This window comes from Lagopus muta, chromosome 4 (assembly GCF_023343835.1).
Source record: "Lagopus muta isolate bLagMut1 chromosome 4, bLagMut1 primary, whole genome shotgun sequence".
NCBI lineage: Eukaryota > Metazoa > Chordata > Aves > Galliformes > Phasianidae > Lagopus > Lagopus muta.
Genome location: NC_064436.1, coordinates 11,137,303 through 11,261,803, shown reverse-complemented (window position 1 = coordinate 11,261,803; position 124,501 = coordinate 11,137,303). Strand labels below are relative to the sequence as shown.

At 40.2% G+C, this 124,501-nt stretch overlaps 1 protein-coding gene across 7 annotated transcripts; it reads right to left on the bottom strand.

Moving 5' to 3' along the window:
• Positions 1–7,129: 7,129 nt before the first annotated feature.
• Positions 7,130–105,288, bottom strand: GAB1 (GRB2 associated binding protein 1). 7 transcript variants are annotated; one of them, XM_048941050.1, is made up of 12 exons: positions 103,823–105,288; positions 46,479–46,773; positions 37,505–37,718; positions 34,790–34,870; positions 30,025–30,629; positions 28,098–28,183; positions 27,588–27,891; positions 14,868–14,957; positions 12,675–12,768; positions 10,039–10,114; positions 9,266–9,388; positions 7,130–9,015 (listed from the first exon to the last, which is right to left on the bottom strand). In XM_048941050.1, the coding sequence occupies exons 1-12, from the start codon at positions 104,933–104,935 to the stop codon at positions 8,857–8,859; spliced, it is 3,240 nt and encodes a 1,079-aa protein (XP_048797007.1). In that variant the 5' UTR covers positions 104,936–105,288; the 3' UTR covers positions 7,130–8,856. The 7 variants fall into 7 exon arrangements, with proteins under 7 accessions (XP_048797007.1, XP_048797010.1, XP_048797006.1 ...); XM_048941053.1 differs by lacking the exon at positions 10,039–10,114 and adding an exon at positions 12,217–12,340 and having other exon boundaries at positions 27,588–27,798; positions 103,823–105,285; XM_048941049.1 differs by lacking the exon at positions 10,039–10,114 and adding an exon at positions 12,217–12,340 and having other exon boundaries at positions 103,823–105,283.
• Positions 105,289–124,501: the final 19,213 nt, after the last annotated feature.

Sequence of the window (124,501 nt, the reverse complement as noted above, 5' to 3'; positions counted from 1 at the left end):
TCAAAACCCTAGGTGGAAGATCCCTGGTGAGGAGAAGCGTGACTTTTAGGAAGAAATCAGGCACACGGGAAGAGTTGGGGATGTTTCAGCGTCAACATTTATTAGTTCAAAAATCATCAGGTCAGATCATACGGGCTGGTGGGAGACGAGAGAAGTTTTAGAGAGGGGGGGGAAAATAGCATCTCCGTCCTAGCCTCATCGAACCTGGCCGTCGAGCAAGGCAGTGTGTGGTGTTGAGATCCTTGTGGGCCTCAGAAGATGATCGTCTCTATGGTAAAATTATTTTCTCTTCCTGGATAGCTTATTTCTCTCTTCCTCTTTTATTATAGAGAAGACTCTTTGCTTCAAAGCTAAGATTCAATGAAGTGTCAGCCCCGAATCTTTCATTCAGATACAGTCAAGCATTGTTAAAAAAACATTCCAGCCAAAACCTCTCTATAGAGACAGGAAATAAAATTGGTCTTGCAGCTGTACAGAACTTGGAACATCATAGGAGTATTCCTTGATAACCCTAATAGGATACCTGTAAAAACACACGATAGACCCAAAGGCTTCTGAATACAATTTACTTCTCAGTGTAACTTCTAACTGTAGCACTAATTCACCCCTAATTCATTATTCAGCATAACTCTCCTGAAGTTGCCATGGACCCTGTATCACGGCAACAGTACAATACCATTAGGAGTCAACTCTTAGATGCAGTTTTTGGACAAACTATTTCCAAGTGAAGTGAATCGTACTGTGAAGCAAAAGAAAGTTACTATTGTGGTTTAAGCCGGCAGGGAGATAAACGCAGTGCAGCCATTTACTCAGCTCCTCCCCACTGCAAGACAGGGGAGAGAACTGGAAAAAGCGCAAGAACTTGCGGGTTGAGATAGACACAGTTTAGTAAGCAAGAATGAAAGTGATGAACAACACAGCTGCTCACCAGTAGCTGGCCAGTGCCCAGCAATGGCAAGCCCCTTGACCAACCTGCCCCACATTTTACTTATAAAAATGGTACCACATGGTATGGAATATCCTTATGCCATTTTGGGTTCTGTCTCCTCCCAGTTTCCAGTGCATGCCCAGTCTGCTCGCTGGCAGAGACAGAGAAAACCTCCTGGAATTGAAGATTCTGGGGAGAAGTCTTGTCAGAAAGACATGAAAAATCAAAGTAAAACTTCAAAGAACAAAGCACACAGGCAACAATAACACCAAGTACTCAATTCATTACAAAGCAGGGAAAAAGAAAAGACCTAGCAAAAATGACAGTCTGACATAAATACGTGATTAAAACAGATACAATTCTAGCCAACGATCAACCAAATGGGAGTAGGCTGGGCCAAGTTATTTCAGCAGCTCCGAGCAGAAGGCCGCAGCCAGCAAAATTGATGCTATTTAAAAGTGAGACTTTCTGAAGGAAACAGAAGGTCGTACAACTGCAGCTAATCTGAGATATGAAATGAAAACATTCTCACGTTCTGATGCTTGGTTTTTCTGCTTTTTCTAAGGTGCAAAGGTGCATTGGTGCTTGTGTTCTCTGGGTACTCCATCCCCCTTTTTTTTTTTTTTTTTTTTTTTTAATAAGAGGTATTAATTCCATATAAAGAACAGTCCTGTTTGCTTAGTTCAATGTTTCTGTCTTTTTATGCAAAGCACTTACTAAATGAAAGCCTCAAGGCAGATGTTAGAAATATCAACTGGAAACTCATCCCTAAGCTTTTGTGAAAGTACATTCTGCATTTATGCAAGTATACCCTGACCAAAAAAACCACCAGAACTAAAATCCTAATGAATCCACATGGCTAGTCACATTATCACAAAACTAGGTCTGTAATAAGCTTGCATAAAAATGTTTCAAGATTAGACCCGACCATCAATCAGCCTCTATTCTGTTTCTTGCCCAAGTCTTCTGAGGGGACCGAATCCCAGGTCAGCTTAGGTGGCTGGCTAAAGAAAAGGTAGAAAGGAACATTTTCGGATCCTTATAGTCGGTCTCATAGTTTAAAGAAAAGATCACTCTCTTTTCAGTAGGCCAAAATGTAAGAATACTCTACACAGATGCAAATCAACCACAGATACCAGTAGAAAAACCTGGGGATGGACAATTTGATGCATTATAAGATGCTGTGGATCCACTGTACTTGCATCCCAATGCTACACTTTTTTCCTTTTCCAACAAGTGAAGCAGAACCACTACCCACCAAACACCTCCAAGAACCTATGCAGTTTTCAGCCTCCTTACTTTCAAAAATTGTTGGTGCCCCTCTTGCACCGGTCACAAAACTTCTCACTTCTAATCTGAGTACTGGAACTACGAGTAGCTGCTCTCTACAGCAAGCCAACAAAAAGAAGGTCACTGCGAGATCGATGAGAGACTAAATCCCAATTTTGACCCACCCTTCTGCTTAATCATCTTCTTTTTTAGAAAGCCTTTAAAAGTGCTTCACGTGAAGCACACAAGCAAGCAGAACTAACAATAACAAAGAAGTGATGAATCCTGATTATGCAGCAAACAAATAGGAGTTAAAAAGTGTGTTTTAAGTACTTAATTCCTAAACTTGTACTTACATACCTCAATCTAAGTACAACTGTTTTCAGAAAATGGTTGGAACTTGTACTTGCTTTACCGGTGAATGCTTCATTGCCTGACTACGACAGCCTGCTCCTCAAATGATCAGTGGATTTATGTGCTTGGGAACTTGCAATCCTATTACACTCAATAACTTCTCAACACCACGCCTATCTAGAGATTATGGAGCACAACTGCACACCATTTGTTTTATTATTCTGGCTTAACTACAACTATTTTTCCAAGCTAAGTATGACATATATGTGTAACTATTATTGTTATAAATAATACACAGCAATACATATATATGTACATGTATTACTACGAAAACAACCTCAGCAAAGGCTTCAATCACCATTTGGGTGCAATTAACTCCAGACACACACTGAGGTACTCCAACAGGCCAGTCTGAGGCATCTCCACAACTTCCCAGCCAGTATCTTTTACCACTCACAGGCAAGGGAAGAAAATACTAAAATGATTACAATTAACTTGCATAGTGTGTGCAAATTCACTGCGCAACTGTACAAAACCAAGTAGAGATTACTTTCTGTGTATTTTTGTGCTATCTTCAGGGACTGTCTCTGACTGTCTCTTATTTAAAATCCAGTAGAAATTGATAATAAATAAGGCACCAATTCTACTCCTCCTCCTATTCTGTCCAAAAATAGTAAAGGCAACTTTCAGCTGCTCAGTTATATTTTTCCACATTCCCTAACAATGACCCACAAAGCAACCTGCTTTCTGTAAACTGGATTTTTAAGTAGAAATTGGTACTCTACCTGAAGCATTCTTAAAAGTGGTGTTCCTCACGCACATGCTGGACTCTGCACTGCTAGGTTATATAGCTACTCGCTAGCTGGTTATAGCTAGTCCAGGAACAGCTCAACTCTCCTACAATAAAAGGGCAACAGCTAAACCTGAATAAAATACTAAGTCATCATACTGTGAGCATGTTGGATTTTATCTCCTCAACCAAAAATGTTTTATTTCATACTCAAAAGTTCTCGGTCAATCGTCGGAGTAATGTTAAGAACGGTTCTGCTTCACATTACACCTTTTAAATATCTCCACAAGACTGGATTTCCACGCCACCTCCCAGCACGCAATCAGGACACCTGGATGGGTACACCTGGGCAAGTCCCATCTACATACCAGTACCCAGCAGCTGCAGCTGAAAAGAACCTTGAGCAGCATTTAATAAAAATCTTATGATAGCAGCAGCCAAATTCTTATGAGCTTTTCTAAAAACTGATGTGATATGCATTTTTTTCTGGCTTCACTGCAGATCCAACTTACTGGGAAAAGGCTTAGCAACAAAGCCTGTAAGAATCTTCAAACACATCCCAAGATTATTTGTACAGACTTTCTTTTTCTTTGAAAAAACTGAAGGAAAGCTTTCAGGGTTTCCATTTTAATTATTTTGTATTCTAGGTTCTGAAACCATGGGATTTCTTGTATGCAAGATCTTTGGACACATCTGGCTAAAATATTTCCAAATTAGTACGTTTTTTACTTCTCGTTTTTAAAACAGACGTAAAGGCATTGCCCCATGACTTGTGGTTTAGTAACAGCAAAAAAATATTTCTCATCTCACTAAGTTTAGCATCATGATGAGATACTTTCATAGTCCATTTCACCAAAATGTTCAGCGTTTCTGACGTCGTGCACAGACACTGCGGGTTACTCAACTGTACACTTCAGGTAACTCGTGTCCTGCTTACCAAGAAGTGAAATTGCTTCTGGCAGGTTCTTGGCAATACCAGCTTAATTATTTGCAGGTAGGCCAATAGTCATATACAGAAAGAAGGATGGAAGTCTCCCAAATGGGAAGGGCTCTCTGGCTGTACGGTACTCCTTCTCAGGAAGCAGCCTAGGTCACAACTACGCTTTCCCTTCAGTGGCAGGCCCATAGATGAGCAGAGAAGCTGCACCTGAGTTTACCTCCTTTGGACGCATGGGGAGCACAGGTGCAAACAATTTGCCCGTGTTCCCTGGACCAGCCACAGCCCTTTACCAGCTGCTCAATCATCAGTTCAAGCTGCGACCTAACAGCTCCCCTACAAATTGTTTCTTCTAAACAAGTGAAAACAAGCATACAACCTTTTTAAATCCTCCAAAACAAAGGATTTCTTAACGAAGATGTTAAATGAGATCCACTGGCATCAGAACGTTCTAGCTGTTTAGTAATATGTCAAGCCTCTCACCTAGTCATGCAGCAAGTACTTGCTCTTCTCCCACTTTTGTTACTAAACATTCATACCAAAGATGTCAGAACTTAAACATACACTGGGAAGCTCTCAAGGGCAATGACACTGTTCATAAGCAACTTTTTTTTTTTGTCCCACTCTGTACCTCACCAAACAGGAATACATCCAAGCATATCTGGCCACTTGTTTAGTTAAAACGGAAGCTTAACAAAAACCTCACAGCTTGGTCTCTGGCTCATCCACAGCCCATAGTCATAATGCTTTTGAGGAAGGTTTGCTCACAGCTAGTCATTACAAACAGTACTAAGCTTAAATTTGTTTGCAGTAAAGATCTTGTTCAGCTCTAGGTACAATAGAAAAGATACAGAGCTGCCCATCAGTCCCCATTTAGCTGTATGTAGCAATGCATTTCAAATGATACGTGACATTGCAAGACTGCAATTGCCTGCAAAACCTGTGTGTGTCACTATATCACAACTGCCACACTTAAGTGAATCGTCTTCTTTTTAATACATAAATAAAAATCTCAAGTAAAAAAAGATAATGGTCACGTTCATGTGTTTATCTTTTTCAACATCACTTTGCACACTTCTGGGAGAACATGACTACGTATCTGCATCAGCACTTTAAGAGCTTACAGTGATTAAGTCACACTGTGTAGAAGCGTAGCCAGTAGCCTTTATGAGAAAGCAATGGTTGAGATGATACAATAAGCCACCTTTAGGAGTCTATCTTACCGCACGAGGCGCTAACGTTTTCTTTTGATATGAGCAAGATCCAGATGCTTATTTGCAGTTTAAATTTGCTCATTTTAAATGGACGCACAGCAGTGAAAACTACACCCACACTATAAGATAACCCTGTTTTAGAGAAACAAGACAGAACCTCCTACCTGTTTGAAGAGGAACACTTGACAACACTGACAAGCTGCACCTTCACTGCTTTCTACTGGAGCTTCAACCAGCATCCACTCGTTAGTAGAGCGTCCTCACACAATTAGTAAATGGAAGTTGCACGCGGCTAAGTCTAGCTCTCCTTCTACCACTTTCAATTTTATAACTTACATTCTCCATTTAATATTCACACCCTTTGAAAATCCTAGAGCTCTGTCAAACCCGAAGCGCAAAGTCCCATTCTAGCTTTTAAGGTGAAAACGTGACATGTCGTCAAGAGTTAGCGTGTCTCTGCTTCTTTGGACTAAATGAAAGTAGGCAAGTTATTACTGGAAACAAGGGGAGAAAACAGCTTAGAAATTTAATGAAACCAAAGATAAATTTTAGCCTGTTACTTACATAGCATTACACTGCACGTTGGAAGCTATTATTTTCATTAAGAAGGAAAATGGTATAAAAATAGTAGAGTATAATTCGTAGTTGACACTCTGAATGCTGTCAAATTTTAAACGAAGAAAGAATAAGCAGAACCTGTAAAACAAGTACTGATGTCATAAAACAGAACAAAACTGCCTTGTATCAATTGTTCAGTAAGAGATGCCAGTCTAGGAAACTTTCTCTGAGGCATTTCTACTTCAATATCAGAGATGCTCAGGACACCTGAAAAAATACTACTGATACCTAAATACAAGTGTCAGTCAGTGCTCCATTATAAAAACCCACAGAGTTATTAAGTAATAAATAAATACACGCACAGAGCCAGTAGATGTTTCAAGGAAGGGTGGGTTATGAATAAAAAAAACAATTAGCACCCCTTCCAAAATCTCTTCCCCTAATGTGTCTATGGAGAGACAAAAGAAACAAGGTTGAAATAGGATTCTAAGATCCGGTGGAAGTGCTGGACCACACTGTATGACTCTTTCCCTTAACAGTAAGCATCAAAACAACTATGGCTGATAAACCAGAGCAGTGATTATCTCATCACTTCTGTTAGCAAATTAGAGGCAGCTCGGTGGAAGCGCTCTGCTATGACTGTACCAATAAAACGCTTAAAACTAGCATCCTAAACCAAAATTACCTTTACATTAAGCGTTCCAAGTATTTGATGTATCTGTGAGTGCGTCGGCCATCGCAGCAGTGAGGAACAGTTTATTATGTAGTAACAGTAACTTCAAAGCAGAGTTGAGTTTCACCTCCAGAGTCCGTCAGGACCTGATACGCTTCCCATCAAGCTTTCAAGGTCCCCTGGCTCACATCGCTTTTCCCAGCTCCCAGGAGGCTGGGACTCTGATTAATTTAGTTGCTCGCAGCAGGGTTTGAAAGCAGAGATTTGTTTTGAAAATTAATTCAACGTTTTTTGTTTTGACAGCTACGTAATGTACAATTTCAGAAAGTAAGCAGTTGAAATCTAGGCACTTTTACAAACACACTAATACCCAACTGCTGTTTAACAGGACAGAGCTTACACAACGAAACTGAACAACTTGATTTATTTAAAATTCACCTCAAAATCCATTTTTTAGCTTTTTTTTTTTAATGAACATTCAAAGCATCAAAATATTACTAATTTTAAAAGAACCTTCGTTAAAAATAACATAATTTACGTATGATAGATTGTGGTTGCGAGGGGAGAGAACCAACGAACGGTAGATTAGGCACAGTACTAAGGCCAACATGTCAGAAAACAAAACAGCTGCATACTCAAATTTTAAGTGACCTGGACAAAATAAAACAATGGGGGGGGAAACGAAACCAATAGCTTACTCAAGGGCAGTTGTAGGAAAAAATAAAAGCGTTAGTAAGTTTACTATCTAAATCTATCCTGTTCACGTATTTAAACAGCTCTATTTTCTTCCATATATCAAAAAAATTGTTTCTAAATCAAGGCAGATTATTATTTGGAACTGTCATAGTAAAATAAGGGATCACAGTATACAGAGCTTAAAATCCTGTACCAGGAAAGAGGAACGAGTGGTTTACGAGGGGATCATTTAAGTACATGATCTAATTTTTAAAACGGAGATATAAAATATCAGTTGCATAGGGATTTAAATATAAGGCCAAGCAGGAGATTAAAGTAAAATACAGATCGTAAGAAGGGCACTACGGTGTCAAAACATAGCATTTCCATTTGAATTAATGTCTAATTCAAAATCACAGTATTTTGCTAGTACTATAAACAGTGAATGTCAAACTGTCCCGTTAATCTTGAACTGAAAACCGACATTAGAACTTCTAAACAGTACAAAACTAAAGCTCACTGTCTAAACCTGATCAGTGTGTTAGCACAGTAGTGCTTGGTACGTACCTGATTTATATACTCTACCTTCTGTAAATAATATAAAGGTTATTTCTTGTTAATAAGTGTGAGATCACAATATTACTGCATGCCATCAGTGGTTTGCAGGCTTACTTGATATTTAATTACTCAGTCTTAAAAAGTGTGAGATCCCACCCTGCAGAATCTTCACCTATCAAACACAGAACACTGTCATTAATAAAATACAATAGAAGTTCCACCGCTAACAACTAACATATGAGCCAGTATTGTAGGTCTAAACCCAGTATAGGTCATTATTATTAAATCACAGCAATTTTTGTTAGGAAGGTAACCTGCAGACTTCCAAATAATCTTTTGCATGTATTAAATATAAACAAGTACGTAACTAACGGTTACCTCTTGACACTTCAAGTAGATTATTCTATTGTGAAAGCATTTCTGCAAAAAATTGATTTTAAGTTGTTAAAATGAAGTTCAAATATTCATTTCCATATCTACACGTAGCTTAATTAACCTAGAATTGTAAAGAATAGTAGTGTAAGGAAAAAAATTCTGCAAATGAATTAGGCATTAAGGGACACTAAACTGGGAATACCTGAACCAACATTGTAACTGAAAAAGTGCATAAACATGGTAATACTACAAACGTGTTAACTACAGAATGAGAGGTTTTCTGAAAGCAAAGTGGTACTATTTTACAGGTTATTTACAGGTTGCAAATTTTCCGGAGACCACATAGCCAATTTATGATCTTAAACTCCTCTGATGCTTATGAAGTGTCCTTTGGCTTCCATCCTACTCAGTCAAAAACCTATTCACACACCAGTGAATACCGTACAGTCAAGCAACAGGGCCATTATGGTTCTTTAAATCTTCAAAATTCATTCCTTTCCGTTCTTTGAAGAATAAGCAGTGTTTTCACTTCACGCTTTTTGTGGGCGTTTCTGATTCTGTAGACTGTCGCCCATCAGTCCATGCCTCTCGCGTGCTCTTCAGTGCAAGTGTTTTCTGCTGGTCAACTACAACATAATCAACTCTTTCATCTGCCACACTGCTGCCTGAACCGCTGCTCTTTTTCTGGATAAAGGCAAGAGAGAATGAAAAAAATAAGTTAAACTAATAATTTATTCATTAGAAAATTAAGTACATATCCCAAACATATAAAGAACAAGCACAGGCTTCTCTGGAGAGTGTGACAGAGCCCCTCTGATTCACCTGAGGACAAACTAAATGGGGTGATACGGCTGGAGGCTCTTTCCCAGCAGCTACTTGTAAGGAAATCCCAAGCCGCTTGTGCCGATCATTCGAAAAGTCAGGACGTGCTTACCTTACGAGGCGGGGTAGATTTTCCTGAATCTAGGTCCAGATCTAGATATTCTACTTGCTTATCTCCTTTAGGTTTTACCATGGGGCTGCTTCCTCCATCAAGACTGTTGCTTCCGAACAAATTCTGAAATTGTAACATAAAGAACTTCAGCTGCGATTGTACACAGTAACAACCCAAATTGACAAATATTATTGTCATTATTGTCAGCTTATTATTAACTGTCAAAACACTGAAGGTTAAAGAACTGAGTTTTTACGACCAGATAAGCCATGCAAGTTTTGTTGACGTTATGCAACAAGTAGATATAGTCAAATTAAACAAAAATGAAACAATCTTGAGCTTGGGACAAAATCAAAAGCCAAAGGGAGTGGACGGAAGGAAACCAAAAGCCGCCCCCCCAAAGTTAAGATTGTCACCAAATCAATCTGTACCTTCCACCTAATACCCCTTTCATACCATGAGGTAATAATGAATTGCTTTGGTGTTTCACATCTCAAGTTTAACATTTCTTAACTACAATTTAAAAAAAAGAAAAACTTAAAATTGCTATTAGGTATCTTAGAAGAATTTCAGCCTTTCACAGTAGCAAAGCTTCAAACACAACTTCTCAATTTCAATGAAAGCTATCGTAATTAAGCTTAAAACCAAAAGGTATTATTCAAGTTAATAAAACTAAAAGATTATCACTTTGGATAATTTGTGCAGGACTGCCTAAACTGAAGTCGTATTGCATACACCTACATTTCAATTAGCCCAGACTTTTACAACCTCACCTCCTCTGTCCTCTCCCAGCCTGATCCCTCCCTCTTAACAGGTGTTATAGGAACAGTACAATAGAAGGACTCTTCTCTAAAAGATAAAGAAAAAAAGGAAGACAGAGGGCAGCAGTCAGCAAAAAATGAAGAGGAAGGCAGAAGGACAGACAGAAGGGTAAGGCTGACAGCAACTTGAAGGAGAGAGCAGAACATTGCTGATTTTATTAAATAAAACAGAAGTGCAACATGTCCAAGTGATGATTCAATGCTGATGACAGAAAAGGATTTTAGAAGTATGGAATTCTCACTAAGATACAGCTGAAGCAAAAAAATAATAATAATAATAATTCTGAATAGTCTATGCATATTTTAAAACAAAGGCCTTGGGATACCTGGAAACACTCAGGTTCTCTAGGAAATAAAATATTTTATTGGTTAGAGCTAAACAGGCTGGGCTCTTAAAATCCATGCTGTTATACATTACGGCTGTATCATCCAACGTATTAAGTGGTAACAATGACAAGCAAACAACAGGCCAAGTTTTTGTTGCCCAGATTCTCTAAATATATTTCTTCATATTTAACACAAAAAGCAGCATCCGTGTTAAGGTTTCCAGCACAAATTACAAAAAAAAAAAAAGCTCTTAGTCATTAAACATCTTTTTATCTCAAGCAAACTAAACAGGTAGAACGTAGGCATAAGAAATGAAACATAAAATACACTTAAATGAAGATGAAAGAAAATCTGTAGAACAACCCTGGAAAATAAATGGTGCAAGCAAACAGAAGGATACTAATGATAGGCTGTCTCAGCTGCAATACTAAAAGCACCATCTTAGCACTCCTTGTAAGAATCAGCAGAAATCCCCACTCCTAATTGCAATGCTGCAATTCTACTGGGGGTAGGAGGCGATTCCAAACCTTTGCAAAACAGGACATCTCTTGCATCTGTATAAGGGGATGTGACTGATTACTTACCAGTGCCTCTCGCACAGTACTCTATGAGGAGCTAAGTTTTTACATCACTGTCTCCCCACTGCTGAAGTGCACTTCACCTAGGAAGCACACCTGTGCTGCTGACAGGTCACAGAGACATTGAGCAAAGCGCGAGCCAGGACTTTGTGGCTTGCAAGCTCGCACCGACTCACAAATGCCACAAAGAAACCAGCAGCAGGGGCTCACTCTGGGGGTCGTAAAAGGTGTCATCCATAGGCAGCTACAGAGCACGAGGGGAAGGAGACTGGAGGAGACCGGGGAGGGTATCTGGGACAGAAGGGAATAGGGTAGCAAGCAGCACTGCCAAGAGACAAGGGTTAAGTGAAATGGGATAGCACATGCCATATAAGGCAGCAGAGCAAGGAAAAGAACAAAAACAGAGGTAAGCAGGTTCTGCCTCAAAGAAGATTTGGAAACCACAGCTTGATACGGCTTTAAAGATGAAAAACAGATTCTCTACTAAGAAATCCAAGCAGCAAAAACACATTAATCACACTGAAACTACTGTGAACTAAAAACTGAGGTACAAGAGCAGATTTTCCCCCAGTGTTTCAAGGGTATTATGGATTGTGTTTCATTTTAGGCCTGGGTTTACTGCTATCCTTGCACTTCAGAATTTTTGTATTTTCTCATGCTCTCTCCTGAAGAAAACTAAAGCAAAAATCCACAGCATATCAGTAACTTCTCTTAACTAGCTCTTCAATAGATGCTAAATACTTGAGACATCACCATCCAAAAAAGTTCTCCCCAAAAGGGGAAAAATAAGCAACGTATCAAACGTCCCCTCTCCCTGCCCTGGACCCTCCACATTTCTCACATGTCCTTTCAATAAAGGTTCTAGGCCTGTCTCAGAGGACCTATGATAGCACATTTCCCTTCATGTCCTGATACTGAACTGCTGCATGGTCTAGAACTATCTGCTGAAGACAAGACAGTTTCTACGAAAAAGAAAAATAAGTAATCTGCTGATCTATCTTGCAGAGCGCAAACATACGCTAACCACAGTCTCTACGTGACTATACTCATATCTTCCTTAGTGAAATCAAAATTACAATTGCAGCAGAGGGATAATTTTATTCTTTTCCAATTTTGATCTAGAAGTACAAATGAAGGTGATGTTGAGTGGAAGGATTTGTGTTTGCATGATTTAAAAGTAAGGACTGCACAGGAAGAGAGTAGTTAAGACGTAGATGTTACATACTGGGTCTTCAGTGGACTGATTTGGATTCATGGATACATAATTCTCTTCACTGTCGTGCGAGTCACTGCTGGAAGTTGTGCTATGAACTGAATCCGGTCTGGGAGACATGGGAAACCTGGAGGAGCTAATTACCAGGAATTATTTTACAAACAATACATCTTGAATATCTTAAACCTCCTGGTAAACAACAGAAATAAGCACGTTAGAGCTGGAATCTTCACTCAAGATTACTAGAGCGTCTCATAGTTTGGATATACAGTCCTTTACATACATTATTACAAAACAAGAATTAATATTGACATACTTTTGTCTTAATGCATGCATATGCATACACACAGTTCCAGAGGAAACTTCAATCTGTATTACATAGGCTGAAAATACAACACAGATGTATATACACGTTATTAATACTACAGTCAACAGAAACTATCCAAATGAAGAAAAGCTAGGAAACTTACTCTCGTGCAAAGCTTCTGGTGATAGGAGACCTAACTGGGGCTTGTAATTCTTCCCATTCAGGCAAAGGTTTTATTTCTAGTGGAGCTGGTTTTGCTACGTAAGAACACAAGCATAGAACGTTCTTAAGCAAACTTAAATTTAATAGCTTTTCAAGTTTCTAATGCCAAAAAGAAACACTGTTTATTAAACAGTAAACACTAGTTAAAAAGAGACACTTTCATTCTCACAAAGCTATGACATAATAACTTATGTTTTACGCTTTCCAGTTACAGAATAACAACAGTACTTTAAAAAAACACAATTTAAGAATTTTGCAACACAGACAAGTACATAGTAATTCTATTTCGAAAAGAGACTGAAAATGGCATCAAGTTCCGTGGCACGGGGACTTGCTGAACTGATAAGCGCAGATAGGGATGACTGACAGTTTCAGCCTTAAAATGCAAGCATCGCCAACTCCGTATGCTTTTATTGGCTTGTGGACTATTATTACTATGCAAACTCTGCCCTCACTGCACAAGTCTCCTTACAGATTAGGTTTCACAGCTCAAAGTATGAGCAAAATATTCAACTATGATTAAGTTTGCAAAACGGAGAGATGAGCCAGTAGCTAGTTGCAATGCCAAAAGGTGCTTGGCTTGCTTCAGGGATCATCAACTAGAGAGCAGAGCAGCAGCATGCTGGTGCCACCAGAGACAGCTAACGTGCCATTTTTAAGCTCCATTTTCAGAACAGAACCACAAGTTGAGCATTAGTGAGAAACATCATCCCTCCCTCCAATATCCACAATTCACCCTTTCCTAGATAATAATATACATATATTAAAGGAAGATCATGAGACTTCACAGAGGAAAAAAATTACACAAACTATTGTCATAGTTGTAATCTGAACTTCTACCTTCTTAAAAACTGTTTTAAGAAAACGAAATGCAGTGTCATTTCAGTAACATCCAGCCCCACCACCCACCCCTCAAATCTTCTGCTTGCGGCGTGTTAACAAATTCACCAAGATCAAATCAGGCATGCAGAGTAAAAGCTGTCTTAAGAGACCACATGAGGAACTGACAGAAATCAGTTGCTTAATCAGTGTGGTCATCTTGCAAGGAACAAACAGAACTGCACTCATGACACTTTATGCTCTCTCTTCAGATAGAGTTCATCGTGGAGTCAGCTATATTACATATCAAACATAAGGATGCATGATTCACATTTTCTGTGAATGTATCAGTCTTCAGCATCCCTAACAGTTTTCCCCTTTAATTAGAGAATCATAATTACTCAAAGCACATCAAGCCTGATCCAGTAATTCTGCCACTTCTACTTGCTTATATAAGACCTGTCACCACAGCCTCTGAAGAGGACCGACAACACACCTATGTCAAGGTGCCAGGTATCACAGGAGACAGGGTGGCAGAGCTGAACTTTACATAGGTGAGATGACACTGAAGACTGAACGACAATAATTATCAGTTTGGCCACAGCCCCCTGTGGAGGGCAGAAGCTAAATGGCAGGTATAATCTGTGACCAAGGTACCACTCCAGCAGAAAGAGTAAGGACCTTGTGCAAAGCCTTCTGAGAATAGAAGCAATGGTTCATCCAGTTGCAATGGGCTTTAATAACCAAAGGTACTGTTCAGCAAAACTTCTGTGAGATTTTTAATATTATCTACAATTTGCTCTACTACATGTGACCACATGAAGAGCCAACTCAACAGCCTAAATAACGCCCAGACTAATTGCGATATTCATATAGTTTCATACGTAAATCTCTGCAATAATATATGGTCACGGGCACATTTTTTTGCCTTACTTCAATCCTTATCCAACAGCAAGTGACCCAAGTAAACTGTGAATTCACAACCATTTCCTAATGAAAGACATTTCAAGCAACTTCCAGGTGAGTAATACATATTTCTAAGGAAATAAAAAAGTAAATCCAGAATACGAATAACTAAAATTTAAGAGACTTAGTATCTACGTTAATGCCAAAACAACGCATTCATGTGCTCTTTACAAGAGAAAGCTTTGACTTTCCTGTACAGGACATCTTTTGCTCAGCAAGGTAGATGCACCCATGATCTTAGATTATAATAGAAGTAAAAAGACTATAGGAGAGATATAAAATAACAGTTCCTTTAATTTTTGTCTTATTTTTATAAAGCTCCATAAACATACAGTGCTAAAGTACATACCCTTTCTTCTTGTAGTAAAGTCACCTATGGTTTGTGAATCAGTTCGCTCTAAACCATGTGGTTTAGGTCTTAAAATTTTAGGACTTTGACCTAATTGGCAGAAAGAAGACTCTCTTAATAAAATGTTCTTTTTAAAATTGGAAAATGGAATTTTGTAAATAAACAGCACAATCCCCTGCAGAAAGGTTACCGCCACAAGCATAAGCAAGCTGCTCAAGGAAGAGTTTTACAGTCTATAGCTAGGTTTCACGCTAAAGCCGTAAGCACCACACTTGAAACAAATAAAATACGGCATGCAAGTAATTTGCTGGAGGCAAGCATAAAAGCTGTACAAAAAAAGCCCAAAGGTGCATCAACAAATTCTGCAACTGATCATCAGTTGCTTTCAAGCTGTATTACATAAAAAACACCAGAAACGTATTTAAGGAGTTCTCCAGCAGGACAGGAGAACAGTTACCTTTCAGATGTGAGTTAAGTTACTTCCAAACAAATTAAGTCCTTCTTCAGTGAAATGACTACAGTATTGGGTACTATTACCTATTCACCACACACTCCCTTCACCTGAGAAGTCCTCAGAGTTCCATATCAACCTGCACCAAAATCACCCCCCTGACTGCAGAAACTGAGTGACCTTCTCTCCGAGCTCCCAGTCTGCACTCGGGAGCACACCAGAGCACACACGGCCTTCACCACAAATGGCCTTATCAGAAAGTGAAGTCACTTAAATAAATAAATTTTTAATTGTTCGTGGCCATCTGCAAGTGCAGCAGATGCACTAATCGTTCTCTAATATGCTGCACTATCACAGAACACCCTATCTTAGACCAATCTAGTAACAAAACAGAGAGCAAAATAAGAAAACATCTTAGATAGAACAGCTTTCTCACAGGAAGAAAGATACCTTTCCTTTCAGTAAGGAAGTTGTTTGCCAATTTAAAACCCTGCAAGCAGTTCCGCTCATGCTGCGTATTTTAAATATGATCAATAATACACGATAACTCCAATCTTCTGAGTAAGTTTACATGACAAAATGTTTAAAACCAGGAAAGGCAAGCGTCTCCAGGTGTTACACCAAGAAGCCATATGAGAAAGGTAGATCTTCACAATGAATCAACTAAGTTTAAGACTGTTTATATTCAAAAGTTGCCCTACAGCAAAAAAAATATGGGAAAGGACTGGCACAGAGTCAAATGTGGGCTTGTGCTACCAGCAGCAACCAAGAATGCCTTTTAAAGAAGTAAATTTGGCAAGAACACTGGGACTTTGCAAATCTCAACCTGAAAGGTTTTGCATGTGAAGAGCCCTATTACTGTTATCGCTAAGCATTGGGAATAATCAAATAATAAGTAAACAAAAAGGTTTTGTACTATATCTGAACATTTACACACTGCTTCTGAGAGATCATGCAGGAAAAACAATGTATTTATTTACCAATATTGTTGCATAGCAACTTTCTTAAAAATAAGAAAAGAAAAAGAACAGACTTTCACACAAGTATTTCTTCATTTCAAGAACAGATGCTGCCTTAAAAGGCTAGAAGTGCTGGCAAAAAGACAGTGCACCCAGGCAAATGCTAACCAAAGACCTGGCTTACAAGTGGTACTCACAGTAACTGTCAAGAATGCTGCTGGCTAGAACTAAGCATGACCCAGCATGTTGGCCAAGTTTATTCTGTGCTGACCCGATATTCTTGAGTACCTGACCTACAACTGTGATAAATGCTTGCCTGTAGAAAAAGACCAAGGTCCCCAAATCAAACGAACAGATTTGGAAGTTAAAATTCAAATATTTTCTACTAACAACAATTTGATGTCGAATATCATCACCTACTCATATCAACTCTCCATTCCACTTTCATAATCTGATTTAGAGAAATTCAGGCACAACTCTATTTAGAATGTCAATAAAGTACAAACACGTGAGCATAGATCAGTGCAGTGAAAAATCAAGCAGAGGTAGCAGGGTAATGGAATAATTTAACCAGAATGTACATTAGAACCTCTCTACTCTTGCAGCCAAATCATGTAGGCTGAAATGACTGAAACCAATTGTATTGAGAGGTAAGCACAGCCTTAGGAATCTGGGTCTGCGAGTCATTATTTTTGTTTTTAGTAAAGGTTCAATGTGGTCTTGTGCAGTCAAACTCCCTGAACTATATTATCACTCCCATTTGCAAAATACAGATATTACCTAATTGCCTTCATACTTATACTTCATACTGCTGCGTACTTAATTTTGAATTCAGAAACTGTTCTGAGACTTTGTGAAGTGCTATATAAGTAAGTACAGGTCCCTGCAATATTTCTTTTATGCAACAGACAAGAACATACAAGATGTTCCCGCATAAAATAGACACATGGAGTTCTTACCTCTTCCTGCTGAAAAACTGTTCAGTCTAAAATAAATTTGGTGGCAAATCAGCTTGTTATTATTGGGATAATGGAACGACCTTAGTTTGCCACAGGTAATTAAAATATTTGTGTATTTCCCTCCCCCCACAAACACAAAACCAAAAAGCCTAATCTCTTCTGAGTAGCTCACCCTGCAACAGAAAGACCTGACATCAAGGAAAGGAAAAGGAGCTGTGGAGAAACCACAGTCATGAAACATGTTTCTTGTTTCGGTCTGCACCGCAGAATTCTTCCACCCTGGGTTTTTTTTTGTTCATGAAAAAAATAAAAAATAAACTAACAGAAATCCCTTTGATAATACTCTTCACTCCATCAAAAACCACATCATAAATAAATGTGTCAGTTTTAAAAACTGTCATTCACTGTCCAAAAATCGGCAGTTCCTCCACTATCTTAGTTGCTTCTTTGAACAAAAATACATGTTTTTAGAACTTAAAAAACCCAAGTCTCACAACTGAAGATCCTGCTGCTGAGCCAGAGTAACCTTGCTGCTTTGCTCCTCAGAGCTTTCAGAAAAGCCCTCAGAGTAAAGAGCTGAATACAATCAACAGAAAACGCAGTGTACCTGTACAACAGACTGTTCTTCACCATTAATTCTCAGAAAAAATCTCCTAAAAAGTGTCATAGGGCCCCTCTTCTAGTCAGTTTTCTGCAGGAGAAAATGCACGAGGTCTCTGTGGAGGGCACGTGGTTCCACTTGGCATTCCAGCTCCAGGGTCACTACAGAATGCGCTTCCAACGCTGTAGGTTTAGGCTCACAGACCCAAGCTGACCCAAGCTAATTATTCAGGCACTCAACATATGACAACATCTAATTTACAACACTATCCCGGGAAAGGTAAGCCTGGGTCTACAATACAGTTTATTTATTTATTTTTAAAACTGACAAGGAAACGAGACAACTAAAAAGCCCGCTAGGAAAAAAAAAAGCAACAAAATAAATACGTTGTGGACAGTGAAACCAATCAAACAAGAAGTGAAAATTAACACGTTTTTGTTGTGCAGTGAAATCAGCACTTGTGAAATGCAAAATGCTACAGTTAGAAAAAACCCTCAGTTTCTACATAGTGATACAACCGTGCAAGGGCACTGTGAGATGAAACAGATCTAAAGCAGCCCAGTTCTCTGAGAAACGGCTGCTAGCAAAAACTGCCCAGTAGAACAGGCAATTATGAATCCAGCATTAGAGTGCACTCAGACGGCATGAATTCTGCTCCTGGCATTTCAGCATGTGTCAATGCTGCCTTTGTTTAAGAATTCATCAGGAGAAGAATCACTTGTTTGACTTTGTTTCCAATAACGGTTTAAGTTAAAAAAAAAAAATTCTTTCTTCATTAATTGGCTGATGCATTCTCTTCTTGTTTTCCATAGAACACGTGACATATGATGCCGGAGACAGGCAGTGGGAAGGTGCACCACTACAGCCAAGTCCTGTATCAGAGTAGTTAGGCCCTAACATTTCTTATTTTAAGGACACAAAAGGTAATCATTGAAGAGCCTCATTTTGCTTTCAGGCTTTAACCTTCAAGCACTACTGCTAACAAGACTTCTGTTAAAAATTTCTGTTACTTTTTGACTAGTTGCTTGCTGCCAATGGATTTTACATCAGGAAATTGCAAATATCCTCATAAAAGAGGCCAAAAGACTCCTTAAGCACCAGCTATTTAGGGCTTACAATTTTAAAGTAAATTTACTAATGTGACATAAAATTTGAGAAATGTGTGATCTGTTAATGCTGTTTCCTGGCCAACAGGACTCTAATCCTCACGAGACAAGGAGATCAGATGTAGGAATGCTACAGCAGTGCTTTACTTGGACTAGAAGGGGGAGAGCAAAAGGAAAAAACAGCTATATTAGTGTCCTGCATCAACAGAAGTACTTTTAGAAAGGCGTAACTAATAACAGTTTTCAGTTCCCATTAAAAAAATATGCATCTCTCTCTATGCATTCAGAAGAAGCTGAAATGTGCAGAGGTCCAAGAACACCAGTACTCTAAATCATTGCGGTTTTTTCCTTAAAAAAATATTAATAATAAAAAAAGTCAAGTCTGAAGCTCAGTCCCACAGGGTTTATTATTTGACTTTCATTTCTGCAGAACAACCTCCCCCTTTCGTTCGCTTCCCCTTCCTCACCGGAGTGAACTCCTGAGTACATGGGCTTCAACACAGAGCTCTACAAATATCCTGAATTTGCTTTTTTTAAAAGGTTGTTTTTAGAAAGACTGTTTCCCGCCAAGGTCTCCTATTCAGAAACATGCATTCAGTTACACAACATTCATATCCATTCCCACACTAGCACCTAGTAATAAATAGGAGCACAGTATGGTACTCAGATCTTGTCAGTGGTACCACATGGATGATGACAATTAGTCTTCTCATAACAGTAAAATTCAAGTGAAATCAGCTCATGCCTACAATATTATGAATTTTCAAGGCAGTCATCTGAAGAGATACTCTCCAGTTTTCTTAGACACCTTTGTCTCCTCCAAATAGTTCATCACAGAGCACTGGTACTTTGAATACTCCCAAAATTAAGAATGAATTGTAAAAAAAAAAAAAAAAAAAGGCTATGAAGTCAAACTGCATCTGACAGCTAAGGTTCACTGGTATTCATAAAATGTTTGGCAAATGTCAGAAAAACTGTCAGAGAATACCAAAGCTATTAATCATCCAAATACGATTTGACTGCTCTAATTTGCAAGTAGTTTGCCATGTTCATATTTAAAAGTCCCCTACTGCATGACAAATTAAAAGCTTTCACGTAGTGCTTTAAGACCAAAGTGCAGTGTTTTGATGTTTTCATTGACTAGTAGCCTCAAGCGGCACTATCACTCATGAAGTCCAAGTGATACTACTTGAGATTGATTTCATTTTTTCTTTTTAATGAAAAATGAGAAACTGGAATAGCATGACAAGATGTATATCAAATCAACTATGCTTGCATATACAGGCATTAAAACACAGGGAATAAGACAAAAAAAATGTACAAAGGGAAGAAAAAAATAGGTTATCACCAAAGTCCTGTTTCTGCTCTCCCCAGGGTCTCTGAAATTCTGCATTACCATCTCTGCAACTAATATCAGAGTAATTCCTGTAGCTTGTCTTCAGAGAGCTATTTTTTAAATCTTAAAAACCATCAGATTTAGTAAATCAGCTTCATCTGCAACTATGAAATACTCATTCAGCTTTTTTTTTTTTTTTTTTAAACTTGAAATTATTTGTTGTTTCAAGGTTTTGCAAGACCCATCACAGCTGCAAGTTGAGGACTGGTGGATCATACCAAGGCACTACATAAATTTTATTTTAGGCTTGGAACCGAAAGCTAGCCTTGTAGAAATCATTTAGTACTGCCACTGTAAAAGCATAAGATCTAGCTAACCTGAAGGCTTTGGAGACTGAAGATGGGGGGAAAATAAATAAATAAATAAATAAATAAATCAGTACACTTCCATTTATCCTGCTTTAGGAACTCTGCAGAAGCACCAAAACATCCTCAATATTTTTACCTTTTCAATTGTTAAACAAAATGAACGGCAAGTTCATTTCAAGAGAAATTAAACACTTAGATTTCCTGAAATGAAGCATACTTCTGCTCTGAAAAGCAAGCATGAAAATTAGTTTCTTATCCGCTGTTCAGTTCAGTTCTTGTCACTGATTAAAACTGATTGTCATTCACAATTCTTCCATGACTATTTGCCGTAAAGTCTAAGTGAGTGTTCTTTTAAGACTGTACAACAATCATGATAGCACAGAACACTGCAATGTTGCCAAGTTCTGACTTGATCTCCCTTGGCCCCTAATCCTTCCCTTAATTTTTAAAGAAATCTTAGCTGTTGCAAATGCTGTAACTGTTCCTGTGATTTTATTTTGGGTTGTTGGTGTGGTGCTTCTGCTATACTAGGAAAAGCAATATGTTCACACTGTCCAATACAGACACCCATACACAAATATTTAACGAGGCAACTGTTCACTTGGCTATTTATAACTAAACTTCATGATTAACTCAAGTCCATTTCCTTAAGAAAGATTTAGCTCAGGATTTTAAAAGAACTACACAGAACTACAACAATGGGTAATTAGGATTGTAATCCAGAAGCATCACAGTGGGTCCTATTGTAGCCAGAACGTAGCAAACATAGCAGATGCTTCCTGACACACATACGAGTTCCGTGCACAATTCCCTCTTCAAAGTGGACTTGCATTTTCAAACGTAAGGTTTGGATTTTTTTGGTGAAAGAAAGAAGTTTTCTAAGAGGTTAATCTGGCTGAGAGATGCTCACAAATAATCAAGGAAAAGATAAAGTCAAGTCCTGATGAAAAATACATTTGTGTGCTCTGACCATGAATTCCGTCATGAAACATCATAAATGGTAAAGTGAAAAATAAGTGAAAAATGAAAAATAACCAGAGAAAAATCACAGAAGTGTAGGGGTTGGACAGGACCTCTGAAGATCACCTAGTCTAACCCTCTGCTAAAGGAGATTCCCTACAAGTTGTTGTGAAAGAAAGCATCCAGGCAGCTTTTGAGCATCTCCAGAGAAAGAGCCTCCACAATCACTACGGGCAGAAGCAACATTTTCAAAACAAGCACAAGCACAACGTGCAACCAGGTACTTCATCTGCACAAAGAGAAATACATGCATCACTCCCTGTCTCTATGTCCTAATTTACTGCTTTCTCAGCTTAAAATTACCAATACCAAGCAGCAGCTTCTTTTCAAGATAGTTGTATTTGTATGGACTGAAGTTGCAGAAAGCATCTCTACACAAAATTCTGATGACTTATTTCTGCTAAGAAATAAACTTTTTTTTTTTGGGGGGGGGGGGGGAGGGAGGAGGAAAAGGTCAAGAGTCACTATACTACCTATTTGTTTCTCTTGCCATCAGCAAAATACACTGTGAAATTCAACCCAAGACTAGGACTGAAAATCTTGTTAAAAATAGTAGTTAAACTCCAGCAACATTCAGGCAAATATAACTGCCATCAAAAATCCAAGGAACCAGGAATTTAAAATTCTCAACCGTCTGTCGGCAATCTGCTTAGCGATCCTGAATACATTATTCCATCACAACTCCCTGTGACCCTGGAAAGACATCTGCATTAATCTGAACTCTCCTGTAAAGTGTTTTTATAAGAAGGTTGGATCAACAGCATTACAAAAATAACAGCACTGCACTCAGTTTAAATTACACTTAACTTCTGATTTTCATTCCGTGGTGATCGTAGCTTGTTAAATTCAGCCACATGCTCGCAGTTCATATTTTCCTTTCTAGAACCTCAAAAAAAAAATTCACTTTGGCACAAAGATGTGCTTTAGAAAATGGAAGCTGCCAAGCTACAGTAAGTAAAGCACCAGATCAAGACTTGAAGGAAGGTTCCACCACCATTAATTCCATCAACTTGTTTAAGATAGATACTGAAAAAATACATTTTGCCAGCCAAGACTGAAAACACACACAATCTTAAGAACTCTGAACCTTATAGATGAAGAGATGCACCACATATACTAGATACTATATGTCCTGAAGGATTCCTCCATAGCTTTATTAAATAAATATTTTTCAAAATATAAAGATCCTATAATTTTGCTTTAAGGGGACAAACATGATCTTTTACCCCTGAAACAAAACACTTTGGGGGTGTCCTTATCATGCGCAGAGACCCATGGACACCCAATCTCTCTCCCACGCTGCTCAGCCTTGTCCTGACCTACAAAGTACTACTGACCCACCCTCTGCCCCTTTCATTTTTAAGCATGTGCTTTCCTTGATCTAGGACATAACATCGCATTTGTATCGAAGATTAAGATCGTCTTAACTCTCAGATCTCCATGAGGCTTCACAACTTTCTCATGGACTGCCAACACAGCCACTTGAGACCTGCCTGTTCAGTATCTTTCACTACATAGACTTGTTCCCTGTGGAGCAGCGGTGGCAGGAGGCACTGCCCTGTATCACACATTTTGAAGAGCCCTATGAAAGCACATGGTGGAACAGAAGAGAACCTGTCTGTTCCCTGCAGCCTTAGCTTTCTAGGGAGTCTTCACACCTCACTGCATTTATATACTTTTTACTCTACTGGCCCTACTTTCATAAACAGCACTTTTGAAGGAGGAGCACGAATGCGTGACTGCCTCCAAAAAAAAAAAAATAATAAATTGCCACAGAACCACTCTGTCACAGAACCCGTCACAGACTTTTAACAATTCAGGGAATGTGATTTAACTGCAGGGATGGCTGTAACATGTCCAGATAAAGCCTTTTGCTAGCAGCAGTGCTTCGAACTTAGCATCAGGATTGCATGCAACCACGGCAAGCCAAAGAGCCAAAAGCAAAAATACAACGAAGATTTTACATGAAATAAATTATATGTTAAAGAAAACAGCGCTCCAAGAAAACCCACTTCTTTTAAATCTAATTTTTGTCATTCAGTTACAGGTGACTGCGGAAAAAACCTCTGGCCAAATACTCTCCATTTTGTCCCAAGTAACACATCACTTACCTTTTGGTGTATTTCTTTAAAGAAAGAGTAAAGTGTTTGATTTAAGCCACAGGGGCAGGAAGCCAACAATGTTTTGAAAGCACTTTTAAGACTTGCAAATAAGTACTGGAAACTCCCCCTACTTACACATAGAAGGAGTGGTAATCCAGTTAAGTGAAACTACCTGAAAATGCAACCTCAAATTCCTGTGTTTTGTTTTTGTTGTTGTAGTTTTTTACCCCATGCTCAAAAAACAAAGCTCTTCTAGAAACCAGAACAAAATGACACAGGGCATCTCACACCTCATCATGGCTTCTTGCCCCGTCTATTCCTTCTGAAGAACATCTGGCAAAGCAGGGGTGAGCAAATGTCCACGCACAGAACATGCACACAATTTAGTGACTTTCATACATACATATTACCCACATTTAGTTATTGATATTACTGATTTTCATAACTCATTCTTCAATCACAACTGGAACAGAGGAGAGTGTTAACAATATGATGAGTTACCCAGAACTCCACTGCTCTCATGTAAGCACTTGAAGTCATGCACCTTGTAGTCAATGCTGCTGACATAATTATGTCCTCTGCTGACAGATGGACAGATCTTTGTTGCCCAGTTATGTTATTACCCAAAGACCACAGAACCTGAAGTAATCAAGCATTTATTTTGTCTGAGGTTCACAAAACAGAAGCACTGGAAGGGAAAGCAGGCTACGTATGACAGAACAGACTCTGGAATTCTTGCATTTGTTTACTACTATTGCCAAACTCCACTGCCTGTAAAATTCCAAGGTCTTAAAATGAACAAAAAATAGAGAAGATACATAAGCACATACATCTAACAACTAAAAGCAGTGCCTTCCTTTTTCATTTGGTAATTTCTCTGCTATTTCTGTTCTACATTCAGAACCACAATTTTGAAACAAATTTGACAAACTTTCCTGATCCACACAGAAACGTTACTGAGCCAATGTTTAAGATAAAGATTATAACTGTACTTCTCAGTAACAAACACATCTACAAAACAACTGTTTGCTGGCAACACAAATAGTACTTTTGCAGCAGTATCTGCAACTGATATAAAAAAACAACTGATTCTTCTGACAGAAAACACAATATGCCCTCATATGCCCAGAAGCCTTAAAACCAATAAACCTGATCTCAGTAATGGCAATACTGCCATTTTTAGTGATGGTCTACAACAGAAAATGTTGAATTAATCACAAAAAAAAAAATACTAAAAGGAACAGTAATCAGAACTCAACTATTTTAGGTACCATTTGCCCATTTCTACGCCTACCTAGATATTAGGGAACATACTGACCCACTTACTATTTTCTGGGTACTAATTTGTAGCAGAACACCACTGCAGAACATTTAAATAATGCAGAAACAAGCTGATAATAAAATGTGCTAAAAGAACTTGAACACTGAAAAAACAACACAATAGGATGTAAAGCACATACTTGCTTTGATTAAGTAAGGGTCCACTAAATCAGAAGTTTTATTCTATTTTAATTCAAAAAGAACGGAAGTTTTATTTTCCCAAAAATATTTCAGGAAGTTATTTGTGTACCGAAATGGGAACAACATTACCACCCTGGGGCGTCATCATATCTGCTCTTGACAAGACTGGAAAACTTGTATCACTAACGTAATACAATTGAGAGAATTTGAGTATGCCTGCATGTGCATTTTACTAAGGTAAAAACCTCACTAATAAATCAGAATTATTGCCATTCTTGGTAACTCAAGATCTTTCTATGGCATTTGCTTGTTCCCCCAGCCAGTAGGAGCTACACTGGGCACCTCTACACTCATTAGGAGACGTGTTAGCCTTCCAGCCTAAAAAACTGTTCCTTGTTGTTAGTTAGGGCTTCTCATCTGTAAAGCATTTGAGGGCAGGAGAGAAGCGTAATCCTCACGCAGCACTTTCAGAAGGTGAAACACTCAGTTTCAAGAAGAGAGTCTCAAAATTAGCAGTGCTGCCTCAGCAGCCATCTACGTGACTGCCTTGCATCACCAACAGCAAAACAAGAAGCTTTTCAAGATTAAAACTTAATTGTGTTTAAAGTCAAGCACTTCATCAGTTGAATACACAAACCTGAAGTCAGAAAAAAATACTTCAAAGCAGCTCAGTATTTATTTTGAGAATACTTTCCAGCATTGAGTTTCATTCTGTTACTGTCCAGTATTTCTTAAAAAGTAAACAGAGCTACTCTCTGCTAACGCAGCGACAGACAGAAGCAGAGAGCCATGCTTCTGAACAAGGCCATGTTTCACTTTCAGAACACAGGCTGTCAGAATGAGGAGTGGCACTTTGTTTTACACTGAGATGATCTGTATCACAATGAAATTATCCGCTTTGCTTAATTGTACATAAGGGTGTCTTCACTTATGAGGAAAAAAACAGTAATTTAAAGTTTGAATTAGGTCAATATTTTGGATCATCTGATTAAAACATTGATTTTTTTGCTCCAAAATGAAGTCAGCCACTCTCAACTTAAACACTCTTTTCAAATGTGTAATTCTGAAAACGGGAGCTACAAAGTTCTGCAGACACCGACTATCTGTTTAGTTCCCAGTTCCAGAAGAAAGATATTTCTGACAAAATATTTCACATTGACTGGGAAGTCTAAGCTATTCATTACTGATTCTCAGTAAGTACTCTCATATGGAGACATCATAATGATATCTATTTCTTAAGCCTATCACTTCAGTCACCTAAATAATCATTTACTTTAAGGCCAAGTAAACATTGTGCACCAGATTTAAGAGATTTACTCGTTTTTTTCAGAATAGCTTTGGAGAAGCCCTCTAAAATTTGTGCACTCCTCCCTCAATTTTGTCGGCATTACTGCAGCTTCAAAACCCTTGAGTTTTCTCTCACACATTCAGTCATTTGAAATATTTCCACATAGAACCAGTTCTCATTTTGCTTCATGACTGTTCATCTATTGCAGCCTACTTACTGCATTTGACAAACAACGTGGTATCCAGCTCGTGCGACAGAGCAAACATACCTTACAAGCAGGCTTGAATTAAGACTTTGCTCCTCACATTTGGATCTCAAGGAAAGAATACCTATGGTAACCTCATAGCCCACATTCAACATCTTTTCTGCCCCATATGGCTGCTACATCTCAAACACTGGCCAACCTCAACATCAAGTGAGTTTCCTTGTTTTTACGGGTTGAAGTGAAGATAACATTATGTGCTCATCAGCAAACACTTCCTTGAAGCTAATATTATTCTTACAGTAACATATTCGTAAGAATTATTCTGTGAATAAAAAATAATTTTATAATATTTTTAAAAAATAATTCTATTCTTGAATTAAAAAAATACTGCATACCTTGAGTAACAAGTTGCAAAATATCCCACTCATTACTTATTATTAATTGCTAACAATGCTTAGATCAAAAGCAAACACATAAAATAGCTAATTCATCTACATCATACAATGGAACTGTGTATTGACCCTGTACCAAGAGCTGCTACGTCTATGAATTCTATGTTGTTCCTCATGTGCTGTCTCCATTATAAGTTAGCCTGCCGTCCTCTCTGTGTAAAGACTAGAACTCATACTTGAGTGTTAGCAATTCTATGTAATTTCTGAATTGAAATCTAAACCCAAGTTTGTATTTGGCTGTTACTGTGATGTATTATCATCATTAAGAAACATCTTAGTAATTTTGCTCATAAATCGGGCCAAAATTCCTTTGTTAGAATTCCTCAAAAACATTATTTCCCACTAATCAGAAGTTGTAAGAGCTACAATATTTTATTAGATGATAAAATCAACTATTGGATATTTTCCTCACCTTTTCGGTCTGGTTTGAGGTTCCGATCCACTGGCGGTGGTTCACATTTTTCAGCAGGCACTGACCGTCTGGGAGGGGTCTTTGGACTGGACCTGAAACCCATGTGAGAGGGAGGAGGGACTTGCTTTCCAAATAACGGAAAATCAAACGTGCCTGGTGTCATTGGAACATAATTTGTTTCCTGGATGGGTTCAGTGAAGCTGCTGGAATGCTGTCGTGGAGGAGAGTTGGGATTCATTGGGACATAATTTTCATCTAGTTCTTCACTTGAAACACTTCCCACTGTCAACATGCTTCTGTTTTTCTAGAATTAACATATATTTCCTTTAACAAAATAAGTTACGCAATCAGCTGTGAATCATATGAATCTTTTAACCTAAGCTACTCAGATTAATACATTACTTTGAACTGAAAATCATAAACACCGTACACCTTGCTTTTTTTTACACAGAAACAAAAAGCATTCAAGCTCTGTTACTGTTGTCTCTCGTAAGATCACATCATACTTACGAAGTGGTTATGGAAGCCCTCCAATGAATTAGATCTGTCATTCGGAAACGTTCGTGGAATATCATAACAGTCTTGAGAACTAATTTCTAAAGAAATAAGAAGAGAAAGTGGCTATTCATCATTTGTGTTCCCCATCCCTTGGCACCAGTCATTCTGTTTGTTTTTATTTACTGTCTGCTTCTAAGACACCAGGCAAACATACCTCCCAAAGCTGTGGCCAATAGGTTTTATCCACAGACTTGAGATGACTGTGTTCATAAATGAACTCAGCACTTGCCAATCAACTTGAAAATCTTATGTTTTCCATATCAGAAAAAAAAAAAAAAAAAAAGAAAAAAACCAGTATTTTTTCCTTTTAAAGAACCAGCTACATCTTCCTTTCAAATAGGCAGGCATAAAACTTTACTGTAAGAGCCGTATCTTTTGAGATAGAAGACCCTCATGAGAAACCTACTATAAAATAAACAAACAACAGGTGTAATTTAAAGTCTAGAGTGATGTCTTCTGACTGAATACACTTGATTAGAAAGTGCTGATTCAACAGAAACTGATTCACTGCTATAACAGGTAAATTCTTCTTTTATCCCACCACTCTTCTCTCAACTCCCGTGTAGGCTTCCAGGGGTTTTCAGATTGAATAAGTGACAGAACCAAAGTATCTCCTGCTTCTCAGGGCCCTGGCTCTCAGCACTCCACATTAAGAAGGTCCTCACCTTCGTGACTGCCTCTCTGGAGCACTGGGATGTTCGTGAAATACTTTGTCCACAGGTCCTGGGTCTCACTCACTTGTTGCAGGCAACAGCTTGCATTACTTCTCAACAAGCCTGTTTCTACTGACAGTAAGACAGAAACTCGAGGGGAAATTCTGTTCTATTCTCCTCTTGACCTAGACAAAGAACTCCAAAGGCTCTCCCCCCCACCATCACCTTCCTCATTTTTGCCTGCCATCCCACAAGCACTGTGTAACTTTCCTCACAAACATCAGCACCAGCATCAATCAGTATAAAATTAGACTCTGAAAGTCACATCTTTATACCCACTGCCTCAGGAACCTAAAATAAATGAAACTCTTAGACCTAAAGTTTTTAGTAAGACAACAACAACTGCTCTCTGTAACAGTAAATATCACTTTCTGAACTCAGCCTTTCACTGCATTTCTTTACTTTAAATCTGAGAGAATAAGAACAGGAACAAAAACAAACAAGCAGAAAAACAAGACACGCGAAAATCTTTCTAAAATAGAACTAGCCCCACCAGATTTGCTAGTACCCAGAAATACACCCAGCTGCTGAAAGAAAAACAACACTAACGCATTAGCAAGTCTGCAATGCTGGCATTTAAACTGCTAGAAGGAACAACTTCAATTTTACTTTAAAAGCTTTGTATACACACCTAACACAAGGAGAGAAAGCTTTGTGGCGTCAATAACCAGTTCAGGGTTGATTTCAAAGCTCTTGGTGCATACCAAATTTCACTGAACTTCCAGCTTCTGCAGATTTTGGTCACTATGTGTGAACCTTACATTGGTTGTTCTGACAGACTGATAGCAGCAGTTTTCAACTCAGCTATACAACCCTATTAGCAAAAACAATGCCTAGTTTTCCACTGCTGTTCTGAAAGACTAATAGAGCCACTGAAATGTCTAGCACTTCAAATACGTCCAGCTAAAGCTGAATGCCAGTGGAGTAGCCTTTATCAGTGTTCTGCGCTTTGCTATTTCAATGCTTTTCCTCTAATCAACATGTCTTTCTCTGGTTTCTTATATATTTTAGACTTCAGTGAGTGCTTCGTGAAGTGCCACACACTTGCTTCTCGAGGACAAAAGCAACACAATTCCACTCACATGTAACTCATCTTTCTTCAAAAGACTAATATCATTGAGCATTAAAAGAATCTGGAAGAGCAAAGTAAAAGATGGAGCACTGACCTTTACGAAAGATATTCAAATCTACAGTTGAAATGGTGTTACTGCGTGAGGGTGGTATTCCTGCTGTAGGGATACAATAGCTACTATCAGTATCTGAAGCTGTGCGAGTAATGCTACATGTTTCCACAGGAGATCGATCTGCAGCGTGGTGAGGTTTTGGTGGCCGAGGTGGAGGAATATCTGGAATAGTATCCAACTTTGTAGTCTGAGACAATGTTCCTTCTGGAAAAGTTCGTGGAATCTGGTAAGTACCTCCAGGTGTAGGGGGAATGTCGTAACTAATGGAGATGTGCCTCATCTGTGCATCTAACGACGACGTCGCTGATGGCGTATTGAAAACATGCTGCTCGCCTTCTGCATCAGTCCCCGTTGGAGATGCTGCCTTCGGTAAAACATCTTGGGAGTAACTCCTGGGCAGGTTATAAAGGCTGGAGTCTGCCAACGGTAGTCCAGTACGAGAAGGCGGAGAGTCATAGACACCTTGCTGCTGAAAAAAGCCATTCACAGCTTGCTTGCTCATGGATGGAGCAGGGTTTTTGTGGGAGGGCACATTATCATTGCAGTCTGTTTCAGAAGAGCTGGATTTTGCAGAGTCAGCGTGAGATCTACACACAAGATCAAGAGATTCAAACATTGACGAACACAAAGAAAAGAAACATCAAAATAATTTTTAAGATGTTTAAAATTTACTTCCAACTTCCAACATTTACTTCCAACTTTTAAAAAATGAAATGCAGGAACCCAATTATGAAACAAACTACTTCGGAAGGATTCTAAGTTATTGCACATACACAGACCATGCATGTGAAATAGATAACAGCACAAGCACGTAACTTTAGCAGCAGCTCAGCAAGTTGATATTTCATAAAGCAAGTGATCTCCAGGAAGATGTCAAGACAACCTAAAGCAAAGTTTGTTTATTAAGGTAGTTGAAGGTGGGGTTCAATTTTTTATTCTTTTAATCAGCTCTGCAAACTAGCAGCACTTCAACAACACTGAAAAGTGAAAATGCATTCAATCCTTGAGTTCACAATACTTGCTAGTTCTAACCAGTATGAAAAAATATAATTAAGAATGGCTGCTTGCAACACCCTGAAGTTATCTACTAACCAAATAAAACTGATTCGAGTATTTTTTTTTTTTTAATGCATTATAAAGAAGAGAAAAAGACAGAGAGAGAAAAATCCATGTGATATATGTAACAACAGAGTGCTTTTTTTTCCTGAACACCAGTTAAGGCCACATCATTAGGCAAAACGGCACAGTTGTTTGCCTTTATTTCTTTGGAACAACCACTTTTTATGACAACAGCTCTCATTATTACTGGTAATAATGGATACAACTGCCTTTTGGTTCAGTGTTTTGTTGACTTTTTTTTAATGGGGGAGGGTGACACCTCCCCGGTTACCTTGCCCCAGGAAGAGAGATTCTAAGTTCTGAATGCTTGCTTAAATGCAAATGAAGACAACTGCAGAAATACTAATGTAGGAAGAGGTAATACAGTTTTTCCACCATATCCTGGTATTTCCTTTTATCATTACCACAGAACCATTTCATTGTTTTTGTTTATAAATACGTACATGCATACTTCAGCACGTGTGCAACAATGAATGGCTGGTATACTACTCTCAATAAGCAATTGGTCAATTCAATTTACAAAGCTGCTGAGAAATAAAATATTCAAATCAACACTATTTTTCCTTGAAGAGACTCTTGTTCTACAGGTGATCAATTTGTCAGTAAAATCAAACATTTCCTTACTTCAGCAACAGCCAGATTCTTACCTCCCAGGGTTCTAGTAACCTGGGGAGAAAGGAATTCAGCTTAGCAATTCATTTAGGTTTCCTCTTCATTCATTATGGAGAAACCGATACAGTGTGAAACAAGCCTTTCTTCTAAGAGATCCACCTAAAAAATGACAAATGACTCCCTAAGAGCCTCTCTGTGCCAACTCTCAAGGGAACGGATGTTATTAGTTTAGACTGGACATTAGCAGTCAAGAAAAATGTTCTTCACCTAACACATTCCTGTTGTGTTTAACAGAGTTGATACTATCATCCATCAGCCTGGTCTTCACCGGCTTTAACTTATGACATACTTTTCTATGTATTTTTTTTTTGTTACTTTATATATATTTTTTCATATTAAAATATATACTAATTTTGCTCTGGTTACTATTTTGAATGTAGATTTAAGTTCTCCTTCAACAGTCAGAACTGGTTTCCACGTGACATGGAAAACTAACCTGCACTTAGTTTAACAGACTCCCAAATATTCTCATTAAGTATTTACCCTTGGCAAAAGCAAGGAAGTCAATCTTCCGATATTCCTTGTACCATCAACTTTGTTCAGTTTACTCTGTCTCAGAGCTTAACAAGTTCTCTAATGAACTACTGCAAGTTTAACACAACTGCAAAAAATACAGCACACAGGATGGAAGGAACTACGTAAGGTTACAGAGTGCTTCATCAGTTGTGAAAATATTATGTGATCAGATTGTATCTTTGATGCAGCCCTTGCACTTGAAGTATTCATTCCAAAGTTCTTCTTTTTCAACACACACTCTTCTAGTTCTGTGGCATTCATTTGTACCAAACCCACAGCAAAAGTCACGTGTTTTACTTCAGTGAGCACAGCATGGACAGTGATGTATATTTTAAATGCTAGAAAAATACAGTGGGCAGACATTGACAATTGATTGTAGAACTGAAATTAGTTCCAGTTCAGCAGGATATACTTTTACCTGAAAGTATTTCCAAAACCATGGAATAATATAGGCACTGCTATACGTCTTACCAAAAGCAAACAGAAATGCACATAATAAAAAAAACTGTAGAGTTGACCTCATTTCTCCATTTTTAGCTTGTACACATAGCGGGATCACTTTCATCCATTTAGCCACGTGCCAGAACTCAACCTTTAAAATGTTTTCACACCCAAAAGCAAAGCAAATGTCTGTAATCTTAGCAGTTCTAGGCACAATGGTGGTTTTACAGACATTAAGACACATTATAATGACGCCAAGTCATATTTGACTCTAAAGAAGCAACACATGCAAGCATATACAACCAAAACTCAAGATGCAACAACAAAGCACATACAATATAGTTATCCATCACATGTATGCAACTTAGGAGCTTTCTGGACCCAAGTAAATGCTGCTGCTTCTCTCTTGAGCACTTGTGAAAACATAAGACTTGCAGCCAGTCATTTTCTTAGCTGATATGGTATACATATCTCATTGTAAGAGGGCTTCTATGATTTACTCCACTTTTTTTTTTTTTTTTAAGTGATCTTTTGGAATTGGCTTCCTAGGCAATTGAATTAAGTTTTCAAAATATGAAAATGTTGTAACCACTTGGACCTTGCAACACCAAAAACTAGAAGATGGTCTGAAATAGAGGGCACAAAAGCAGTTTATACCTAAATGAAAACATAACTGACCCTCTGAAGTTTGAATAGATTTCAGAAGTCAGCATTCACCACTGAACACGGCAGAAAGAATACATACTATCTATAAGATTTACATTGTATTCTTGATTCATGTTACCTCAAGAAAAACTAGATTAGCACTACAGATGAGGGACAGATTTTCACTCCTTGTTTTTTAAGAAAAAGCTTCAGATATACAATCTTTGATGATTTCTGCATGTTTTATAACATAAATCATGCAATCACAGAATCTTTTGACTTAGAAGGCACCCTTAGAGATCATCTTGCCCAACACCCCTGCAGTGGACAGACTTCTGCAGCTAGATTAGGTTGCTCACAGCTCGATCCAGCTGGACCTTGAACAGAGAACAGGGCATCCACCACACCTCTGGGCAATCTGTTCCAGTGCCTTACCACCCTTCTTGTGAAAAACTGCTTCTTTACAACCAGTCTAAACATCCCCTCTATTAGTATGAGCCCATCTCCCCTTGTCCCTTTACAACGGACTCTGCTAAAGAGTCCCCTTCTTTTAGCCTTTAGAAACTGAGAGGCTCATGTCCAGCTTATGATTCCCCAGGCCCCCCGAGTCCTTTTTGGCTGGGCTGAATCCCCCACTGACATGGTAAGCATTCATGTTTCTTTGTACTTCAGTTCAAAATAAATGCAAAGTAATATCTAACACAACAACAGCTAACCCTATTTATAATCAGAAGACGACTGTGATATGAACTCAGTATTACCAGGCGTGCATCACATATCTGCAAAAAGTGCTTAAGTGAGCAAACTGTTCTTTACCCAGTACTGAGAACTGTACAGCCTATCAGTCCCGAAGAACTGGGTGTTAATATCCATGGAGCAGAGATAAAGTACCAGGGGCAAAATAAGAAAGCCTAACACCATGTACTAAAATTTGACTGCTGACAGAAACCCAGGAGAAAAGATTTCAAGCCAGACAGTACACAACATGAAAAAATGGGCTGATTGTCCGTCAGACCACTCACCCTTGCAAGCTGATTCTTTTTGCAACTGCAGAAACAAATATGTCAGACTAAACAGAATAACGATAAATAAAGTGGCAGATAAACTGCTCTTGTATGCCAACAATCTGGGACAGAAACAGCAAGCATAGTAGAAATGTGGATAAATAAGTAAATAAAACAGCTCTATCTTAATTACAGCTATTTTCAGAAAATGGAAGCCAAGTTTCCATAGTTTTTTTTCTGTTAAAACTGAACACCATGCAAGACGTATTCCAAACAATATTTTCAGGCAAGTTAATGGCACTGCAATTAATTTCTCACACACGTTCCAAGAACAGCTACTGTTCACTCACTGCAGTGGAACCTTTTTACTTTCAAAGTCTTCTAAGAGAAGGTATTCCTGCCCTTCTTCAGAGATAAAGGGTGACCCTTGGCTGTTTCATAGACACAAGAAAAATGAGGAAGACAGTGTTATTTCCATATACATCTTGAATGAGCCAGAACAATAAGACTTTCGGAAACAGTCCCTGGCTTCTTTTTCTTATTTATGGTCCAAATATGAACGTCACACTCTCACTAAATGCTACAGTTAAACAATACTCTTTTTCAAGCCAACAGTGATCAGAGCCTAAAACTATTTTAGACAAAATACAGCATGATAATTATAACCACAAGCACTGTGCTCAAACTATTCTAATAAGACTATATGATGCACTGCATGACACTGTAAGAAACATTTTGAAGTTATTGTTAGTTTTGACACATAATAACTAAAAATTCTGAAAAGGGAGGTTGACCGTGGCCTCTAGATTTCTCAGTTACCCATCTCACCTGAAAAAAGAATAATTCCAAAGATTTTTTTATAGAAAAAACAGTGCTTCCCAGATTGTCCACTAAGTACTATGCAAAGTTAGAGCAGAAAACATTCCTTCTTTTTTAAAATCTAAAAAGGAAACAATGCAGAAAAAACCACTCAAGCAACAAAAACCATATATAAAACATTAAAAATTAAATATTAAACAACATCCATCTACTATTGCTTTGCTTTTAGTTAACATTTACACAACTTTCCCCCAGTTAAAATAAAGGCTGTATGAAATAGATGCACGTTCCACATCTGGAAATGAATAGGAAAATGATGCAGACATTTAGTGGATTATGGTAATGTACTTCGTGCCCTGCAACACCATTTTAGTAACATGCTGTGCAGATACACTAAGCTGTAATTCCATAGGAAAACTGAATATATCCTGCGTATCAGACCAAATCCAGTGAAACACCTGCAATCTTTTTACATGACAGGAGCAATCATGGAAAAACTCCAGCGCGACTACTGCTTTGAATTTTCATTATTAAATCCTTCTTAATAAACAGACATAGCTATTTAGTGAACTTGCTTAAATATAGAACAGTACAAGTCCATACCATTCTCCACTGATAACCTTGCCAATGTTTCATCGCTTTGAAATAAAGAAACTTATTACTTTAACAACCTCTGTGCTCCCCACGACTTTATTCAGTTCTTCTTTCAGTTCCCTTGGCATTTTTAACTCCACTGGACATTCTGTCTTCCCCAGACATTCAAATATCTTCTCCCGTAACCACCTAAAGTCTTCCTCAAGTAATTTTGGAGGTTATTCAGACTCCATTCTTTGCCCCCTTCTGTGTCCCCTTTATGGTCTCCTCAGACTTCCTTGTCTCTACTTAAGTCATACAACCGTACAAGTACAAGAAAATCAACTACATATCCCAGCCTCAATCATTCTTAAAAACACCCCTCATTTGTGCTGGAAATCCACTCTGTGCCCATCCCTCGTGAAAACAAAGGGGTACTCAGACATTTCTGATGACTCAGAGCTCTGAAACGAGCCAAGATTTATCTGCCAAGCCATTATGGAAACAAAACCAAAAGTTTTGATAATTTTTGGCAGAAACTATGACATACCTATCAGGCACCATCTAAACATGAGTAAACATTTAAAATTTCAATATTCATAGCGCACATTGGATTTCCCCTTCTCTCCAGGATGCTCTGGGGGCGTGCCATGCTGCCTCTAACTTGCACATTTCATACACCAGGGGAACTGTAGGCTCATTCCTCCATTTTACAATGAGGATTGTAAAGGGCGGATACTTTTCTACCATGCAATCATCAGCAAACAGAGAAAGAAGCTACTCGGGCACAAGAGCAATATAAAAATGCCAAGGGAGCAGAGAGCATACGGCTCAGGTAAAACTGCCAGAGCATCAAGCTGTTGATGAAGAAAGCACTGACACTAAGATGTATGGCACTAAGGCACCCTAAGAAACACTTAGAAAGCTGCTTTCCAATGATAGCTCTCCTCAGCCTTCAACGTGCTTTCCTGCAATAATAAAAAGAATATGCAGTTTTGCATATTTATGTGTAGATATTCCAGCACATTTTTATTTTAAATTAATGCAGAAGAGCAGCTTGCAAGAGATTTATAACTTCATCCCAAAGAATACTCAAGGTTGAAAAGGACCTCTAGAGATCACCTAATCCAGCTCTTCCAATACCTCTAAGAAAAGGGGATCTCCAAGAGGGGTGAGGCTCCCCAGGGCCTCATTCAAACAAGTTTTGTTTGCTTGCTTTTAAATCTCAAAGGACAGATTCAACGAGGTTCCTGGGCAGCCCATTCCAAGGGGTGCCACCATTATCCCCTCTGAAAAATCAGTGACATTTCTTAGATGGTTACCATAGATTATATATCCTTCTCTATAGAAGATGCTGGAAATTTATCTAAGGTAAAAGTAGCAGTGCATAATAAACATACATTTCTCCCAGCCTAGAACCACTACACTAATCTGATGCTTCAGATTAGGAATTACTCTCCCTGCTTCTCAAGACTGCAGTATGAATCTCATGTTCCAACACCTCTGTATTGCGATAAGTTCAAGAACATGAAAGAGAAGCAAAAGTTGCAGCCAACTTCTCCCACTGTTTACGGGCATCCAAACTTTCAGTGACTTAGTACAACAAAAAAATGCTTTTAGCACTAACATTCTTGGCCTGTTCAGAAGTGTTATTAAGGAAAACCATAACTTACCTCATTGGTTCGGGTTTTTTACTCTGGCAGTTAATTAGCAGTAGGTAGTCCTGAGGATCTTCTTGACTAGAGGAAGACTCCAGTGGGGGGATGTTAATAAGCTGATAAGGAGGAGGTAGGGAAGATTCTGCTTGCATGGAAGGCGGTGAAGTGTTGATGGGCAAGGGTAACTCAGCAGATGCTTGTAAAGAACTGACTGGGGGCTTCACAGCATCTGCAAACACAGAAGCATACTGCTTTACACAGTTAAGAAATGGTTTTAACAACACTACCAAAATATTTGTTAACAGAACATCAGTTTCTTTGGATTTGTTTTTAAATTCAAAACTGTACAATCAGTAGGCATAAGGAAGCCTTAGTCTTGAATATTAAGGCTTGTTACAGAGCAGACACGGACCCATAGGTTGTTACTTGAATTTGGTAACCTGAGTCACTATTTGCTTATGTTCATCCAAGATCACTTCAACATTTGCTATTACTCATCTGCTGAGAACCGGCCTCTCAATAGCTGAAAAGCAACAGGAAAGAAGCTGCTTTGGCAACGGAAGTTTCTTTGTAAATAAAATAATACAGACATACAACAGGTATCATGTTCCAATAGATGTCTTTTTACGTACTCCAACTTCTCATTTTGGCGCAGTAAATGCAGCTATATGTGCTTTTATAAGCATTCTCTACATAATTCTTACCCACTCCTAATCGTATATATATGTATATATATGTATATATATGTATATATATATATATATATATATATATATATATGTACATATATATATACATATATATGTATATATATACATATATATGTATATATATGCAGATTAATGTATATTTTTTCTTTCTTATTAAATTATCTAGGAGATAGAAAAATACTGACACTATCAAACATGAAGCAATCCTTCAATTTTTCTTTCTTTCAGCAATTCATAGATTACAAACAACATAGTTCAAAGTACAACTTCTCAGCTATTTAGACTTCCTCGTTCTTGCAATTCATTGTACATTCTCATTTGTGCATCCCAAGAACGGGCACTGACTACTAGCATTTTTATAACAAACATATTATTCAGGAAAAAACTACCCTTTTTAGACTTAGAGGGTAGTTCGGGACTAAAAAGAAAAAGCCCATGTCATCCAACTTCAGCTTCCCAGCACCATCCTGGGAAGAACCAGATGAACACATGAGAACATAGCCCTCCTGCTTCCAGTTCTGTCTATACAAGGTACGAGCGATTTAGACATGGAAATAGGAAGAAAAGTACTCGCTTTGAACTCCCAGAGCACTTGCACAGGCTCAGAAATTAAATCCCACCACACCCACGTGGGTGGAAGATGTATGAAAATTTCTCAACTTGGCCTACCTGAAAAGGTAGGAAAGCCTAAAAAAAGTTTTTACAAAAAAGGTTGGACTTGAGCTCTCCAGTAAATTAGTTAGCATAACAAAGGGAACACCAGACTGCACCCAGTGATCACACACACACACACACACACACACACACACACACACACGAGTAAAACTGTTTCTTTGCTATTTTTTAAAATATTAAAATGTGAAAAATATACCATTTAAAAACTTCAAGAGCTCTATGAAGCTCTCATGAGACACCTACATTAAATACAACTGATCTTTATTTATTCCCCTTACGCTTGAAGAGAGAGGCATCAGAATGGCTGTAACAGGCACACATTGCTTGCTTGCTCCTAGAAAAGAAATAGTGGGAGAAGGGAAAAGGAAATCTTCATCACCTCCAGAACCAGGGACCACAAAGCCAAGCGTATGTATGAGTAGGAGAGAGAGAGAAAAAGGTTTCCTGTCAGTTACACTACCATTCTCCAGGCATATTTAGCAAGAAGCAAGATTCACAAGGGCTTCAGAGTACCCAAGTCACCACCCCCTGTTCCTTGCCCCTGACTAAACAAAACCTTCACACCATTAGGTTTGCTTGGTGCCAATATCACATAAGGAAAAAAAGAAATTAAACAGGTGCCCTTAAAACTTTCAGGCAAGAGAGATGTTTCAATGAGACCATACGTAGTCAGGAGAGCCCAGCAGTGACATGGTAAGATGCATGTCTACATTAACCTCATGTATTTAAACAAAACACACGTTGCCACTCCCAAGAAAAGATTCAGTGGTAACTTTCCAGGGGAAAGAAAACCATCACCACCACAATCAAAAAGCTTGAAAAAGGACTAATGCATCAGCCATGTTCAGAGTATGAAAGAATGACATCGTGTTACAAGAAAAAAAAACAAGCCTGTGAAAAAATAAATTAAGTTAAAGGTTGGCTATACAGTAAATGGTGAAAGGAGGTTATGTGAAGATGACCAGTAGGCTAAACATACAGGCTCAGATCTGGAACCTCTAAGCCTGCAATGCCCATCTACAATAGCGGCATGTCACAGACAAACTGAGCAGAAGCAGCAAGGCAGGCCTGGCATCACGCCCTTACTACCTGGCTCCCTACAGCTTCAGAACATCCCACTGCAGAGGTTGCATCCACATTCTCTGCTTACCAGGCTCCAGTAGACTTCTTTCTGAATTTCTTATTGTTGACATTTTTTGAGCTCCACAACAGCCTGTAGCAATGGTTCTACAAGATACTACGATATTACACATCATGAAGAACTACTTGCTTTAATTTTAAACCTGCAGCCTGGTACCTTCATTTCAGCTCCTCTCCTCAGAGAAGCACAGAACAGTCATTCCCTATTCATAATATCCATTCTCAACTTCGTGGAGCTTTGCCACTGCTTTACTGACTTGGTGCTGCTTAATTTTTCTTGGTACAGAAACTGCCTCACGGCAGCACTTGTTTCTCTTCACCCTCACTTCTCACAGCCCTACTGATTCCCTAATTCCGTTCTCAGAAAGGAAGCCAACTGTTGCGTAAAATGTAGAAAATTTGGGACATACTTATTAATTTATAAACACCCAACAATGTTTCATTCTATTTCGATCCTAACCACTTACATTTGATTGTTGCTGAGTATTGAAGTTAATGCTGTCAGACTGCCCAGAAGGCTCCGAGCAAGGATTTGGAGCCCAATAACATTAACGGATCATTAAGGTCATTTTCCTCGTGACAAGATGCCACATTTACTTTGACAGATATAATTTGACAAAATCCCCGAGTCCTTGCACAGACCTGTTTTATTCACTTACTTGTTTTTCCAGGCATTTTGTGTGCTAAGAGGAGCAGGCTATCGCCTGATTTCAAGGCCATTTGAACGCAGTTTCACGTAGTTCACCTGCCGGGCCACTTATTTGCTTCATGCATTCAACCTATTTCAAATTTTACTACCAAGAAAACAGTCAAGTTAATGACTGATCACTGATCAAATAAATCTTGTTTGCCTATCCGTACCTTCCCAAACACTCTCCTTAGCCACTTACTTCAGAAGCTGATATGAAGAATAAGGTTTCTCCCAGCAGCCTATTATGATTTCAAAGAGTACAATAATCAGCTTGCTTCATTTTGAACCAGCAGATTTTTAGGGAAGGGGTCATCTGCACACCAAAGAACACTGCAAGTCATTTGGTTTGTTCCCAGAGCTCAGACACGACGACTGCTTTGAGAAACTGCGAGCTGGAAAAACATCCAGAATATTTAACATGCAAATTAGTGTAAAAAGAATCCTATTTTGTTTTTATAATTCTTGCATTCAGCGCAGCTACAACAAGCAGCTTTCTCAGAAGACAGTAGGAGTTTTAACTTTTCTCACTTGGTTTGTTATGAGCAGCTATAGGCATCACTTATTATAGAACTTACACTTTCTTCTCATGGCCATTTTCATATTCAACTCATTACTCAAACAATCAAAAAATCCATGAGGTAAAAAGAAAGCTTCTGAATAAAAATAATATGAACAATTCAGAAGATCTGAGTGTGGGAATTTGCATTTAGGGATGGTTTTTGTTCTTAGCGTGCATGGTTTTTTTTAAGTCAACTTTTTTTTCCTATGTTGTGATATGCAATGCTAAAGTCTCAAGATGCTGAGAATGTAAATACTAGAAATATTCTCCAAGTGTAATGCAGTCTGTTTTCTACAAAAAGCACCATTTCATTAAGTGCCAAAACCATAATTGAAGAAGATAGAAAAGTAAGGAAATGGATTGGTGCAAGATAGGTAGAGAGACCAAAATAGAAATGGATTTTTCCCAATCTAACACCAGATACACAACTGCATGATCCTACGATTGAGACGTCTCATTCAATCCATTTACCATGACGCAGATGTTCTCTCTGAAACAACAAAATATTAGAGTAATACCCTTGCACAAGAATTTTCAAATACAAGTAGGAGTCACAAAAGACATGTAGAAGTACAAGTTATGTACTATTATGTTACTCTTTTTTTCCTGCTTCTATCCACTACGCAAGGTGCACATATCTAAAATAACTTCAAAGAATCTGTATGATTATATACTTCACTTTATTCCTTAAGAGAACTCCTCCTTTTATTTCTAAGTTAGTCAGTGAAGTCATTATCTCTGCTCCTTCATGTAATAAGGCACATTCTGAAATACACAGCCAGAGTTTCCTCTACTGCCAGCTTCTCCACACTGAATTTTGCTGAGAGAGATTTTCAGCATAAATGATCAGTTTACAATCAATGTGAAATCTATGCAGCGAGCTTCAATTCTGAAGCTTTCAGCTTACAGCAAACAAAAGCTTGCGTGAGCACCTCATGACTTGATAGGTAGCTATCTGCACAACCTTGCAACCCACTCCCTTGGAATTCCTTTGTCCAAGAAACTCATCAAATGATTTTAATGCCACAAAAGATGTTCAGCAGGTACCACAGAGAAAAACTAAGCTAACTGCCTATGTTAGTTATATTGAGGCTGTTCCTCAAGGAAAAGAAAAATTACGTTTCATATGATTTTCTGATGAAGGCAATTGACAGTTTAATATAAGAATACCAAACATTCAAGATTAAGGTTTTGACTGCATTGTATTTTTTCAAGCATTTTTTGTTCCTCATACTCTTACAAAGTAAGAGGTACCGCTGTAGATTTTATGCTCTGTCTTCTCTTAGCCATATTATCTGGAATTGAAGACAACTCAGTGTCCTCTGATGTATTCCCTTTCTCCTTTTCATAATGGAGAAGGACTGTCACAGCTTAGTGAACCTCTCATCAGTTCTTTAGCCAGCAGCAACCTCTACCACATCTGCAATGCCAAATTTCAGGTCCTTCTCTGAAACCACTTCTAATTTTACTACACCACTCTATTTTCTCCAGATGACTTCTGGCAACTGTGACAACTCCCTTCACAGCCTATTCTGACCATTCTCTCAGCAATTGCACACTCACCAAGAAATCACAGGTCTACATCTCACCGATACTTCCTCAAAGTAAATATCCAAAAAACCCTACACATATGTTCTTGGGCCACGACTCCCTCCAAACCTACTGCTTCACTTGTAAGATAACTAGCTCACAAACCCTATCAGAGGATTCCTCTCCTTTATGTTTAACTTGGTCCTCTCATGTTTTTTTTTTTACTCCATTCAGGGTCCCCAGTCTCTCATGTTCCTGGCGCGTCATCTCTGAGCAGGTCTGGCTATCTCTCAAGTTAGTCATATCCAAGAAGTGTCAAAAACCACAGGTTATCATCACGTACATCATCTCTACTGTGCAGTACATCCTATTATCACACCCATTAAAACAAACCAATGCTCATTCAGAGTGCTTCCACTGCATGTCTAACAAAGAGAAACCTATTTCCATTCCACTGTTCTGTTCTTGCCTCACCCACATCCATCAAAAAGGCTTGTTTTGAGTTTATTATCCTCATAATTTTTATATTCCTCCAGAATCTTCATCTATGTCTCACTTTTGAGAATTTTCATGACCAGAGTTCTCAATTATCATCATGTTACTGATTTGGCTATTTTGATTCGCCAGCCTCTATCATCCACTAGGTAAGAAACAAAAAAACTGCCTTACAGGCTAACCCTTCATGCAGGTTAAGTACCCTGAACACCTCTAATATCCAACTTGATTTACCAAACACCCATGAGAATTTCTTCTCACTAGTCCCTGAGTTCAACAACAGCCCAACAACTGAAGGACTAAGGTAACTTACCTGTCACTGTGATAAAAACTGCTTTGTTTGCTTTTACTTCTTCCTACTCCCCTGCTTCTACGTTGAGGTCTCCTATCACACAAGCTAAGTTCTTAATGGCAAGACCTGTTTTCTGTTTCGTACTTGTGCTACAGGAAGCACAGAGCTATCCTGACCTGATACAGATATCTTCAGAACAGCATGGTAACAACGATGCTTGGCTGCGCGGCCTTATTTCTTACTGGTGAAAACAGGAGCTGAATTAGGTAGAAACGTGGAGTTAAATTCATCCTGCCAGTCATTGCTCTTACATCCATGCTATCATCAAGCAATCTATTACTGTGCATGTATTATCAAATCACGATTTAAAAAAAAAAAAAAAAAAAAACTGGTTGCTTGACAATTATACTGTTCAAAACAAGGAAAGCATGAGAAGCATGTATGAGATGGCAATTCCCTGAACAGGAATCTTACAAACTTAGAAAGCACTGTATGTGAAAAAACTGCAGTTCTTTATTTGTTTCTTTTAAAACTACAATCTGTATGACGACTGAAATTTTCTGTACTGCATTCAAGTTTATTGTCAATCTCTCTATCTTCTCTTTTTCTTTTTTTAAATTTTCTTTTCTTCAATGATCCCCTCCTGTTTCACCTGGTCATTGTTATGTTCATCAAATGACCACGTGTAACTAAGATGCTTGCACCTAATAAGATCATTTTCCCTTCTCCCACTTTGCTAAGGGTGCAATTCATTACATTACAAAAACATGGAGCTGGATTACATATAAAACATTCACCACAGACATCTACTGAATCGTAGGGAAGGGCTTTCAGCACCTTGTCTCAGAACCTATGTTTACATACCCTTAGGAAGTTTTCCTTACCATTACATTTCTCACTGAAAATAGAACAAGTTACCTTAGATAACAACTGACCCATACCCTTCAATACTCCTCCCTGATTAATTTCTTCCTGTAAAGAATCAATTCTTCAACTCTTCTACCCCTTGATCACTTAAAAACCCATTTCCATTATTTCCACTGCTCTTGAAATGTTTATCCTCGTCCTCCTAGAAGATCAGACCACACTCATTCAGTTGAGGTCTCCACAGTGCCAAGCAGAGGAGAATGGCCATTTCTCATAACCATTTATTCTCTCCATCCCAGAATGTATGCTTGGAAGTCCAGTGACACAAGCGACAGGCAACATATTCTCACTTATAGTTACATCTTAACCTCTACATGACTAAGCCAATACCTATTATATTACGACCTTACCCAGAAAACATGAATGCTAAGAATGCAATAAGAAGCTTGATGATAAAGCAATTCAGACTCGTGGTCACACGTAGCTCCCCTTATAAAAAGGCAATACAGAAAACAAAACAAAAAAACATTTGCTGAAGAAAGAGTAAAAAGCACCCCTTTTTTTTTTTTTTTTTTAAAATAGAATTGTCTAAGTTAATTAAGGATATATTTCCTTGGTGTTTCAGGCTCACTGTAAGTTTAATCACCGTAAGCCCTATCTCAAAAGAACTGTTACATAACACAATTTGATACCATCAGAAAGCCAAAGACTCTACAACTTGTAAAAGTGCCTAAAGAACACAAATTTATCTCCTTACTCTCCAAAAAGAAGTATAACCTTGCAGCTCTTCAGTAAAGTGATAGGGCTGGGATAATTCAGCAAACGCTTAAAAGCTGAAGATTAAACATGCAATTGAAGAGTAATAGGGAAGAACGACTGATTAAATTGACTGAATTAAAAACTATTTTGATCTGAACAGGGCATAGTTAGGTCTCCTTGCATTCATAGTGGAATTAATCTTCAGTTGAGATATATCAAAATAAAGTAATGGATTAACAAAAACCATCTCTCAGAAAGTAAAGGCCTCATGGTTTTGAGGTGCCTACTTTTCCATTTTGTGCACTCTTTTCTGCAGTCAAGTAAGTGTGTGCTCTCTTTACATCCAGACTCTTAGCTTGTCCCCAGAAACAATAATTTCTAGGTGTCTCCTATTCATGGCTGCACTGGGCCACTAGTTTGTTATCCATGAAAAAACAACTACCTGTCTACCTTTCTCTCATTTGTACACGTCTATCAGATTGAATACTGAATCATGTGGCAATCACTTAACAGACATGTGCTGTGGGTGATCTCCTTCCCCTCCCTCAATGCATAACCCAGAAGAAAATAAAGAGGGATTTAATTACAGTCTTTTCTCTCTGATATGCTTAATTCACAATACTTAACTGCTCCTATTTAATCTTTCCTGGGAATATGCACATAACTACAGAAAGTCATGCCACCCCCTACCCTTCAGAAGAAGTAATAATAAATAAGGTCAGTTTCAGGACATGTAATGGCAATAATGTGTTTGTCGGCATTTAACGCCACCTTCTTTCCACAACGCTGGTCCCACACAATGACTGCTTTGGTAGGATTTGAGCTGGATAGTGGAGAACTACAAGTTATTGTTTGTTTCAGCCAGTAAAGGGAGCATACTTCTTTCCAAGTTGCAAAGCAGATGGAGGCACAGCAGTATTAGAATCCTGACATTTTGCACTCATTCCTGATCACAGAGCCATGCGTTCTACACCACACGGATTTCCTTTCGTGACAACCTTTGTCCTGCATGATTTTACTCGAAGATTTCTCAAGACCTAACATCATGCAAAACAGAAAAGAAATATCCTTTTTTCTATGACATGTTTAATTTGCAATGAGTTCTGAATACTTCGCTCCGTTCTGCTCACATTCTTTCACAGCAAGAAAGAACTTTCACAGTCAGTGCACGTGAGTTTTAAAACATGTGAATGTTAACACTAGTCATTCGGTCTTCAAAATGTTCTATGCATGTAGGCATGACACCTTCTGAAGGAAAAAAACAAACTTACCCTCATCTGTAGGGTTGAACCCACAGATATCACAGATGCATCGAACCCACTTATTCATCTCCTCCTCGCTGTCTGCCACCAAATAGAAAACTCTGTCTATAGTGTTGATGTCAAAAATATAGCTGTTTTCAAACTCTTTTTTGTTGAATGTTAATCCAGCATCTACTTGCTGACACAAGTTTAAGTCAATAATACGGATAGGCTTCTTGGCATGGTCATTTTTGTAGTATTCCAGTACATCTGGATCTCCTGTTAAACGGCCACTCCGAAGCACAAACCATCTCCTCTTCCATGCCTGAAAATTCATAAAAGAAAAAGAGAAAAATTAGAAGTAGGAAATAATACTTCAAAACCTTCTGTACGTTGTTTCAGGTCGAGCTGAATTCAGTAATAATTAGTTCAACCACCATTTGAAGAGATGACACTTAAGTTAGCGGAATTTAATGCAGTCCATTTACTTATTGTTAGAACAGCAGACTAGAGAGACATTGAATCCATATTTTAACCTTTACTTCTTTTGCATTTTAGTTTTGCTTTTAAAAGCAGATCACATAATTAAGCTACCATTCAAAAATAATGAAGGATGAATCCAGTAAAGAAAATAAGGAGGCGAGAAGAGGAAAAAAAGCCCAAAAATCTTCTGAAAGTAACTGCCACAGGCATAAGAAAATGAAACACACCTAAGTACAGATATTTAGAAATAAGACCATGACGTCTTGTTTCAGGCTGGTTTATTCCAGCTCTGATTATGTTTTTTTTTTCAATTGATACTCCACAACAGCAACCTGCAGTTAAAGAATACAGTGTTCACACTGCACAATTCCCTTGACGTTAGGCAATCTTTGCACTCAGAAGTTCATAATGTTTTACAGCAGAACTTTTAAAAGAGAAAGACCCACGCTATTATTTCAGAAAACATCAAAGATGTGGGGAAGTAGAAGAATGACCCAATGGTCTAGCCTTATACCACATAAGAAGTCCCTGCAGGAGGTACATCCACAGAAGAAAAAACTTCACAATCACTGTATATGTTGTATCAACCTCCAGGATGCTGCAAATCTGAAGAACTGGGACAGAGAGAAAAACACAACTAAAACGCCTCATGTTCGAGTCAACCCTCAACTGCCTTTCATTGCTGTGGGCCTCTCTTTCTCGTCAATTAAATACGTTCCATCACTGCAAAGACACTAATGCAAACCGAAAGAGAAAAGTTCACGTTTATCCGTCTTCATGTCACCACAAGCATTCTTATTGTCCTGCTCAGTGCTGCACTCTGGTTTTCTCAGCTCTACCAACAGCATCGCATCCTCTGCTATAAACTCCAAATGCCAGGATAATCGTAGAACGTCTCTCAGAAAATGGCTTGGGTCAGAAGGGAGCTTAAAAGACCACCCAGTTCCACCTCCATAGCTGTGGGCAGGGCTGCCCCTGACCCCACTCATCCTGGCCTTGAGTGCATCCAAGAATGGGGCACCCACAGCTTTCTCCAGGCAGCCTGTGCCATTGCCTACCTTCCGAATGAAATTTACCCCAAATATCTAACCTCAATCTCTCCTCCTTTAGTTTAGAACCACACTCCCCTGTCCTACCACTGTCTGCCTGAGTGAAATTTCTGTCCGTTTATATCCTTCCTTCAAGTACTGGAAAGCCACAATGAGGTCTCCCTGCAGCACACTCTTCTCCAGGCTGAACAAGCCCAACTCCTTCAACCTTTCTTCGTAGGAGATGTGCTCCAGCCCACTGATCATCTTTGAGGTCCTCCTTTGACCCCCACCTACAGCTCCGTAACTTTTTTTTGTGAGAGGCTGCAGGCCTGGATGCAGTATTCCAGATGGGGCTTCACAAGGACAGAGCAAAAGGGGACAATCCCCTCCCTCTCCCTGCCAGCCATCTCCCTTTAGATACACATGGGAACACGCAGTAAAAGAAACCAGACATACTGCTAACTGCCCACTGGAAAAAACTGTGTTGCATTCTCACTTGAAAAGTGAACAAGCAAATCCTGTTAGGACAAAACCTGATGTTAGAACCCCCCTCCGGCCAAAAAATAGGTATCAGCTCACCCAGATTACAGAGAGAACCAAAGGCCAAATGAATGAAACAGTATCAGCAGAGGACGTCAAGACATGATACCCTTTACACACTGATGTAGCTTAAAAAACAGAAGTTTCTGACAATATATTAAGAAAAGATTCAAATGGGTTTTCTCAGGGAAAAGGGTTTCACTTTTCTGAAGGCATAAGCTTTGAGCAAGCTCATGGAGGAAGACATGAGGGACAGTCAGAGCGGTGCCATCAAATTCCAGCTGCAAACCAGTGCCACCAGCTTTGTGCTGGAGCCACACAAACCAGTTACTGTGATACTTACGTGCTATTCTGGGTAGCAAGCTCAGGAATATGTTATGAAAAAGTAATATAGAAAATGGGAGAAAGAGAAGAACACCAGACAGCTTAATTAGGGCTTGAGATTCACTCCCCACCTATGAAGCTGCTTGAAGTTTATTTGATCTTAGACAACTTTTATACTCGATAAAATAAGCAGCATAGTTGTGAAGCTGCCTTTAAATGAGGAACTGTGTGGATCAAGCCAACGCCTCAAGCAGTGATTTCTGCAGTCCCAACAAGATCATTGGGTGAACAGAAAAATGCAGAGGTGGCAAACGGAACAGATGAAGCATGTGAACTTAGACTGCAAGTAGAAGCATCTTCAGGTAGTGCAGCTGCTAAGCACAATGTAATAGAGACCCAAAAATACCATCAAAATGTGCTTTTGTTTCCTATTTCCAAATCAAATGACAACTTCGACTCCGTAATAACAGGAAACTCCAGTAATAGAGGATTCTCTTCAGACGAGGCTGACCACAGACAGTTAAGAACGGACTGCAAAGTTCTTAATTCAGAAACAACATTTCCCTTAAACCTCAGCCTTCAGTTTGCCCAAATGACATTTTCAGTGTCTAAATGAGAAGATTAGAGGGGGAAAAAGCTACTGAGAAGTAAGGTTCATTTGTCTTGTGATTTGTGACCAAAAATGAACTTGGTACCAACCAAGCATACTTCACACAAGTTCAATTCCAATACTGTGTTAACGAGAGAAAAATTTGTCTGGTCAATCCCACCAATCACTGTGGAGCATTAAAGAGTAAAAAGCACTCCAATTCAGAAAATCAACCAGCTTAACAGAATTTGGTTTTAGCCCTTCTGGCTACAAAACAGCAACTATTAAATACTTATAACAGAATTCAGCCTAGCAGCACCTGCTACTATTTTGGAAGAGTTTTCACATAGTACATATGTGAATGTTTATCTCAGTCATACAATGAGTCACACTCACTGGAACTGGCACAGATTATATTCAGAAACAAAAGCAATTCCATAAACTACACACTAATAAGGCAGATACAAAGGTTCTCTGGATTACAGTACAAAGCACAATTTAGCAGCAGAATAAAGCTAAAAGCTAGACAAGAGAACTGACATCAGCACCCTTGCTAATCATAGCACAAAAGCGCCTCTATATTTTGTCAAAGTGCAAAATGAGCCCACATAAATTACTCTTTGTTATTCGAAAATATCTGGGATTCTTAAAGCTTGATCTATTTTTAACATTTCAGTATTTGCTGTTGTAACGAGGGCTGTATACTGCCTCACTGAAGTACCAAATCCCGTGCTACATGCGCAATAAAGAGAGCTTCTTTAATAGCTGCTTTCCAAAAAGAAATGTTCAAAAAACAGCACGCACATGTGCAAAGACGTACTTATGCAAATCATCTTTTCCCTTCTCTCTTTTTAACCCCTTCAGGCATCCCTGTATGAAGCTTCTGCATCTCATTTTACTGCGCACTTTCCAATCCACACAGCTATTTCTCTTAATCATGCACACACACAAGAAGCTCCACTGGTTTAAGTCAAAGGTTTAAGTCAAATGAATATTGTGATTACTAATGCTCTGTCATGTCACTTAGGATTATCAATCATACATTATCAGCTCAAATATTTTTTCAAGAATAAACAATATTGGTATTAGGACAAAAAATCATCCCATAACCTACTGAGTTTTGTGTTTTTGTTTTGTTTTCTACTTTTCTAACCTAATCCTGTTGACTTTAGCACAGAAAAACAGCATCTGACAGAGGAAAGAAGGCTGTATTATTTTTATTTTTTAATGAAAGACACGCACACAAAAGTCATACCAAAACACTGCTATTAACAAATGCATTTACACTAACTAGTTACACAACACTACATGCAGATTTAATACTAACACAGAAGTATATCTGTTGCTTTTCCAAGTGTGATACGACCAAAGTCACAGGAATAAAGCTCACCAAAAGCCTATGCAGGCTTCTAAAGTTCTCTGTTCCCAAGCAAGACTTGCTGCTTTTGCTTCTGACTAAGAAATGACTTCTGTGACTCTCAGCTTGTTTCCTCCCAGAGCTGCACAGCATATCAGCTGGTCTACCATAGGATGTGACCATTCCTGCCAAACACTGTCCTGTTTATATCATGAGACCATCATATCATGAGACTATCATAACCACAGGAACAAGTTTGCTTGCTTGTTTTTCAAGTAGTCTAAAACATGACAAACTGCTCACTCACAGAGCCTCAAATGATGAAAGTAAGTCGAATTCATTATTTTTCAAATAGCATTATGAGCAGGTAAAAATAAAACAGATAATAATTGAAAGCTTGTAGCTAAGACTGTATGCAATACAGAGAATTTAGAGTACAGTCTCCTTACCTTAGCTCTATCTGCTGAATACGCCAACAGCACCATAGCCTGCAGCTCTATCCCCTATAAACCTACTTCAGGATTTATTTCTTTTCTTGCAACATCTATTAGAAAGGTACCTCATTTTGTTTCAGGTTCTAGTGGAAACATGTAGGCATGTCTAAATGGACAAGGAAAGTAAGGAGGAAGGGGCAAGAGGAAATGGATAATTTACCTTTTTATGTTAAAAAGTGTTTTATGTTCCACTTGGATACCCTCAAGCTGTTGCTCAAACAGTTAGATGAAATTTTTTAAAGGATTAAAACTTGTGAAATATGTCAAAGGATATTTGTTCTGGACAGCTCGTTTTGCAGCATTTGTTCTCATGCATTTAAGCAACTGCACTTACTAACAAACTGGCCAATTGTCCTTGCTGGGTTTACCAAGTATTATTACCCGTAATCCTCACGTCATTTAAGTTGTTTTTCCACTACTAGTACAATGACCACCTGTTTTTCCATTCTCAAAATCCTGCAAAAGTAGCAAGCACTAGCAAGCCAGCCCAAAGAAGATATCACTGGCATCCCTCTCCAGTAACATCACCTGTAAGTATTTTCCCTATGGCTGACCAGCAGAAACGTGAATAATATTACGTATCTCTGACCTTCCTTCTCATCTTTCAAGCATAGCCGCTTGTGTTCAGGCACTCCAAAATGTATGTTACAAGGGCAGTTTTTGTCATCTTTCTTTTCCAGAGCATTAATCTATGGTTTGGAAGAAAGAAGAGACTCACCCAGGGGCACAGGGAGGATCCAAAAGAACACTTGATGTTTTACAAACATAGGTTAAACATTTCCTTGATCCAAAAGAACTTCTAAAGTAAACAGAAAACAAGCAGGGTGTGAAGCAGAGAGAAGTAAGGAAGACAGCCCAAGGTCACTTTGTAATTCTCTCTTGGACATTTGTTTTAGTGCTGAGCTTACTTCTGAGGTTTTATGAGTCATTTGCCAGCACCAGCATTTTATTTTCTTTATGCTTTTCCATGTAATTCATCCATCTCTCTTTACTTTTTTTCCCAGAGCAAAAGGAACAGGGAAATAGCTGCACATCTTAGACAAACAGGAAAAAAGACAGCAAACAGAAGAAGTTGAGTATTTGTGCCCTCTTTACCTTCCCATTTCTCGTTCCCGTATGTTGAGCCAAGCACACCTCTAACGCCACTCCACTGATTCATACAGTAGAGCTACACTCTGCATCGTTTCAGAAGCCCAAGCGAAATATCCAAGTATTCAAATGATATTTCTTTTAAGTACTGTTTGTGTTGGGCACAGGGCAGTGGCATCTGTCAGCAGGGAGCTTCATTACCACGAGGCACATACCTGGGAAGGCTGCCGGGAAGCAGCTCCAAGAGGTCATGGTCAACAACGTCACCTCAAGCACAACAACAACTTTTTCCACAAGCCACTCTTAGTGCTTGCAGAACTCCTGAACGGTCAAATCGCAAAATTCTGGCTGAAGTTATCCCTGAGAAATCATTACTTCTATATTTCCACATGGAAATGTAGAAATACACGGGTGTTTTTCAGAATGCACTTTTACAGAAGCGAACAAGAAAACTTTTATAGAAGGCCGTACCAAAAATTCAGAATTAACAGTCGCCTCTGAAAATCACTGTTGTAACACCTACTGGCAGCCGACGCGTGCTTCCTGAAAAACTGGGGCCTTTAAAAACATAAGACAAAATTAATAAACTCGGAACAAAATAGGGCATGTTTGGTATCTTAATTCTAAGAACAGAAACTTCACTTCCTAAATTTCATAACAGTCCAACTGTTGTACTTCCAGTACGACTGCACTGAAGTGTGTAAACAGATAGCTGCAAAACAAACAAACGTGAAATGAGGAAAACACTGGATACATTATGACTTTCTTTAAATACTTAAGACTTGTTTTCCAGGAAACACCATCTTTTCTCACTGAGCAAAATAAGGAAAAAACAGTCTCAGTGGAAGTTTCCACTCTCCTGGCCATCATCCTGATCATCTGTTCCGAATACACACAAGGCCAAAATTTCCTGTTTTCCAACTATTGTCACCATTTTCTAGTCTTGTGCTGTCGATTCTAACTTTAGCTTGTTAAATAAACAGAAGAAAACACTGCAAATGCAGCAGAACAATACTTGCACACAGATTTGCTGCGAAGACTCTTTCATAACTGATGTTTCAGCATGTGAACTAACTAGTCTCCCAGCATTACACAGCTAATTAAAGCATCAAAAACAGGACAAAAGACAAGTCAGACCATTTTTGCACTCTGCTGTTTGGTACGTCTTAATCTAATTGAATATTTTCATAATCCTTCCACATTTTGCATGGAGGTTTTCACAGTTTTTTTTTGTTTTTGTTTTTGTTTTTAAAGATTTTTGCTTATCCCCAGTTTAACTGTACAGCTTGTATCGTCATCCACTGTTACGCTCATCTTCTCATGATCAGCAGCAGCAGCCATTTCAGTACTTAGCTACTTCTCCACAGTATGTCAGAACTGTTGTGATGGCAAGCATTAGTTTATCTGCAATACTCCTGCACATCAGAGAACTATCATAGCATCTTTACCAAAGCAGAACTAACTCACTAAGCTAATGCACTAGTGCAGACCTCCTGTAGAACCAGGAGGTTCTACAGGACCACATCTTCATGCTAGGACCAGTGACCAGATGGACCTTCTAGATTCCTAAATCATCTCACCCACCCCTGGCAGCCAGAGCTACCCAGTGATTTTGAATCCTCATCAATTTACCCTTTCAATTCTATTCTGCTTCACACCACCCACCCTGCATGGCTAGCATATAGCTCCCTAGCAGCATGCTGCCTGTGACACTAGTAAGCTCAGCCTTCTCTTACTGTTTTGTCAACAATGAAAGCGTAACACCATTGCATAAGAATATTTGTTGCAGGTCCCTCACCCACACATGGCACCTTTGGCTTGTTGCCCTTGCTCTCAGAACGTCTCCCAGATTTCAACTTTTCCTCCCTATCTCAAGTACATTCTGATCAACTTCCTCTCTGTTCTTCCCCATACCCCTTTAATAGACTGAATGTAATGCTACCAGGACCGTCTTTTCTGACCACATCTCTGTTGTGAAGTTCTCCATTACCAACTTGCTTCATTGCAGTTTTGAGTCCCTCAACGTCTTTCTAAGCTTCTTATTAAGAGGAGTGAATGCCTCCCTAAATTTGCAAGTCATCTCTTTTTGCTTTACCACTGATAACAGATTGAACACATTCTCCCTCCTCTCCCGACTCTCCTCTGAAGACTCCATGAATCAACAGGGGAACATCTCCTCCTGCCTTCAGATTCCTCCTGAAGATCACCTTCTGTGATACTACTTACAATCACTCAAACAATTACAGTTTGCCTTCGCATCAGATGGATTCATTTAAAAAATAGTGGTTTTGTGTATTCATCAGTCAAAGACAGTGCGTGCTTTTTATTTCTGCTTCAGTTCCTTCATTGGCTCGTCATTAAAAGCTACATTCTCTCCCCCACAAATCTTAATTTAAGAAACTAAAATGTTCAGGACAGGTTCTCTTATTTGTAATGACTGTGCATTTCCTATTACAAGGATTACTGCAGTGCTGACCAGATGTCCTGCACAAGACAACCTGGACAAGATGACAGCTGCACCTTGAATTCCACTGTCCTGAGCACAGGAGTGCACATCTTGACAAATACAGCATGACAGCAATGCACAGAAATGTAAAACTGAAAATAAAACTTGTTAAGATGCGATTAATCTGAAGCTGAAAGATCAAGCCTACACTGCACTGATATTAACAGCTACTTTCCCACTAGTGGCAGAGGATGAAATACACCACTATCTGTGTCCGCTCACTTCTTACCTCCTAGCAGAATAGTCATTCCAAAATGGTGCTTGTACCTAGGCACAAAAAACACACCATTCCTCCAGTTCACAAGTCCAGGGTTTTGTTTTGTGTTTTGTTTTTAATTGTTCTGTACACATCTTGTACAGATTTAGCTTTTTTTTTCTTGCTGCTGTAAATATCTACTTTCATCATTCATGAAAGCCTTATAAGCAAGAGAAAAAAAAAAAGATATTAGAACTGTGTGAAAACACAATGGCAGGCTCCATTATGGATCCTTTGGAGGACACAGGAGTTGCAACAAACCTACATGTCTCACACTTGGTTCACTCAGGAGGCATGCTCATACTGCATAGATTTCCACACACGACAAGGTCAGGCATCTTGCATGTTCCCTCTGACAAAATGATTGTATAGTATTTTGTATTCCCCTCATAGAAAGTATTTGAGCTACAGATTCACATTCAACAAAGGATGAATTAAAATGGATTTTAGGGCAGTGCAGAGTTACCCCATAATTCCAAACTACATTTTAAGTGATCTTCACGTTGACAGCCTATCCTTACCCATCCCTTGTGAGAGCAAGGCTGGCTGACGTTTCTGCAAGTCAAGCATGTGTGGACTAAAACAGCAGCCTCTTCTGCAAAGCAGTTAACCACAATTCCAGCAATGATACTTTCTTGAGCCACTTCATGCAGAGAAAAGGGAAAGCTATTGTTCCGCCAAGGCATTATAGGGAGAATCAGTACATTATGGTTTAAATACTGCAAGGCACTGCAAGGAATTCCTTATTCCAATGAAGGATGAGAAATAAAAAAAACATGCTCAGTGTTGTTTGCGTTATTTTAAGAGCAAAATTATCAGCTTTTTCACTACCAATGAACAAATCTGTGATGTGCATAAATTATGTAGACACAGAATGCTAAACAACAGCTGCTAAAAAAATAAAAATGTGAAATAAAAGTTAGTTAGTGTCTGATATACACATCCCCCCACCACTGAGAACACTTGGCAACTATGCTCAGTGGAGTTTTTTCACAACTGACCTGAAAAACTCCAGAAAAAAATTCACTTTTAAGAAAACGAGCACAGTCCAAATTTGCACAACATAACTATATGCAAGTTACTTTTGCTATGCTAACCAAATTCAGTTTCTTTTATAACAAAAACACATTTTCCAAGACTGTAACCGATATACTTCATTTTAGGTTCAGATAGATCAGTAGCAGTTACAAAGGGGTTAAGACATTTTTAAAAAGCTATGTTGCTTACTAATAGCAAACGTAACAACACACTAGCATACTTGAGGATTGAAATGATTTGGGATAACAACTGAGTAGCTTACAAAATGCTGCCTAATCTCATCAACACATGTAAAAATATATTTTTTGTTTCCTATATCTTAACAGCACATATTATTTACATCAGTAGTTTTAATGAACTTCACCACCACGACCCATTATTATTTTCTTTCTTCCCATTCCAGAGCAACCTGAGGAAGCCAGGTTTGTTCTGAAACCAAATCCTTCAAGTCTCCTTGCCACAATTGCTTACCACAAGAGCCCTACCAGAGGAACCTGAACACCAGCACGATAAGCCCCCAGCAGCATCTGCTCGTAGCAGCTCGTTGCAAGCCGCCCTGTTGACAAAGCTGAAGGACTCATGCTACTGCTTTAGCAGCCAAGAAATAACGTGGTTCTGGAACAACGATACAAATATCAAGAAAAGCTAGGAGCACTGCAGGTATGCCTACACAGTGTAACGTAATGCAGCAATACATCACATAACTCCTACTCACACTCCATGGCATAAAACTCTTTTAGTGATACAAGTGAGCTAATGGGTAAAGCTTCAGAAGGCTGCTGCTTCAGAAAGTTTCCCAAGTCCACTCCTAAAGCAAAATGAAAGCTAAACTTCTTTCTTAGGGGGAGGAAAAAAAAAAAAAAAAAAAAAAAAAAAACCCACACAGAAAAGGGGGGGAAAGCATACTTGAAGCAGAAAAAGACAGCACTCTTTAAGGAAGCCCCCATTTAACCCAAATCATTTTCTATACACAGAAATTAAAAAGAAGAATAAACAAGTACAGTTTTCTCTAGTTTACCTCTTCAAGTCCTCAGAAACCTTAAGCAATGTCCTGGCCATTTCTGTAGTGGTGTCTACCCCAAAACAAGCAAAGCTTTCTTTTTCCTGTCAGCTTTCCATCTCACTATACACCACCCTATCCTTGTAACCTTTGACCAACAGGAAGTAGACACAATGGCCTGAAAATAACAGCAATTGTAACATTTGGAGTGATTTAATACATGAGGGGTGGGTTTAAGGTTTGAAAGCCTTCCCTTGCCTGGTTTTCAAACTGTTGCTTAAAAAGCATGCTATCTACATAGACCTAGGGCACCAGGCTAAAACTAGGGAAAAACACTGGTGAGATTCTGCATTGAAGTCTGCCATTAGGCCACTGCCTAATGACTTATTAAGAGAATTGACTTCATTTTAGAATAGTAAAAACTCTTACAGCATTCTGCCTTTTCTACCGATTTCTTATCGAAGTGCTCAGATAAATACTAAGTTTAGCCTCTCACAGAATATTACATTCTAGTATGAAACGTAACCAGCAGTCCACTTAAATACTGCAGTCAAAAGTGTCAAGATGTCTCATGATTGAAAGCCACAAAACAGTCTGTTAATGAGAAGGACCTTCCTAACGTCAAGCAGCCAAAGAGCTCTTCATGGTGTAGAAGGAAAGACCTTTATCTTCTCCTCATGTAAAAGCACATGCAATGACTCCATAGATATTTTCATTACCGATATAAAAGTCACATGCTTTAAATTTTACTAACATCTTGGCAAGAAAACTCAAGGGTTATAGATTCCAAAGTCCAAAGACAATTAAAGTACTTCTTTTTCATTAGTTTAATTCCAAGTACTGTTTGATTGCTATTTTGCTTTACTATTAAACTCATGATTCTGTCCCGCCTTTGTCACCCTACGCAAAGGCTCCAGGTTCCTCCTACGCCGTTGTACCACAACACACAGAGGTCACCAAGATAAGGGCAGAATGAACCAGTACAAAGGGATTCACTTCTCTTCACAGACAGTTTTAATATGTCTCTTGCAGAGGGAAATAAGGGAGGACAAAAATTGAAAGTTACCCCATGGATACGCAGGATCATGCGTTCACTGCACCTCTACCCTGCACTGAGCTCTGCGTGGTTTTAGAGGCAATCCCACTGGAATTACACTATAAATACTCTTTCGTTGGCAGGGGAAGCTCAGACACTGCCTTTCTGCATTCTAAGACTGGATCCAGCCTGTCAATGCAGTATTTCATTAAGGTCTGCAAGTTCAAAATAACTACAGAGAAGCTCCACATGGTATATTTCAGCACAGTATCCACAACAACTTCCAAATACAAGATGTCTGTACTGCACGTGAGAAAGCTTTTCAGCACAGAAACTACACTTTGTAATCACGGCTCACAGCACGAAGGGTTCAATGCTGACAGTAAACGCGAGGCTCTCCGACAGTTCGCAGTTTAAGAGTCCCTTGAAACCACTTGGCCTGTACAGAGGATCCTCCTTTTCCCTTCCCCCATTTTAAGACAGAACCTGATGCCATCACACCAAGGAATAACAGAGAAAGGATATCCTGCCTAGATTTTCCATTATACAGATCAAGTCATCAATCCAAAGAGGTCTTCACTTACACATAGGATAAAAAGAAGATGCTTCCAACTGATAAACCCAGAGAGGAAGCAAGGTTAGCTCCACAACTATTTTTAAGTAGTAACCATTTACACAATGGCCTAAAATGAACGGTCAACCCACAGGATCCACAAAGAAGTCATTTCAAAAGATACGGAGGAGGTACGCGTATTTGACAGAGAAAAAGCAAAGCATTAGAAGGGGGAAATTTGAAGTTACACTTTTTCCTGGACTCACCTTGAATTAAATCTGCACGCTTAAACTAAGAAAGCAGAAAGATAGAAAGCTTCTGTTGTTTTCTCTAAAAAAGAAGCATTTGCCTTGACAACTGCTGTGAATTCTCCCTCTGCCTGGCTCTGGATATTTTGACTAACGGTTTTGCATCATATGACAAACGTTGAGTAAACAAGAAAATAAGAATATATTTATGCAGTTTTATCACAGAAGAAGGAACTTGTTTCCCAGCCCTAAATTCAAAGGCGAGCCACCACAGCTGGACTGCGTAGTGCTCTGCAAGAGGGGCTGAGCTCCCAGCTGACCAGCTCAGGGCACCTCACCACCTAAGAAAGGGCACTGAATTTACCCAATGGCCAGTGTTTCACATCTCCCTCAGTTAAAGGCATCTGACATGTAAGTACGATATGAAAAAAAAGAAAAAAGTACTTTGTGCAACTGGGCAGTAGATGAATACAATCATCTCTGTTATCATCTGATGATATACAATTCAAAAGGCATCTTATACAATTCAAAAGGCATCTTTTCAACACTAAAACGCACTAGAAATGTAATTCCTGTGGCAGGCATTTCTTAAGATAAACAAGAGAAAGCAAAACACTCCTCATTTAAAATAAATAAATAAATAAATCGCCCTAATAATCTAGAAAATACCCAAAAACTAAGAACATTTTTCATATCATCACTGATCTCTCCCTTTAAGTTCTGAGAAGGATTTGGGTTGCTTTCTTTTTAAAATATAAGCATTTATGCTACAAGGGATGTTTTTGGTGGAGTTCGTTTTAAACAGCAGTGTCCTTCCAATGAATAACTGCTAAGGGAATAAAAACTGCACAGAATTACTGATCTCATCGAACTTCATCCCCTCCTCTGTCTGCGCACTAGATAAAGCAAACAATAAGCCTGCTGTTCTCTTGGTACAGTGAAACTGTTCATTTCTCCGTTTGTATCCGATCACATCACAGAACGCAGATCAACATTAAAAACACATAAAATAAAAATCATTCCACCACCAACAGTACCATGAGAAATTAGATTTCAGATTCTTGTTTTTATTTCTTATTAGATTTTGAGCACATCCAAGTGTTAAAGTGTCCCTTAACTTCATCTGGCTTGTAAAATACTTCACATTTTTAAGTTTTGTTCTTTGACATTGAAAGCAAGCACTCCATTATCCAACTGGTTGGGTTTTTTGTTTGGTCTTTTTTTTTTTGTTTTTAACTTTTTGAGAGTTCTACTTACTATAAAAATTGTTTAATTTTTAACTTGCAGGCAGCAAAGGAACTCAGAGTGTCCTGGAACTTAGTTGATTAGCTCTCTATACGTCTAAATGACATCTACTTTGTTTACTGACTGGAAGCACATACTACTGCCAGCACTTTAAGAACAATGTGACTGTGGAAAGGGGAAGAAAACATGTTTTCCTACATTTTATTTGTCATCTAACAGAATTACAAGGTACACATGCACCAGTCCAAAAATACTTTTAATTGCTGGTAACCTCAAATGGACAAAATAACCTCCTCCAGCAGGTACTTAACCCTACCTTAACCCTTTTCATTCTGGAACTATTTATGAATAACAGCAATTGCCCGATTGCTATGAAATTGATTATTTTTCCAGTACCTATACTATGAAGGCTCTCAAAGACATATTCTTTTATAAAGATGACCATTATTTAATCCTTAAGATGGGAAGTGACCTGAGGCAACAGCAGAAGATGTGAGATCAAAAACAAGATGAAAAACCTTACATAAAATCCAACTCTTAAAAAAAAAAATATCACATCATTTACATAAGCTTATATAACTGCATTCAGTTGCCTTTGAATAAATCCAAGAAATACTACTATAAAGACATTTCAAACTTCAAGCAAAGGATGTTGCTCATTTTCCCACACTCAAAGAAGCCCCCAAAGGCCTTCTTCTTTCAAGAACTACTGGTGACAAGTGTGCTATGTAGTATGACAAGGATCCAGCAGTCTGTGGGGTGCAGCAGAGCGGGACAGATACCACTGCTTATTCACCACTTGAATCGTGACAGAAGAACTGTAAAGACCAACATCAAGCCATAATTTTAGAAGCTGCTGATGCAGAATGATTATGTCTTCACTGTCACTGACTGAGAAGATAAGACACCTACAAAGTCCCATAATTGCACTGCTGCAGTCAGTTCTCCATTAGACAGGTGCCACTTCACTAAAACTAGACATAATTACAGAGCACTCATTTTTCCTGATAAGTAAGGAGGCCTGAGACTGAATAATATGCAAACAAATACTATCTCACTTTTGAAAATATGCTGGCATACTCGAGTGGCAGCCACTCTTATTCTCAATTATAAAATTTTTCATACAAAATATGACAGACTTCAGCAGATGAGGCAAGTCAGCTCAGATTTTGCAAACTTAAAATTATATTAATATGCTATGAAGACCATAAGATTGAGGACAGGATGATAAAGCAAGTCTGTTTAACTCTAAGTATCGCTTGACGCTTGATTTGAGGTCAAAGAACATGCTCCACTTTTTTTTTCCACTCCTCACCATAAACTTTAAACCACGAGGCCCCATGGCACATTACAAGTCTGAACACTGCCAGGACTCCTTACATCAGCTGCTGATGGACACTGTCCAAACAGTTGAAAATCAGAACAATTATTTCATCAACTAAAGTCACTGAAGAAAAGTAATAGAAAGTCTTGGCACCTTCAGCAAAATATTCCGACCAGCTGGCCTTTACTGTTTAATGTCTTTAATGACGACCCAGACAAGAGGATTGAGTGCACCCTCAGTAACTCTGCAAGCAATACCAATTTCGGAGGAAGTGTTCATCTGCCTGGGGTTAGGAAAGTCCTACAGTGCAATCTGGACAGGCTGGATCAGTGAGCTGAAGCCAATAGGATGAAGTTCAGTGGGACCAACGCCCGGGTCCCGCACTTGTGCCACAGCAACCCCAGGCAACACTGCAGACTTGGGGCAGAATGCATGAAAGACTGTGTGGAAGAGAAGGACCTGGGGGTGTTGGTCAACATTCAGCTAAACATGAGCCAGGAGAGTGCTTGAGTGGCCAAGAAGGCCAATGACATCCTGGCTTGTTTAAGAAATAGCATTACCAGCAGCAGCAGGGAGGTGACCATCCCCCTGTACTTGAGGCTGCACCTCAAGTTCTGTATTCAGTTTTGTGCCCTGCACCACAAGAAAGATACTGAGGGCATGGAGCATGCTGAGACAGTGGCAACAAAGCTGGTGAGGGTGTGGAACATGAGTCCTGTGGGGAGTGGCTGAGGGAACTGGGATTGCTTAGTCTGTAGAAGAGGAGGCTCAACACAGATCTTGCCACTGTCTACGACTACTTGGAAGGAGGATGCAGCGAGGTGAGAACCAGCCTCTTCTCCCGTGTAACTAGTGATAGGACTAGAGGGAATGGCCTCAAGCTGCGCCATGAGAGGTTCAGGATAGTTATTAGGTAGAATTTCTTCTCAGAAAAAGTGGTCAGGTACTGGAACATGCTGTCCAGGGAGGTGATGGAGTCATCATCCCTGGAGGTGTACAAGACACATTTAGATGTGGTACTGAGGGACACAGTTTAATGGGAAATATTGGTGGTAGGTGGACGGCTGGATTAGGTGATCTCAGAGGTCATTTCCAACCTTAGTGATTCTCTAAGTAATAAATAAGCATAACCAGTATTAATCACATGCTTTCCACCTCTTCACAACTCTACTCAAATACTGCAAGAACAGAATTATAGTTTACTATAGTTTATTATACTGTAGGTGATTTTCTCCAGTAATATGTGCTTGAGCCAGACATAGAAATTCAACTCCTTCTGAATGAGCTGATGACAGCATGTGATGCCACTCCGAGGAGAAGCCATAGCTGAGCTTCTCTAAGTGTTTAGGAAAGCTGTCACATCACACAGTGAAGACACATCTCCCAGAGAACTGTAAAAAGTTTCAGTGATTTTATACAAATGAGCTGACACAGTAGAAAAGCACAGACAAATGACCGCTCTTCTTTGATTCACAACATCTAGATTGTTATTTCCAGCCCAGGTTATACAAACTGGTGTTATGATACTATTGTTAGGCTAGATGTATAAACATACTCTTGCACTTTTGGAAGCAGACCAGCTAGCTCAACAAACATATTACAAGAAAAAACAGTTAAGAGGTAGAACATTAGTTTCTTCTTGGGTTCACATACTATGTTGTTATGGAAAGGGAACAGGGGGCGGGAAGGAAAAAAACAGCACGACAGTGGAACAAAATATTTTGTGATCACTATTTTCAGAAGCATAGAAGGTTTGTTAAAAAAAAAAAATAAAAACAGCTCATGCAGCAAAATAACTCTTGATTATTTAATATAGAGATACACACAGCAGGCAATTCCATACAGCATGCTCAACTCCAGGCAGAACTTCGTAGAACAGTCTGCAACTACTCTGGCTCTAATTCCCCTTTCTGCCCCACATTTCTCTGAAACATTAGAATAAAGATATTTTAGAAGATATTTTTCCCCACTTGAAACAAAGGATAAGCATTTTCAGACAGGCTGCTTACTGTCGTTCACCAGGGCACTCAGTTTATTACACATAACGTAGAAAGCAAATATGTAGGAATCAAAGTAAGCTACAGATTTACCAAAGGTTACAAACCAGCCTATGTAATCGGGACAAAAACGTGCCAATATTTAAATAAGAATAGCAGAGTAACTAAGACAATCAGGGATTGCTCTCCCTAGCTTACACACCGCCTCAGTGAACCTGGAGTTACTTCGCAGCAACCAACAGGCCTAGGTATCATTCCTGCAAATATCTTTCTTAAGGCACCTCCTGTGGATATGATATGCAGGCAAGAGAAAGAAAGGCACTGGGTCTTTCTCACTGAAAAAGATCTTGAGAAAAGAATCTTCTCATTTATGATTTGCTCTCCCCTGTTCAAGGCCAAATTTCTGGAGAGAGTAAGCTGATTTGCAGTCAGCCCAACAAAGGAGGTTTCTATTTTCATAATGAAAACAGTTGCCTCATTTCACTGGAAATACTCCATAATTTTAAAACCTATTTAGAGGAACAGATTCTTTGCAGAAAAACGCAGCTGCAGATGACGCTTGCTTTGCCCATTAAGTAAAAAGAAGATACCAATGTTCTGTTAACTGAGTACTCCCCAGAACCCCAGGCAGGGTCAAGAGTTGACCAAGGTCTCTAAATAAGAGCTCTTGAGATACTTCAACTCAGGTGAACAACTTAAAAAGGAGAGAAAATGTTTCCATGCCTATTGAAACAGTCAAGTAATCCATTTAAGTTTACCATACAGAAAAACAGATTTACACAAAAACACATCTTAAAGGTTAGGTAACTGCTTAACGAAAGAGCAAGAAAATTTGCAAAGCTCACCAGAACCTTCGTTTTCTTCTGCATTGAGTACATGATGCGCAAAACCAAGCTGAGTATCACAAATTATTATCCTGCTTTTTATTTGATATCACTGAAATCGAGCATGACCTTGCACTTAAAAATCAGTACAAGATAATCACAAGTTATGCCATTTTTAATAAATCAAGGAAATTAAACCTGAAGCGCCTCAATCCACATACTTACTGTACTCATCATACTTCATAGCATATCACTGCCATTAACCCCCTAGTAGCTTAACAAATGTATACTTCTATGCTACGTCAAATGCATGTGAAAGAATATTCTTGTCACAGTGTGCAAATTTCCCACTTTTTAGCATGCTGGAACAGGCTGCTGTAGGGTTTTGCTGAGGGTTTTTTTTTTTTGACACCATACCTTCAATAGCTCTTAGACAAAGATCACTTCCTTGCAGAACTGCAGAATAAATAGACCACATCTGAGAAGGGTTCTGAAAGGACTACATCACAGGGGTTCCCTTGCCAAAACAGAGTATCTGTGCTTGATTTTGTCTCACTAGTTGCACATACATATTTATTAGTGCCACAGTATTTGCTCTCACTAACAGAACAGACCAACTGACCAGAACATGCAATGCAAATCAGAAATGTTTCTTTCTCTCTCCCCAAACAGACTGCCAGTACCATCTTTAATATCAAAGAATTCAGCTCTACGGCCAAAGCAGTTATTGCCAGTCTCGGATGAGCAGTCTGTCCTTCCTAAGCATTTCCTAATAACCTGCATTATACATACAGTAACATCCATATAAATACCTGCATTATACATACCGTAACACTTGAATTTCAGAATTAGAAACATCTGTTTTTCATTTCAGCTTGCTAGCAAACCAGGGCTTAAACATATGACTAATCAAATATACTACTTCTCCCTTCAAATTTCATGTCATTGAATGAGCTGCCTAAAACCTAGCATATGACCAAGTCAAACAGGATTTCTGTATGCCACCTGTTCTAGCATATGCACGCTCTACCTGCCATGATGACTTTAAACAGGACAAACAGCAGGACAAGGAGTGCCATTTACACTTGCTCTGCTCCCGGGCCAAAGCACAGCTGACAACTTTCAGAGGAAAAAAGAAAACAACAACAAAGGCAGTTACTTTATGTAACAGCAGTTTTGTTTTCAGCAATGTAACACTTAAAATTCACTCTTACCGTAAGGGAATAGAAAGCTACATGAAGCCAAAACTTTTTTTTTTTTTTTTTAATAAAACACAAATAGCACATAATTTCACAAAAAGCAGCAAAATAGTAATTAATGAATTAATTAATTTCTCCAGGAGAAAATAATTACTTCATTTAGTATCTTACTTCAAGCTACAGCCAGATGGAACATCCCACATCAGCATTTTATCCGGGCTGCGGAGACTTTGATCCAGCAGAAAGAGCCAGCAAGATCTCCATCTCAGCACCACTCCGAGCAGAACACTACACTTACTTCGCATCAGTTCCCAACTGCAATACAACTGAGAGCTCTGCCATCTTGAAGACCTGATGAAGGTTTTAATCATCTAATGAGATTACCTCATCTGTGTGTGGTTTCACAATGCAGTCTCAACTGTAGCCCATTAAGCCAGTCCCATGACATACAGTATCAATCATGCTAATCAGCTTACTCTGATAGCACTCCTAGAACTAGATGACTGCTGTGCACAGAAACCACAACTGTGAGGAGTTTCCATTTCACTGCAGCAAAACGCACATGAAAAAATCGAGCTAGATTTTGCTGCTCAAGTACAGAACACACTGATGCTCAAATCTTAACATGAACATCATTTACATTCAACAGGCTTGAGCTATAGCCCATTTTTAAGTTTTACATATATTCTATGTTCAATCATAACAAAGCACAATACTGCCCGCACAAAGAACATGAAGTTTAGGTATAAGCTGGGAGCACGTAAGTTATCATCTTCTGATACTAAATTCATTAAGAGCAGTACCAGTAGCTGTGTTTTCTGAAGTGCAGGATTCCACAATCACCATCAAAAGGAGTGTACAGTACCGTGGGTTGTTATATTTATTTATTTTTCTTTTTAATGTTACCAATAAGAAAACCCTACAGTAATCCACACCATTCACTTAGTAGGCTGGCTGCTTCTAGCTTCACAAGTAACATATTGTTACTTGTGAACAAATAAAGCTTGCTTTTTTTTCCACAGATGAAGCTAATGAAGAAATGTATACATTAAGGCTCAACTGGCTAAGCTAAGTCTATTTTTTGTTCTTCAGTTGCATGGAAAAAACAGCCCTGAGCTCTAATACCTTTCTAGATAACATGGTGATCCAGTTGCTGCTCATACTTAATAAAAAGAAAAGAAAAAAAAAAAGCAGCTAGCTACACTACACAGCTTGCAAGGTAATGAAAACAAGCCTCTCTAGTATTTACATTTCATACCAGGCAAATGAAGTGCCTTGTCCAAAACAGCTCAAGATTGATGGCCAATAACCTAAGACATCTTTTAAATTAGGTAGTACTACCTCACCACAATGACATCACGTCTTTACTCTCCAGAAGTGTTTGAAGGCATTAGCACTAGAAAGTTCATTCTGTAGACAACACACTAGCAAAAACAGAAATGTTAACACAGTTAGCAATGCCGTTTTCTTTTCTGAGGACTACACATATACCTAGACTTGACTGGGGACTGTAACAAGCATCTCACCAATACACAAATCATTTTCTCTAAGGTGAACACCATTAGCTGCTTCTAGGAAGGGAACAGAAGTGAAATGTAGGAGACCAGACAGCACACAAGGCTACAATCTTACAGCATTTTTGTCCTAACTGCACAGAACCTCCTAGAACTTGACACAAGTAAAATCAAGAATCTCAAAAGCAACAAAAAAAACAACCGGCATGGAGCAACTTGGGGCCTTTACAACCCTATCCCCGACTATCAAACCATTTTGCTGGACCAAGCAAAACCCCCAAATTCTTCTGAATGTTTCTCAATCCATTGCAAGGATACTTATTTCAGAAGTGAGCAAAAGAAGAGAAAGCTAGCACAGCAATTGCTAGATCACAGAATCAAAATATTTCTTACCTACATTATCCAAGCCTACACGCTCTGCTGGACCAAATGAAGACAGGATTTGTTTTGGGACTCTTCCCACTCTTAGAAATTTTTTATTTTATTTTTCTCAGGGCAGCATACTAAGATAAAAAGGTAACCTAACAGCATTTGACAATCTTGTAAAACACAACGTTAAAAGCATCAGAACTTCTTCCTCTAGCTTTACATAAACTGTTCCAAGTCCAAGCAGTCAATAGCTTCACATTTTTAGAGGATGAAGGTAAATACGTCTCCATTTCAAATTTAGAAATCAAATCTCACAAGTAACGCTGCTAAACAAACACATAAGCCTTTATACTAGAACTGGGCCATGCTGATCTCTCACCTAAACTCAATTACTTCCACACTGAGCCAACACCTTTCATTTCCTAAGAATTACAAACTCGTTGAAGATTTTTCATTTACCTTTAACACACCTTGTTTATAAACACAGCATCAAGGCAGTTTCCAGATTTTGAAGACAAGAGGGAAGCTTGGGTAAGATAGGAACAGAAAGGATACTGGGTGAGAGCGCCAAACAAGAGTCAAAAAACAAGAATCTACCCATGTTTTTTGTACAGCTACTCAGAGATATTCAGGGATGCAGAGTGCCACTCAACTCCTGATGCACCAGGAGGTGCACGAATCAGTGACCACTTGTAACACCTGAGATTCACTCACTGCTTCCACTGAAGCTAGCAAATGAAAATATCAACAATAAAAAAAAAAACAAAACCAAAAACCCAAACAACAGCTTTTTAACACAAAGGTAACATCTATCCAAAATGGGATAGCTCCTCCAGCTGCAAGAGATGAGACTGCTGAAGGTAGCAGGAGGGCTGGTGACAAAGGACACGGTACACAACATCTCATTACCTCAGCCTCTGCCACAAAGACTGGCATTCAGAAATGCCAGACTCCTGAGATTACAGGGAAGGCCAGAGCAATGGAAACTTGTCTTCAGTGGAAGAGGAAGAAGTTCAGGGACATTTACACAAATCGAAGAAGCCCATGAGACCCGAGAGGACGCATCCACGAGCACAGAGGAACTAGCTGACATCGCTGCAAGTCCACTTACAGTCTGAGAGTTGTGGAGGCATTCTGGACAGGTTCCCGTGGACTGGAAGAAAACAGAAGATACCAAACTGCCAGGAGCAACTAAAGCTCTAGCTGGTTGTGCTGCCATTCAGAGGAGCTCAACACATTGGAGAAGTGGGGCAATTAGAATCTTTTCCAGCTCAAAGGGCTATACCAAGTGCTACACCTGGGAGGAATAAACCAGGCATCCATGCAGGCTGGGATACAAGCAGCTTTCCAGGGATGGCTCCCAAGAACGTGTTTAGCCTAGGAATAAAAAAGACTAACCTTATCCATGTGTAATAAGCGGTGAAAGCAAAGACAGTGGAGCCCAACTGTCCTAAGTTGGCCCCAGTGAAAGGACAAAACGTAACATGCACAAATTGAAGTACAAGGGATTTCTTTTAGACTTAAGAAAGAACTCCTTATCCTGAGGCTGTCAACTGAAACAGTTTGCAAAAAGGGCTCTGTCCTCAGAGATGCTCAACCTTCAACACCTTCAACACCTTGCTCTGACCGTGGTCTGCAAAGGGGGCCAGACTACACCTCCTGAAGGCCTTCCGATCTCAGTCACATGAATATATCATCAAGCAGCTATCAAGCACTGTGTTTTCTTGATGGTTGCAAAGTTTTGCTTTTTTCCACATATGCACAAGCCAAAGGACAGTTTGCATAAGCAAAAACTATCGTATCCTCTGCGATTTGAAACACCAGTGATTGAGCAAGAGCTTTCTGGAAGGAATAAAATAATCCACTCTTTCCAAAGCAATGTCCAACAGTTTGCAAGACTCTCCTAACAAGGAATACAGTTTTAAATAGCAAGATGGATAGTCAGGCTTGATCTCTCTCTCCATGGAGATTAAACTGTTAACACATTTTAAAAACAAAGCAAAAAAAAAAACAGAATAAAAAACCCTATGGCTACAAATCAGTATTGCTTATTTCAACGTTCCATCAAAATAACTGCAAAGATAATAAGGACATATGAGAGTGGAAAAGGGGGACATGCATTTGACGGCCGTTTATTTAATCCTTTTTTGTTGTTCTGTCTTTGTTTCTGTTTCTTAAAGAGAGCACTGAAATCGACCAAAAAAGAGCAACGCAGTCTTTGTCAGAAACAAACCATTAAAAATCTGAGGCAACTTTATATGCTTCAACATAAAAAAAGTTTCTAACGTGAACCACAACACTGGTAAGTGGAAAACTGGCAATGCAGAAGTGTCTCTAAACTTCTGGGCCCTAAGTAGGTCTAGACACATAACTGTTCCATCCAGCAACTTAATACTGCTTCCAAATTTGAACAATATTCATTAAGTCTGCTAGTAACCTTCTGAAACGGTGTTGTTCCTTCCCACAACCCACACAAATTTCAACCTGAAAAGTACTGTCATGCTTACACGATTTTCTCAACATTGCTACTAAAAAATTTAACTGCCTTACACACATTCCAATATCGGTTTTACTTTCACTTCTTTTCTGACACACACTCAACTCACTTCAAATGTCCAGGACAAGAAGAATAATAAGCACAGCCAGCTTTAACACAATTAAACAAAGACAATAGTGCACTAACTCTGTAACAACCTAAAACTTAGTGGCTGGTCTATCTATATTAACATACCTGATGTTGCAACATTACTTTCCACAGAGATCCAAAATGCTAATTGAAATGGAAAGTCAGAAAATTACGATTGCACTCTCAGTGTGAAAGAGACAACAGATCAAACAGCTCAACCTCAATTTAGTCAGACATCCCGATTTCATGTAGTGCCACGATATTCTGCAGGCTGCCGATTAAGTTAACAGAATTCAAAGCTCAGGGAGGAGAGATACATAAAGCTTAGGAAAGAATAAGTAACGCAGGGGTAATGAAAAGGAAAACACCTTGCTCTGAAAAAAAAATATTTACTGAATATAAATTCAAGGATGGGATTCTTTCCCCCATTACTTCTTTTTCCAGTGACCACTTGCCTTTTAGTAATTCACCCATTCATATGCATTTCCTAAGATATTTTTCAAAATCCAAAAATATTGCATAAATCAAAACAAGTGCCATCACTCACATTTCTGGTCAGTTTTCCTGAGTGTTTGGACTGAGAGGGGGAAAGCAGTACGAATTCACTCGTGCACGTAAATCTATCATTCAGAAATTGACAAAAATAAAACAAAGCAACAGTCATTTTTTGGTAGAAAAAACTGACTAAGGAATTCAAACAACTCCTGAGTTTATTTATACTGAACTCCTTGTTACCAAAATACTTTTCCTAATGCAAAGCACTCTAAAACACATTAAAATTGCACAAGCATGCAAATAGCCAATGAATGCACAAGAGTGAAAGACAGGAAGAAACTGATTTTCAGCACATGATCACAGGAAACAAATTTTCAGGCTGAACTGCAGTTTTAGAAAGAATTTCGCAATTGTTGTCATGTACCAAAAAATTATTACCTCAAGCTTGGTATATATGACCATAATAACGCTTCATGTCTGACAAGTTATTTTAGTTCATAAAAACCATATAATTTCTGACACATTTCTCGTTGGTCAAAACCAACAGATTGCTCCATACTTGTAACCAATGCATTGCAATAGACACAAATGTTGAAAGATGGTTTTATCTTCCCACCTAGCAGTAATTTCTTTCTGACTCCATTATGATGAAGCAGAGAGTGTGAAGCTGCACTGGAAGTTACACCCACAGAAAACTTTAAACATGAGAAAATGGTTTTGGAGGTGGACATTTGGCCACATTATGTATGGGATTGGGGTTGTTTGTGTGTTTTTCTAATTCTGCATATTTAAAAGAGTCTGTCCTGGGAAAGTGCAGGTGCTCCTTAGGCCAGCATACTTTCAAACCTCACCTACAGGATTTACCATGGATATAGTTCAGAACCACAAACCTCAACATATGTGCTGTATGGCACCGCCAAGACCACGTCTGTAAAAAGGCGTATCTCAGCCTGCCCTTGCAGTTCCTGTCTAGTACACTGAAAAACCCAAGTGAATGGCACAAGGCAAGATACGTACTCATATATATATATACTCTGATAAATGTTGTATTTAAACAGCTTAGAACAAAGAAACCTGATCATTTCCACTGATATTACTCCCAACTGCCCTCAGACAGGAGAGTGGTGAACAATAGCTATTACCAGAGAACAGACCAGGGTAACCAGCTCCATCTGAAGGGTAAAGCGTTGCCTTTGACAGTCAAAGAAAAAGAGCTGGCCTAGACAAGTCTTCAGACACAGCAGAGTGAACGCTCGGCCTGAGATGTGGCTAATAAGCAACCTGCACCATCTTCCAATCCAGGGCATATTTCTTTTTCTCAGGCATCAGATCATCTTTGAAGCTAACAGCGTCTGCTTCCACAGCGTAAAGGCCTGGTTCTGGCATGTACTAAGACCTCTGCCAACAGCTGAGTCCCTAGCAATGCCACCCAGTTGGTGAGCTTCTCTACTATCTAGCCACACACTGTTGGCCCCATTGTCCCAACATCAAAGTAACCAGGTGACAATAGATTCATTTGGGTGACGTGAAAAGTCTTTTCTCAGACTTGGAATTCCATTCATTTTCAGAGATCCATCAACAATGGTAACAATATCTTGCTCACCTCTTTCTCTTTCAGGACTTCTTGTTGCCCTCGTAGGTGTTGGTGACCATGATCTTACTGAGGATCCCTCCCCTGGACTCACAGGTGCTTCCCTTGGATCTTGGAGCCACTCCTCTAGACCTCTTTTCCTCCTCTTCTCTTACAATGACTGCTTCCTCTACTTCACCCTCTTCCTCTTTCTTCTCTTCTGAGTTGAGATTCGTTTCACTTTCCGTCCTCTTACAGGGGTAACTGACATCAGTTATGGTGCCTCCTGTAGTTGATCAGGTTGGTCAGTTCCGATGCTCTCACCCTCCAGCTCAACTCGGAGTCTGTCTTATTCTATTATGAGAGTATTTAGTTCAGATTGGAGGGTGTCCCATTCAGACTGGAGGAAGTTGAGTTTGGATTCAAGGGAGTCTCACTCAGATTTGAAGGCATCTCGTCAAAATGGGAGATTCTCTCTCTCAGCTCAGAGATTTTCCCCTTGGGCTTGGAGACCTTTTTCAGCTCGGAGACACTCTTGCCAGGTTTTGAGATTCTCTCTCCTGGCTAGGAGACTCTCCTTCTCAACCCAGAGATTCTCTGTCTCGCCTTGGAGACTCTGTCTCTCGGATTACAGGGAGTCTCTCTCAATTCAGAGGGCATCTCTCTTGGATTGGAGGTCTTTTCTCTCAACTAGGAGACTCTCTCACTAAGCCTGGAGAGTCTCCTCCTTGGCTCAGAGTCTCTCCTTGAAACTCTCCTTTTCAGCTTGGAGACTCTCGCTCATTTTGTACTGTCTCCCCGAGACTCTCCCTTCCAGCACTCTGACGCTCTCTCTCAAATTCACAAACTCTCTCCTTCTCTGGGGCAGTATTGAATAAGGCTCGATAAGCATTAGCCAGGCCCCAAATCATTTGTGCCTCCTCAGATCTGCCTGAGCTGCAACATTCCTGTCTCAAACGTGTTTAAGCTCTCAGGGTCTTTCAGGTGTTCAGGAGTAAAATTCCATGACACCAAAGATGTCCATCTCCCTGAAGTCTCTCCCAAGCGTCTCCACACTCCCTGCCACTCAGTATTCTCCGGTTTTGGGGAAGGCTTTCTCAAAATATGATAAATACCAATACTGAGTGAAATGATGAGCAGTACATTCAGGGAGATTAACAAGCTGATCAGGTGAGCATTCAAAAAATGCATAAAGGATTCCAAGGAGAGACTGAGAACCTGTTTAAAAATCCCATGTTCTGTAAAACTAGCAACTCCCTCTGCAAACAGGTTTAAAAAAGAAAGCCAAATCATTTTTTTTCCCCCTCTCTTTACAGAAGCAAGATAGCAGTGCTCAAGTTTACAAATATCCCAGAATATTGGCAGTCCGCCTGGACTTTCAAGGTTAAGTTTTCAGTAAGCACCTGTGAAAGAGATAAACTTTCCCAATGAAGCTCTCGGAGAGCAGAGAGAGATTCGTTCTAAAAAGCTAAAAAGCAGCTAATGCCTGCATTCTCCACCAAGAATGTCAACGGTTTACAGGGTGGTCTGGCCCTGTTCCGTGACCAGCTGGGCAGAGGGATTTCACAAAATCCGTGCTGCCAGAAAAAGGGAACAGGGGACCCCAAAATAATTAAAAACAGCGGCAACGATCTGTGCAGAAACAAACTAATTTACTAAATACAGTATCGGAATGCAAGACAACACACCATAACACAATAGAATTAGAATTGAAGCTAATAAATTAAATATAATGAGAGAACGTCTGAAAGGTGGATAGGCCTCACCATAACACTGAGGTGAGATGCGCAGTCATTGAGCAGCAGGGAGACAGGAGGAGAGCCGATGAAGAGCAGACGAAGAAAAGCCCATCAGGCATCCTTGCCAGGAGTTATATCTCCTCTCTGACTGCCAAGCCCCCTGGGGAATGTAGTTCTTCTTCTCCTCTTCTTCTTCAGGTGCCCGGAACTTGAGCATTAACAGTTCAACTTCAGTGCACTACGTGATGTTATGATGCGAAATACTGACAACCAAAAACTCAAGAAACCATGACAATGAGACAAAGGACAAAATGGAAGTACTGATTTACTTTCCCCAGGTGCAAAGCATTTGGAAAACAAAAAACAAACCTGCAAGAAGAGGGAAATCAACTGGCCCCAACAAAGACCTGATACATCAGCAGTGCATCATGCACAGCAGCACAAAGCCCTGCTTTCACAGGACCACGTCTGTGCCCTATCCTGCTCTAGAGGGAGACAGGCTGCAGCACACACATGACAGCACACTGAACATACATCTGGGGCCACTGTTTCCAGAGGCCATCTTTAGGACAATTCTTTGTACATTTCTGTGTGTCTACCTATGATACTTTATATTCCTAAGTGTCACAAAAAAGCAAAGCCAGTAGTTTCGTTTCTTTTCATTTCAACTTGATCGGAGGGACCTCTTAAAATCATAAGGAAAACAATCCCTGCTCATCCTTCAGCAGCCTCCCACAAGTTACATGCAGGTGCACACAGTCTCATACACGGTTTTGAAAAGAGGAGAACAACAACTGATTTCCTGAAAGTGTCATGTCCTGTTTTGTTGTTGGTTTGGGTTTTTTCTGTTCCCTCCCACAAGGTGATGCAGAAAATCATCACCGTCCCAGATGTTAGCTGTAACAGTTTTGCACAGGATGGGACTGTATGAACACGTAACTCTACATACCCATTTCAGAATTCGCTGTTTTTTCTACAGGTGCTCTTCCAAATCCTGGAATTTCAAGCTGTAGGACGTAAATAAGCACACATTTGAGATTCCAGCCATCGCAAGTGTGCATGAGGCAAGGAAATTATACCAAGTATTTTTAGACTTCCGGCAATCAACTGCCCTCCTGGCATTGCTCAATATGACACACAGTTGCCTGAATTATTCAATTGTGCTAACGCATGCTCTAATTTAAAAGTTGCCTTTCTGCAAAAATAACTACTGTCAAATTTGCTCCTGCAAGAAGTTGAATCACAAATGATCAAGGGTCATCTAAGCTAAACAGCATTGTGTAAATGCTTATTAAATTAGAGAAAGTAATTTGTTTTATCTACGCAAGATAATGATGTAAACTGAACAAAACACTAGTAATGCTTGTGTGTATATACTAAGAGAAGCAGCTAAATTCTGTGCAGTGAGTTTTGCCATTACAGAGGCACATACCTATGTTTTACTTGAAAATAACAAGTGCATTCTATAAAGGAAAATAAACCAGAAAACACTGCCTCAACTTTGCAGGTCCTAGAAGACAGAACCACTGCACTCTAACAATTGTCCTGTTTGCTGGAATGGCTCAGTAAATATCCAGAGTTTGAAATGTTTCTCAGAGGAGGAGCCAGGAGCCACATTGTAGCATCTAGGCATCTCACCTGCCAAAGAAGGGAACAAATGACAGATGTTTCACTGAGAGAATGGAAAGGCAAGCTAACTCAGCCCAGTGCAGGGCCGACTTGCAAGAAACAGCCATGTATGGAGTGATTACTGGAACAACTTAATTATTCAGCAGAATTGAGTAACAAATTACTATTTGATGCAGCTCCAGACTATACGCTATTATAATAAATAGTGTCGTTAACCATGATTATGCATTATCTCTAATGAAGAAGCTTCAAATGAAGGAGCTTGCTAATTAGCTGTGACCTACATCTTGGAGCCAACAAAGCAATCTTAGAAATCTTCTTCTACCAATTTAAAAACAAGCAAATAAGTTCAATAAGATGTTGATGATATTTCTCCTACAAATGAAGTAAAAGATATCACCAAGATGTGATGTTGTGATTTTCATCTGCTACTGATGTGCCTCTTTTGGCTTATGACTGCTCTTGGTGTATTTCAGCATAGTGACTGCCTTTTACAGAAGAAAATTATTTACTTTACAACTGCCTCAGTTCACGATCCCCTCATTAAGGCTATTATTTTCTGCATACTAAGGCACAGAAACTGATCACAATGTCCCACCTCTCCAGGAAAAAAAAATAAAAAAAATTCATGGACTAAAGCTGATGATATTAATGAACATAATGGCCTTTGATTCTAAGCTCAGCTGAGACTCCAATGCATAAAAGGTACTTAGAGAGTCAAGTAGTAACAGTAATTTTAGAGGGTAAAAACTTCTCAGCAGCACCTTGTTAGGAAGAAATATTTCTTTCTGAATAAGGAAATCAAAATAACCTCTCCTTCATGTTCAGTTCAATTTTTTTTTCTTAGACGATATGGTAACAGTCAAAGAATTCAGGCGAAGGAAATATTCTTGGGAAGTTGCTCTCTCAAACTGGTGAAGAACTAACTAAAGGAGTCACACCGACTGATTCAATGCTGCCAAGGCTTCTACAGCATAGCTGGTGGGAGCAGAGCATTATATTGTATTGCTTCCAGTTACAGCCTTAGTCTTGACAAAATGAAGAGCAGTTCAAGAGTTGGGGGAGGAGGGAGAGTAGTGGAAATCAAGCTAGGTACAGAGTTAAGGAGCCTCTTCCTAGTAAGAAATGAAAACATTTCCTGTTACAATGCACAGTTTACCAGTGCCTTTCAAAATGAACCAAATGCACACCTTTATGCCATTTTTAAAAATGACTCTCCCCTTCTGCGCAGGAGAACAAGCATTTCTGTCTGTGGATTATCCAAAAAGAAGCTTTACAGGTTTGATCAAGTTTCTTAAATGTGGAGAAATACATAAAGTTCTTTGTGAGTACATATATGCAAAAACTTGCTAATAATTGTGTTCCACGCTGTCTTTCCTGTTTATCACACGCAAGGAATTTTCCTGAAATACCCCCTGAACGTAAGACTATTCTCGCTATCTCTACAAGGTCCAAAAGTAGCATGGGAACTTCTAAGAGGTCTTGCCCACACCTGCAAATTACAATTTTTTTATCATAACCAGACAAAATTGGTCCATTTTCAGACACCTGGCAGCCCAGCATTAGCTCTTGTCACTTTAATACTGTTTGCATGAAGAAAACCCGGTTAGAAAACCTAACATTTTAAAGGAGAAAGCATCAATTCCTGAAGAGAAAGCACCAATTCCCGTCACACAACATTTTTAGTTTGTCTTCAGATCAAAAGATAATGAAAAGCAATTCTTCAGTAGGAGTTATGTTAATGTTTTCTTAATAGGAAAGTGTAATCTGAGAGCTAAAAATAATTCACTCAAGAACTATGGATAAGAGCAGAACATAAACTACTTTCTATTAATGACAAATCCATTCTGGGGAGGAGCAATGAGGCTGACATTTCTGCCAAGCATACACACACTACTTGTAATAAAGCTTAAGGGATGCTTGCGATACTCCTGTAACTACTGAACTAAGAAAAATATATACACAAGGAGAAGCACGCACAAATAAAATGTTTAAAGCCACAAGAGAGCTCACTCAGTTTGACGTTATCTGATTTACAAATTGAGAAGGTGAAATGCCTTGTTATCTCTCCAGTTCCCTCTCCACTTGGCCGTTTAATACTCCGCATTTCCTTTTTACTAAGCATTAAATCTGATTAAGTTACATCAGAAGAAGCAACTGGAAACCCTTCCACTTTTGTACAGATGTTCTCATTACTATCAGATCCTCACATTTAAGAGATAAAACCTGACTACACTTCATAACCACCTTCATGGAATTCTGCTGCTCAGAAGACACTTTACAAATAAGTCTCTCATTCTTTTAGCTTGAAAGTTAAATGCAACCAAAGTAGAGTACATTTTTTCAAGCTATATGGGAAGATGACAGTAATAGATAAAAACTGCAAATATACCATACAGGAACTTACATAGGTCATGTCATATCTCAGTCAAACGAGCACTTTCTCAAAGGTTCAGTTTAAAAAAAAAAAACAAAAAAAACAACCACCTTCTGTAAGGTTATTGCTACTTAATTTGTTTTCATTTGACGGCGTAGCAAGTGAGCAGTTCCTCTTTTAAAGCAGAATCCATACAGTCATCCCTAAAAGAAGAAACAGAGCCATTCCATTTACATTCAGCAGGAGAATATCAATAGCTGCAATGTGACTTAACTTTATTCATTTCAAAGAGTACTTTCTAAACACGAAGTACCTTTCAGCAATCCATTATCACCCAGTGGTTTCTCTACAACAGGTACAGCACAATGAGGAAAAAAAGAAGTCCATTCCTAACAGGAAGGGACAACAAGCATCTCCCAAACACTTGGCTTTTCTCTTTGCCTATTCCAGAGTTTTTCTTAAAAGCAAATCGCATGTCAGATACATATAATGTCCTAGCAATAAACAAACAAGTTTTGCAATGTCCTTAATGAACTAGCAGTCACAAATTTAAAGACAAATCACTGCAGCATCACCAGAACTTAAAAGTCATCTTAGTAGCAAAGACTGCGATTTATTATGTTTTTTCAGACAGTTACAAGAACCTAGATTACTTGCAAGCCCCTGACAGGATTCTTTCCCCGCTTCACTAAGTTGTGAACGTTTAAAGGAGATCTTTATTTCTGTACTTCCTGTGGAATGATTTCAGACTTTCTCCCTTTTGTTATTATACACTTGCAGAGAGCTCAGACAAGATTTGAAGATCTTCTCTCCAAGTTGACTGACATCCTTTGAAGGTGTGCAAGGATTGCACACCTGCACTTCTATTACACACAGACAGTCTATTGACCCTCAACACCAAGGCTATTGAACAAGACTTTTAACAACGAAACACGGTTACTTAATGACTTACTGGAGATAGACCACTGCTTACAAAACAGTGCCCATTTGTCTAACTAGAAATAAAGTACAATTATCCCTAGGGACAGAACACAAAGCTAGTGAGAAGAAAGGAAACAGCCTGTGTGCAAGCAGGACTACACTATGCTCAAGAAGGAAAGGGAAAAGGACCAAACGTACCTTCGCTGGGAGCTGCCCCTCTGCCTGCACTGTCACCGCTCTGCTCACCACACTGGTCCCCACACAAGCTACAGGCAGTTCAGCCTGGCCTGCAGCCAGCTGGGTGACTTCAGCCGCTCCATATTATCACTGCAGCAGAAGCAGGGGACAGCAGGAGAAAATGGAGCATGGTGCAGGGTTTGCTCATGTCTGCCGCTGCCCGAGGTTAACAGAGCCAGAAGTCCCCTGCTTCACTCACACAGCATCGCCCACAGCCTGACCGGCCCCAGCCTCCATGCACTACCCATGTCAAGCTTCAGTGGCCACATGCAGGAGTGGACCGAGCAAGTGATCAATTAGCAGGACTTACGCTTTCATGGTATAGGGTAAGATGAAAGACGTGGATTTTAGAATGGCTTGACGACTTCCAAAAATGATAAAACTTACTAAATTCCTGCAATAAATTATCTTGCACATTCTGAACTATTTCCTGAAGCACGAGCTGTTCAGACAAAAACTTAAAGGTCAAATTTGCATTGACAGCTTCGCCAACAAGTTTTCTGAAAAGAAGAGAGGAGGAAGAAACAAACAAAGATGTCACAGTAAAAAATCGCTACCTTTAACACAAGAGAAGCCACAAGCAGTATAAAAGCAGCCTGAAGAAGTGATTTGTCTTGTTTTCACCAATATTCTCTTACCTTAAGGCCTAATAATTATTTATACCTTCTTCAGTGCTACTTGGAAAGCCTTCCTTCTTCAAAATGAGGGTAAGGGCAATTATTGACTGTCCCACTTTTAAGTCTTCCTCACATTCCCATGCAGATAACTTCTTTTTCCCCCCTTAAGAACACAAGTACTTCATTACATCAGGATTATTTCCTGTTAAACAGTATATCCAGAACAGCAATTCGCTATTCATAATTAATGCAAGCTGCAGCCAGATGTCTTTCTTCAGGAGTTCACAACTAAGCACAAAGTTGTTATAAGAATGATCTGTGAATAGCAGTATGCTTAAGTAAGCAAATGCATGAAGAAGCCAAACAATCTCTTACCTCTGTCACTTTTCTAACTTCTTACGAGCCCACCTGGATTTTTTTATGTTTCCTTTCACTGAAGGAGAAAGGAGGCACCTGTGTCTTCTAGAACCATCCCACTCCAATCAGAAAACTGAAGATCATAATTAGTCAGTCCTGTTCAGTTTGCAACTAATCAAGAATGCATAGCATTACGAGGTCCCACATTCAACCAGCTGATTCTTTAGTGAGATCATATTCACATTAGCACTGATATGCCGCCACACTCAGGGAAGAAAAGAGCACAGCTATGCACATGCCTTATTTTCTCAACTTATACTGCCAACGAAGCCTTTCAAGAACAAAATGCATGAAAAAACAAACCTTGTCTCTTAACACAGCCTGGCGCTACAACTTGAAAAAAAGCAGGAAAGCATTTAAAGCTGTCACAGACTTAGTACTAGCTTTGCAGTGACCAAACCAAAGCGAGCCATGGACGCCTAGTAACCAAGAAAGAAGACCACCCAGTAACACAGCTTACAAGCTAGCACACCTTCTCCCTGCTCAGCTTCTCCTCCTGAGGAAAAACTGCACCAGGGACAGGCCCAGCCCAAGCTATGCTTGTCACATGGCAGTACAGACTGGCTGTCTGCTACATAACAAGCAGAGCACCTTCCCTGTACAGCCCCTTCTCACTGCAGAGGGGAAAGAGACCCCAGTACCTTTTCACAACTTGCTTCAGCTTTCTGCTATAACATCCCATCACTATTTACTCTGAGGGACACAGTTTAGCCTCAGAAGACTAAAAAAAAAAAAACACACAACAGAAAAAAACAACAATGAACAGTAAATCCTGCTACCACCAGGTGCTGTGATCTGCCAGAAAGCATTACTGAAATTCCCCAAGAGAATGCCTTTGGCCCAGCTGACAGTAACTGTAGGTCTGAATGACATATTTAAAAGCAATCAAGCTGATTACATTATGCATCAAAACATGGAGAAGTGGTACAGTTCTGCAGCAACATTTAAAGAACATCTGACCTTCCTGGGTAGAAATAAGGTTGAATTGCTAAACTATAAGTGAAAAAAAGTACCCAAAAGTGAGATTTTTTTCATAGTTTGTGGATTCGAGAGCTCCTCATTCCAAGCAAAAGCTTTACGTAATCAAATGCTCAATTTAGTGACCTTGCCTTTGGCAAGTGGAAAAGATTGTAACATTACCTAGTTCTCCTATTCCTTTTTGGTGCTTTTTGTTTGTTTGTTTTCTTAGGTGCAAGTTATTCTCGCCACTCCCTTCTCACCAGGTGTAGGTTCACTTCTAAAGCTCCCAGCAAACAACCCCTTCACTCAAGTGCAGCCTATTCTGCTGGACAGACCAGCCACTCTCCAAGTTTCTGTATTCCCAGAGCTCAAAAGAAAAAATCAAAAAGGCTGCTGCCTGTAGGAGACACATTCATCAGGACAAGAGAGAAAGAACTTAGCAGAGAAAGAAGGTAGTTGGTACACGCTTCCACACATCTGTGCGTTAGTCATTTTAACATGGTGTAGCTTCTACTTGGAAGGCCTAGAGAAGCTTACACAGTAATTCTGTGAACATACACATCAGCTTTATTAAACCACCAGTAAGTCTAGAGTGCAATCTCTCAGAGCTCCGGAACTGCATTTCTGCAGCTCCACTACTGCAACCAAGGAGACAAGTGAAGAGTCTCAGGGTGGTTTGTACAGGTAGATCATACAGTAACAGCACTGACATGGCATTTTCAGCAAGGAGCGCTCACCAATCCAGTCTACTTTTAGTACTACTTTTGTTTGCTTGTTTTTAACTCAAAAGAGCAGTGTTGTTTCCTTTTACAAGCAATGGGGCCACAGGTGACTCCTTCCTAAATAATGCAGCTCCAGAAGACAGAATTTCACAAGCAGCCGGCACGATGTGATAAAAAAGACACAGATGGAAAAACTAATTCAAGACTTTTTTCCCAAGGGTTATCAAATCTTTGGTCCTATGTACAATTCTGCATCACATCTGTGAAATTTAAAAAATAAAAAAAAGTAATCTCCTAAGGAAAAAAGATCACGGCCCACAGATCTCCTCACATACAGAGGAGCCGATGTCTCGTCTTCCTACGTAAAGAGGAAGAGTCTACCAAAGAAGTGATTAAGTCAGCCAACGTGCCAACAGGAAAGGTTTCACATTTCAGCACTGCAAAGGAAAACCAAACACGCAAAACAAAGAAATAAATTCTGCTTCCATGCATCAGGTCTGAGCAGGAACATTCACTAACGAAGGCTTCTGAGTCAATAATAACTTCAACAGAACAGAAGTAAATGTCTTCCAAGTTAGTTATTGAGTATTCATTCTAAAGTCTTTGCATTTCATATCACAAGCCCACTAACAAAATTCCTTCCCAAACCCCACCCTTACCTCTATGCCAAAAAGTTCAAATTTGAAATTCTAGCCCCATCCTGGATTAACAATTCATGCTCTGTCACCAAGTCCTGTTTCGCAACAAGCCTTTAATGTAGTTGTAGCAAGAATGTCTATAAAACCTCATGCTGCCAAGACCTGCTCTGATGCTACCATTCCACTGGCTCAGCCTCATTCAGGGCTCCCTACAGCCTGGAGGCAGAGATATAAGGAAGGACAACTCTGCCAGAAGTTCAGCTATTTCTCTGCTACTGCCTCAAAGCTACATATTGATTTCAATTGAATGTTCACATGTCAGTAATCTGAAATGGAATCAATACATTGTTTGTCTCACTTCATTCTTCCCTCATGAATAAGGCAAGAACCAATTGCTTTCAACTGTTCATCAGAGAACAGACTGACAGCACACTACTACTAAACACTGCTGATTGCAACTTTGGGTATATGTGCTATTGATATGCAAGTGGAGAAATCTTACAGAGGACAGTGCACAGTCCTACAAAAAAGAAAGAAAAACACGCCTTATTTTCTCCATTCCATGAGTAAATGTGTCTGCATGTTCTTAAAATACTCCAAATTGCATTCCTGTATGATTCTTTTATGGAGTGCCCGTCAATAGCAAAACCAATTTCCCTTATTTCCTAACGTGAGAAGTGAAAGCTGTAGACAATATGAAATTTAAAGACTAATAAACAGCATTTGCTTTTAGGATTTCTAATTACTTTTTTTTTTTTTTTTTTAAAATCACAATGGTACAAAATTCAAAGAAGAAAAATTCCAAATAGCAACGCTATCTGGAAGCAAAGTTCTTAGGAAACAACATGACAAAGTGACAAAGGAAGTGTATTTATAGGTCTGCAAAAGGGAAAAAAAAAATCACTGAAGCAGCTGCATGAGTCTTGCACAGCAGCAGATAAAAATGTAAAAAAAAAGGAGGAAAAGGCAGACACATAAGGAAGCAGGCAGTTTAAAACAAATGTTTCAGAACTTATTAGTGTCTCACGTTACCTTAAAAGTATTTTATCCTTTAAAAGTGTGCTTTATTCCATCCAACCCAGCTTTCCTAAGTGCCTTTTCCAGTTTTCATAATTAAACCCATTAAATAAATAATTATACGACTATGACGCATGTTGCTATGGCAAGGATTGCGATAGCAAAGATTCAGGCTTTTATGACTTCACTACAAGGTCACATAAAAGACTGCGAACAAGCAAAATGTGTGGTGAAAGAGGTTGCTTCCATTAAAATCCACACAAAATAAAGGCAGTACGACCAAGAACGCGTCCATACCCTTGAGAGAGGTCTGAAGCACAAACGTTTCATTTCTTACTCCAGCCTGTGCAACAGCTCATAGAAGAGAGGGAATATGACTAGCTCATCCTTCTGGTTATATCTGAAAGGTATGCTAGCACAACTCCTGAAGAGGACAAAAAGCCCCAGGGCCACATACATTTATTTGCCCGCTAACCCCGCCAAACACTCTTTTGCCTTACAAAGTATCCATAAAATACTACGAGACTATGATCTTTAAAGAGGGTGCATTCCTCATCGTCTACCTTTCAAGTAGTGTTCAAGGCAGATAAACACCAAAGCCTCCCATCCCATAGGAACACAGGCTCCTTTCACACGGACCATTCCCAAGCAGCAAAGCACAAGTCCACCCAGGGAGGCACACCCGAGTGGCTCCAGCCAGGGCCGCATGCTCCTGCATGCACTATCTGCATGGATGTTTGCTTGGGTGAGGATATCCAGAATAAGACTGGGCTCCACAGACGCCTTCGCTAGGAAGGGAGGAGCAGAGAGCAGCCATCAGCCCCACACTGGATGGAGTTAGGGAGATGAAGGCCATCTGCTCCCAGATCCTTCCTCAAGCAAGGCTCCCAAAATGGTTAGAAACCTCTGTACAACGCAGTCACTGAAGACCACAACCTACTGTGAGAAAGAGCAGCGCTGACCTACCTGAAAGCTGCCTGTGAACCAGCAACTATTCACAGTGCAGCACTGTGCTGCCAAACCAACAGGAGCTGCTGGGGAGTTGGGGTGACAAACGCCACTGCCTCTCTGAGATGCACAACCTTGAGCTCGGAATCCAAAGCAAAACTGAGAAAGAGCAAGATGCCTCAAACCTGTTACTATTTTTACCAGTCAATCTTGTCCTAAAAATATTTGCGTGGGGAAGGAGGAAGAAAGGAAGATTTAGGGGGTGTCAGCTGAAAAATTCTAATCAAATACATACATGTATTCGAAGGCAAATAAACTGCTTTGATGCTGCTCCACGGTTAAGTCTACAATTTACTGGAGAGGACAAGGCAAACAGACTTTCACATTAAGAGAAGAGGTGGGAGATTGAAAATTAGGGATGAAGAAAGCACACTCGTACTGAACTTTCAAAACAAGTTATTCCAGTTTAACATTTTTTCTTCCTGAACTGACGTAGCATAAATAAGAACCGATGAACTAATGAAATGCAAAGCTTATCCTGAAGCATGAAAGTATTATAATTATGCTGCTCTCTGCTAATTTTAGAAGATGGAGAAGAATGACTATACTATAATAACTCAAATGTAAATACACAGGGCCATTCTATCACCCCTGGTGCACTTAGCCCACTATTGGATTCGTCTCTGCTGCTTCTCAATTTAAGACAGCAAGAGCAGCAAGGAATTTCTTCCCCTACCTCCAGATTGTTTGCTGGGTTAAACAAATCTGCCCAACTCCAGAGAAAGGATGGCCAGTCACAACCTCCCTCACGTTAAGATGGAATTACTGCCTGTAGCTTTCCCCACCTGAGCCAAGCAGAGATTTCACAGTACAATAAAGAAGGGCCACATCTGACACCTTCACAGTGCTTCAAACATATCACTGGCTTCACTTTCACATCCAGATCCTAGGCAAAAAGCCAGACTCAGCACTATAGAAGTCAATGCACTAATGCCAGTGAAATCTGGAGACTGCCATCTCTTACACAACACCCAAAATATTTGGACTGAAAAAAGTAATAATGAAAAATGACTGGTTAGTTTCACACAAGGGAACTTCCCTTGTAGCCACCACTTCTCGATGAAAATCACTGCAGGTCATGACCTGAGGAGCCAGTGTTCTGCACACGCCTCCTTCCAGTAACACAGATTACAGTCACAGAACTACACTGAAGAACTGTGATAAAAAACACAACGTAGCTTCACATGAGTATAAATGCTCACTATCTCTGCCTTAAGTTACCATAAAAACCTTCAGATAGTAAAGTCTAAGCAAACCACCACATGTATATTAGGAACCTCGCCAACACAAAAGTCAGGAAACCCTAAAATTATGAAGCTGCGTTTCCTTCCAATGTTTTGGAATAGTGAGGAGCACAGAAAGGAAACAAAAATGTAGCACAGCTGTATTTTCAGTCTTATGAAGAATTTATATCATTTATAATTGCTTTCTTATGAAGATTAAAAGCTGGGGTTTTTTTGCTTGCTTGTTTTACTGTAATATATAGCTTCAGTTTCTTACAGAAATACAGGTATTACATTCTAAAATTAATAAAGGACCGCAAAAAAAATCCTAAGCATAAAGCAGAAAACAGTTTCATAACAGACAGATTCCATAGCAGAAGCAGTCCTCGTGAGTCAAACCGGCAAACAACATATTAACTATGGAGGTTACTTGGTTTAAAACTTTCAGACTTATTTCATGTTAGCAAGCAAGTATTCAGCAAAGCTCCGATCAAGTTACAGCAGCTCTGAATCAGCAGCTTACTTGAAAAATTTTCTGCTGAACTTGGCTTGGCATTAACTCATTAGGTTTAGTCCTAAAGGAAAAAAAGAAGTATGCTGGAGCAGTTTTCCTTAGTATCAAAAAGGTTATCTGAGTGACTACCACATTCATTTTACACTACAAGTTTCCAGCAAAAAACGTCGGTCAGAAGCAACAAAACATGAAATACCAAAAGCATTCCTGTGATGAAAGCCCAAAAGCTCACCAGAAGCCCATGAAGGCAGCATATTTGAGAAGTTATGAAGGAGGGGGAAGAAGAAAAAACTACCTCACATGATACGAACCATCCATCAAGGCAAACATTTTCAATTTATTTCACAACAAGCCTGAAGCACAGTGGTAGAGTATCTCCAGCTTCCATTTATCTTCCCCTTAGGAACTCTGATCCCAGCACTGATCCTCCACCTTTGGGGTGTTTTTGAGCAAGTAAGGATAATCGCAATATGCTTTGAACACACTTGATTTCCCACCATCTGCAATAATAAGTGCTATCACCATTATGGTGAGTGTCTCAAAAGCACATAGATTTCGTATGCCATTAGTGTGTCATCCCACAGGGGCATATTTTGTTAATGCTACGTAAGATATTACACTACTTCACTTAGCTTTGCAGACTTTTAACCACACTCACCTAACAAGACAGGCGGGTTTGGCTTATACAATACGTAAACAAGCCTTAGAGCAAACATGCAGTAGAACAAGTTGAAACATTGGTTACATTAGTTAAACCTCATTACACCTGAGTAGCCTCTTCATTTCCAGTTATTCCCATTATGAACACTGCAGGTTAGCAAGATCAGAAAATAACAAGTCATCATCTCCATCCCTCCGTTCCAGGAATCTCTTGCACAGAGATGCAGAGGTATAACTGCAAGAGTAAGCAACAGCCCTGGAAGGCTTCCAGGCGAAGCTTGCACATCCACCTGCAGACAGCTCTGACTTTTTTCCCCACGCATCCACTTGTAGTCTTAGGAAAGCTGAAACAGAGGCTGATAAGTTCTCATTCTACCAGCAGCAGCCTTCCATGCCTCTAAGGATCTCAGTGCACGCAGAACTCAAACCAGGTAGCTCACCCAATTGCTTACTTGTTCAGAACAAGAGACCTGGATAACATAACAGCATTCGGGATATGGAGATTCCCTTCACTGCAGAACAAGAGGAGCAATATTCTAATAATTCACTTTCAGAGCACTGTTGAGAGCTTTGGAATCAAGATGCTGTAGCCCCAGCAGCCACACCACCACTGCAAATGCATCTCCCATTCTCAAACTACCTCAGCTCAGCCTGATGAAAGAAATAAGCATATCCAACAGAGCTTAGTCGAGGAGAGACAATTTTCATGGTAAGAGAAGCACACAAATACTAACGAATTTTTTAGCCCCTTCAGATGCAGGAATGCATGTCTTGTCTTTTTTTTTTTTTTTTTTTTTAAATTAGAATAATGAGATCATCAAATGAAAGACAATTTGGCTTCATAATTAAAAAAATATTTCATTCTTTCAGGAGCCAGCTTTCATATTTGTGTTTGCTTTTATATCTCAAAGGAATTCAAATCATGTGCACTATTTGGGGCTTCACTCAAGGATGACCACAAAGAAACTTTGCAGCTGATACAGAAGACAGCAGCTTATCTTGGCAGGTCTCCTAACGGAGCGCAGATAATTCCCATGCTCTCCAGTTTGTATTCTGTCAATTGTTCCTATGCACAGATCCAAGCATTTCAGCCTTATGCATCTCTACAGAGCCAAAGCCCCAGCTACAGAGAATCTCTCACTCCACCCGGATTGTACTGGAAAAAAAAAAAAAGAGCAATTTCTTTTAAAGCCTGCCACGTGCTTTCCAAGCCCAGGGAGAGATGGGACTGTTTTTCAGTGTAAACTCCTGTGTTAGCACAGTTCCTTCCTTCAGTTGTGTGCAATCTCAGAAAGATGGAATTAAAACAGGGGAAGTGGTCAATTCAATTGCTCTGCTTTATAAAGAGTGTTGACACAAACACATTGGGTTTGTGAAAAACAAGTTATAAACACATTTATTAGCATTTTTAAGTGTGACAAACAATAACATGTTGAGTGACATACCCAGCGTAAGCAGCATCCTCCTTGTCTGAAGCTGAACCTAACCCCTTCCAGATGTAGGAGCATTTCATATAAATGTGAGAAGAATAATCCACAAATCATTTGTACACATAACAGAATAGCCAGAATTAAGAATTGGATGAGAAAATAGTCAAGTTGTAGTAGTCCAGAAAGGAGTTCAGCCAGTTTACCCTAAATTTAAAAATGTTATATAAAAAAAATTGCTGGAGCAGACAAATAAAATTATTGGACAAGTGTCTTTATAGCAATATCATGCAATCACAAAAGGCTCTGAATATAACCTTGAAACAGCCTGAATTTAATGCATTTGAGAAGAAATTAGCCGTGGCACTTGAAGATACACACACAGGTAGCAAGACTGACAAAAAATGACAGTAACTGCAGTTTGTGTCATCTGGAAAAAGCCTTCATACCTACCCAATGACAAACACCAACCATCTAATTGTTCTCAGAACAGACAATGCCAATAGTCAAGAGACTTAATTATGAAGATGTATCCGTCCATGTTCTCCTAAAGTAATTGAGAATGTGAACTGCAGAGATGGCTTACAAGAAAAGAAAAAATACACTTCATTTGGTATTGAAGCAACTGTAGGAACATACAGAAGACAATTCAAAGAGGCTGCATTTAGGATCAAAGAGAATAAAGAAAACACGGTTCATCTAAAACTTCAGTAAAACAAGTGTGAGAAGTCACCTATGGACAGGTCAGTGCCCAAAAACAGCACAGATAAAGAGACAGAAACTAACAGAGAAGATGCAGCCTGCCAAGGGAAAGAGACCAAAAGGAAAAGAAAAAAAACAAACAACACTACAATCTTTCAGGAGAGACACTAATCAGACTACCAGAGTACAGGGTATAGCATCACAAGACTAAATATATGAGCTCAAGAAGGAGGTACTGACTGTTTCTAACATGAATAAAGATCAAAGGAAAATATATGTGTATATAAAGAACGAGCAGAACAATGACACAAGCGATCAGATTGGAAAAGGTCACCTGTAGACATCTGTAACAGTCATGAGCAAAGACTGACCCAGGAAGAAGCCAAAACTTCCCAAACAGAGATGTCCCAGCAGAGAGTTTTCCAGGAATGCTCTTGGCTCCAAATTTTGCTCTCGCCTCCCCCTTATAACCTTCAGGGCACACTGCAAGGCCTACCTATTTACACAGGCTTTTGCCTGAAGGATACAGGGACGGGTGTGAAGATTTTAGTGCTAGGAAAGCAGAGAGATCTTCTCTTGGTACCATCACTAATTTATAAGTTACTTAATTGTGTTAATTATAATATACCTACAGCAAGAGGTTATGGTAAGCAATGAAAGAACATATTGCACTTCATTATGTTTCGAATGTATACTGATTTGGACACCCAGATAAGTTTGTACCATACTTGATGGAAGTTCAGTGTGTTCTTGCTAAGAAGTTCATTAACTTATCTGATTCTGAATCCAGAACTGCAGCAAACGTGACGGACACATTCATTTGGTCCTTTTACATCAAAATATGCCTACCACAGGTAGGGTTCAAGCAACGTATCTTGGTTCTCACATACAACAATTAACAATGTTTCTCAATTGTAACATTCATACCTTAAAGGTTGTTGCTTCCACCTAATCTTCAAAACATACCCTTGGGCAAAGCTCTCTATTTATCCTTTGAGATAGAAAGGTACAATCCTGCAATCACATCTGTACCTCTTTCCACCAGGCAGCAAAAAGTTTTCTAAAGACAAATAGTAACAACATCTAATGGTTTCCAAGAAACTTTCTTCCAATCAGCCTTTTACACACCTACAATATCTGAAAGTTTAGGGATCTGTTAAAAAAAAAAAAAAAAGAAGTAATAATCAGTTTGGGACACTGTGCTTCTTCATGGAAAGCCAAGATTAACACATTAAGTCAACAACTTGTATTTTGAAACAGTTTAATACTCTAAGGAGATGACTGCTCTCCCCAAATGATGCAGACATGCGTCTGCTGTTGTCTGGGCCAATTCAGAGAATTGTTATTCACCGCTTGGTTGATTTCAAAATCACACTACCCCTTCAGTAGGTTGCAGAGACTATGACATCACATTTATGATAATTCATTGCACAATTATGGTGGCTACATCCTTGGATTTTATTTCGTGGGAAAGTATGTTTCTACTACAGTCTCAACCATTTTCTTGGCTAACGCCTGCTGTCAGAGTTACAAGTTTTGGTATAGAGCTTCGCATGACTTTTTTCCTAACGCCATAAAGGTGTTTTATAGCAACTTCAGGCTGTGTAGTTCAATTGCCTTGAGAAATATTTGCATTTTAAATTGAGACTTACTGGAATTCACAAGCACTGCATTAACTATTTGCTAAAAAATAAAAAATATATATTAAAAAAAAAGAAGTAAAATTATACAATCCTCTAACTGCTTTTACTTCCATAATACTTGTGTCTTCTCCAAGAAAAACAGCAAAGATACTTTGAGAAGGCAAGACCATCATCTCCTCAGACAAGTGGCAAGAGCAATTACTGAAACCCATGGTAAGATTACAACTCAAGAGCCGCAGATTCAAATGAAAAGATTTACACACCAACGTGGTTTTTCATGACTAAAACTGACAAAATATTACCAGGGAACATTAAAAGACAAAGTAATGCAAAAGACTGAAAAATTGGGTTCATTATTCTTTGCTCAGTGTTATCTTCATTCCAACCAGAAATACTTCATATTGCAAAGTTAAATTAAAAGGCAATCATAAACAGGTCACGTAATACTATAATTACAGGACCCAACCCTTACATTTTTGCTTCTGATTCAGCAAAAAATTTCACCATGCAGCATGTAGGACACAAGTATTATTTGAATCTGTACAACTCAGTTGCAAGGACTCCAAAATTCATGTAACAAAGGACAAAATCAGAACACAAACTTGTTTCCATCTTCGGTCACTACATGGCATAGCACCTTTTAAGAAACAGGTTGCAATTATTTTTAGACTAGCATTATTAACAGAATACTGTCTTCTGTCACACTTCCTCTTCTTCTCAGCTCCCAATCACTATTTGCTACCTAAATGGCACCTCCAACATTACTTTTATAGCCCAAATACCATCATGCAAAGAAATCTAAATTCTTTCATTACAAATAAGGAAACAGACTAAGTACAAGATGAGGACAGAAAGGGTATTCAACTCTTTCATAACCTCTAAAATGTGCTAGCAGTTCCAAAATCTCTCTATCTTCTCTCTGTGAAGAACTTCTGTCCTTGCCTTTACTGACTAGAAGAGAACAAAAGGCACATGGAAAGCCCTTTACTCCTATGCACACATAATCTGACAGAGTAAAGGGGAAACAGGAGGGCATTTCCATAGTATCTGACAGCAGTGGGGGTTTTTTTCTGCCCCAGCTGTCCTTTCTGAAATTGGTATTAAACTAAGTTGGAATACTATTCCATTGCTTTGACTGGCAAAGCCCGTTTGTGTTTTTATTTTTAAATCATGAGCTTCCCATGCTATATGAAAGGCAGCTATAAAATCAAGGTAGGTTGTAACTGTCAAAAAGAAGGTACCCTATTACAAGAAAAGTAGTATTAAAAAGTCAGTGTAACATTCAGAGTGTTCTTACCTCACCTAGTCTATCCTTAATACAGTTGACTTATTCTCAGCTTCTTCCCATTACAGCAGGGGAATCAGACAGGGAAGTGACAACGTAGAGATGGATAGGAAGGTACCAACATAAAGCTGCCAGAACAGCTAGTGGATCTTTCCTCTGCTATCTCAGGTGGACTTAAAACAGTAAACTACGAATTCCACGTGCAGTTGCAGTGTAGGGAGCTGTACCATTCAGCACACTGTACTGATCTATGAAGACTCAATGATACCTTCCTCTTAAAGTACAGCCCAGCAGAGCAAAAGGGAACAAATGAGAGAGAAGGGGGGTGAGAGACCCTCAAAGATATCAGCTTTATCCTCCACGCATCACTCTGGACTGACATTCGATTTAGAAATGAAAATAAAATTAAGGTTTTTACAGATTAAAATTAACAGGAATAACAGGAAAAGCAAAGTTAGCATGCTTAACAGCTTTCACAGACATGGGCTAAGAGGTCCAGCAGATGGATGGAGGCAGCCCACGTGTCTCGCAGTGCTCTGTGCCACCTTCTTGCCCTACCATGAGAGCGTTCAGAAAGGAGGAAGGTCCCATCATTAGACAAGGCAGCGCCTATCCAAAGTGACTGGTTACATGGCAGGCACCAAGCACCTCAGTGTACATACATGCAAGCTTCAAGAAAAGAGAGAAGAGGTAACAGCAGAGAGATTGAGGCAGCTTAAGAGTAGCCACGTTTAATAAATTCAGAAGCATGTTACTGCTTATACTCTGTTTTTATTGTCTGCTACCATTCTCACCCCGACCAACAGAAGGGGGACATCAGTATACAAAATTGGATACGCTGTATTCACACGCTTCCATTTCCATCACCAGTTGATGTCTTTGTTTTTCCTATCTGCACACAAGACAATTAGCTTCCCAAGCAGCTGACAGAGGGATATTCCCCCTCCCTCCTCCCCACAAATACAATTTCAACTTCAGGAGAGGTGCCAGTAGCAAAATGTTTGTTTACTGCAGGCAGGAAGAGCTACCTATGATTCAGACATTAGGAAGTGACAGGATGGACTGAATTATGCAATTTAAAAGTAGGAAAATAAACACCAAGTAATTGCAACAAGAGGAAGGAGGAAGAAAGAACACAGGAGACAAGTTTTGGATCTTTTCTCCCACTTGTGCAGGGCTAAAGCAGCAGGAGGCCCCCATAGGGCTTCTTCACCTTTCAACCCTTATCCTAGAGCTGCTGGCCAGGGACTTTCCTCCTTAGCACTGAGTAAGAAACATCTGTCCAGCTCGGACACTCAGCTGGAAAGGACAGATCATGGTCTTCTTTGTTCCCTATTCCATATAAGCAGTTGCAGCATTTACCTCTGAAATCTCAATCCCTTCCCCTCTTATCAGCAGCGACCAGCAGCAAAGGATTCAAAACACCAGGAGGCTGATGTTTTCTCCTCTCTAACACAACCTCATTACGAGTTCAGCAGCAGCTGGGACACTTGGCTTCATTCCACTGCCACAGGGCACTCTGAAGTAGCAGAAGCCACCAGTGAAGCAGTTCACCAGAAAAGGTCTCTGCCATCTCCTCCGCCCGTACTGCACTGCCCACAATGGGGAAGCAACAAGTGCAACGTAGGGAAGAGAAGGCAGCCACCTGAAATGGGAATTAAGCAACGGAAAGTGAGGGAAAAGGTTATTTTTCAGCCACCTAAGGGAGGCAGGAACACGTTTCAGCCCTGTTCAACGCCAGTTAAAGACCAACAGGAAAACCTCTTCCCATAAACAGAGAGCAGAAGCTCCATGACGGGAACGCTTCTGCCTTGCCAGCAGTTGTTGGAAGTGAGTGGGCACCTCATCTGTGTTGCTAATGACTTGGCACCTCCCCTTCACAGTGCTTTCGATTGACTCCCAACAGAACATGCTTCAGCAAAAATTCTAATTATGCAGTTACTGCAATTTAGAAGTGGGTCCATTCCAATGCTAGAACAGCCAAGTAGAACATCTGAATCTGTCAGGTGTGGCTGTACTACAAGTATGAGAATGCCATCGAGGACACCAGGAAATTTAGGTAAAGTCCTGTCTCATTTCTAGAATTATATAAGGACAATCCTGCTACTACTCACAAATCAGACAATAAACTTCCCTTTTTCCCCCCGATCCTGGATCCATAGGAATTCCCAGATAAACTGAACTGTCAGGTCAGGGAAACACGCAAAGTACCATGAAGAGGCAATTACCTTAGCATTAGAAGTACACGCCATAGCAGAAAACTCTGCAGTTACTTGTCCTGGCACAAAATTACCCTGGGATGAAACCAAGGTTAAGTTTCCCAATTTACACTGATGAGTCACTTGAATGCTACTCTTTACTTCGTATCTCTTTCCCTCCCAGCCCCCAAAATCTCCCTTCTCCTTCCAAAAACCCCAGAAAGGAAAAACAAACAAACCAACCAGGTGTCATCTCAGTAATAACCAGCTCTTGAATCTGTGCAAGCGTTCTACCTGCTGACAGACCTTTAACAGTAAAATGATAGTTGAAGTTACTTGTCACAGAGCTGACAAGCTTATGCATTTCCCTTCCATTATGCACTAAGACAACTACCAGATAGGTACACATTACCAGATAGGTAGACATAGGTAGACAACTACTCAGAAGGTGACATTACCTCAGCCTTGAGCTTTAAGGATGTTACTTCACATTGGGCAACAAACAAATCATTAGACTACAAAATTTATCTGTGCAGCATAACACAAACTTTCAGTAACAACCATGTAGACCCGAACGTAACAAGACATCAGTATATGCAAGAACCAGGAGGACACTGTTGTACTTGATACTTACTCTTGCACTTCTTCCTTTAAAGTCATCATCTGTAGCAACAGAAAATGATTTAGTAAACACAAAGTTTACCTAATGTCATCACAAGAACATTTCTACTTATATAACTAAAAGAAAGAAACATTTCTTTAATGAAAAGCACCATGCAAAAAAAAAAAAATTAAAAAAACAAAAGAACAACTGTGGCATTCTGCGACAAGAGAAGCATTCAAAAGGGGTACCATTGTATTAGTCTGCGGCTTCAATCTCAGATAAAGTTCATACAGATCCCTACTTCCTAGGAAGGCCGAACTGCCAGTCTCAATCGTGCCCGTTAACTATCTCTGATGCTTGCAGCACAACAGCAGAGCTAGGAATAGACTGGATCATAGGTGAATCAATGGAACCGGTCAGAACACAACATTTTGGAAGCCTCTTTCTGTCCCGCCCAAAATCTCCACGTGTTCATTCGTACAGCTGTGAGACGCTTTCGATCCAAGTCCCCTGGAATCTCCTGCATTCCTCACTCAGGCCTCACATGGCAGAACTCCACTGCCTAATCTGTCCTGGGATAAGTGAGCCTGTTCAGACTCAGGCTGTGCTGATCACCCTCCCCTCTACCTCTCACTTCCCCTTCTTTTTTCTTTTCACTACATACGGACAAATCACCAATGCATTTCCTAGGTCCACGAAGTATTTCAACATCCTCTGCTGTTCCTCGACAAAAAGTACACAACATCAATCCATACAATATCCACTGCAAGCAGCAGACAAGTTATTCCTGCTGGCTTTCCTATTACATTTTCTTTTTCAGTAGCGCTTCTTGGGGAAGGGCAGACTTGCTGCCAGTACTTCAGCACACTTCCAAGGATCACAAAAATGTATATACCTCTTCTTTGTTGTTTGTTTTGATCATAACTGTTAGACAGATCATGTATAAGGACTTTGGACTTCACCAATATTAACTACTGCTCGCATACTAGACTGAGCTGTTCCAAAAAGTAACCCTTCATAACTGTCAGCCCTTCCTGCACCACCCCCCCAAAAACCAAGCCCAACGTTTTGACTACACCTAAACCAGCTTAAGAATCTGCAAAGGAACGTAAGCATCAGAAAACTGTAAACAAAGCATGCATGAAGAACGAATGGGAACATTTGTCCAGCACGTTACAAGCCTCAGAGCAGTTCTTCATACAAGGAAAGATGACAAACTGACACTACTTTCACACTTGATTCATTTATATGTATAGAAATATAGAGAGGTATCATTCTACTTAAAATCTCAGGATTAAAAATCTGTTTTTATTTGGTAACATGTGCATATCTACCTTGTTAATAATTCCTCCTAATGCACTGTAATTTTTGTGTGTTGATCATATCACAGGTCTGTTTGAAGGCAGAGGAATTAACTGCATTTGAATAGCTTCCTGTATTCTTATTCCATACCCCAAATCTAATCCCATGAACTCCTCCTGTCGGCAATAAACACCTACACAAGGTTTACTTTGCTTCTGAATCCCAAGCCCGAGACAACACAGAAAAATAAACTGAAGTCTGTCTATTTTTGTGTTGTTTTTCTTTTCCCTTTTCTTTTGAGGCCAAAATACTGAAAAGCCCAAAAGCAGCTGTAACCCCAGCGGAGAGAAACGTGCCTGCCGCACCACTGAAACGCATCGCATTCCTTTTGGGGTGGAGACAGACTTACCCTGAAGGAAGACAGGCAGCAGATCTGCCATCACCCTGCCCCAAGGCTGGCTGTGCTGGAAAGTGGGTGGGGAAGCAGATTTAGTCTGTGACAGCCACTATCTCCATTGCCACAAAGGCTTTATCTGTTGTTGTTTTCACTTATAAAAGAGCAGAACAACCATCATGTGATCATCTAGCCTGCTGGAAAACTCAAGAGTCCAGAACAGGCAAAGAGAAAGATAGCTCCTGTCCTGCTACACAAGGTCATCCCTATAACCTAGCACCATTCCCACCCACCTCTACCTGCAGAAAGCCACACGGCCTCCTCTGCAAACATCCTGACACCAAGATTTCTATTTCAAGCTTGCCAGTGTTTGGGAGATGACAAAAATGAGCTCCTTTATAAAAAGCAGAGAAGACAAAGTTTGTTCTTCAAGAATTTCCATGAAGCGTAAAGTACAGCTCCCTAGAAATGAATCTTTTTTTAAAATGATTCTGCCAATGAAGTGCCATACTAGCAAAACCCTTTTAAATTCTTAATGTAGTGTGAACACATAAGCTGCACGTAAGTGGCAGACCGCTAAACTAACTTAGCAGGGCATCCCAGCAGTAGCACCTCCTCTTCGAGGCATGCTGCCTTGAAGTGTGGTGGGTTCATGCGGACAGTCTTCACCACGTTGCTCTCTCACTCCTCCTCCTCAACTGAAGATGGCAGGAAGAAAATGTGATAGGGAAAATAAAGGCTCAAGGGTTGAGATCAATTTAATTGCAACAAGCAACAAGCAAAGGCTGCACAGAAGCAAGTGACCTTCAGACATGAATTGGAAAGCAAGATTTCAAAGAGCATAGCAGCTGATCGTGAGTACAGAGTTCTCAGTACAAGCCCTCTCCTCCCTCCCAAAATATGTCATTGCATGGTGTGCAATAACCCTCTGGTGGGTTTAGGTCAGTTGTCCTGGCTATGCCCCCGCCACAACTCTTGCCTACCCCGGCTTCCTGGCTTCAGAGAGAACCCTACTGAGACGCCAGCACAGCTCAGCAACAGTGAGAACATCAGTGTGCTATCAGCTTTGTTGTAGCTACAGGTGCAGAGCACAGTATCATATGGGCAGCTCCGGGGAAGCGAACTTCATCCCAGCCAGAACCAGAACACAGAGAATTATTTTGGTTACAAAGAGGGAGTTAAGCAGTCAGATCAGTCCCTTTTATCTCAGTGAAAGTCACCATATGTGTATTTCCCTCGTGGATATTGCTAAGACAGTTGAACACCTACAATGTAAGATTATTTTTACAACTGAAAGTGAAGTGGCATGTTCCAAAAAAAGAAAAAAACTTCTGTTAACAGCTGGAAGCAAGACCAAACACAAATACAAAACCAAGACTTTCTTAGAAGCCATCGGAAAATACAACTACCATAAACCTAATGTTAATTGTATGAATACAAATACTTTCCAAAGTAAATAATGCAGGGAAATAAAAAAGACCCAAACCCCTGCAATAGCCTCTTAAAGAACTGACAAAGAAGGAATTGCAAATAAGCAGTCCTTTCCTTTTGCTCTGGAGACAGCATAACTTTTTTCCTGCTCCACAACCCCCCAAAAAGAGAAATGTAGTACTGCCTTAAAAACACGTAGGTTTTACATATGTGAATCCCACTTCACACTAGAGTCCCTAGAATAAGAGCAAATAACATTGAACCAACAATATTCACCTGTCTACAACATACCTGCCTTAACAAGATGATCCCTTTTTGTCTGATCTTTCTGTCTGCCTCGCTCAAGTAATTTGCATGACATAAGGTCTTCCCCTCCTAGTGAAATACTGCAATTAAATTGCAACAGATTAAATTGCTTCTATTGGCAATAAAATGATTAGTCACTGAAGCGTGGAAAATTTTAAGGTCAGTTTAAAAAAAGTCTCCAGATGTTTGTTATTGCAATACTACAGAAGAAGTTCAGATGAAAGGTAAGGTGGTGTATCTTTGTTTCATCTGCTCTGTGCAAAAACAAAACCTGCATCCCATCAGCTGTACTTCTCTTCTTGATTTAAGAAAATACTTCACCCAGTACGATTTGGTGAAGTCTGTTTTTTGGACTAGAAGAACCTAATAGCAAAACTAAATAAACATTAAATATCCAAACCAGGGCCCCCTACAGTAAATGAAATTAATCTTCCTTGAAACTACACCTTCAATCATTGATGCTCCTTCCACTTCTAAACCAAGACTCCATTCAAAGCCAGAAGCCCAAATCGAACGAGAAATGAATTGTCCTAAAGATCTGCAAGATTACATTTGATTCTAAGCCATTGATCCACAAGTCATGCCAAAAAAAAAGGCAACTGAAAAAACAAGCAACAAAAACTAACATCACATCCCAGAAGCACGTGAGCAATCATTCCAAGATTTTAAGATTTTTTTTAAAGGACGCTGGAAATGATTTTCTAACATTCTCTTCTTTCTAAACACGGGACAGTCCAGTACCAACAAAGAATGAAAACCAAAGGGTTGCAACCCACCTGATGGTGGTGTCCTCATCAACCAAAAATAACACTTCTGTACAAGTATTTGGGAGTAGTAAAGCACTTCCAGAGGGCTCCAAAATTGATGTCAATTGATGACAATTAGGGTCTAGACGTTTTAGAGCCAAACTGGCCAATAAAAACATTCCTTTCCTCAAGGCACTCAATTCACCTTTATTTCACATAGATGCTTTCCCTCACGTTTGGACTTACAATTGACTAAAACACAAAAAAATAAGGTTATCTGTGCGTAACTGCAAATAAAATTTGGAGTATTTCATTATTTCCTTTGATTTGAAAGCATGAATGGCTTAAACTCAGCGCTCAACAGCGTTCAGTAAGATTTTATGCATACGTAGAATATCAGCTGCTATGCAGCATCACAAGAAGCTGGAAACAAAATGCACGGTGTATATCAGTACAACACATTCTATGAAAATCAGAGTAACTTGTCTTTCTTAGAACATGTAGAAATGATAAACGCTTGCACATGGAGATCCACACTGCAAAAGCGAGGTTTTCACCCAAAGTATAAGCCTGCAAAGGTCAGCATACCCCTAAAGTTAAACCCAAAATGGTTTTAGCATCTTCCATCAGCACACACAACCTGCTTCTATTAGCAAAACAAACGCTCGGTTTACTTCTGCTTTCCAATTTGTGGTTTAGGGTTTACTAACTGATGTCTTAAAATATCAAATGTCACGATACTGTTCCTGTGCAGTGCGTAGAAGAAGGGAAGGAACAGGCTTCCTTTCAGAACATAACCCTTCTACACTTTACTCCTGCAAAACGTCAGCAACTCCTAGAGGAGCAAAGCGCAACCAAGTTGAGAATACTAAGTTGGCACATCACATTACCTGGTTACAGCCATCTGCCTTGATTCTTCCCACCCACTTTTACAGGGACAGCACTGTGATGTCAAACCAGCTCATCTTGTTGTGTTGTTGTTGGGTTTTGTTTTTTTTTTTTAAATGATTGTGTGTAAATTGACTGGCTCCTTAGATTTGCTCACTAAACTGACACAAGATCACAAGAGGTTTTGAACGCAAACAGGTGCCTTCCAGAAAAAGGGCTTTTGTCATGCACTGCAGCTTCTACCAGATTACAAATGTTCTGCTGAATAAAACATTTCTTAACGCCATTACATCTCTTAGCACATTTAAGTATTACCCAAGAGAGAGGAGCTACCCACATGATTAGTGCCAAAGAGTAACAGCCAAACAAGACCAGAGCTAAATATTCAGTTTTTAATACTGCCATACTTATACTGGTTTAAGACAAGGCTTTACAACATCAGTGGCTGCTTCAGTCGTCTTGTCCCTTTTTTGGTTGCTGCCTGTAACTACGACCACTGGAATGAAAAGCAGAATGCCATGCAGCCTCATCTGAAATACATCCATACTCCCTGATCGCCTTGGGGAAATCAAGTTTACTTCTCACTTCTTCTCTCTTCATTTTTAAATAATTAAAAATGGGATTAATAATAATAAAGTCAAATAGCTGAACGCATTTTTGGTTACCAGCTAACCCAAAGAAGTGCTTTTTCTTCCTCCAGTATAGTCTGTGGATGGTTCTGATGAAATTTTACCTTTCATTCCAGTCTAGAATATCAAGAATTATGATATTTTCACTCAGAAATACAAACGAGTGGAAAAAGAAGTTCAGCTTCAGCTCTACCACATTCATTTTAAAAAATAACAAGAAAACCACAGAACCACCTGCTCGTCACATCACTAGACTCTACAAATCAATTGTACAAATGAAGCACCAACACTAAAACCTTGATTTGAAGCATATCCAGTTACCCTGCTGAGCCCCAGGCACCACCCAAACGAAAGCAAAGCAGCCCTACGAGAGAATTTAGAAGACTCACTAACATTCACTGCAGTTTTTCTCCATAGCTTTACCAAGAGCAGCTGTGTTGGAGTATCTGGTGGCTTCCTAACAAAATGGCAGATTCTATATGCTGTTGCCACAAAGAACGAGTTACTTGAACGGGCACACAGACAGCAGACCTGCAACGTAACAGACCTGTGAAACCACGGTTTGCTATCACTGACTGGGGAAAAAAGGGATTTCCAATTAATCTTGAAAAATAAGAGAACCAGAGCAGTAAAGGTGCAAATTGGTGACAGCTGGTCAAGAAGTTCCCAGAACTGAAGGCAGCAGACGAAGTCAGGAAAGGAAACAATGCAGGATGTAACAGAAGTCACCAAACTTAGTGGTCTGTATCCTTGCGCAGAAACAAGTTCTTCAGTGCAACTCACACAGACACTGCCCAGGCTGCAGAGACTTGTGCAGAATATAGCCCCGCTTCCCTCTCCCTTCCTTTCTCCTAAAACCGCATCTTGATCTCAGAGCTGCAGCTGACACCACAAGTTACTTTTATTTTCCCCCAAAATCTGCAGCTGAAAACCACCAGCCTGTTCCAGCAAATGAACTGCTGTGCACATCAGCTCCAGGGAGCCAACAACAGGTGCCAACGGTTATTGGAAAGTTACTGCTGTACCCAGAACACACAAACGTGACATTAAAATAGGACCCCTTTTAAGGGGGGGAAAGATACGCATGGCATTAAGTCATACATCCGAGTAAATCTGATTTTTCCACCTGCAGGATCGTTTCCTTTCTTTTTTTAGCCTTCAAATGATCACAAGCTTTAATACTGCATCCAACTATTTCAAACTAAAAACTGCAGTCCCTGCGAAACATATGTCTGTGCACTAGCTTCAAAGTGCTCCTTTTCACCCTTCCTAAGAACCGAAGCCATATTTAACTGAAATTTCAGACTTTTTATCTCCCTTCACAGATGGTAACCTGGATTTGCCCCAATACTCGCATGCTAAAACTAATAGGGCGTGAAGTTACAATTTTCCATATATACATGTGAAAAGTATGTGTTGCAGAGGAACAGTTTCCTATTGAAATCACTTTCCCATCTTTTCTTCTGGTACAGCCTCTTGAAACATCAGCAGAATAAAATATGGCTTCGAAAAAATACAGCTTTTCTGTGTCCCAGCACAAGCATAGAATTACAAAGAGCAGGAGCCAAAGCACTCTCACTTAAAATTCGCTCACATCTGTCAACCTCAGTTTTGCTTAAAGATGGGTATTACTTTCACACCTTTAAAATGAACCTTTAGCCTACAACTAATCAGGCACCACAGGCAAGCAACTTCAAATCCGGCTTTCTCTTATACAGGAGTGTACAAGCAGAAATCAGTTGGCAACGATGTGCAACTTATGACCTTCGAGCCCCCAGTGCATCCAGATGCTAAATCAAGTCCTGCTGATGTGAGCTTGCCATATGCTCACTCAACTCATACACTGCAACCTCAAAAAGCAGATCCCTGTTTCAAGTGAAAATAAATTACTTTGTGAGGACAGAGTGCCACTTGACGAAAAGTATAGTCAGTTTTTCCCTCAAAGGTTCTGATGTTATTCTAATATGGAAGGAGAAATACATTGAAAGGACAGTTACGTGGGAAAAAAGCTTATGTCTTCAGGAATTCATTTATGGTATCGTTTTTGGACAGCAAATTTGCTTACACTTTCTTCCATAATTAATGAGACTGTACGTTATTTGGAGCTTGAGTGGGAAATTAACTCAAGCTTGAGCAAAATGGAGTTTTCCCAACCGCTACAGAGTGGTACAGCAGCACCCATGGAGCACACGCACATACACACACACAAAGGACGAGGCAAAAATGCAGCCCATGTCCAATCCACCAGGGAAGCACAACCCTCCCATGTCCCATCAGGTCACGGTCTGCAGATCTGATCCTGCATCCTCTGGATTAGTGGGATTTTTGCCATTGGGAACCTGTGAATGGACTATTCCTGTGTGTAGAAGAGTCCCTTTTCACCAATTCCCTGGAATATAAAAAACTGTCCACAAAAGCAACAGTTCTTTTTCAAGAAGCGATCGTTAATCACTAACAGATGCAAAACAGCGTGGTTACACTTGGTTCCACGCTCATGAATCCTCAGATCAATGTTTAGCTTGTTTCAAAAATACTGAAAATCACAAAGGGCCGTTTCAATTTCAATCCCACCTAACAGGCTTTAGGAAAATAACAATTAAAAAAAAAAAAATTTAAAGAGAGAGAAGGAAAAAGAAAACAAAACCAACATTTCATACCAATTACACAGATCCCGTGGAGCTGTGCCGGTGCCAATGGGAAAGGGCTCGGCTCAGAGGCTCCTGGCATCACCCGCACCTCCTACGTGACCCGACAGCGGCCCGGCAGCACCCCGTGCCCCAGCCTGGCCGCTGCCCTGTCACCGAATCTGCCCTCTCAGCACAAACGCTCCATTTTCCTGCGAACTTAAATGTCAGCTCCTCTCAAACATTCACTTCTGAGCAACGGCGGGCAGACAGGAAAAGAAAAAAAGGCACACGCTTCGTGCAATCTCCTTCCCCCCCTCCCCCCCCCCTTCGGTTCCCCCCCTCCCGATCTACAGAGCTCCGCTCCCAAGGGCAAAGGCTCCCGGCGGCGGGGAGGGCTCCGCGCAGGGCATCCCGGCGGCGGCACCCATGGCCGAGAGCGACATTCCGCCGCTCCTCGAACAGCCTCGGTCCCCGAGCCGCACCGGCGGCGGCGGCCGGCGAGTGTTTACGTTTAAAATACATCTACACGGAGCTCGGATCCAAAGGGAAGAAGGGAAAAAAAAACTCCGCCCCCCTCGCTCCCGATTCTCTCGGAAAAGCGATCGAAGCGAAGTAGAAACACCCTAGAGAAAAATAATAATAATGATAAAGAAAGAAAGAAAAAAAGGAAAGCGGGGTCGGGAAGGCGGCGGCGGGACGCTGCCGGGCGGAGGGCGCACCGTCCGGGCCCGGCGGGAGGAACCGCGCGGCGGAGGCCGGGCCGGGCGGGGGGAGCGGGAGAGCCGCGAGGGAGAGGGGACACTCACGTAGCGCTTCAACTTCTTCTCCGGTGGGGACTTTCGGAGCCAGCCCGAGCAGACCACCTCCCCGCCGCTCATGGCTGGGCCGCCCGCCTCGTCCTCCTCCTCTTTCTCCTGCTCCTGCTCCTCCGGCGGCGGCGGCCGGGCCGGGCCGAGGGAGCCCCGAGACGCGGTGGCAGCACCGCGCCCGCTTCGGCCTCCTGGGGCTGCGGGGCGAGGGAAGGGGCGGGAGGAGGGATGGGCGCGGGCTGTATGTGTCTGTGTCTCACGCACAACGAGCGGCCGGAGCGGAGGGCGAGCGGGGCCGGGGCGGGAGGCTCCCCTTCCTCCTTCTCCTTCTCCTCCTCCTCCTCCTCCCGCAGCCGCCGTCTCACACACGCATCGGGAGAGCCGACTGGGGCGGCCGCCCCCCCTCCGCCGCAACTCGAGCTCCGGCGTCCCGGGGCAGGCTGCGGCCGTCGCTCCGCCTGGCTGGCACCGCCCCGCACCCCGGGACCCTCCCGCCCCTCGGCCCCGCTGCCTGGCGGGACGCTGCCTTCCTCCTCCTTCTCCTCCCCCTGTGCCGGGAGGAGGGGGGAACGGCCCCTCTGCCGCCTCCTTCGGCGGGGCGGGAGCCACCGCCTCTCGCCCGTGCCCCGCCGCGGGGCCGCCTCTTCTCCGTCCCGGAGGAATCCGTCCCGCTCCTCGCGGCCCCCACCCCTCAGCGGTGCCGGCACCTCCCCGCTCCGCCCGCCCCCGGGCGTCCCGAGCAGCGGCTGCCCCGAAACTCGGCCGGAGCCTCTCGCACAACGAGAGCCGGGCGGGGCGGGCACGCGTTTCCAGAGGCTGCTGGGAGCTGTAGTCGGCAGGGAGGGAGCGGCCGAAGGGGAATGCGGCGGCGCGGTGGGACGGGCGCTGGCGGCGGCCGTGCGCTGAGGTGGGGGGCCGGGGTGAAGAAGACGGGAAAGAAGCGCAGCTCGCCTTTCCAAGCCCACCTCGAGTCGCTTTTAGGTCTGTTCTGGGGCGTGGGGGAGCGCTCAGGGGCGCGAGGAAGGCTCTGTGAGAGAGCGGCGATCTGAATAACAAAGCTGCGGCCGGCGCGGTGGTTAGCCCTGTGAAACGCACCGCAACACAGCTCATTACAGATAAAAAGAGAAGAAAGCTATAAAAACTGCATTAAAAACACCTCGGCGAAAGTAAGCTCCTCTCAGCAAGTCTGAAGTTGCCTCGAAGAAAAAAAAAAAAGAAAAGAAAGAAAGAAAGAAAAAAAGCCGCCGTTGAAGTTGGGCTGTGAGCGCGGAGAAGCCGGCACCCGAAGCCTTGCCGAGCCAGGCGCTGCTGCCGCTGCCGGCTCCGCGCCCCGGGTATGCGGGCTGTGCGCCTGCTGGGCTCCCCTTCGGCAGCCGTGCGACTCGTCACCGGCGGGGGAAGCGAGGAGGCTGATGTGTAAGGCGATCCCAAATGCCGTTCAGTTAAAAGACGAAACTCATGCAATAACTCGTTTCTAAAAATGCTAAAAATGCTCTCCGCAAAAAAAAAAAAAAAAATTAAAAAATTAAAAAAAATCTACAAACAAAAATACAGGGTTGGTGGTTTGTTTTGTTTTCCCGTATGATTTAATTGCAGGCTTTTGGGATGGTCCCGCTGCCTGCTAGCAGCAGCGCTCTTCCACCGCAGACAACTAGTCCCCCTAGTGTGCCTTCACTGCAGGAAGCGCGCTGCTGCTTGCTGGGATCCATCAGGGTGCTTTGTATTAGATTGCCAGGCAGTGTCTGTATCATTTTACCGGGGTCGTTTGCAGAAATAACAGGAAAATGATTGGTGAAAGCCTGGAGCCATTAAAAACCCTTACAAATGTTCACCGTAATTATTTTCTTTTATTCTTGAAGTGTTAAAACTGACAAAGTGCTATTAAGTACGAAAAGAAAGGTGGTAAAAGAGCACAAGAATTCTGCTAAAAAAATAAAGAAATAAAAATTAGAATAGATGAATGTTGTCCTTTGTCAACACTAAAAGTGTGCGCACCCGAGCATCCAGGTGGTCCTCACTGACATCTCTGCACACCAACCCTGCAACTGCATCAGTGGGCCCCAGGAAGCATAAAAGAAGTGTTGTGATGTGTGGAGCTGGTGAAGATGGACTGAAGTGCTTAAACCTGCAGTGCTAGCTTTAGGTTTTAAGCTGACTGTTGCTGTAACTCTTTTGTTCAAGCTGCTACTGCAATTTTTTAAGAATTTCCACATTATCTCCAAATGTCAGATAAGACCACAATATTTTCCACTGTTCTCTAGAAACCTGGAGGCAATTCAGTATTATCAGAGCACAAATATGTAGAATCTGTGTGAATAAAAATTCCATCATCGTCAGGATGTTATAGCATGATCCAATCATCTATTTAAACCCCGCTAATTAGCCCTAATCTCAAGGGCTAATCAAATAAAGACAGTCTTTTGGCTTAAACAGACTCTACGGAAGCACCAACGTAACAAGTTACCTACTGGCCAATTTCAAAACATTTGCATGTTCGTGCATTAAAATACACTGAGACCAGTGATGCCCTGGAGTCCAGCAATAGGATAAAAGTTGCAGAGACCTCCATCAAGAGTGGAAGTTTCGGCTAGTTTTCTTGCTGCAATTTGGCTTTGAGACTTAAAACAAGGCCAAGCACAGCCTGTTTGGACACAGTCTGGATCTCATGCAGGGAAGCATGGGCTCAGCTGATCGCAGCATGCTGGGGAAGCTAACATGGAGTCAGTGTGTCATGCTGCCCTTGGGCTGACTGGCTGCTGTGGCAGCGTGTCAGGATGCGGCTGCCCTCTCCTCTTGGTCCCTGCAGCTTATAACCATACAAGGATGCTGTTATTGAGGAAGATTGCAGAATAAAGATCCTTTGAGCTCAATTAATTGCACTGTGGAGCTCTTTTGTGTTTTTGTTCAAGGACTATCCCGGAGGGAAAAGGATTTACTTTGCCTTGCTAGCTTGTCAGCGATGGCCCAAAAAACTGAAGAGGTTTGATGTGCACACTGTCATCAGTCCTGCTCTTCATGTTTTCTGAAATCTTCGTTCTGAGGAACTGATGCCTTTCTTTTTTTCCTGTGCAAGTTTCCCTTGATTTACACTGCCTGTTTTTTTACTAGCGGTAAGGAAACTATGCACTGCCATTAGTTACGTTGCAGAGGCTTTCCCCATTTCTAAAAAAGAAGCTTATAATTGGCATTTACGTGTAGCCAAGGAGCAGACGTGCCCAGCTGAGCTGTGAAGGAAGGGAGCTCGGCTGGAATTCCCACTGGCTATAATGCCAGCATAACTCCAGGCCCAGCTTCTACACATTTGCGTGTGTTGCTATTTATGAATCCCTGTTGTCGTCCAACTCAGCATCCATTTTATGATCAGACACTGCCACGAGTTGCATTGTGTGGAACTCTGAACAAAACACTGCACTGACAAAGTGACACTGTGCCCTGCTGTGCGACTGCTCTTGCCCCAGCACAGCTAATTGCCTTGGACATCAGGCGCCTCTGACTGGAGTTGTCTCAATTGCTGCCTTCCTTCTATGAAAGATGCTTTCGTCCCTCTGCTGACTTTGTGTTCATTCGTGAGTGCCTTCTGAAGTGTTTTAAATGGCTTCTCCAAAATTTCAGAGTAGACTGTTTATATAGCTCACCACATAAAGTAGGTCATGTGTAAATCAATTTGCTCCTGGTTTGCCTGCCAAGCCCTCTTGACAAAGGAAACAGGAGCTGATAGATGAGGAGATTAAATTCGTATGGATTTGTTTCTAAAAATATAAACGATACTGATTTCTCATGCAAATGGCTTAGGAATTCTTGACTTGCATAATAAGACACCGCTTGCTACACACCTTGACTTTGTGTTGTATAGTGTGAAAAACTACACATGCCTCTAGGAGTTTCACACTGCTGCCTCATTCAGCTCTGGCTCCTCCTAATGATGGCTGAGCTCTTCTGTGCCCTCTGCATAAATAAAGCTTGCACTTTGTCGTGCCACAGGAAACTTAAAACTCTAATGAAGAAAAAAATATATTTTATATCTCAGACTGCACTGCAAAACATGATTGGATATTTATGCAACAGTGAATCGGTGCTAAAATTTTCAAGCTTGAAAAAAGATCTCCAGCAGACATATGTTTTCTTTTCAGACATCTCTCCCTTAAGTTCAGAAATATTCAAATTCAAATATTCAATAAATTCAATCTACAGAGTTCTTTTGTCACTGGATGACATCATCCAGTATTTATTAATTTCAAATTGTAGTTCTTTAGATTATTTGGTAAAGGAATTTAAGAAAGAGCAATACAAACCAGATATAATTGAGATTGACTTAATATCCGTACATTTCAGAAATGTTTACAAGTCATTAAACTACCTCTTGTCTGATTTCTATTATTCCTTTCAATATTGATGCAGGTAAACAAAGAAAAGTATATACTGCAAAACTCACTAAAAAAAAAAAAAAAAAAAAAGAGAGAGAGCAGTTTTCAATTCTTCATTGGTGTAATAGACTGAAAATTCCCTTGTGATTTGTTCAGAAAGTTCTCCTTCCTGCTCCTGGAATGGAAATTCACTGATAAATGTTTGTCCTTAGTTTTTTGCAGTGGGATCAAATGACTACCGTGCTTCATGCAAGGGAGTAAGAAAGAAGGAGCAGACAAGCTGGTTGGCCAGCCATGCAGAAACGTCCTCTGATCTGTACTGTTTGAAAAATCAATCAGCAGTATTTTCCCTCCATAAGGACAATACCTTTGCACCTATCTTAGAGTGCTGAAAACAAATCGTTCCTGCTTTCAAGAGGCATTCTCTTAACACAGGAAGGATTTTACACAGTTCTGCCAAGGATGAAAACTTAACAAGACAAGTTTGATTTGATCCTGTAATAGGAATATGTATTACTTACTACGGAGATGACTTTTCAGGATAAACTGTAAAGCATGGTCATACACGAGACCAGACTATGGTGTGCGTAGCCAAGAATTCACCACCCAAACCACAAGACACACAGCAGAAGATGTATTGAATTCTTCCCCTCCAAAAAATTATTGCAGTGTAGAGAGTAGGGGGGAACTAGTTAAAGGTGGAGAGACAGCAAATAAGAAGATATTTCAGGATGGAGGTTTCTGTGACAACATAAAAAAAAAAAAAAAAGCACCTACCATCACAAAGCAGAGATGACAGCTAGAAAGTACCTTTCTAACAAGTTCTCAGACTACAGAATCACGCACTGGAACCCAAACTCACATTATTTGGGAGCTGCTGCATTGCAGAGAACTTAGCACAACTATGAATTACCTTATCTGCAGACTTAAGGATATCTCCTTCAGAAATGATTAGCCATCATTCTCATCAGTAGCTCTTCAGACAGTCCCGTTTAATCTCTTACGTCTCACTGGAAGAAAAAGAAATGCCTGCCTTCCACCCTAATACTTTCAACCCGAGTAAGGGCAGTTTCAGGGTTGGTTCTGGCAATCGCCTACAGCATCAGCCAAAGAGGAGTCCTATTGTATTTAGCCAACTAGCAGTGCAAGTCATCTAGGCTGGATTTCATCTCACTGTAGTCATCTACAGTGAAGTCGTTTGCATACGAGTTACTCATCTACACATCCTTTATAGTCAGTGGTGAGATATAACCAGATAGGATGCATTTTGTCTCTTCCAAAGGAAGATGTTAAGGTGATTGGTTGAATTGCATTCTTGAAGTGCTTCTTTATCTCCACTGACAATAAGAAGAGTCAGAACAAGCAGCTTGGCAGGAGACAGACAGCTTTGCTAGTAAAATGTAAAGGCAGGTAAAATGAAACTTCAGCACCTAAGTCACAAAAGCAAATATATTCTCAGAGATGAATGCCAGTCCCAAATTATTATTATGGTTATTATTGTTGCTGTTATTCTATTACCATAATTCAGTGACTAAAATATTAGGAATCTAGTGTTTTTGAGAATTTTCAACATGCTTTATCAATGGCAGGAATAGGAGATCTACTAAACTTACTCATTAGATTAAAAAAATTTGAAAAACAGGATCAAGCACTTTGCACTGAAGCCAGGACAACCCTTTCTAGGCAGAGCAATCAGGAGAGAAATGTCTTTCTACAGATACTTGTAAAACCTTCAGTGGCTTAAATCTCTCACAGCCCACTTTGTAGAAGATATAAATGTTTCTATCACTGCTTTTACTTAATCAACCCCTACGACAGTATCTAAGGTCTCAGAGACAGGCTGAGAGAGCTGGGACTTTTCAGCCTGGAGAAGAGAAGGCGCCGGGGGACTTTATAGAAGCTCTCCAGAATCCAAAGGAGGCCTACAGGAAAGCTGGGCTGGGACTTCTTAAGGTCATGTAGAGGCGGGACAAAGCAAAATGGCTGCTTTAAACTGGAAAAGGGTAGACATGGACTAGATATTAGGAAAAAATTCTTTACAGTGAGGGTGATAAGACACTGGAACAGGCTGCCCAGTAAGGCTATGAATGAATAAATGATCTTAAGGGTCCCTCTCAACCCAAACCGTTCTATGATTTAAATACACCCATGAGCGGAGTAGGAAGGTGTACTTCTTTTCTGCCTTCCCAAACCCAAGAACACATATCTTTTTATTATTTTTATTATTTTTTAGATATTTATTATTTTATTTTAAATTATTATTTTTATTATTTTACTTTAAATTTAAGTATTTCTAGACTGGACTCAGTCTTCACGAGAAGTGATTTCTCCCTAAGTTTGAACTCTCAGGCTCAGTCTGCTGTGTTTTTTTTCTGACTGTTACATAGTCAGGAGCACATAGGACTGAAGTAAAGTGGATATTCTCATTTAAGTGAGGCGTGTATCATATTGTCTGGGTTTGAATTACATCTTCTGTTTCTGCATCCCTCAAACCAGAAAGAAGAATTCAGGTTGAATATGACAAGTAGTGCCACAGTCAAGGAAAGAGAAATGTCTAGCCCTCAGGTTACACAACATCTGAAAAGACATAAAAACATGAGACAGAAATGCTACAGCAGGAGGGCAGTGGAGCCACAGCTCTCTTTCAGGATGTATAAAGTCACATCTAGAAAGAACAAGAGAAAGGGTGTATAATCGATGAACATACAGACGTTATAATTAAGAAACACAAAAGAGAGTTTAGCTAAGCAGGTTATTATACCAAAAAGAATAGGTTGAGGGCTTACCCTTGTCCTGGGCTCACCGGAAAACTCCAAAGCAGGGATCTCCAGAAAGAAAATCTTCCCCAGTCGTAGTCAGCTCTTAAATGGGTCTAGGAGAGGAGGAGCCAGGCTTCACCCCTTCCAGTAGCATTCGTGAATTGCCTTCACCTGTGCTCCTAGGGCTGACTCGTTGCTCGCCTCAGGTCGTCGGTCAGTCAGAGGTTCAGGCCGTGATTCAGCAGTTCCCATAAAAAAGGCATAACTACATGTAACTTTACAAATGACATTATCAGGTTCAAAATTTAGGGAGATTGTTCCTTTCCCTTATGTAATTCCCAGGACTTTGGGAGAAGGATCAGAGTTCTCCACAATGAAAAATGAAACAAGAATCCGAGGAACAGTGAGGAAAAGAGTTCAAGATGGGCATAGACTCATTCTTGCCAACACTGCAAAACTCAGATCAAATTTGAGAAGCTCAATGCAACTCAAGAATATTAAAAATTCTCTCTCTCATCTCCTTAGCACAAAATCATGCTTCTGACATTTTTTTCAGTGGAGTTTGAGTGTTGAGAGTCTTTGTCTCTTCTACAGCTCCCTGCAAAACTACCACAAACGCTGCACTCTCTCTTGCTTCTTCTAGGTGCAAATGTGTTTTTTAAATAAAGAAGGAGGAGAGGAAAAAGATATTTCCAAGTTATACGTGAATAGATAGAATGCTCTATTTGGATCTAAATAAAAAATTGCTTCACATTTTAAAGAATTCAATTTCACCCTTATTTCTGGAGCATATATCTGATGCTCTTCTGCACATTGTTCATGTATGCTATGGGCTTTCACAGATAGCTCTTCACAGTTTTCAAGATGCAAATCTTTAGTAAAGCATTTGGCATTTCAGGAGCAGAATACTTATTTTTGTGGAATTGCTGTTTGGTGCAGCTATTGTGGCATAATTTTGAATTGGTTGCATCCACTGCTGAGTACTGAAGCTTATTACAGAGCTCTGTGGCAGGCAGGTGGTCACAGGCATTCTTGTCGTTCATTATCTGTCACACAAATACAGCAGAAAAAAGGCACTCCACTGAGGCTGGTGCTAGGGCCATGAGGCCATTGGTGTAGGCCTCAGATATTGTTAAGGTGTTTAATCACATGCACTGAATATTCAACAAAATATTCCATTGTTCTCATTTTTTTCTGGAAAAAAAATAGAAATTTTAAATCGTGAGTGTTAAAAGAAATTCAAAACATAACATTGCTAGGTACTGATTAACTTTTCCTCCGTCCCCTCCCCTCTCTCCCTCCCTCCTTCCTTCCTTTCCTCCTTGCTTCTTCCCTTCCTCCTTTTCTCCCTTCCTCCCTCCCTCCCCTTCTTTTTTTTTTTTCCTCCCCTGAAAGTTGCACATACCAGAGCTGTCTTTAAGGATTGAAACGTAATGTTTTTTAGATCACTTGAAGCCTTCCTGCAGGTATTCTTTTTCCTCTGGAAGCTGGCTGTTTCCTTTGTGTGGGGAAGAAATTAGTGACATAAACAGAACAAAGAAAAAAAAAAGAAAAAAAAAGCCAAAACCAAACACGAAATACAGAGAGAAGCAGAAACAGAAAATAAGCATTGGGTAATCTGTGGTTAACTCACTTCTTCAGAGAATGGAAGGGTGAGTTTTGATCCCTGCCTTTTCTGAAATGGAGGAGAACTTGAATCTGCCTACTCTTTCTATGTGAACACCTGAACTGCAAAGTATTTTTCTTGGGCATACTGTTTTCTTATGCCTTTTTGTTGTTCAGAAGTTTTATTCTAGAATTAAGAAATATGTTTAATGCAAATCAATATTTTCCGAGGAAAAGGTATTTCTTGGAACTTTGCTGGGAAGTGAAGGCTGCTGCACAGTGATCAGCATGGCACACCACAGCAGCTCAGGTCTTGTCTGTAGGCTTTATCTTCATCCTCAGGAGCAGCAGCATTCAGTTTAGCAGGAGCAGCATGGTTTCCCATTACGGTGGGTGGGAAGGAGCTCTGTGTCTTTCCCCTGGGTGACACCTGTCCCTTCTCATTGGAGAGGCTGAAGCTCAAAGTGGAGGTTAAGGGAAGCAGAACTCCAGCACACCGGATGGACTATCACCTTGTCCACAAAACCTCATTTATCCAGCATGGTAAGAAATGAAGCTGCTGCTTACTTGACCAGCCACACAGTTCTAGCACTGAGTGTCAGAGGCAGTACATGACAGAGCACTCCTGATCCCCTCAAGAGCCAGTGTTTTGCAATAGGTGTGAAATCAGTGTGGCACCTCAGCTCACTCCCTTGGGAAGAGCAAGACAGCGGTTTCAGACACTGCTGCAGCGACAGAGGGTTGTCCTGAGCTTGGGAGGACAAGAGGCTGGCAGGGCCAGGCACACAGGATTAGCCAAGAACTGATAAAAAAGGAGCCAGGCATACAGACGTGGAAGGAGGTGACCCATGACCATAAGCAATGGCATTATTTGAGGCAACTGCTTGTGTGTAGCTAGGTCCCTCTCCAAAGGGTGTTCTGCCCCTCATCTTTTAACCTGTTGTGTAAACACAGAATATCAGCCTTCCCACGAGGATAACATCTCTGCTCAAACACAACAAACTTGATCTGGATGTTGTACGTATGTAATACCATGCACAGATAGCAGGAAGATCTGAGTTTGCAATGCTTAGTTCCGTGCTAATCCTCAGCCTCCCACATACAACAAACTAGAAATAATAAAGTGTTGCGACCTAACAGCAGGAATCTAGAGCATCCTTTCTGCTCTCAACATCTGTGGCAGTGAGAAAGGATAGGTAACACCACAAAACAACAACAAAAACGAACAAACAACAAAACTGAGCTGAAGCTGTCAAACTTTTGGATAGCTACAGGCATCAAGAGTATGAGATAATTTTCCCTTTTTTTTTTCTTTTTTTTTTTTTCCCACCTTTATTTAGGTGAACCTACAACTTTTGCTCCACAGCACCAACGCTCTTCAAGGAAACAAGCAGCTCTGGTGTGCCTTACTCAGCACTCACAGCACTGTTTCTCTGTGCTCAGTGGGACAAAGTGCACTGCAGCAGCTCCGTCAGTTGCAGGGGCAAGCTTTTTTCTCTTCCTGGCACAGCTGTTTTTGTGTTTACTGTAGCAAAAAATGAGGTACTTAATGCCATTTGAGAAGTGCCCAACACACCTAATTGAGCAAAGCCAGATAGAGACACAGTGATAATAAGCTAAAGTCTAATTTGTTCAACGCATGTGCAGATTTGATAAAAGCCTATCTAGGAGCCAACCAAAGGTTAAAAGTGGTTTGAAATCCCTCCGCACGATAAGGTGAGGAGAAGTAGCATAACCTCAGCTGTATTTTATGACCTCGATCACTTTTACGCCAGTTGGTGGTTATACATCTGCATCTCTATGCAGCAATCAGGCTTGCCACTTCAAAAGTGCAGAGTTATCCCCATGACATTTTGCTCAATAAAGATCTCGCTTTCAAGAAGAGATTGTTCTGTTTTTGGTGTACAGTTACAGTCTTTCAACGTAACACATTTTTGGTTTACTTTGGTTCACTATAACATATGATATACTCTACTCTCCTTTGAAAATGATCTGGCTTATACTCTGAAGTTTTCTGTCTGAAAACTGAAAGGAGATGTACCAACAGTACACAGTTTGTGTTTTGTTATGCATCTACAGGGCTCCCATAGAACAGGTTTATGAAAAGTGAACTGATTCTGACTAGTAATGTCAAAATTGTTACAAAGGCTTATTTCCATTTGTCGCAACATCCTACAACCTGTAATAAGAACACAGCAACTTAAATACCTAATAAAAACAGTAGGGGAACACAAAGGAAACAGATTTAAGGGTCTACTGATATTAGTGGGCAACAGTGATTTTCCTCTGATAGTATTCTGTAGCAAGCATTGCTGGCAAGTAAGGAATACGTAATGTAGTGTAAGACAAGTATGTGATGTCATTAGTCATTAAGAGGCAAAGAGTGAACACCAAAAATGATAAGAACGCTGGGAATTAAGCAAAGCTGTATGCAGAATACACTGCCCAAGTTTGTTTTGGTTTTTTGGTCTTAGATTGAAAGTTTCTTGCAGCAGAGGTTGTCTTTACGCCCTGTGCTGAGATTGAATTCCTAGACTTGTCTGGCAGTGAAGCCTTTCATTCTTCCCCTGCCAAGGGAACAAAAGGGGCATGAGATAGGGAGTAGAGTCCTGGGGGCTGTACTTGCTGCATCTCCTAGCAGGCACAGGGCTGGGGGTAGCGTTGGAGGCTCTTCTGCTTTGCACCCTTTCCGACTCCCAGCAGGAATTTATTATGACAGCAGCGTTCATTATGGAGTTACCAAGATCTGGTAGAGAGAAAACATGCGACAAGTCCTTGTCTGTTTCACATCCAGATCAACCTCTTGCCATAAGCAACTGCCAAGTCTTCCTGTGCCTTCTCCCACTCTGCTTATGTTTGACCAGCACAGTAAAGACATGGTTCTCGCTGCTTACAGCATGCGAACAGGAATCAATAGAAATACGTCCTCTGACTTCAGAGTGCTTAGAACAGTAAAGTTTGGGGGGAAAAACTTCAGCCAACGTGTAAAGTTAAGTTAGAGTGCTTCAAGTAGGAACTGCGGAGCTTAGAAATGTTGGATCCTGTTTTTGACCTTTTAAAACCCAGTTAAAGATTCAGTATAGCACAGGTACACATTGCTCTGTTCCACTCCTTCAAACAGGCAGAATTCTAAGAGAATTCTAAGCTGAGAGATATGGAGAGAGCAGAAAGGACTTAGCAGGACTGGGGACTGCAGTATGTGCACAGCAAACAATATGCACACAGGCCCATTTGTAACAGCGGCAGAGGCTAGCTTGCGCCACCTCCATACTTGCATAAGCAACTGGAGGAGAGGTGCTTACAAGTACACATTTATTTTCTGTAACACAGCATGTAAAACCTAAAAGTGAACATGATGTGGGTGAAACACAAAAGAGCTCATACCATAAATCTCCTCTTACATGACCATACATATGTACTGCTGTTTCCACAAAGCCTCTGCCAAAATCCCAACAAAAGCAAAACCCAACATCCTGCAACTTGCTGAATACGTTGGGAATTGAAGTAATTGTGCAGAGTACCACATTGAGTGAGGAAAGCATGTGACATGTTCTTCAAAGCTGCAGAAAAACCAAGTGTAAACTTAAATAAGAGATCATATCATGATGCAAATTTAGCATTTGGTCTAAACAAGCTGTAACTCAGCATTTTAAAAGTGTGATTTCCTAAGTTTCTCTGAGGGAAGAGCAGAGCGAGCAACTTGCTGTGTTTGCTGTTTTCCTGTCAAAGTGCCTAGGCAGCACCAGAGATGGGGAAGTGAAATTACTTGGAGTAGAGGAATTATACATGAAAAATATTGTAGAGTGCTGTCAAAATATCACGGATTGCTGTCATTTATTTAGACTCCAAGCTGCTGCTGGGCCTACCTGAGGTCTATTTTGAGGCAGCATCAATGTGGCGGCATTGGCCTCGTATGAGTGCTTTTTATGGGGATGCATTTCATCCCAGTTGCATAACTGTCAACAGCTGAAGTCCATAATAAACACAGTATACGACAGTTGTTAAGTGGACCTTTCTCAGTTGCTGCAGCACAGCCAGCATGTAAAAGGTAGAAAGCGCAGGAACTGAGCAACACTTCAGTCTGTCTTTTCTGTGTGAGCTGAAAATGTTATTCTCTTCAAGGCAGCCCATATATGCTGACAGGAATTCAGTTTAAACACGAGATGCCATTGGTTAGAGGCCACAGACACAAACACAGGCTCACACCAAGCTGTGATCTAGCTTTTTGGTATTTGCGACCTTCAGCTCCAGAAACACGGGCTTGGTAAGATAAGAAGAGCAGCTCTCCTTGCTTACCCATAGAATAGGGAACTGATAAACGCTGGAGTAGTTTGGCATTCCTTTCTGCAGAGCACAGGGGTATGCGTACATGTGATATAATTACAGTGCAACTTCTTATGGCAGTAGTTTGCATACCCTGTCATCCGCCAGAGCAGACCTCCAACATCAAGAAAGCCCTTACCTCACGGGAATCAGCAAAACAACTTCAGCAAATCAACACAGTTTGGGACACGAACAACTTTCTGAGGGATTAAGTAAGGCAAATATCACTTTGCTTCATAAGCCATCACAACGGTATGGAGCACCACAGAGGTGCGTGTGTGAGTATATCATTAACAGCATTTCAACAATCTCCCAGTGCATTACAGAAGGAGCTTTGCCCTGCATAATCTCCACTGCTTACAGGCGTTCTCCGTATGCACAGATATAATGAGCTTATAAAAATGAAAGAATCGTTAATCTTTATGTATGCGTTTCTCATACACTGCAGTAATCAATAACAGTTTGCAAAGCCTTTGTAGGCATGTAGTTACAGCACTCAATTACTGCTAAGGCAGCTGTGTACAGCTTGCAAGAGGGGAAGGATACAGTCCTATAATGACATCTCCTCAGTGATGGGTAATAGATTGGAATCAAAATTGTGTACCTGACACCAAATGATACTGCAGTGATTACTTACTAGTACAAACTACTAGCTTTATGCAGCTTTCTGCATTTTTTTTTTTTTCATGTGTAGATCTTTTTGTACAGAAGAAAAGTGGTTATCATACAGCTTCTGCTCATGCAGCGGAAATAGAGATCATGTTGCCTTTGGACCCAAATTTCAGGATTCCTCCCTCTGTTTGATTTCCATGCCCCCTTAGCTCTGTCATGGCATATAGGAATTAGGAGGTGAGCTCATGAAAGGGGACAGTTGGCCCATGGCTCAGAGATCTCTTCACCATGAGGGAAAATTGTCCAGGATGGATTCATCAATCTCACTGAGAATAGGAAGAACAACAGTCCCCAAATCTCAGGGATTCCATGTCTTAGTCGTATCACAAGCTTTAGCCATACTGTAAGTTGTTTTTCATTGAGAATTAGGACAGATTCAGATATCTGTCATTATTAAGGTTCCCAAACTATAAGGAAAAACTTAAGTGTGGCTCAAGATCTTCCCATTAGCTATAACCTTTCTCTAAAGCCAGCACTGAGCTGTATCACACATCGTAAAAAAAGTTCTACAATGGTAAGTTAAAGAACTTGAAGTACAGAGTCTCATGCCAACTTTGAGCTGAATCAACTCCTCTTTCACTTCATTTTCAAGAAAGAATATATTTTCTTTTTATGAAAGAGCTTCATATTGGCAGCAACATTCCCTTTCTATTTGTATAACAAAAATTATCACTGTGTCCTACATAGTGTTTCATCAGCAGCTTTAAAAACAAATAACTTCACTACACTAATGCAGTGTGCACACTACAGTGCATTTACACAAAATGGAATCCCCATCAACAGGGATTTTCACAAGCAAAGGCTCAAATTTGGAGAAAATGCCATAAGAGGAATGCCTTCTATGAGGAAGAAAACCACACTGTAAATCTATCCTCCAACACTTGAGTGAAGAACACGTGCAGGAAACAGCCAGTAGCCAGAGCAGAAGGAGGGTGAAGCGGCACCTTGCCTTCCCACTACCTCTTGCGTCCCGGCCGTGGGGAAGGAGCTGGACTGGGCACAGCTATCTGACCTAACTTCTGCTTGAGGAGCTACCAGCTGATGAAGGCAAGATAGATGAACCTTTGAGCAGCCTGGTCTAGCAGGAGATGTCCCAGCCTACAGCAACAGGGTTGGAACTAGATGACCTTGAAGGTCACTGCCAACCCAAACCATTCTATGATTTCACTTCATGATACCCTGATGCAATAGCACAGAAGTTCATTTGGACTCATTGTTTCAACTGGCTGTTTTACCACTTAATTCATTGCCACTTGAATGACAGGTAGACCAGCAATGCCCTAATTAGGGATGTGACAAAGCTTCTAGGCATGAGAATAATGTTCTAACACCTGGTATACTGAAGAAGCATTTGCTTCTCGTGCAAATTAAATTAAGAACAGCACAGCAAGAACAAAATTATAATTGTATTCAGTTTGCTAATTATGTACAGGTTGTTTATACCCTGCCTTTTCCATCATCCACCTCCTATGATACAGATTGGTCACATCCCAAATCTGCGTGATTTGGGTGTGTTGTGCTCCAAGAGAGATCTACCTGAGTTGCAGAGCCACATCAGGCCCCAGCAGGTCCCTGCCTACGAGACCAAGGCATTGGAAGATTCCCATGAGTGCACTGCCTTGCACACAGAGCACCAAGTGCTGCATACGTGGAATAGACACACCGCACACTGCTAAGATGGATCTGGTCTGTCTTTCTCATTCAAGTCATCAGTTCCTTTATGTGAAAGAAATCAGGAATGGGCTTTTAATAATTGCCTTAAAATAGCAAGAATCCAACTTGAATTTTCCAGTGATAATCATGTCATTAATGAATAAGCACTTCTATACCATTTGGAGAACTGCCACCATTAGGAAGTACACTTTTTTTTTTTTTTTCCAGAAAGAGTCCTGTTCACTGGGAAAGGAAAGGTCAAAGGCAGCTATTTTGTCTAACTGATCATGACTATTTCTATTGACACGCTCTGAAACAATTTCTGGCACGGTCCTTAGGCTGAATGACAACCTAGCTTGATTAGTCTTAACACTGAACGTTTGCAGTGTAATTTTCTATCCTGAGTTCTCATTTTAGATCAGTATTGAAAATGGAAAAATAATGCTGTCTTGTTTCATCTTGAAATGTACCAGGCTGTATCTCATGGCTTCCCAGTTCCTTTCTTCATTTACTTCAGTACAGAGAAGGCACTGTAAGAGCTTGCAGAAAGAGAGAGACTTTTTCCACACTCTAAGAAAGAAATTCCCTTAGTACTATAATGCAAAATAATTAGCAAGCGTTCCTGACAGAAGATCACTAGAGAATATCCCAGGCCATCTGTACTAGAGACTAGCAATAGGACATGTAGGAATTTGGTGAATTTTAAGCATTTAATACACTCAAGTAAGGAAGTAGCAATCCCTCCTAAAACCATCCCTGACATTTCTCTACTACTATTATCTACATCTGATCCCAAAAATCACATAGAGGCCAGCTTAGTACAACCTCCTTAGGTTCACTCTTCCCACACTGAAATACAATGGTCTGTCTCTGCATTTAATATGGAGAACAGGAGTTGACCAGTCTACTTCTCATCCTTAAGTCCAGCTGCATTAACGCAGGCCTGCCTTGTGCATCACTCCACTATTGCATGCCCTAACGAACAAAAATCCTCTAAGGACATAACAGAAAAACAGAAGTTGTTGGGCACTTGACTCATGTGTGTAAGAGAAAGTAGTGGCAATGGCAAGTACTTCATTTGCAAAGAAAATCTCAGCAGAAAATGCTTTAATAATATTTTCATAGTCACACAATCCAAGTTTATGCAGCATGATCATAAAACCGTTAGCTGCAGTTTACTTATCCCAAAGTTTCTTTTCCATTTCCCTTGTGAGCTATTTATATATGAGTGCTTTGCTGCAGGAAGTCACAGGGGGAAGGTAATATTCAGTATGTTGGGGTACAACAAACTCTGATTTGTCTTTTCTGTTTCAAGGTAGGAAAAAACAATACAGGTTCTACTATAGGAAGAGTTGCAAACAAACAAAACACTTATCCATTTTGCATCCCAAAACTGTTCCTTCTCCCAGCATCCCACATCCCTGTGAAAAGTGAGAAAAAGAACAAGGGAGGGGAAGAGGCTATGAAATGGTGAAGACAGCAGCCACTGAAAACATTTCAGCCCTTTTTAGTTTATTTGTCTGGGTGCTCAACAGCTACTGAGTAAATTTATTTCCATCTTGATGATGCATTCCTCAAGACTGAGGAAGTCTGATCAGGTGTACCTAACAACAAGAGCAATAACAACAGCAATGTATAATCAAAGAATATTAGGATGTTATAACCATAAAACAAACAAAAAAATGAGACAAAGTAAAACTATGATAACAAAAAAGAATAAATAAAGGCTTACCCCTATCCTGGACTCACTCACAAGACACCAACAGAAACAATCTCCCAAAAAAATCCTTCTCTACTGGTAGCCAGCTCTTAAATAGGTCTAGGAGAGGTGCAACCAGGCTCCACCCCTTCTGGCACACAGGAGAATTGCCTTCACCTGTGCTCCTCTGGCTGACTCAGTGCTCGCCTCAGGTGATCAATCAGAGGTTCAAGCCCTGACTCAGCAGTTCCCATATAAGCAGTAAACAGAAACCCATTCACATACAGTCCTTTGCAATTACAGGAAGCAAGCCAAAGCTTTATTGTTTTTTTTTTTGTTTTTTTTTTGTTTTTTTTTTGTTTTTTTTTTTTTTTTTTGTATTTATTTGGTTATTTATATATGTATATATATATGTGTATATATAAAAGACAGAACAACACTAAGGATGGAATAAAAATCAGATGGGAATGTGATTAATAGAGGCTTATGTTTCTGATATGGGAAGGCAAGCTTGCTAACTTTCTGATTAAACATATCTGCGTTTCCAGTAGACACAAAAGTGAGGGTGTAAACCCTGAGGCAATGTGTTTATATGAAGTCACGTTTTGCTTAGATCATCCCCAAAGCATATACAAGCTGACCAATGTTAATACCTTGCAGTAGCTTTTGCACTTGTAATTTTTCATCTGTAAGAAATGTTTTAAATAATTTATTTGATGGTTTTAATTTATATTAAGGAAACCATAAATCATGTTATAGGATTCTGCCTAGATCTGAGTTCACATGCCTGGGGAAGGAATGACTTTTCTGGGGTAGGATTACTCTCAGTTTCTTTCTCTGCACATGCAAGTCTGGCCGGTTCCAGTAATTAGCATGGAGCTGAAAAACAGTCTTTGTTGCCTAATCTAATACTTTGTGTGTTTTTACACAGCCCATGCTTCCAGAGACATGTCAATGTGAGAACGTTGGAGGCTGCCAGCTTCTGCTTTTCTTTAAAAGGGTCTAAGCTTTTCTAGTTGTAGACAAAGATTTGGAAAGATGAATTCTAAAGCCCACAGTTTATTTTTCAATCAGTCTCATGATTTAGGAATACTTCAAGTTACCACATTTATTTTCCCATACATTTCTTTGCGTCCTTTTTTACAGCAGGGAGGATAGGAGGAAAGGGAGGAATGCACAGATTGAAATTTTATTTTACTTCTGTGTGAGCTGTGCAAGGGAAAGGCTGCGTACTTAGACTCCTCATTATCCTGACACACAGAAGGGCCTGGCTCACTTTGGTGCCTAAAGCAGAACCAATCGTGGTAGCAAGTTTTTGAAAAACATAATGAAATATGATCTCAAAGCTGACAATCCCTGATGTTCAGAATTAATTAAAATACACTTTTCTTCGCGCAACACCTTAAACTTGATTGCTCTCCCTTCCTCAAAATACATGAATAATAGGAACAGCTTCTGTCAGCCAGAGCAAAAGGTATTGCATGCCTTTGGGCCTCAGTTCCATGCACCAGCACATTCCAGTTTCTACTTTTTTTTGGCCCGTTTTACTTTGGCTCTTTATTACTTGAGTGAATCTGTTGGCTGGATTAAATTCTTGTTTTTGAATCAGAGAGCAAAATGAACAAAGAGAAATCCAAGAAGAAATTGAGCAAAGCGTGACACAGAGGTGAAATCCTGTTTTCCACATCTAGGGCCAAATGTGAAGTCAGTGGAGTAACTTTGAACTTACAGCGGTTGAGCTGAAAGAAGGATGTGGCCCCTGAAGTTGTGAATTACCAGATCTGGAGCAGAACACTTGTAGTCCCATTGCAGTTTGGCTCCGACAAAATATGAGTTCTGGACAAGATCCCAACAAGACGGGAATTATTTCAAACAATAATCTTTTTGTTTGCATAGCATAGGGTTTCATTTAGTCATAAATACATATTTTAAATTAAATTTCCTCTGAAAAGCAACGATTTAAGGAACAAAGTGGTTTGTTAGAGTATTTTCAGCGAAATCTAGAACTTGGGGTGGGGGCTATTGGAGGTCCAAACCACTGCTTCGTTCTGCCATGACCGCAAGAATGGGATGCTCAATCACAAGCAGTGAGTAAGCTGGCCTCACAGTTGCCTTTGCTTGGCCTAAAACAAGACAAAAAAATCACAGGCAGCAATGGCACTCATTTGTTTCTCCCTCTCTATTCCCTCAGAGAGGACAGGCAAAACATGGCTTTCAAAACACTTCATCTGTAGACCACACACAAAGTCTGAGGTTAACACTCCTATTTCTCCTTCGTCAGGCATTTTTTGTCTTCTCTGCCAAACAAATTGTTCATTTCTTTATTAAATAGGATTTTTTTTTTTTTTTCCAGTAGCTGTCTCCCTTAACCTCAAAACAAACCCCTTCCCTAGAAGAGAAAGATCAACAGTGTGCAATTGCCCCCTTGGTAAAATGGCAGAGTGAACATTTCACTCAGGGACATTTTAGAGTGCTCCCTCAGCCCCTTACAGAAAAGGCAAAACAAACAAAAAAACAAAACATGTTTTCCTCTAACTTCGGGTCTGAAGATCGAGCATATGGTGCTTAGGCTCTGATTCCTGTAAAGCCTTTAACTCATTTCAGAGAAAACTGAGTCCTCAAAAAGTAAAACAAAGTAAGTATCTTTTCAGAAATAAAGTATTAATTTATTCTTAAAGGAATTCCCATCTGTGCGATAGAATAAAGTCTTTCTATTAAGCTTTTCTACTTTCAGGCATTTTTAAAGATACGAGCAGGAGCAGCAGGATTGTTACCTAAAAGGAAGATCTCTGCCTGTGTGTTTGGAGTAGCTATCACTTAAAGCATCTTTGGTCATCATTAGCATTTCAAAGGCTTCACAAAGTTCCCTAAAGTATCTATCAGACTACTGTTATCTTTCCTTGTTCGGTTTTCAGTTTGCTATACTTACATACTTGTATCGACTCTTCTAATTGTCCCAGGGCTATGACAATAATTACTAGATCCAGGGGTCCAACTTTCTCTTTTTATTCTCTGTAGGATGAATTTCCTTCTGGCACAGTTTTTTTACTCCTCCCTGTCTTCCTGCTTTCACCAGTTTCTTGCTTGCACATTAACCCCTCGCTTGTTCATTTGCCCTATCACATATCTTTTTTCCACTTTCAGTCTCCAATCTTTAGCCTCTTCATCACATCACACAACGATTGAGATGGGAAGGGACCTCTGGAGGTCATAAGGTTCAGTCTCTCTAGCGAAGAACGGGGGCCACGTGGAGCTGGTTATGTAGGACCATGTTCAGGTGGCTTTTGAAGATCTCCGAGGAGGCTGACACGCTTGTTGCCTTACTCTCTGTCTCTGCATTATGAACCAACCCTGGCTGCGTCCTGCTGCTCACATGAGGAATCCTGCCTGTTCTCATGTGGGGAGCAGGATCATCCAGCCACTAGCATGGAGGGAAGAGCCCCTCTTCAGAATGGGCTGATAAGACCTGGTGTGAGCTCTGCTTGACGGCTCTGTCCAGGAGAATCATGCTAGTTAGTAAATGCACGCTCCTGATTGAATCAGATCAGGATTTGATTTATTCTTGGGTTGACTAGCAGGTGAAAGTTAAATGTTTCCTTCT

Bases quoted from the DNA above. Each gene is read 5' to 3' on its own strand.
- GAB1 (XM_048941049.1), bottom strand. From the start codon at position 104,935: ATGAGCTGTGTTGCGGTGCGTTTCACAGGGCTAACCACCGCGCCGGCC. The intron at 46,774-103,822 runs GTGAGTGTCCCC...ATGAATTTTCAG, and splicing joins AGAAGAAGTTGAAGCGCTAC to GCATGGAAGAGGAGATGGTT. The intron at 30,630-34,789 runs GTGAGTGAACAG...TCTTGTGTGTAG, and splicing joins AGTAAAAAGGTTCCACTGCA to ATCTCACGCTGACTCTGCAA.